The 144,179-nt window shown below is 39.6% G+C and overlaps 1 protein-coding gene across 2 annotated transcripts; it reads right to left on the reverse strand.

The window, feature by feature from the left end:
- Positions 1-11,486: 11,486 nt before the first annotated feature.
- On the reverse strand, positions 11,487-77,294 carry LOC149145265 (uncharacterized). 2 transcript variants are annotated; one of them, XM_089453263.1, is made up of 5 exons: positions 76,423-77,294; positions 75,642-76,251; positions 12,384-12,591; positions 12,051-12,180; positions 11,487-11,934 (listed from the first exon to the last, which is right to left on the reverse strand). In XM_089453263.1, exons 1-5 carry the CDS (start codon positions 76,787-76,789, stop codon positions 11,702-11,704), a joined length of 1,548 nt encoding a protein of 515 aa, XP_089309389.1. In that variant the 5' UTR covers positions 76,790-77,294; the 3' UTR covers positions 11,487-11,701. The 2 variants fall into 2 exon arrangements, with proteins under 2 accessions (XP_089309389.1, XP_089309390.1); XM_089453264.1 differs by having other exon boundaries at positions 76,441-77,292.
- Positions 77,295-144,179: the final 66,885 nt, after the last annotated feature.

The raw sequence follows: 144,179 nt of genomic DNA on the forward strand, positions 1-144,179 counted from the left end.
ATAATACTTTGTGGGAAACCAATGGCCATGATCGTCTCTAGAGAAAAATCAATTTCCCTAAATTAATCTAATTTAATTAACTAGTTTTTAAGTTGGACTTGAGAAATATTTACTTATTATTCAATTAATCTAATTGAGGTGTTTTTAATGTTTTTCTTGTGAAACATTTTCTAAGTTTTGGATATCTCATGTTCCTTAGTCTCTTAGACACTATAGAGACTAGAACATGTGTCCACCGTTACCAAAAACTATCAGTTATTGGTAATATTGATCATTAGTATTCAATATATTATAATAATTAACATCTTCATTATAAGTATTATTATATTAGACTTTACATATATTATTGATTACACATAGTAACAATTTTCAATCATATGCATGGAAGGGGGGAGAGAGGGGGAAAGAGAGAGATAGAGAGGGGGAGAAAGGGGGAGAAAGAGGGGGGAGGGAGATAATGACAGAGCTAGAGAGAGAGAGAGAGCCGGGGGGGAGGAATAAGAAAGAAAGAGAAAGAGAAAGGTGGAAAGAGAGAGAGGGAATGACAAGGGAGAGATGGAGAGAGAGGGATGGAGGGAGGATGGAGAGAGAGGGAGGGAAGAAAAAGAGAGAGGGAGAGGAAGAGGGAGGGGGAGAAAGAGAGTGTGTATGTTTGGGGGTTGAGATAGAGAGACAAAGGGAGATAAAGATATAAATGGAGGGGATAGAGAGGAAAGAAGAGAGAGACAGATAGAGAGAGGCGGAGAGTGATAGATAGATATGGAGAGAGAGAGAGAGAGAGAGAGAGAGAGAGAGAGTGTGTATGTGTGTGTTTTTGGGGGGTAATATAGAGAGACAAATAAGGAGAGATGGAGGGAAAGATAGATATAGATGGCGGGTAGAGAGAGGAGGAAGAAGAGAGAGAGAAATATGGGGCAGAGAGGGAGGGGGGATAGAGGAGAGCGAGAGGAGGAGAGAGAAAGACAGAGAGAGGGAGATAGACACAAAGAATGAGGTGGGGAGAGGGAAGAAGAAAGAGACATACAAAAACAAATACAAATATTATATAGTATTATATAATATTGAACATTATTAACCATATAGGAAGAGGAAGTGAAGATTTTACAAAAAGTAAAAGAATTTGGATTTAGAAAACCATGAATATTTTGGATTTTTACTGAAATAAATTTATTGATTTCAAGATGTTAATTCCTATTTTTATTTGACTGCTTACAGTAAATGAATCGATTTCAACGCATTGATTTCAACGTAGTTGTTGATTTCTAATCATTTGATTGTTTGCACTAGATGCATTGGTTTTAATGTACATGTTGATTTCTAACCCTATTTGATTACTTTCACTAAATGCATTAATTCCAATGTGGATGGTGATCGCTGATTTGATGTAACTAGATGTATGATGTATATTAATTTCAAGGTAACTAGATCAATAGTGCGCATTAAAAAATATTAACAATGTGCATTTATTTTTGTGTTATAATTATTCAACCATAAATAAAATACCACTTCTTCTTGAAACTGTAAACTATTTGTAATTTACTACATTCTTATTATTTTCATTTTCCATCATTCATTTTTTTTTTGCTAATGCAAGAGTCGGACCTTTCAATTCATTAATCATAAAATAAAGTACATATATTACATCAATACTTTCATGGTCGTTGACTATGGAGATGTCCCAAGAAAACTATTCCTAACCCCCTACCTCCAAACTTTACCTATCTCAAAAGAAAAAAAACATAAGATTGGACTTGGATCCAAAAAGAACAGGACACATGGTTGTCTGCAAATAAAGGTAGCACGACCGCCCGGATTCACAAACTTGGGAACAGTCCCTCGGAAAGAACTTTTCCCGCCAAACCTAGCCTTCCGCATTAAACTCATCCCTTGAGCCTTACCATTTGATCCACTGGCTGTAGATCAAGTCGGACTAAAGAGCAGCTCGCCAATTACCTCGAGTGTCCGCACGAGCAATCTGATCCGTTGAATCTCCATGTGCCATCCGACGGTGGAGATTGAAATCGCGCCAGCCCACATGCATGGGAGATAGCATGCGATGAGGGCGGAAATCCCTCCGGCCCCACTACCACGTGGAGCTCAAAGAGTGACCAAACCCTTGGGCCCCATCAAACTGCTCAAAGTATCCAGAGCATTGATTTACCTTGCGCCATCGAACAGCTGAGCAGAAAATCGCATGCCCAAAGTCATCGACCTTTAGGGCGTGGGGAAAGTGGTTTTTGGACCGGGCCCTCCACCACGTGTCATGCTTTCTATGGCATCGCTGCCGAAAATCTGAAACCACTTTTAACATGAAAGTTGTGCGATCGCTTCGAAACCGCCCAAAGGCGGTTTTGACTTCCGTCACTGAAAAATTAGGATGATGCAGAAGTTTTAGTTGCTACTTTCTTCGAGCAATCTGATCCGTTGAATCTCCATGTGCCATCCAACGGTGGAGATTGAAATCGCGCCTGCCCACATGCACGGGTGATAGCATGCGATGAGGGCGGGAATCCCTCCGGCCCCACCGCCATGTGGAGCTCAAAGAGTGACCAAACCCATGGGCCCCACCAAACTGCTCGATGAATCCAGAGCGTTGATTTACCTTGCGCCATCGGACGGCTGAGCAGAAAATCATGCACCTGAAGTCATCGACCTTTAGGGCGCAGGGAGAGTGGTTTTTGGACTGGGCCCTCCACCATGTGTCATGCTTTCTATGGCATCGCTACCAAAAATCTAAAACCACTTTTAACATGAAAGTTGTGTGATCGCCTCGAAATCGCTCAAAGGCGGTTTTGCCTTCCGTCACTGAAAAATTAGGATGATGCGGAAGTTTTAGTTGTTGCTTTCTTCGGTCTGGGAAACTCTGTCGCCTGACACTGAGAATAGTCCTGATCATGGTCCACTTTACCTCTAACCTTGGCTTACCTTCCATTGTGCACCTTTTTGTCCCACTTGGAGTAGCCCTCTGACCGCTGACCATTACTGGTTGGGTTCTATCATTCTGCTTCTGTACTCTTCTTTGTCCTCCTCCGCCTGGTTATGGCAGAGTTTTTTCAGGTTGCTCTGCGCCATTGTATTCCATCTCCTTAAGATTGCACTGTCCTTGCAGTTGACACCTTGGTTGGCTAGAATGTTTGCCAATTTGTTGGCCTTTCTCCTCACATGAATGAATATGAGAGTACGAAGTTCCTGTAGATGCACTTGAATTCTCTGAAGAACCCTAGATAACCTCCAGTGTTTCGTGACCTTTTCCGGCCCTGTTCCATTACTGATTCTTTTGGCTGCGTTTATGACTAACTCTGAATCCGCTTCTATTATGACATTTTGGCAATTGCTCTGTATCAAAAATTCTAAGCATTGTTCAAAAGCCATTAGTTCTACCATGTTGTTAGTGGTTTTTCCTTAGTGACCATGGAAGAGGGAGATTATGCTACCTGTATCATCCCTTAGAACTCCCCCAAAACCAGCCTCCCCTGGGTTGCCTTTGGAAGCTCCATCAATGTTGTACTTTAAAAAACCTTTAGGGGGGAGATGCCAGAATTCCTCCACCTTATCTCTCATGCTTGCTTTCCTATCTAGACCTTGAGGAGTAAGCCCCTGCATGTCTAACAGCTGGAGGATTTTTAACTCTTCTACTGAGGGAGGATTTTTGGGGAGATTCCTAACCATGGTGCCCACTGTCTCCTTAAGTTCTTTTACGATCAGCTCCACCAGGCTAAGCGAGGCAGACTTTACCTCTTTGAATATTCTTTTGTTCCTTTCTTTCCACACATTCCAAATAATGAAACCCAGAAGGAAATCCCAGGCAGAGTTGAGAATTTCATTATCTGAAAAATTATTCCTCCAGTTGTTTAGAGTGTTGGCAATACTTTCTTTGTCTCTATCAGACTATTTGAAGATGTTGGTAAAAAATTCCCATATCCTGTCGGTGAAAATACAGCTGTTGAGAAGATGCTCTATAGTCTCCTCTTGGGTCTCACAGAGATGACATCTCGAGGGTCCCAGCATGCCCCTTTTTTTAAGGTTGTCCCAGGTTAAAATTTTCCTGTGGTGAACTAACCACATGAATATTTTGATTTTCATTCAGCCTTTGTGCCTCCAAAGCTTCTACCAAGTCTTATTAGGAGCTTGGGGTTCTAGATCAAGAAGAAAACCTTTAGCTTCCTTGATATTAAAGTTGCCCTCTTTGTTGTTACCCCATCTCAGTTGGTCCTACCCTTTCGTTACTAAAATTATTCTTTGATCCAGTAGTCTCTTAAAGGACTCTGCTTTACTATTGAGGGTTCTATCCTCTTTGCCCTCAATTTTTCTCCAGATTCTCCACTTTCCTACATTATGTGGGTTCTCCCAAAAGTCTTTCACCTTTACTAGTCCTTGATTTTCAGTCTCTTGCTTGAGGCCTATAAATTCTTCCTTCAGTAGATTAGGTTCCTGTTGCCATTTGTCCTCCCAGAAAAGGGCTAGATCTCCATCTCTAATTTCCTAGAAACTATTTTTTTGAACCACTTCTCTGTTCTCCCAGGCCTTGTTCCATATGGGGGAGCCTTTCACTGTTCCTGTCATACGTATGATATCAGAATCCGGCCAGGCATTGGCATATTTTTCCTTCCAGATGCTTGCCCATTGAGCTATAGGATCCTTAACCCACCTCCACCAAAGTTTGGCTCCTAGAGCCTTGTTGAGAATCTCTAGGTTGTCCAAACCCAGGCCTCCTTGGTTCTTGGGTTTGCAGATCTTTTCCCATGAGACTAAAGCCCATTTTTTCCTTGTTTCCTCTTTGCCCCACAGAAAATCTCGTTGAATACTCCCAAATTGTTGCAAGACTCCTATTGGAGCTAGGAGGGCTAATAGCATGAAGATTGGGATAGCTTGGAGAATTGCTTTAGTAAGAACCAGTCTACCAGCTAAATTTAAAGATCTGTTTGTCCATTTCCTGACCTTGTCTTGCATTTTAGTTATTAATGGATCCCATATACTCTTGTGTCGGGGTTTAGCTGTAAGTGGAACTCCCAAATACTTAGAGGGAAGAGATTCTCTTTGAAAGCCTAAAATTCTGGAGACACTTCTCTGGATGGAAATATGAGTGTTAAAGAAAAATACTTTTGATTTGGTAAGGTTAACTTCCATCCCTGTGGCCTTCGCGAAGTCATCCAAAATCTGTTTGTAAGCAAGTGCTTCTTTGACTGTGAGAATTCCCTGTAACATGGTATCGTCTACAAACTGTTGATGAGTCAGAACTTGCCCATTCTCCATAAGTTGGAGTCCTTGAATTCTTCCTGTTACTCTTGCATGCTTGATGGACCGCCCCAACCCTTCCATCATGAGGATGAAGAGAAAAGGAGAGAGCGGATCTCCCTGTCTTAGACCCCTGGAAGGGAGAAAAAGCTCAAAAGGAGAGCCATTCACTAAAATTGAAAAGCTGGATGAAGTTACAAGGGCCATGACCCATTTGACCCAATTATGATCAAAACCAAACGCTGTGAGCACTTTTTTTATGTATGTCCAATTCACTTTGTCATATGCTTTGGCTATGTCCAATTGCATGATCATTCTCGCTCTCTTGTTGCAAGTTAACGAGTGAACCACCTCGTGAGCTTGAATTATGTTGTCCAGAATTTGTCTTCCTTCTACATACCCTATTTGTTCCTCGGAGATAAGCGTGGGCAGCAGGGGTTTGAGTCTGTTGGCCACCACCTTGGAGATTATTTTGTAGACAACATTGCATAAGGCGATGGGCCTATATCTCTCAGGTGTTTGAGCATTATCCTGTTTTGGAATAAGGGCAATAAAGGATGTATTGAGAGCTTTCAAAATGGTCTTGTTCCGCCTGGAGTCTTCTACTATCTCTACAATATCCCTTTTAACAATATTCCAGCAGGCTTTGAAGAAATCCACATTAAATCCATCCGGACCTGGTGCCTTTCCATTTTGCATTTCCTTGAGGACCTCACTAATCTCCTTTTCAGTTACAGGTCTGTTGAGATTACAATTGTCCTCTCTGGATACTAGTTTAGGTATGTGTTTAATTAAATTCTTAATGAAAGGTTCTCTTCCTGGAAAGTTTTCCTTGGCTATGTCCCGAAAATGCTTTACTAACACTGCTTCTATCTCCTCATGGGCTTGATGAGTTTGGCCATTCTCATCCTTGATCGAAGAGATTCTGTTGTGAGTTCTGTTCGCAATGGTAGATCTGTGGAAAAATTTAGTATTGCGTTCTCCTTCTTTTAGCCATAGAACTCTAGATTTTTGTTTCCAAAAAATTTCTTCTTGTTTACACAACCTTTCCCATTCTTGGTGATATTTCTCTGCTTGATCATTTTTGTCTTTGTCAAAGCCATTCTTGATCAAAGCTTGATTGAGCTCTAGGATTTTGATTTCCATGATTTTTTTATTTGTGAAAATATTGCCAAATTCCTTCTGGTTCCATTCCTTTAGCTTCTACTTGATGTGTTTTAATCTTTTATGTAGCAGGAACATAGATGATCCCTGAATCTGCAGGTCTTCAGCCCACCATTTTCCAATGTTGCTGATGAAATCCGGGTGTGAAAGCCACATATTTTCAAATCTAAACAATTTGTTTCTTGGGGTGCCAATGCCCTTGATCTCCATTTGAATCGGCCAGTGACCTGAGCCTCCAAAAGGAAGAATATCTGCTATTATTTCCTTGTCTAGAAGCATGAGCTCTTCAAAGATCATGAATCTGTCTAGCTTGGAAGCTACCTGGGAATCCCCTCCTCTTTTGTTGTTCCATGTGCAAAGACCATTGTTTGTCTCAATGTCCACCAGCTTCATGTTTTCTGAAAAACATTGGAAAGCTGAGGAATCTTTGTTTAGAGCTCTTGTACCCCATTTTTTCTCCGAGAGAGATCAGATCATGTTGAAATATCCTCTTATAACCCACGGTAACCCTGCAAATCTTCTCCGAAGGTCCACTAAGGAATCGATAAACTTGATTTTGTCATCTAACCTTTGAGGGCCATACACATTCATTACAAGATATGTGTCCCTGTCTCCTACAGGCTGTATAACCACTGATAAATAATTCCTTGATGCCTCTGCATCAATAATACCTATTTTTTGGGGATCCCAGAGGATGAGGATACCCCCTGCAGTATTTTCTGCTTTGACTTCTATAAACTCATATTGGCTGAGCCACCTAGTATGGATTTGTCTTATCTTTTGAACTGAGCATTTCGTTTCTTGGACAAAAATTATATCCAGAGCTACCTATTTCATTCTATTATTCAGCATTCTCTGTTTTCTTTTGCTTCCTAGACCTCTTACGTTCCAAGTTGTAAACTTCATAATTACAGATTGGTAAAGGAGTAACTGGTTAGATCTTTCATCTTACCTGAGTCTATCATGAGCTTTCCACATTCCATTAAAAGCTCGTTCTGCTTTTTTCTGCCCCTTTTTTTCCTTAGGTTTCTTGGAGCTAATTCTGGAGTTGATTTTACTGCTTTCATTCCATGATTGCCCAGTCTTTCAATGTTGTTATCTTCTACCAAGCTCTTTGCCTGTGTTTTCCATAAGAATAACTACTTTATTCGAATGCATTATTCTTGTGGTAGAGATTCTACCCCACTCGTTGTTCCCTTACTCAAGAACCCTTCTAGATCTAGGTTTTCTCTATCAAGAATCTCTTATAACTCATTGTCTTCCATTTCCATCTCACTCTGGGTCATTTCCTGATCCATATCCATCTCTGATTCACTCATCATGATCCTTTTTGCTTTTCCTTTACCTGCTCCTGATCCTGTTCTTCCTCCTTTTCCTGCTTATCATATCCATCCTTCATTACTTGATTTTCAATTGCTGAATCTTCCTCCTCTTCAAGAACATGGAACTGATTTGGCCTCCCTTTTTGGTCTTCTCTTGGGTGTTGATTTGGCCCTTTTTTGCCATTTTTTCCTTTGTGAGCTACTTTGTGAAATCCATCTGTTTCTTTCATTGTGTTAGGTTTGCTTTTGTTCTATGCCTTGCTGAGTGGGCAGTCTCTAAGCAGGTGCCCGTGTTCATGACATTTTCGGCATCTAAATGGAATGTGCTCGTAGTCAACAGTCTGCACCCATTCCTCATCATGAACCTCCAGTATGACCTTGTCCAGAAGTGCTCCAAATAGGTCCATCTCTACACAAATACTGCAAAGGAGGTATATTTACCCCTTCTTGTGGCTTTCGAAGTTTTGACATACCTCCCTAATTTATTGCCTATGGCTGTTAGTGATTCTATTTGCCAATAATCCAGAGGTAGCGAATAGAGTCTTACCCAGACCGGGACTGAGGTAAAGGTTTCATGCTCCGGCACGAAGTTCATCATCCACGGCCGCATATAGAGCCCTGCTGCTGCATAGAAGTAGGGCCCACCTTCAAACACTTTGTCTTTGTCCTCAATGTTTGCAAACACCACAGTGAAAAAACCCTTGGATCCTAAATGAAGATCGATGCTTCCTTTAGGCTTCCAGTGGTATATGATCCATGCCTGTAAAGCCTTTTCGGTGGGCCATAGTCCCATGAATTTGCATATGATTGCATAAGTCTGCATGTGCTCCCTGTGGGCCTGCAGCTCTGGATTATTTAAGATTACTCTAGGAGTGATTTCAACTTTGGGTTTGCACGGTCCCTTTTGTTTCCTGTCTTTTGTTCCTTGTTTTTTGTCATTTTCCTCCTTGTCTTTTGTGCCATCATTCTCCTCCTTGTTACTTTCTGTTTCCTCTTCCCTATTTTTCCCCCTTCCATCTTGTTACCTCTCCCTGGTTTTGGGGGAGTCTTGCCCTTGTTAACCACTGCCTCTCTGAAGGAGGGAGTGGAGCTCCCTCCTCTGCCACCGTCCATGGAGAAAATCGCGCGCAAAAACCCTCAACCACGGTCTTCCGTTCTTTCGCTCTCGTTCAGGCTTATGATAGATCATTTTCCATCATTCATTGACATTGTTAGTCACTTTGCAATTAAATGTGGAAATAGAAAACAACTACCATTGAAACTTATTTGGTGTTTAACACACCAAAAGTCACAATGATTGACTTTAGGGAAGCCACTATTAATATTGGAGGGCAAGAGACAAGGTATGACATTTACTACAATAGCTTGAGTTAAAAATTTAAATGATCTACAATTTCATCGATATGAAAAGATGGCAAAACTAACAGGTGTGACAATAAGAACAATTGAAGAAAATACTTTGAGATTCATCACAATGAAGACTATTTGTAATTAACAACATTATTATTATTCACATTTTCTATCATTCAACACTGTTACATTGTCATTTTGCATTCAAAATTTGTATTTAATGATTTTTCATCATTCAAGTTATTAACAGTGTTTATCATCTCAACAAACTGAGGTAACTGAACAAATTTAAAATTAAAATAACAAAATTAATCTTAGACATATTTAGCATATTTAAAATGATCATAATAATTAGATGTTCAACAAATTTTGTGTGACCACACACAACTGAAACCCGCCTAGATACATCTTAACCCCGAATCTATCAAGTGATGATAGAGATCAAATCTCTCGAGCTGAAAACATTTCCTCAAGTATCTACCACGCACCGAGAGACATTAAATCTCTCGAGATGCAAACATTTCATCAAGTATCTACCAAACACTGAGAGGGATCAAACGTCTCAAGATGCAAACTTATTTTTGAGTGCAAAACTTGAGGAAAGGTCTACATCTCGAGAGGTTTGATTCCTCGCATCGCTTGGTAGATCCATAGTTAAGATGGATCTACGCTAGTTTTTATAACATTATTTATATTATATCAATTTCACATCTCTACATAAAAGTGTTCTCATTTTTAATTTTATTAAAACTTTATTTAATATCTATGGAATATACACTGAATGTTTTTAGTAATAGTGAAGAGAGAGCCGGTTTAGATATATCTTAGAAGTAATTATAACATTTTTGCTTTTAGATTTAATTAAAAATAGGTTATAAAATTAAATTAAAATTAATATTGTGAAATAAGTTATGGTTTTTAGGCGTGGTATTGAAAAGCTATGGCCCATGATATTGTAATAAAATCTATTTACAGGTTAATAATATCCATCGTAAAGTAGGGGTGAATATCCATGGCTAAAAATCAAGTTAATTCTAAGTATTAGGTTTTTATGTGTTTATTTATAAAATTTAAATATGGTTGTTGAATCATTATTTTAATTTATATGGTAAAATGTTAACCAACATTTAAATGTTTACACTCATTTAAATGACACTACAACGTCTCCCCCATCTTGGGCTCTATATTATTTTTAAACTTTTATTATTTTTTAATTGAGTCGCCATGTAAATGTTCACAAACATTTACACCACTACAACATCGTATATCTGATACTTGGGGCTACCTGCCTAGTTCCTAAGAACATATTAGAAATATCCAGAAAATGAAGGTAATGAATATCAACCTGATCTTACATGTAGCTTTTATTTACAATACAACAATATCCTAAATTGTTGTCTGTTTTAGGGTTCTTTCTAGGAACATATTGGCTTCCTTTTCTGCAATGACATCTTTTTGCTAAGAGCTAATCTTCCTTGGGCATAAGGAAACAAGTTAATGGCCCGAGAATTAAAAAACCTTTGGAAAAAGTGGAACTTTGCCTCCAAATTTTGTCTCCACACAATTATGCAGCTGCACATCGAGGTGTTTCACTATTTCATGCATTTGTTGTTTCAAATCTTGGAAATATTAAATTGGGCAAGGGTTAAAGGAAGCCTTTCCTAAATTTCTGAGAATCAGGTTGCTCCTAAAGCATTATACCTTGAGAATTCCTAGAAACCATATACAGGTTTGTCTTCCCACCACTGCTTGTTCTTTGCCTTCCCTAGTGCCTCCTATCTCCCACTTCTGCCTCTTTTCTTCCCAAGGCAGTTCCCCATAAAATATTATTCCTATGCAAATTTCCCAACAAAATATTTTAACAGACTATTTATTTCAACTCTTAAAAATACTTGAAAATTGAAACACACCAGCTAATGTATGAGACAATATCTAATGGAAAGCAACTCTTTTCTTTTGGGCATAAATAGTTAGATTAAAGATAAGTTCTTCAATCACCTTAGAATCCTGAAATTTTGGAATGACAATACATTCTCGAAGAGCTGGAGGCAAGCTCTTTTAATTACTTGCTTTACCCACAAATTCACCCATATCTTGTAGAATGTTGTCAACCATATGAATGCAATGGATGCTTTTTATGTCCATGATAGCCAAAGTGTTCAATAGAACAGAGAGGAAATGACAACCTTTTGATCATCTATACAGATAAAGATAGAATATTTTGCAACTACATATGATAAAAATTGCATGCCCGATTCCATGCTTGCCATCTATGGCATGCACTGAATGCCCAATGTCAAATACAATAGAATTGAAGCCCAGACAGGAATAAGGCCCAAAATGGTAAATAAAACACAGGCAAGATAGATGGACTCGCCTCGAATGCCACAAAAACAGATGAAGAAAAGTTAGCCATAGCCAAATTACCATCAATCCACTGTTAAAGAAATGATGCCAGTTAATTACATAAATCACAAATATCATTTGTAAAGAATACCTATACAAATGAACATATAAATTGGAGATATAATCTACAGAGAAATCTATGCATCAGAACAAAAGATATGATGATCTCCAGTCATCCAAGCGAAACTGTGGTGAGGTCAAAAACTCTTTTTTAAAGAGATCGATCATTTTATCTGCCAGATGCCTTTGGAAGGAGGCTGACGTAGTCTTATGGTCTTTGGCTGGCGTGCAGGTTTCATAGGCTCCTGTAATTGAATGTCAACTTTTACAATATGGTGGTCCGAAGTTCCCCTAGATGAGACCACTTCATATGATCCTGGAACAAAATTGTATGGAGCATTCTGTGACGCTAAAATGTAATCAACACGCGTTCCATACTTGCAAGTTCCTTGCACTTCTGCAATATAAAACGTACTTGCAAAGTAAGAAAAATGGGATGGAAATGGCTTCATTTCCACACTTCAATATACAGCTTATTTCCAATGGCCAAAAACATTAAATATGGCATATTACCTTGACCCCTAGCTAGAATAACAACAGATTCACACTCCCCGGTAAAATGTTTGGCATCAGTATAGCCTCTTGCTTTGAGAAGCTTCATCACATCACCTTTTGGGGTCGGTTTACCTTTATCTTCATTAAACTGCAAGAGAAAACACTTCCATGTTCAATCACTCAGATAAATACTAGCTCAGTGACTGTGTATTACATAGGAAATTTCAAGGCATTTATGCAGTAGTTAAGTTTAGTTATGACTTCTATTGTAGGCTAACAGGAAAAGGCCAATTTCTTTTTAGTTTTCCAATTGCTAGAGCTTTGCTATGGTGTGGATTCCAGAAAGCAAACCTTTACAATATCTTCCCACCGCTCTTGCGAGTAATCAGTTGTGTCAAGAGAGTTCAAGCTTCCCGCCAAAACATGCACAGCATCATCCCTGCTCATCATTGCCATCACCTGCTTCATTCTCCAGTCCTCATTTAAATGGTCAAGGTGAGTGCAATAGAAATTCAGTTCCCCAGTTGTCGGAACATCAACCACTACTTTCAACACATTCCTGGATTGTGTCAAATGCTAATCATTCAGATAGAAACGATGTAACCCCAAAAGCTTATAATATGGATAGATTTGAAAATCTGTTATTATGATTATAAACTGCATACGTATAATGAATGTTCCCGAATTGACTATCTGCACATGTATAATGAGTACCTGCTCCAGATATGATTAACTGATGTTCTGATTATTTTGGAACACAAACTTGTTGGATATACAAGGGTGACCACTCAATACTCCTGTTTCCAGAATGAAAAGACAGTGTCCTTAGAGGAACAGTAAGAACCAGCTCCTAGTTCCATCTAAAAATACTTTTTGGCAAATATGAACAGCAAACAATCTTTTATGCAAGAGTTTCCAAGGTGACTATTTTATATTTTGTTGATTTTTGGTAGCATCGGATGTGTTCTAGCCATAAAAATTGGTGGAGAGGATAAGGCACATGAGATCTCCAAGACCTAGAAATCTTTTGGGGAAATTCCACCGAGATGGAGAGATATTAAAATAATTAATATTTTTAATGAGACACTGAGTCTAAATTTAAGAAAATTAAAATATTAATATGTATTAATATAATATGGATGAGAAAGTTCTAAGAGACGAGGATCAAGCCAGATCTAATCTTAGCTGTTGATTAGGGAATTAATCTCAGTGGTTGAATTGTCACTAGGAAAAGTATGAGAGGAGGCTTGAAAGTCAATTGGAGACACCCCAAGACACCAAGAGAGATCAGTAAGTTCGATTTTTTGTGGTGAGGTTTGCTGAGGAAATCGAACAAGTGATTAGTTGCAGTGAGGGGCAACTCGGAAGGAGGCCGAGGAATACATATCAGAGAGGCAGCAGAGTGCCGGAAGAGGCAGCACAGAGCTTAGGAAGGCTGACGCAGAGGCAGCAAGGGTTGACGCAGAGGCTAAGGAGGCCAGCGCAGAGCACGCAAAGGGCCAAAGGAGCTGACACAGAGTCCATAGAAGCTGTTACGGAGGGCTTCAGAGGCTGCATTGAGGTGATTCAGTGAGACAGATTGAGCATTGATTGGCTGACGCAGAGCCAAAGAGGGTGACACAATCCCTAAGAGGGTGACGCAGTTCTAGAGAGTGCATAGAGAAGCTTTCGCTGCTGAGCACAAGGAATAGTCGGAGTCACAGTGGGATCGTTCATCTGATTGCTAATCAACCAGAATATCTGTCTCCAGATAGAGGTATTGCTGCCAAGGAAATTCTTTGAAGGGTGAGCCATTTCTGGCACCCTAGTTGTATTCAGAATCTGCTTAATAATAAAACCCTCTATATGTTGCACCAGTTTTCCCGCATTGGGTTTTTCCGGGGACGATTGTCCAAAAATAACGATGTCCCTTATGTTGTCTCAGTTTATTTCAGTTGTTGATCTGTATGTTTGCGAAGACTGCAATTGTGTTTATTTCGATGTTTATATTATTGAATAACATGTTAATGTAAATAACAAGTGGGAGATAATAAACTAGATATTGCAGTAGGGGCTTCTGATGTGTTAGATTCAAGAATTTTCACATGGTATTAGAGGGATTGCAGATCAAGAAGGACTGAAGACACCAGCAAGAGAAATCTGAGGATTTGCAGCAGTGAAGCAGTTGTCCCGAGAGACAGCGTTGTTCCAGCGCTGAAGAGGAAACAGGAGGAGTGACGTAGTGCTAAGAGGGTGACACAGAGCCTGCGGCAGCATTCTGAGCCAAGAGGAGAGCCAGCGCAGAGGCAGAGGCGGGGCAGATCAGGACTACGCAGTGCCCATCATCTTTCTCAGCCAGGAAGGATTGACGCTGAGGCCAGGATGAGTTGCTACAACTCTCACTATGATTGCGCAGAGCCTGAAGGGCTCAGATTCTTCAGTTGTTGGGGCTAAGTGAGCTGTGCATATTGAGATTTGAGGAGCTGGTGGGACGATGTTTATGTCTGAGCAGAACAATGTCTAAGGAGACGAAACCAAAGTAGAAGGAAGCACTACCTCGACAGATTTCTTGCCAAGAAATCTAGATCTGAGTTGTAGTGGCAAAAGAGGATTGGAGAGAAGTGATTCGACAATTGGCCAGAGGATTTCCAGGAGGGAAGTCGAGACTCAGAGGGAGTCTAGAAGAGGAGCAAAGATGGCAGTAAACAGATTTAGGGATCAGGACAGATTGGACGGGGCTTCCAATTTTGTCATCTAGAAGGCCAGGATCCCGGCAATCCTGGATAAACATCGCATCAAGGACTATGCCTTAAAAACCGTAGTTGTCCCAGTTGACCCGAATGAAAATGAGAAGTATGAGGAGGCCATGGAAAAGGTGAAATGCATGATCTTAGATGGAGTCAAGGATCATGTCATACCACATATTGCTGAGAAGAACACAGCAAATGAGATGTGGCAGACGCTGACCACCTTATACTAGGGCTCTTCCGTGCAGCGGAAGATGTTATTGGAGAATTAGTTGAGGTCATATCAGATGCAGAAAGGAGAGGAGATATATCACTTCCTCCTCAGGTTGTAAGGAATTCGCAACCAACTTACTTCCATGGGGTCTACACCAGATCTAGAGTTTATGGTTAGGACTGCTCTGAATGCAGTCTCCGAGGACTGCGAGATGTTTCTCCAAAGCATTTTGGGCAGAGTAACTCTGCCCAGTTGGAAGGAGATGTGGGCAGCTCTTCGACAGGAAGAGATCAGGAAGTTGACCAAGGCGGGGAGTAGCGGTAAGGGAGTTCGAGTCAAGAAAGAGGAGGAGGGGGATGCGGTTCTAACATCTGCGGGATAGCAGGGGGCTCAGAATAGGAAGAAGAAGGGCATCTCCAAGGTCAAGTGCTTCAATTGTGGGGAGCTGGGACATTATGCATCTCAATGCCCCAGGAAGAAAGGCAAGGGAGAAGCTTCCGATTCAAAGGCAGCTCCGGCTAAGGCGGAGAAGGATGTCGAGACCGATGATGATTGTGCCATGAGTGCTCATGCACCTCTAGAGAAGAGGTGGGGTGACATTGAGTTGTAGTCTGGAGGACTACATGAGGGGACAGGATCCTTGAGGTGCCCAAACTCTTGGATCACATCCGGCTATGGGAGCCCTTAACGACAGTAGCATGATGACAGGTGTTGGGTGGAGCAAAGTGTGGTGGAGCGACAAGGTAGGGCTAGAAGGCAGAAGTCTGTAGCAGCGCAACAGAGGTTGCAGCAGTGCAAGAGGCACAGAGGTGTTTGCAGCAGTGCAACAGAGGTTGCAATAGTGCAAGAGGCATAGAGGTGTTTCCAACCGCGCAGTGGCTGCAGAGGTAGTTTCAGCATCAAGAGGGTTCTAGACTAACCGAGATGTCAGTAGATTGGGGAAGTTAGTTACCTACTTCTCAGTAACTGAGTTGCAGTGCAGCAGTTAGCCGTGGCAGTGCTATGGGCAGCATGATGCAACATGTTGAGAGGGAGCTGCAGTACAGATGTAGCAGTGGCAGTGGCAGTGTCATGGGCAGCAGTACAGGAAACAACAATGCATGGGATGTGTGGCAGCAGGCCAAGCATCAACACAGGTACTGCTGTGGAGGATCAGTGTGATGTTTCTATGATAAAGCATTACTAGAGCACATTCCTCACTAAGAGGGAGTGTTGATTTTTGGTAGCATCGGGTGTGCTCTAGCCATGAAAATTAGTGGAGAGGCTAAGGAACATGAGATCTTCAAGACCCAGAAATCGTTTGGGGAAATTCCACTAGGATGGAGAGATATTAAAATAATTAATATTTTTAATGAGACCCTAAGTCTAAACTTAGGAAAATTAAAATATTAATGTGTATTAATATAATATGGGTGAGAAAGTTCTAAGAGATGAGGATCAAGCCAGATCTAATCTTAGCCATTGATTAGGGACTTAATCTCGGTCGTTGAATCGTCAACAGGAAAAGTATAAGAGGAGGATTGACGTCAGTTGGAGACACACCAAGATACCAAGAGAGATCACTCAGTTTGATTTTCTAGGGCAAAGTTTGCTGAGGAAATTGAACAAGTGATCAGTGGCAGTGAGGGGCAGCTTGACAGGAGGCCGAGGAATACATATCAGAAAGGCAGCAAAGTGCCAGAAGAGGTAGCGCAGATCTTAGGAAGGCTGACGTAGAGGTAGCAAGGATTGACGCAGAGGCTAAGGAGGTCAGTGCAGAGCATGCAGAGGGCCAAAGGAGCTAACGCAGAGGCCATAGAGGCTGATACAGTTGACGCAGAGGGCTTTAGAGGTTGCGCTGAGGTGATTCAGTGAGACAGACTGAGCGTTGATTGGTTGACGTAGAGCCAGAGAGGGTGATGCAGTCCCTAAGAGGGTGGCGCAGTTCCAGAGAGTGCGTAGAGCAGCGTTCGCTGCCCAGCACAAGGAATAGCCAGAATCACTGTGGGATCGTTCATCTGGTTGCTGATCAGCCGGAATATCCGTCTCCGGATAAAGGTATTGTTGCCAAGGAAATTCTCTGAAGGGTGAGCCATTTCTAGCACCCTAGTTGTATACAGAATCTGCTTACTAATAAAACCCTCTATATGCTGCACCGGTTTTCCCGCATTGGGTTTTTCCAGGGACGGTTGTCCAAAAATATCGGTGTCCCTTGTGTTGTCTCAATTTATTTCAGTTGCTAATCTGTATGTTTGTGAAGGCTGCAATTGTGCTTATTTCGATGTTTATATTATTAAATAACTTGTTAATGTAAATACCAAGTAGGAGATAATAAACCAAATATTGCAGTAGGGGTTTCTGACGTGTTAGATTCAGGAATTTTCACATATTTGACAAGAGCCCAAACATATGATTGATTCCATTTTAATTGTGACCTTGCTAATTGGGAGGAAAAAGTGAGGTTGTGGATATGCTATTCATTAATATTTGAAAAATAAATAGAATATTGTGGCACAGACCCCAACAGTTTCTGTGATATAAAAGGGAACTGCATAACTATCCTTCTGCATGCATTCCCAGCCATTGTCAATTCTTCTTAATAAAGGTTTGGAAGGCTGAAATACGTATGCCTTACCCTCTAGGAAGAATCATGAGACATGATAATGGAGGATGACTTTGAACGAGTGTCAAATAATATCAATTCAAAAGATTGTTAATTCTACATTAGATTGAAGATAGTTGCAACATGGCCACATCTCTTTATTCTCTTTATGGATATCTGAAATTGTTTGATCTTCTCAGTTTACCAACATTTTTCCATCCCCCATGAACTGTGCAAATGGGTTGTATGCTGAGGCTTGCAAGTCTCTTGTATATGACTATAGGCCAATACATACATTCATATAAAGCTCTCAGGATGTTTTAGAAAGATTGTTCTATTTGGAGCTGGGATACAAAATTTATTCCAGTTCAGTGGAAATAGTTTTGTGACCCATTTTCACACATCTCTACCCCATTGGCCTCAATATATTTGACCAACATTCCTGTTTCTCTATCAAACCCATCTACCGTACTTTTGAAAAAATCCATTAGGATTCTAACCACATCAATACATTGCTAAAGAAGCAAGATGCTATCAACATCTTTTCACTTTGGAAAAGTGGAAGATGAGAAAGTGCAAGATGTGTTTTCCTTAGAAACAGGCTTCATTCTGAGCAGATCTATCTATCTATATATAGCCCCAATGGTTAGCTCAAACAATCATAAGACAAAAGCGGGATCTCTCACCCAACATTGGGGAGGTAACAAGTTCAACTCTCTTGATCTCCTCAAGGCAAGGTGCTTGGAAATTAGATATTGATAATTTACCCTGGCTACCACCCATTGACAGCGGTGAAGTCTCTGTAGGTTTCTTGTGCGCATATATATCTATATATATATATATATAACTTGTCTCTCCTTAAAGTGCAACGTTTGCATTTTCATTTCTCCTTTTGACACTTTACTCCAAACTGAGAACCATTTCCTTTTTTGTAAACTATGAGGAAGAGTACAGGAGCTTAAAACCACTAAACACATTTTCATAGAGAAAAAGGAGTTTTAATATAATTTTACAAGAATTGCATCAAATAGATGATCAACTCTTTTGACATTACCTATACTTATCTACAAACAAAAAAATTCTTGAAAGTGTTGAGAAATCTAGGGCATGAATAGTTAAAAGATTTCTCTGCTTGATAATTGCTTGTGATATACTTTTACTTCTTAGCTTAAATTCTTTTCTTCATTATGTTATTATTGTGTTCTTTTCATCAAGAAATTTACCAATATGCTCAATAAAAGACAAGTGACACAGTCTGTAGGATTGTTAGCCAGGGCCAAAACCTCTCACTTCCTGAGAGGAAAACCCGATCAAAATTCTTCTTCTAGATCTTCAATTGATGAGTACCAAGACCATGACAAAGACCTTTGACTCTAGTATCCTCCCAAGAACATTGTCACTAACCTTGATGCTCTGCCTCTTCCATTTCTCGACTTTCTTCTTGATCTTTGAACTGCTCTCCTCGGCTCCTTCTAGAGAAACTCGGTCTCTATCCTTCACATTGTTTATTGTTGAGTTCTCCTAGAGAATCTCAGCCTCTATGATCTCACTAGCTTCCTCTAGAGAATCTCAATCTCTAGTCTGTGAAAATTTATGAATAGAAATCCAACTGCGGTGACTGATATTATTTCTTCTACTTATTAATTCATAAATAAGTTATTCACATTGTTTCTACAACAAATATCAAAATAAATTCAAATGTAGCCTTCACAATTAAAATATTGCGGAAAGTAAATGCAAGGAAAAATACTAGCACAAGTATAATCACAATCACACAGTTATTTTTGGGCAATTGTCCCCGGAAAAACCCTATGTGGGAAAACTGGTGCAGCAGATGAGAGTTTCTTTATTGATCTTCAGCAAAAATCTCTTGTACAAGATACAACCAATAGAATAGAAGAGGAATTTCTGTGAGAAATTTTACAGACAATATTCCCACGCTTCGCAGCGAGATTCTAACTCTGGAGAGGACCTGCTACCCCCTCTGCGTCTCACTGCATTAGCTTCTGCGTAGGGACTACGCAATCCCAACGTCACAGCCTCTGTGTTGTCCCTCCTCTGCTCTGCGTCTTCTTTCTGCTCCTGCACTCCTAATTGATGTTGATGCTCTCTCTCCTTCTCACCTACAACTCTCCCTCTAATTCGATTTCCTCTTGCCGAACTTCGACCAATGAGAAAATCAATCTTACTTGGGTAATTGAGTATCTGCCCGATGTGTTTTCCAAATGCCCATTGAAGTCCTTATAATCCTCTAGTTGAGTAATCAACGGCCAAAATTAGATTCTAATCAATGGCTCTGATCTGACTTGATCCTCATCTTCTTCTAGAAGTTTCACCCTTAGTGTAATTAATACCCTTTAATTATTTTAATTTCCTAAGTTTAGACTTAGGCACCCATTAAAAATAATTAATTATTTTAATAAAACTGTGTCCGGATGGAATTTCCCACAACAATTTCTTGGTATTGTGGAATACATGTGTCCTAGCCTCCTTGCAAATTTTGAGACTTAGAGCACATCCGATGCTACCATAAATCAACACTCCCTCTTAGTGAGGAATGTGCTCTAGTAATGCAACCTGCTGAAGCATCACTCTGATTTTGTGACATCTCCCTCTGTGTTGTTGATGTCTAACACAACTGTCCATCAACTACTGCACAAATGTTGCATTTGTACTGTTGTTGGCCCTGCCACCGCCAACACTGCATCTGTACTGCAACTCCCTCTCATTTCCTACCACTGCAACTGACAAACCACCTATTTCTGCTACTGAAATGGATTCTTTACCATACCCATATGCCCCTTGAACTGGATGAACTTAGCTCTTCCTAGAGCTTTTGTGAGTACGTTTGCTACCTAATTTCTTGTGGAGACAATCCACAACTGTACTACTCCACGCTAAACACAGTCTCTAATAAAGTGACATTTGATATCAATGTGTTTTGATCGATCATGAAATACTGGATTCTCAAAGAGTTTAATACAACTCTGATTATCGCATAAAATACTAGTCGCTTCCATCCTCTTCCTGAACAAACTCACGAGAAGTTTTCTTAGCCATATAGCTTTGCACGTAGTTGTCCTGGCTGCCATATATTCTGCTTTTTTTGAGCTCAAAGCTACCGACTTCTACTTCCTGTTGCACCAAGAGATCATTCCTGATCCAATGTTGGAACAATACCCGGTGGTACTTTTCCGGTCTACTGAACTACCTACCCAATCTGCATCTGTGAATCCACTCAATCTGACGTCATCTCCTCCAGTGTATTTCAACCCATATCTGACTGTTCCATGCACATATCTAAGAATGTGCTTAGTTGCTGCCCAATGCACCCTTTTCGGTTCCACCATGATATGACTAAGGGTGTTAACAGCGAAGAAAATATCTGGCCTAGTGTTGACCAGATACATGAGCAACCCAATGAGCTGTCTGTATAAGGTGGGGTCCACCTCCTTGTCTCCTGATGCATCTATTTTCTTCCAGTTGGTGATCATGGGTGTAGCCATGGGTCGACAATCCTGCATTCTGAATCTCTTCAAAATCTTTGTTGCATATCTACCTTGCCTAAGGAAGATCTCCCCATTCTTCTGCCAAACTTCCAACCCTAGAAAATAATGCATGAACCCCATATCCTTCATGTTGAATTATGCTTCAAGATTCTTCTTGCAGTCCTTTAAGAGCCTAGATGACCTAATTAGAAGCAAGTTATCCACATATAATACCAAAAAAAGTGGCTCATTCTCCACCATTAGATAGTAGAGATTGGGATCAGCGTCACTCTTGACAAATCCCAACTACTGCAAGTAACTATCAATTCGAACATACCATGCTCTGGGTGTTTGCTTGAGCCCATGCAAGGATTTCTTTAACCTGCAAACATGAGTTCTCTTTTCATGAGTTTTGAAGCCTTCTGGTTGTTCTATATACACCTCTTCTTTTATCACCCCGTTCAAAAATGTAGTCTTGACATGCATCTGGTGAATCTCCCATACCATTTGAGCTGCTAGGGATATAACAGATCTGATAGAGGTATATCTAGCTACTGGGGCGAAGGTCTCCTCATAGTCTATTCCTTCCTTTGGTGCATACCACTTTGCCATGAACCTAGCCTTGTACTTCTCTATACTACCATCTGCAACGTACTTGATCTTGTAGATCCACCTTGATCCTACAACTGATCTATCCCCTGGTCTAAGTACCACTTCCCAGGCATCACTCGTCATGATAGAACTATTCTCTTCTACTATGGCATCCACCCAAACTTGGTGTTGTATGGCTTCCTGAAAGCTAGAGGGTTCTTCAACCTGTGCTACCAAGGGTTGGTACCTGTCAAGCTATCTATGCTGCCTCTTCTCAATTCTAGGAGCTCCGACAAACTCCTCTGCGTCCCTCATCGTCTGTCGTACTTCCCTATTGGTTCTACCTATGAAAAATTGATTACCCGAATCACCACTGCAGCAACTGATTAAGCTTCTTCTATTTGTTAATTATTGAACAAATTATTTACTGTTTCCTATAGTAAACATCGAAACTAATACACTGTCGTCTTCACCAATTAAATTATAATCGGAAACAATAAACTGAGCAAGAAAGAAATACACAACACATTACACTGTTATTTTTGGACAAACGTCCCCGGAAAAAACCCAATGTGGGAAAACCAGTGGAACAACTGATGGTTTTATTATTAAGCAGAAGTTTTTGAATACAATCTATGGATGCCTTGGTGGCTATCCAGTACAGATAATATCACTGATAAAAGAATAGTGAAATTACCTCACACTATTACAGGAAATCCCCATTGATCCAACCACAAAATGGCTTGCCCCTTACTGCCTCTGCGCTGCCACTACGTCAGCCCAACGTCATAGAGTCTAGGGACAATGTCACTCCCTTTGTTGATTGATTTGCCTCCTAGGAACTTCAATTTACACCTCCCGATCTCACACCCTAGCTTTCGGCTTCAGAAATTGGTTCCTCCAGCAAAAATACAGACCTCCTCAAGGCTCTGCGTTGCCTCTGCGTCAGTCTACGCTGGCCAGCTTAGCCTCTGCGCTGCCTCTCCCAGATCTCTCTCTGTGTCCTCTGCTAAGTATTCCCAGATCAGGAGAAATCTCCAACTGAATCTATCCCTGCCCCTCACTGCAAAATATCAATTTGAATTCTCTCCCTGACAACTGCTGTGCTTCAGAAATTCGATCTTTTGATCTTCACTCGATGTGTGTTCTCCAAGTGCCCATTGATTTCCTTCTTATAATCCTCCAATTGAGAACCAATGACCTAGATTAGATTCTAATCAATGGCTCAGATCATTTGGACTCGATCTTCGTGTCCTTCTAGAAGTTTCACCCACAGTGCGATTAATACCCTTTAATTATTTTAATTCCCTAAGTTTAGACTTAGGAACCCATTAAAAATAATTAATTATTTTAATAAAACTGATTTTGGGTGGAATTTCCCAAAACGATTTCTGGGTATTGGAGAATGCATGTGTCCTAGCCTCCTACAAATTTTGAGGCTAAGAGCACACCCAATGCTACCAGAAATCAACACTCCCTCTTAGCGAGGAATGTGCTCTAGTAATGCAACCTACTAAAGCATCACTTTGATTCTATGACATCTCGCTCTGTGTTGTTGATGTCTGACACCACTATTCATCAACTACTGCACAAATGTTGCATCTGTACTGTTGTTGGCCCTGCACCCGCCAACACTGCATCTGTACTGCAACTCCCTCTCAAATTCTGCATCTGTGTTGCTACTGCCACTGCCAATATCGCATCTGCACTACAACCTTCTCCAACTATTGCTACTACTGCATCAACAACGGAAAAACACCCAAAATTATTGAACTGGTGTTCAGCATGATGCATCTTGTTGATGGAGTTCTAACTGCTGCAAGTCTCTACGCTGACCCTCTGAAGCCTCTGTGTTGCTGCTGACCTCTGCTCTGTGCCAAATGCATTGCTGCCAACTCTAGCTTTGCGCTGCTCAATCTCTGCAACTTTCACTTTGACACTCCTCTGCACCAACTGACACTGATTCATCATGTTCAGAGTTGCGGGGGAGCGCTCCCCCCCCTCGCTCCCGCTCCCAATCCGCGCTCCGGGTGGGAGCGGCTCGGGAGCGGGTCGGGAGCGTGCCCCTGATAAAAAAATTTCCACTCCCTGCCAAAATTGGGAGTGATATCGGGAGCGTCACTCCCGGTGCGAAAATTACAACTCGGGAGCGATCGCTCCAGGAATGATTCGGCCGACGACGAGAGCGATCTGGCGGAGAAATAAAAAATAAATAAAATAAAATCGCGGACGCCAAAAAAAAATCAAATTTAAAAAAAAAAATTGTGTTTTAAAAACACAATGGGGCCAAAAATATTTCATTATCACTTGAATGAGAGCAAAGCAAAGGAGCGAGGAGAAGCAAGGAGCAAGCGTGCAAAGAGGTAAGTAACTTCGTAATTTAGTTAGTTTAGTTAGGTAGTAATTTAGTTAGTTTAATTTAGTTTATTTAGTTTATTACCTATATTTAGTAAAAAAATCATAAATCTAAATTAAATTAATTTGCAGATTCAAAAGCCTACAAATATCAAACATCATGGACCTGGCTATATTTCTTGGCATTTTCCTCTTCTTGGTCCCTTTTATGGTTATTATGGTGCTAGGGAGTAGGAAACGGAGGGGCCAAAATGAAGAGGGGGATGAAGAAGCTGGAGAAAGTGGATTTGATGAAAACCCTGGTGAGGTGGCGCTGGAGGAGGGTGAACATGACTCTCAAAAAGCTAAACAAGACCAAACCCCATTGTGGAAATATGTTAACAAGCCTGAAGCAGGGAGAGGGGGTGGAACCACTAAATTTCATTTCCCCCATTGCAAAAATGATTACATAGGTTCATACACTCGTGCCAGAAAACACCTCTGCAGGAAAAGGCCATGGGATGGAGACAAACAAATAGGAATCAAAACTTGTCTAGCGGTGTCAGCAGCGGATAGAGCCAAATACATAAGGGAAGAGGAGGAAACCCAATACAAATCAAAAAAATCAAGGTGTTTCTTTGAACCAAGCTCACAATCACAAGCACAAAGAACTCCTTTAGCATCCTCCCAAGGCAGTGGATATGGAGGCACAGGGTCATCAGCTTTAAGGTGTAGAACCATATCAGATTTCCTTGATGAGGGGTGTAGGAATGATGTGGATTCAAAGGTTTACAGGTTTCTCTATGCATGTGGGGTACCATTCAATGTTCTTTGCTCACCTTATTGGCACGAAATGGTTTCTGCCATAAATGATGCCCCTAAAGGATACAAGAGCCCTGGGTATGACAAGGCAAGAACCATTGGACTTGATCAAGCAAAAATATCACATTCTTTGAATAAAATGACAAGTTCTTGGACTGACCATGGGGTGTCCATTGTATCTGATGGATGGACAAATGTAAAAGGCAAGCCATTGATAAGTTTTCTTGTTGTATCTGTTAGTGGTGCCATCTTTCTAACTGCACATGATTACTCATTCAAGTTCAGGACTGCCATCAACATTGCAGAAGCATTACTTGAAACAATTGATCGTATTGGGCCATACTCATCACCCACACTGTGAAATCCCCCTCTCCCCCTCCATCCCCCTTGGTACCCTCTCATCCCTATAACCTTCGTTCACGAACTCCCCTTGGGGACTCTCAACCATACACTGGCCTTGGTTTGACTCTACCTGCATCCTCTGCTAAACTAGTTAGAGGGCGCAAATCATACCTCACTTATGCCATCCTCTGCGCAGGGGCAGAGGTGATCTCGGGCAGAAAATCTTCTTTAGATCGGGTTCTTAGAGCAAAGCAAACACTAGCCCTTCGCAGACTCTTCACAGCGGAACCGGTTGACTTAATCCTCATTCAAGAAACCCTAGGGGAAGCACATCATGTTTCTAAGATTCTACAGGCTATTTTCCCTGGGTGGATTTTCACTGCACTAGATGCCATGGGACGCTCTGGTGGTTTGTCCATGGGATACAATCCCCATACCATTAAACCCATTTCGACCTAGGGAGGAAAGGGTTACATGGGCATTGACTCTTTCTCAGCCGAATTTGGAATGGAATTCAAAGTCATGAATGTTTATGGGTTGTGCCAAGGAAGGGAGGCCTTCTGGAACCACCACCTTAATCTATCCTTGTCCTCTACTGACAACTTCATATTGGGACGGGATCTTAACTTTTCTATAGGATTTAGTGAGTCTTGAGGCTCATCAGCTCATATCGATCCACTCTCAAAAACTATGGAAAATCTTCTTGACCAGGCCCAACTCACTGATGTCCCAATGATAAAGCCCCTGCCTACTTGGAGGAATAGAAGGGTTGGGGAGGCCGCCCTCGCCAGGAGACTTGACCTGTTTGTCATCAAGAATCAGTTGTTGCAGCGTTTATCCCATTATAGGTAGTGGGTTGGGTCAGGAGGCATATCTGACCATTCACCTATCTACCTAGAAGTATCTGGTCCTCCAAACAAACCTCGAGCCCCCTTCAAGTTCAACTCTGTATGGCTACAGGATCCCTCATACATTGAGCTGGTCACTAATCATTGGGCACAAAACCCACCCTCTCAGTATCATACATGGGCTGAAGGCTTTTGTCAAAACCTTCTACAGCTCAAGAAGCTCACTATTAAGTGGGCCAAAGAAAAACATCAGAAGGATAACCATATACTCTCATCTGTGGAAGCTGCCCTAGTGGACCTTACCGATGACAACAATAGGGGATTTATGAGTGCTGAAGACAAATCCTATCTGATTGAACTGGAAAACAAAAGAGCAAAGATTTTGAAGGAACAGGAGGAAACATGGAGACTAAAGAGTCGTGCTATCTGGCTCAAAGTAGGGGATGAGAACACTAGGTACTTCCAAAACTTTGCCAAAGGAAGAAAAGCATCCAATACCATTTGGCATCTTCCCACTCCTGACGGAGGAACTGCTAAAACTTTTCACTAGCTCTCACAGCTGGGCATATCACACTTCTAACAGCTCTTCAAGGAACCTTCGACTATAATCTGGCTGATATCATCCGTGTAGTAGGGCATTTTCCTAGATTTGTCAACCAGGATACAACAGATGAGATCACTGCACCTATCACTAGAGAAGAACTGGAAGGGACTCTCAAATGGTTCCAGAAAGACAAAAGCCCTGGGCCGGATGGCTGGCCTATTGAATTTTACTTAGCTTTCTTTGAAATCATCGGGAATGATCTTCTCAATGTAGTCGAAGAGTGCAGGACATCTGGGAGAATGTATGAGGCCATCAATACCACTTTCATTGCTCTTATCCCGAAATCAGATTCCCCAATCTCTTTCAATGATTTTCGCCCAATCTCTCTCTGCAATACCATCTACAAAATCATTGCTAAGATCATAGCAAATCGGCTTCGACCCATTCTATCCCATCACATCTCCCCTGAGCAATTTGCTTTCCTCCATAATAGGCAGATTCATGAAGCCATTGGCACAGCCCAGGAAGCCATACACTCTATAAAATCTAAGTCTCTGAAAAGCATAATTCTCAAGATTGATCTCACCAAGGCCTTTGATCGTGTAAGCTGGCTCTTCATCAAGATGATTCTTATCCACTTAGGATTTCCTAATGATTTCATAAACTAGATTATCTGTTGCATAAATACAGCCTCCTACAGCATCCTGATCAATGGCTCGGCAACCCAGTTCTTTCATGCTGACTGAGGGCTGAGACAGGGCTGTCCCCTGTCTCCACTTCTATTCCTTTTAGTGATGGAAGGTCTCAGTAGGCTCATTGCCTCGGCAAAGAGGGAGGGCAGACTTAAAGGCCTGAGAATGAATGATCTCTACCACCTCACACACCTGCTCTTTGTAGATGATGTCTTGATATTCCTAGATGGCAGCATTAGGGACTCGGCCACCTTCCATGAGATTCTCATCCTCTTTGAAAAAGCCACTGGAATGATCATGAATCAAACCAAATCTACGATCACCCTGACTCATACTACCCCTCAAGAAGTCAGAGCAGCACATATGTACTTTCATTACACCCCCCACAACCTCTCGGATGGGCTTAAATACTTGGGTTTTCGGATAAAACCCAACAACTATAGGATTGCTGACTAGATCTGGTTAGTGATCAAGCTGGAGAAGAGGTTAAAAAGCTGGAATCATATAATGCTCTCTAGAACAGGGAGACTTGTCCTGATCAAATTTGTTCTAGAAACCACCCCGATATACTGGATGTCCCTTGCCTGGATCCCACGAGGAATCCTCAGTTGTATACAACAGAGATGCAACCAATATCTGTGGAATGGACATAAGGAAGGTAAAATATTTGCCTGGGTAAGCTGGAAGAACATCGCCCTCCCAAAGAAATGGGGGGGTGGGGGTTAAAAGATCTGCCTTATTTTGCCCAAGCACTTGCAGCAAAGATGAGCTGGTCTCTTCTCACTGCTAACAACCTTTGGACGACAGTGACATATCATAAATACATTTGGCCTCAACAGATCCTGGACTGGGTTCGTCAACATGACTAGCCAAGTGGGGGAATATCCATTGTTTGGAAATCTATATTACAGACAATGCCTTTCATCAGAGCAGAATTGGCATGGCGCATAAACAATGGCTCCTCTGTGAGAATTGGTATCGATCCTTGGATAGGTGGGGGTAACCGATACCTTCTTCCACCAGACCTCCTACAATATCTTAATCATAGGGAGGTCAAGACGATCACCCAAATTGTTGATCAAGACCACAGATCCATCCTTAGACTGCACTGGCGAACAGCTCATGAATTGAATATTCCTGCACAGTGGCAGCACTCTTGGGATTCATTTATTGGGGCTCTATCCGAAGCGCATATAATCCTCAATCATGATCCTGATGTCTTAGTTTGGACCCCTGTTGATCATGGGAATTACAATCCAAAACTCGGATATCTGCATCTACTACAGCCCCGAAAGCCCAACCACACTAATGATTGGTGGCAACAGCTATGGAGACTAAAAGCTCCCCCTCGAGCCCGCCTATTTATGTGGTGCGTTTTAAGCAACAAAACCCCCACGGGAGAGGCACTTATGCACAGATCCATCTTCGGGCCGAGCTGGTGCATTCTTTGCAAACAGGCAACCGAATCAAATGAGCATCTGTTCTTGTCTTGCTCATCCGTCACACAATTCTGGCAATCAATAACACAACATCTCTCAATGAGAAATGCTTGGCAGGGCCCTACTATTCTGCAAGCTTGGAATAACTGGAACACAACGCACCAGAGGAAAAAAGCACAATGCCTACCACTTATAATCTGCTGGTCCATTTGGCTAGCCCGAAACCGCCATATTTTTAAGAATCAGACCATCTGTTGGCCCCTGCTCATTGCAAAGGCAGTGACAGTCTATCATGACATCCCTGATGAAGAGCCATCACACACCCGTATAATATCGGGACCTGGTAATTTCGAGAAAACCCAGCCATGGGCCTTTCTCGATGGGGCTGCACAACCACAAGGTTGTGGGGGGGTTTCTGCTTATACATCTTGGACCAACATCATTTCAAAGTCAAATTAGGACTGGGGGAAGGAACAAATAACTTCGCTAAGCTTATCACTCTCAGACACTTACTGCATTTTACACTCGCACATAATTGCAATTCCCTTTAGATCTTTGGAGATTCACAAATTATCATAAATTGGTTCAATGCAAAAAACCATTGTCATGCTAAATCTCTTCAAAACATTCTGAATGACGCTCACAATCTCAAAACAAGTTTTAATATGGTCTGCTGTCAACATATACACAGGGAATACAATGAGGATGTTGACAAGCTTTCAAAGGAGGGCTCGCTACTTCCCCGAGGCATGTGGTTAATCAATGAACAACTGGGCACAGAAGTCTATCAATATCATCATAGACCAAGATTACTACAGGGTGGATCGACCATAAGTTATACTAGTATCTCTTCTTGATGTCGTTTTTTGAGTAACTGCATAGACATAACAATATGTATATATTTATATTTCTGATGATAAAAGAGACAAGTGTTTTTGATACTGGAAATGGCAAGGCCATAAATTTTTCTTCAGCAAACTATTGTACAAAGATCTATACTGATCTTACAGATACAACATATGCCACAAGCATCTACTACATGTAATTTTTCTCTCATAATGAAAGATTACGATTTTTTCCTTGGAAAAAAAGTTATGTCTAGGTGGAATTTCCAGAACTGATTTCTGGGTTATGGAGATCTCATGCATTCTAGCCTCTCCACCAAATTTCATGGCTAGAACACATTGGATGCTACCAAAACTAACATATTCAACGCATAGAACATAAGATATACCTAGGAAACCCCAACTCAGGGGAAAACTTGCAAACTATGTGTGTTTTCTATTAGCTCCGCAAATGATAAACACTAGAAATTTATATAGCAAGGGAATACTTCCCTTCTACAACAAACTTCACTCAATAACTAATTTGAACCAAAAGTAAGAAAACCCCTGCGCACTTGTGTTAATCTATGGCTATATAGATTTGCTCTTTTGCGCACAAATATGCACTATACGGCCGCGCAAGTCAACCTTCCTTTGCACACTGTAACTTGCTATACGATCGCGCTGGTTTTGAGCAAGGCTAAGGCTATTCAACCCCTCCCTCCCTACCTCTTGATTGTTGTTCTACTTGTTGACTATTGAAAACCTTAACTTATTTTGTTAAGCCAATCACACACTCTTTGTGCTCTTCGAATTGGCCACTTACTCGCTCTATCTCCTCTTATAATTTCGACCTAAACCCCTCCTTCACTCTCAATGGTTGAGATTAGATCTTGATGAACAGTTGAGATTAAATCATAAGTTAACTTAGGATTTTAAAAATTTTCCTAAAGTCCAACTTTAGGATTAAATAAATTAATATTCTTCTAAAGTTGTAGTCTTATGGGTTCCTTTGGCCTTAGCGCTAGGAAAACAAAACCCTTACTGCTCTACTGCAATCAACATACATGACTATATAGTCTTGTGGGGAGCTTAACCTTGAGGAACTTTAATTCTCCTAACCATAAAGATTGCAAAGAAGAAATTCTGGATGGAATCCTGCCTACTTAGGTGGAGTTGTGTGGGAGCATGTAGAGTGGGGGCATCTGATCTTGGGGTCCCAAAGATTTCGTTTATCTGTTGCATTGTTGATGAGCAACTTGTGGACTAGAGAATCCCTACACATGTCTCAAGAAGAGAGGTCAACCCCCTTGGGGGATGGGGTTGGTGTTGAATTTTCTACAATATACACAGTAGAAACTAATCTGATAATTACTACCTAATAAACTTCATACAATTTATCTTATGCCACTGATATTATTGAGCAATTATACACAAAAGATTTCAACAGCAATGCAATGAAAACAATAAGATCATAAAGAGACAACCACGCACAATAAAGACAACAAATTTTCCTTGGGAAACCCAAACTTGGGAGAAAACCCAACAATTCTTCTTCCAGGAGAAATTAATCTTCAACAAGGTTTACAATTCAAAATTGTCTAGAAATCTATGCCAAAAAACCAAGTCCAAACTTCAATCTCTTCATCCTTTTTCAACTCCCACGTGTGGCTAATATAGAAGAGATATGATTGATTGAGATGAGTGATCAAATGAAGTGTCACATCATCTATATATATACAAGTCGAATGGGTGCATTTACCCCAAGGGACACACCCTTTCATGGTGGGGCCAACTTGTCCCTTTTGAGCCTACATGAAACCCAAAAATAAAATTTATTTTATTTTAATTTCCATAATTTTTCTAAGCCGACTTAGGAGGCCTCTTGGCATGTGGGAATACCTCCTAATGCTACACAAAAATCAACACTCCTTAGCGAGAGAGGTATTCTCCTTGGTTGCAACAAATTTTCCTTTAGCTGGAATTTCTCCTTCCTTAAGAAAAGTTTATGAGCTTGTCATGTTGATGCATGTCTAGAGATAACTACATCTTGGGGTGGGCAATGCAACTCCTCATATGCACGTGATATCCAGGGACATTTACCTCTAGCCGAAGTTCATTATGGATACTTAGGTAAATATATCAGTCTCCTCTGGTCAAAGTCCTTTATGACCTAACCAAGTCCTTCTGGCTTCTCAGGAGAGAATTTGCTTTTGATCATTCACCCTTCTGGTCAAAGTCCTTTATGACCTAGACGAGTCTTTCTTTCTTTTTCGGTGAATTGCATCTATCTCCTCTGGTTGAAGTCCTTTATGACCTAGCCATGTCCTTCTGGCTTCTCAGGAAAAGATCTGTCCAATCCTATAATTTCCTTGGGTCATTCACCTCTGGTCAAAGTCCTTTATGAGTCATGACCTAGCCAAGTCCTTTTGACTTCTAAGGTGTGGGTATCCTATAATTGCCCCTATAATTTCCTTGGGCAATTCACCCTTTTGGTCAAAGTCCTTTATGACCTAGCCAAGTCCTTCTGGCTTCAAAGGTGAATGTATCCATCTCCCCTAGTCAAATTCATCTATGACCTAGCCAAAGTTCTTTATGGATTCAAGAGATGGTCTATCCAATCTTGCAAAGACCTCATCATTCTTTCTTAATGAGGGATACATTCAGCATCATACCAAGCTCATCTTTGAAGTATGTCCATAATCTGCTCTTCTATGGATATGTACTAGAGCTCTATTGCTCCTCTCTACACCATGTCTCAGATGAAGTGGCTCGGCCATGTCCTTTTGATTGTTTCCTCTGTTATGCAAGCAAGTCCTTCTACTATTACTGCTCCCTCTGAAAATTAATCACTTCTTGTTGATTCTATGCTCGAGTCTAAGAATTTGACCATCTGGTGACTAGAGAAAACTATCCTTGTAGTCCACTCCCTCTTAATGGGAGAACCCTCTTGTCACAAACCTTGCTTTGTTCTTCATGATGCTTCTATCTGCTGCCAAAATCATTGCCTTAGCAGCCTTTAAGATGTACGTGCAAACCTCATTTAGGACGCCATGGAAGAAACAATTATAACCAAGAAAAAAATACAAAGACAAGAGGTTCACCAAGGAAAATTAACAATAATCAAGGGAGAAAAGATATGAAGTAATTATCTCTTGATTAAGGAAGAAATTCCTGAGGTTTGTAGGGGATTGTCAACTTCCTCTAGATCCTTGCCTCCTTGCAGGAATCAATGAAGTCCATTTGGAATCTCATCAAGCTTATATTCCTTCATCTTCTTTTGAGGTGGATGCTCATCCTCATCCACATCATTGAAACAAGTCTTCTCAAGTGTTTACAAACCCTAAGTCTTCCAACTCATGCAACACACAAGCATAAATACTCCAAAAATAATACATTAATAAGGACTCCTCAACTTCCTCTAGCTCTGGAGTAACTTCTTTCTGAAGATTTGTAACACTATCTTCCATTTTGCCATTTTGACTCTCCTTAGCAATCAACCCTTCCACAAAATATCAACTCCTCTAGATCTTTGTCTACTTGCTGCTCACAGAGAGACTCCTCCTTTATCCCTCTATAATATACCAGCATGTTTAAGCAACCTTTTGTGTGTTATATAGAACCTAGCTCTCCATAGCTAAAGTTGTTACAGGAGCCAACGTCTCTACCAAAGGGGATAAGAAATGATTCTCTAGTTTCTCAAAGACCCAATCATATATCCAATGAGCAGGCTTTGCATTTAGAAGGCTGAATGAAAGAGTAGCAATCCCATCTGCTACAAGGGACATAGCTCAAACTCAATCAACTTTGGATTCTGTAGTTCTTGCAATACTGATGCTCCAATACCCAACTCTTCAAACCTATATAGGCATAACTCTGCATGACAGTACCACAACGGAGAGAGTGGTGGAAGGTCTGTCTTACAAGTGACACACCATTTTCTTAGGTGCTTCAGCCGTGTTCCTAAGTATGTTAGAAGGCCAACCAGGATGTTTTCTGAATTTGCAACCTTCCCCATATGATCAACCTTTTTTTTTTTTACTTGTAGAAAAAATATAGAAAATTCCTTCACCAATTATGGCTCAAAGACCTAAGGCCCATACTGATAAATTCTAGAAGAGCAGCATTTTCCAATAGCATTCCTTAATCTTTCATCATCTAGTCCATTCATCACCTTTTACATTGAAGCTTCAGCGTGTTGAACCTGATTCAAGCTCCGCTTCACTGAAACTTTGATAGACCGAAAGAAATACACTGAAAACGCTTTTCTTGATAGATGGCCAGATTTTAGCTCAATCATCATAGGACCATCAAGATAGAATCCTGGAGCTTTTGTGACATGGTTAGAAACCATTATCTTCTTTATTTTTATTTTCACTTGAACAATTCCCGAACATGGGTCCACTGAAAAAGAACACCATGGTAATATGCTCTCTATAGTTTGAACAATCCTCTTTACATTTCATCTTGGCAGCTTCAACTAAATTATTCAGGTAGGATACCAACTTTAGATGTTGAGCTTGATCACTTCTAATCCTTTGCTTTTCAGGTTTGCTACTTTGTAATTTTGTAGTACCCAAATATTTGCAGTATTTTGTCAAGTACTCTTTTTAAACTTTTGACAATCAGGCCCAATTCGTTTCCGTTCGAGCTTCTTATTTAGGGCCATAAGAGTTTCATTCAAGCACAATTCCACTGGTTCTTCTGAAGTCATGGCCATGAAAGAAAAATCAAAATACAAGCTATCAGAGCATGCAAAAGGAGGATTGTGAAAACCAGAGGGTATGATCATATTCAAGCTATCTGAGCATGCAAAAGGAGGATTGTGAAAAGCAAAGGGTATGATAATGTGGATGGTGTATCCTCCGATCTCAACTCTGACAAATTCATTAGTGATGTCAATTATTTTCATTCTAATCTTCTCCATGCTGTTCTTGTTTTGAGTCATCCATGCTTTGATTGTTTCCTCCATTTTTAGTTTATTTTAAAATTGGGTAAGAATTTTGAGAAGTGGGTCACTAATAAAGAGATTCAGAATGTCATGAATCCTATAGTGACTGAAAATTTTCAATTATATTGCAGCAACTAGAAATTATTCTTCTAATTAAATATTTGTTAAAATTGGCAACTAGGGCCAAACTCCACATGGGTCATCTTATTTATTACAGTGGATATTTTTCTTGGATTCCTCTCTCCGAGAGGTGTAGGATTGATCTAAAGATCATCCCATTCTGACATGTACAAATGAAGTTATGAGTTTATTTTGATTATGGACAAATTGTCAAGGTCGGCTAGCAAACTCATGTAGGCTTAGAAGCCCAACAGTCACGTCTATTCATCCTCAACGCTTGCCTATAAATACATGATGCGTCATCCTCATTTGGACATCAATCATCTTCACACATCTCTCTCTCCTCATCTGATTGGGTATGGATTACTGGGCAGCTTCTCTCTCCACACGTGCGAAGGAAAAGACCACAATTTTCTATTTTGGACATTGACCAACATTGCCCGAATTTCAAGAAGGGTTTGACCAGTGTTGACCAGCCAAAGTTGACCTGTTTGACTGCGTTTTTGTGAGGGTTATTTCTGTTTGGGCAGGCTGCATTTATGGGCACAGAAATCGAGGCTATCCGTACTATTTGACCAGTGTTGATTGTGGTTAGGGCTGACTACAGGTTGACTATTTGACAAGACTTTGACTGGGTTGAATTCCACTATTTTGAGGGCTGTTTGATCTGGCTCTTTGGAGGCCGAAGTACCAAATCTTTGTGGGTCAAATCTGCCCTGTTGACCAGCGTTGACTTTTCTGGTTAGGGCTCTTTTGCTGCTGTTATAAATTATCAGAATTTGTAAATTGTACTATCTCTCTTTGCTGAACTATTGAAGAATAAAAGAAGATTTGATCAAGGGTTTCCCCACATTGGGGTTTGTCCCTGGCTGGTGCCACATCTTGTGTTCTCTTGTCTTGGCTTGTCTTCTACTATTTATGTTTATGTTCTATCTACATTTTACTATCATGTTGATGTGATTGCTAAACTGAAATTGATATTGGGCTCATTAAGAAATTGAAGTAAAATTACTCTAAAGCATAGAACATATCGTTGTTGTCTAAAATTGACATGGTATCAGAGCTGAGGTGAAGACAAAGCCCAAGCAAGAGTGAAAGAGCAATCACCAAAGACAGTTGGATAAGGACAAAAGACTCAATGGGTTCCTCATCCTAGTTCCCGGCTGAAGACAAGCTCCATGATAAATCTGACTATCATGGATCAATGTTGCACGAAGCGGGAGCGAAGCGGAAGCGCGGAAGCGGAAGCGGGAGCGCGGAAGCGTCATTTTCCAAAAATCTAGGAAGCGAAGCGTCCGCGGAAGCGTCTGCTATATATATATATTTTTTTATATTTTTTTGCATTTATACTCAAAACAAACATCCCAAATACCAAATTAATTGTAGAAGACATGAAAACATGCATATTTTTGCATAAATCAAGATAGATATGGCATCCATGATTCCATTGTAGTTACTAGTATGTACAACAATCATCTATATTCTAGCTATTACAAACATACATCAAATTTTTAAGCATATTATAAAACATAAAACATTTAAGCATATTATAAAACATAAAACATAGAGCATATTATGATTTATCTAGCAAGTGAGCAACTGTCAACATTTGTCATGTCCAAAATTCAAATAATAATGTTTACAAAATATGTCACTTGGTCACCGCCAAGCCAAAAAGGTTCAAAATTCAAATTCACAAGTCTACAAGTCTAATGAGTAATCTATGACAAAAAGTAGTAGATTGTGAATATATCTACTAATCTCTCCTCCTTCCACCACGAATAGAACGTGGTGGCGGGCCTCCACGTGGTGGCAATGAAGAAGATGGTGCCTGTGTAAGTCGTGGCACTGAAACTGATGAAGAAGAACCCCCTGCTGTTGGTGTTGAACCATGGAACCTAGGAACCAAGGGACCAGATGGGGGTGGGGGTGGTGGCATATCAACACGGTCATCATCATCCTAGAATCGCTCAAAAAATTCATGCAAAAAAAAAACACTAGTTAACAAAAAAATTAAAAACATGAATTAGAAAAATGCTTTATTAGGGAAAATTGGAAAATTCATACCACAATGGACATACCTGGATAAGAGCATCCTCTAATTGCTCTAGTCGCAACACTCCATCCTCCAAATTGGGCTCCTCTGGATTCTTGTCCCAAATCAACAAGTCTTTATTAGACTTTGCATCTTCACAGTAATGGGACAACAATCGCAAGTTGTAATGAACATAAACCAAGCTCTCTGCCCGGTCTAAACTCAACCTGTTCCTTTTAACACTGTGGATGAAAGAATAAGAGCTCCAACACCTCTCTGCAGAAGAAGTGTTTACCACCTGTGATAGCACCCGCAATGCCAAACTCTGTAGAAGTGGAGTACCCCCTCCATGCATGTTCCACCACTCAAGAGCAGAAAAAGTCTCTCGATCTTTAATTGCATGCATGCTCCCAAATGGACCAGTGTTGAGCGTATAGTTGCTCACCTGTCTCCGTACCAATGCAGCGTCCTCCTCATCAGGGATTAATTTACTCAATGCAGCCATATATTTTTCGTGAACCTCTTTATCTTGGTGTGGTTTTCTCCTGCTTCCCCCCCCAGGTGCTGGTGTTGAAAGCCATGATGGATGATAGTATTTAGGTGTCAAAACATATGCTAATGCATGCAATGGAATATTTAGCATTTCCCATCGGTTTTGCACCTCTACACGAATATAATTGTACAAGGTGGTATCTCTAGGCTCAACAATGTCTTTAATCTGCCCCAACATGCTATCCATTTGCTCATACACCTCCCCAATTACTGGTCGATCTGAATCTGCAAACTTGATCATGTAATAAATTGGTTTGGTGAATTGCAAAACATATTTAACCTGTGACCAAAAGTAACTGTCAAGAACAGTGTCCTTGACTGCATTAGCACCATCTGTGTCAGTGTTAATTTCATCCCATGTTTCAGCACACACCAGATTAGTTAAAGCTTGTCTCACCCTCACTAGCCGCCTAAAGGTGAGGTAATAACTAGCAAATCTTGTCTTTGCAATTTTAAGCAATTGCAACTTGGAGTAAGTGCCATAGAAGTAGTTTACCCTTGTATGCCCTGTGATGAATTTAATGAGCTGCTTCCCTTTCCTGTAAACCTCAGCAATCCACCCACAATCTTTGTGTTTCACAATATCATGCATCAAAAGGTTCAATGTGTGAACCAGGCACCCAGACCAAAAGATGTGTGGATGAGTACGCTCAATAATTTTTCCTGCTGCCTTACAATTTGCTGCATTATCTGTGATCACTTGAACCACATTATTCGGACCAACATCTTTGATTGATTTCAATAGGAGATCTGCAATGTTTTGTGCAGATGCAGTGATGGAGGAGGAGTCATGACATGCAATAAATACTGCACCACTAGAAGAAACACCAAGAACATTTATCAAATGTTGGTTTCTAATATTTGTCCACCCATCTGATACAATGGATACCCCAGAATCTACCCACTCATTTGTAAAACGTGTCAAAGCTCTTTGAACCTTAGCTTTTTCTCTTTCTAATAACACTGTTCTAGCTTTCTCATAGTTGGGGGCCTTGTATCCTTTTGGGGCTTCATTGATGGCCTTTACCATTTCATGCCAATAGGGAGAGCGAAGCACATTGAATGGTACACCGCAAGCACAAAGAAAACGGACTATCTTTCCATCCACATCATCCCTCCCAGCAACATTAAGGAAATCCCCTATTGTTCTTCTACCTCCAGAGCTTGCAGAAGTACCATGAGGAGATGAGCAACTACCAAATTTAGAGGTTGCACTTGATTCAGAATGAGTTTTTTGTTTCTTGTTTTTTTGTTGTGCAGCCATCTCTATTTGGATGTATTTTCTTCTTTCTTCAGTTGAAATGTTTGGGCAAATTTGTACCCCCACAGAACCCTTTTTTTCATCACTGTCCAGCACCCCACAAAGATGCCTCCTCAGACGGGTATATGAACCACAATATGGTTTTCCTCCATGACAACCATGAGGGCACACAAATTTGTAAGATCCACCACCCTTTCCCCCATCAAGTTTGGTCACATAGTTCCACAAGGGTGTTGATGTAGCTTTCCCATCTTGTGTTTCAGTGTCCCCTTCAAGTTCATCCCCTTCCTCTTCAAACCCTTCCTCCTCATCATACATTGGGTCACTACTATTAGGACCATCACCAATGTCCTCTTCTGTTTCTTCCCTTCTATTCCTCACCCTTGCCATCATTAAAACCAAGAGTGGAATGATACATAGAAGCCAAAAGAACACCATCTTGGAATATGGATATAGGTGGTGGACAACGGCAACCTGTAAATAAAGGAGCAAGTAGAAACAATGGGAAAGAGTAGGAGAGGGAGGAGAAAAATACAAATTTTTTTTCAAAAAAACAAGGGAGTTTGGGGTTTGAACTTACCTCTTTAGCTCTTGTAGATGAAGTCCTCCAAGCTCCTCCTCCTTCTCCTAGCTCCTCCTTCTTCACTCCTCCAAGCTCTCCTCTCTTCTCCTCTCCTTTCCTCTCTTCTCTTCTCCTCTCCTCTCTTCTCTTCTCCAACTCTCATAAACTCAAAGTGAGAAAATGAGGAATGAATGGGGGCTTTATTCTTTTCATTCCTCACCTTAAACTCACCCTAACCTCACCCTAACCCACTCCCTTAAGCTTTAGTTAACTTAACTTTAAAAAAAAATTAAAAAAAAAAATTGTTTTTCTCTTGGGCGCGCCCCTTTCCGCCGAAGCGTACGGAAGCGTGCGTGAAGCGCACGCTTCCTGCTCCGAAGCGTGGCGCTTCGGGGGCCCGAAGCGCCGTACGAAGCGTGCTTCGGAGCTGGCGCTTCGGAAAAACTAGGAAGCGCAATTTTTTTTAGGAATCGCGCTTCCTAATTTCCGAAGCGCGCTTCGTACGGCGCTTCCGTACGGGGCGCGCTTCCGAGCTTCGGAGCGGGGGGGGGGGGGGGGGGCGCTTCCTGCAACACTGTCATGGATGGAAGATGTCTCTTGATTTAACCTTGGAAGAGAAGGAAGTGATGGATTAAGTGTAGGTTAAAATCCTTGAGCCTCCTTCAAATGCAACAGCTGTTGTGAATACCAAGTACAATAAGGCTAAAGTCAAAGCGAAGAAGATTATCAGGGATTCCATTGACAAGAATCTGGTGGCCTATATCTCCGAACTGAAGAGCTCCAAGGAGATATACGATATGTTGGTCGGCATGTTCAAGGTTAGTAATGCTAATCAAATTCTCTTTCTCAAGAATAAGTTGAAGGATATTAAGAAGGGCAAGGATGAGGACATTCAATCCCATTTCTTGAGGATTACTGAGATCAAAAATGATCTACTCTCGATTGGAGAAGTCATTCCTGATCAAGAACTTACTCTCACCACCCTTGGAGGACTCCCACCTGAGTGGTATGTATTTAGGACCACTATACTCAACAATGATCGAATTCCAGGGTTTGAAGAATTGATGTCGAGATGCATTCAAGAAGAAACAAGAATGGTGGAGTAAAAAATTCCTTCTAATAGAAGCAACCCCACTGCATTCTCCGCTCATGCCAAGAGGAAGAACAATGCAGGTTCAAAGAAGCAAAGTCAAGGAAGACCGGGATTAAAAAATGGAAAGAAGGGAATATGTTTTGTTTGCAATAAGTTTGGCCACTATGCAAGGGAGTGTCCTGACTCCTAATAGAAGGGATACACCTCGAGATGATGACTATCGTAACAACTCCAGGGGCAATTTCAACAACAACAATCAAAGGAATGGCAGGTCCAATGGCAAAGGAAAAAGGAATGCGCGATATCAAGGAAATGGTCGACCCTCCAAGAAATCAAGGAACTCCAGGTAGGATGAATCCAATGTTGTTAACAATAAGCATAAAGAGTACTATCTTATGTCGGCCCTCTCCACTGTCTCTCCTTCAGACACCTTGGGAAATTGGTTGATTGATAGTGGTGCCTCAAGGCACTTCATCAGTTACAAGGAAGCCCTCTCTAATCTCATGGAAAAGGAAACAAACTTGGAGACGATGCCACCTATCCCGTGAAGGGAGTAGGGAATGTTACCCTTCAATTGAATCAAGGTAACACTATTCATTTGCAAGAAGTACTATATGTACCCGATCTCAAGAAGAACCTGGTGTCCATTTCAGCAATGGAAGATAAAGGATTCAAGGTGGCTTTTATCGATGGAAAGGTACGTGTTTGGAAAATAAATTTCAAGGATGATTTTACTCTTGGGTTCAGGGTTGACACTTTGTATCAAGTTGGAGGAAGTCCATTAGGAGCCATGTCTTGCGACACATCTCTACAATCTGAACTATGGCACCGGAGGTTCGCCCATCTTCATTATAAGGCCCTACCCGATGTGAGACAGATGGTGACAGGTATGCCCAAATTCAAAGTAGAGCATAAAGGTGTATGTCCGAGATGTGCTGAAGGAAAACTTATAAGGGGACCATTCCCCTCAAGTAATCACAAGACCACAGATATATTGCAATTTATCCACTCCAACATATCTGGTATGATGCCCATAAACTCCTTGGGAGGATACTTATATTATCTCACCTTTGTGGATGATTATTCTCGCAAGACCTGGATCTACTTCTTGAAGAAGGATGAAGTGTTCACCTGGTTCCGACATTTCAAAGCCTTGATCGAGAACCAATTCGAGAAGAAAATCAAGATATTGAGGACTGATAATGGGACCGAGTATGAATCTAATGAATTCTAAGATTATTGCAGAGAAGCTGACATTAAGAAGGAGACTACAACGCCATACACTCCTACGTAGAATGGTGTGGCTGAAAGGAAGAATCGCTCTATTGTAGAAGTTGTCTGTGCCATGCTTCGTGATCAAGGCCTTCCGAAGTTTCTATGGGGTTGTCATGTCCCTTCTCAAATACATTTGTAACAGGGTGTTGCTACACAATTTTGCACAATTTTGGCTAAGAAAAAGAACCCAGCATTTTCGACTTAGGGACTTAGGAGGAAATTCGACTTTATTTGGTTGCTAGTGGAATGTGGGGGCCACCCACATGTGGATTCGAACTAGGCCATTCGAATGACTTGGAGGGAATTCGAATGAGCTGGATTGTGGGGCCCACATGAGGCAAGGAAGGCCCACGAAGATAAAAAGAGGAAGATCTCATTTGGATTCATTCTTAAATCATCGAAATTACTTGACTATTCGCTCTGCTGTTTAGCTGAGTCAACCAACTATTTAGCCACGAATCTTTCGAGTGGGAGATTCAACCTTTCCTTCAGGGGACCTTCCGTGCCCGCCCTAGGGAGGTAGCCCCATAAGCATTTAAGGAGATCTGGGAGTGTGTCACAACACTACCATTCAGCCACATACAGGGAGTGCGTATTTCTGGGCTATCTGGAGAATACGTAGGAGGAGTTGGAGCCACCATTGATCAATCATTTGCCGAGAGAGTCAGAGGATTGGGAGAGCAATAGTAGGCCAACATTTCTTGAGAGTTTTGGAGCCAGCAGAGCCAGCATCCCAGCGGTTCGAATTACTGGGCTTGGGGACAGCGTAGAGGGCTAATCCAATATTTTCATGGGGCTTAGGAGCAGGTGCTACAGGCCGGAAGCTCATCCAGGAAGTCAGGGGATTTGTAGTAGGGGTCAGCCCAACACTTTGGGACATTTTCTGGGAGGCTTTATGGGCATAATCTAGCACGCCGAGTTTTGCAATTGCAGCTAAAGTTGGGCTCCTTGGGGGTCGAATTTCAGAAGTCTAAACTAGCTAAATTCCTTCGTGGGTTTTTCTGGGTTTAGGCCAAGGAGTCTGGGGCTCAAATCTTATAATTTTCTGAGCACATGAAGTGGTGTTTCCAACCATTCAAACTTAGCAGGAAGACATTTTTTGGGCAGCGCAGTGCAGATTGGTGCAATAGTTGGAGCAGTCATCAGTTCAACCATTTCTCACTTGGGTTTGGTCATGCTTTCCATTGAGACAAGCCTGGGTGCACCATTCTATCACCTATTGTATTTTGCCCTCAAAGAAGTAATAAAATGGCTCAGCAGTTCACTATTTCCAACATTTTTATGGGTGCTTAATGTTAGTCTTTACAATTTCCTAGGTTGGAAAGGAAATCGAGAAGGGTAACCTCAAACCACTTCAGTTCAGTAGCTAGCCCTACTGAGCATGAGAGGGATCTCTCTAAGTCTCTTATCAGTGATATGACTTTAAAGCAAATGAGTTTTAGGCTATATATATATATATATATATATATATATATATATATATATATGTTTGCTTGTTTGTGAAAATTTGGGTTTTAAGGTTTGCTAAACTTAGGGTTTGGAGCCACAAATAGGTCTAGGCTGTAGGAGTGCAGGAGAAAATATGAGGAGCTAGATATCAGAAGCCACGGTGTATTTAGGATATTATCAATGTAGTATAGAAGAGAAAATGTAGAAGAAACTAATGAGCATAAGTAAACATGATTTCATTATCTTAGGAAGACATAAACATAACTATGAAAACCAGATAACAGAGCTTGAGAAACAAGAATTCTGTATATTTCACTATAAGGCATCCATAAAAAGAAGAGATATCATGTAGGTAATTATGTTTTAACCTTTAGAAAACAAACAGAATGAAGAACAAACACCATGAACTCACTGGGCTAGATTTCCTTGAAAATAACTGCTACTGTCTCTGTATTAGCTGAAAAGATGATTATATGCAAGCCTCCTTCACAAAAAGTTCAACCCTCTTCTCCTCAAGAGAAATCATACATATAGGCTCTCCTAGACCACTTGCTCACCTTCAGGAGTTGAATTCCTTGGTGGAGGAACTGACTCCAAGATTCTCTCAACCAATAGGTGAGAGTGAGAAGGTGAAACTCAAACACTTCATGGAGAGTTTGTTTAGGAGTTTGCTTTTTTTATGAGGCCTAATAAACATAAAAAACAACCTATGATGTACATTTATTCATGCCTACATCACCTAGCCTCGAAACTAGTGCCATTACATAGAGAATCTTGACTTTGATTGAGTCAAACTAGAAACTAGAAATTTTACACAGTGAAATTTACAAATTAAAACACAAAAAAGTGTAGAAGTGCAGCGCCGACTTTGAGCTGATTTTGAGGTGCCTTCCAGGGGTCAAAATGCAAAACTGAGAGAACGATCAACTAGCCCTTCAAGTCTAGTTTCCATAACAGTTTGAATTTTTGAATTTGGACCATGGGAAGGCCTTCAAAAATCTATTCTCCCAAGGTCACTCCCTGTGCGCAGCACCTGTCAAAAAGGGTCTAGAATGCTAGTTTTTTGCCACTTTTTTGCACTTTTCTCCAAAACTAAGCCACCTCTGCAAAATCTGAGCAAATGGGTTTTTAGAGGATGGCAAGAGCTTTCCAAAAATGTAGACCTTTCCTTGAATAGTTCCTGAGGAAAAAGTGTAGCGCCAAGGCGTTGCGTTTCTGGAGCTGCTGATTTTCTGAATTTAGCTCAAAAATTCTCAAAAAACAAAAAGTGCTCAGAATTTGCTCAAATTTGGCTGGAAGCTGTAAAAATATGTTTGTTAAACCTTCATAGATGCTTTAGTAAGCATCTCTAAGTTTCCCTCATCCTTTTGGTCTTTTTTCGCTTCCTTGAGCTTGTTTTCAAGCTGCTTTACCTTGACATTGGCGATCATGTTTTGAGCCTGGTAGTGGTGCGCCATATGTCTGAGCAACTGATTATCTCTGTTTTCCTTCTCAAGGAGATTCTCCAAGTGTTCATTCACCCTGTTGAGCCAATACTCCTTGTCTTGATTGACCTCAAGAGCAATTCTATCTTCTAGGTCCATGTCTTCATTCAATAGGATGTGTTTTTCCTCTTCTTGCAAAGCTTTCTTCAGGCCCTTTGTTCTTGGCCTTTTCCTCTTTCCTTTCCCTTTTGATCCTTCAGGCTCGCTTGATTCTATGATTTCTTTGCCTTTGCCAACTTGCTGCAATAACTTGGCTTGTTCTTTTTCCATGATCAATTCCTTTGCTTTGAGCTGACTATTCTCCTGTTCAAGGAATGAAATGACATATTTTGCTCTTTCCATATTGATTGTAAGCTCCTTGATTTGATAGTCTTTATCTCTGATTGTCTGTTGCATGCTTGAAGTCTGATCCTCGACCTCTAAATCAACTAGCTCAAACTCATGCTCAACTGTGTCTTTATCTTTCACTGTCGGTCCCTTGCTTTGTCGATGAAGAAGGCTTGGCCCTTTTCTCTCCATGAGAAAAAAACAAAAGCCTCTGTCCTCTCTTGTAAACTTTAGTCACCTCAGGCTTAGGTACTTGGGTTTTCTCAACTGATTTGCTAGAGGACCCCACTTCCTTTTGTTGTTTTGGTGGGATAGAGATTTGAGCTGCTACATTGGCCTCATGCCATTTCAGGGCGGTTTCCAAAAAGGTTTCCCAAGTCATGCCTTTCTCTGCAAGCTAGTGAAGGACTATAGTCTTAATTAGACTATGATGAAATAGGCTTGGGTAGTGCTCCTTGTTCTTAATTTGTATTTTCTCTGACATTTTTGAAATGCTCCTGACTAGGTAGTTACACATGTTGAGTGGCTTCTGAGAGGTGAAGTGCATTAGGAGGTAGAAATGATAAGCATACAACCTGGAGAATCTCCCTTCACATGTAAAGAACTTCATGATAATCTTCATCAAAGGGGCATATTTCTCCAATAAGTATCTGAAAGGCATAGTGTGATCATGTTTCTCCCTGTATGGTGTTTTTAAGAAAGGCTTGTAGTATTCAAGATCTAGGCTCATTCCCTTGAACCAATATTCACCATTGTTCGGTAGCCCTGTTGCAAGTGAGATGGAGGCCACTGAAAAAATGAACTCAACACCAGCAATGACAACACTTTCACCCTTCAACTGAGTTGCCACCCAATCTGTTAATTGTTCCTGAAAACCCACCTCACTCACCCTTTTGCAAAACTCCAAGAAATGTACATCTTCGAAGCACTATTTGATGAAAGGATAGGAGTTGATTTCATTACAATTTGATGGCTCATATATGAGGATCTTCCCTCCCTTATGATGTCTTTTCCTCTCTGGTGAAGATTCTGCCTCCATGATGACAAAAAACCCTAGTAGCAGGCAATGAAAAAAAATGTGAGGTATGAATGGAAATGAAGTGATGTGAAGGTGGATTTTGACAAAATGATAGAGGAGGTTTGAAAGAGGTGATATAAACTTTGGAAGCCGATGAAAATGAGTGAAGAAACAGTGGAAGAGTGATCTGCTTGCAGGGAGGAAAAACAGGGTTTGTAATGAAAAATGCCCAAAAACCTCTAGGAATGAGCTAGGGTTTTACTTTTTGAGGGGTAAAACTTTGTTTTGAGGTGGATTGAATGGTTAAAATGGTTTATTAAACATGTATGCAGGTGTAGGGCAACATTTTACATGTTTATGAACCAAAAATAAAAATGGCCATTATCACCCTATCATTTCCCATGAAAATTTTCACTACAAACCCTAATTTGAAGAATCATTGGCATGAGATGATTTTGAAAAGAAAATGATGGAGAATGATGGTGTACTTGTTGCCTGGCTTAGAAATCAATGAAATTAAGTTTCCAAGCCAAAAAATGAAGTTTGGGAGAGATTCGGAGGTTTTCTGAACACTCCGTCTCGTGTGCAGCGCTTTGTTCCTGTGCGCAGCATCGACGCTCTGTGCGTAGCGCCTTGTTCTTGTGCACAATGCCTCTAGGTTTTTTTCAAATTTTCCTTAGAAATCGAATTTTTCTCTCTTTTGGATGGGAGAGCTCGATTCTCAAGAGTGAATAGGAGGCAAATGAACCAAGTTTAGGGACTTTTGAGTTTATATAGGAAAAATTATTTCTCTTTTTGAAAAATAAATGGGACCCACAAACCTTTAAAAACTGATTTTTCACTTTTGAAAACAGAGTTACCTTTACCACTGAAACCTGAGCTGCCTTTTCACTTTCCTGAGTGCTGGAACTTCTTCTTCTGGAACTTTTTGACCATGAGAACATGATGAATGTGTGATAAATCACAAATCAATACACAAGAGCCTCTTGTCATGCTCTATTCACTGTTGGATTTATTCATGAAAATGATGGACCTTGGAAACCCTAGCGACCTAATGGATGACCTGAAACTAAATGGGATGATGTTGATGACTGACATGTTTTTATTATGACACCTCCATAAAAATGTGATAGTTGACCAGCATGAGTGAATTTCCAAAAGACTGACCTCATTTCTAGACTGACCAAACAGTGACCAAATTTTGCTGTGTAAACCTAGTGACATAAAAAATTTGATTTTGATAGTCTTGACAAGCATAGTAAAAGCACATTTGATCCAGGTGACAAGCTAACAAGACTGACACTAACACTTAATACATATTTCGTTTTTATATTTTGCTAAACAGATTATTTGCTTTATATCACTAGTATTCCTATTTAGGAACATTACATGGGTGAAGCTGCAAATACCGTCGTGTATGTTCAAAACTGATCCCCTCTTCAAGCATTGGACTCCAAGACTCCTGAAGAAATGTTCACTGGTAAGAAACCCGATGTCTCTCATTTTAGAATTTTTGGAAGCCCTGTATATCTTCATGTGCCGAAAGAGAAAAGAAGCAAATTGGGCGCATCTGGGAAGAAAGGAATCTTTGTGGGCTATAGTGAAAATTCCACGGGATATAGAATTTATGTGGCTGGTGAAATGGAAGTTGAGATAAGTCATGATGTCACCTTCGACGAAGATATGGCCCTCAGGAAGATCAATAACCTTCCTATCATAAGGAAGGAGAAAGAAGCTGACACAAGAAATCAAGGTGAAAAAGAGGACGAAACGATGCCTGATATTGATGAACGTATGGATCCTATTGATCCACTCCCTCATGAGCCTTCCTCCTCCAAGAGGAGACCCTCATGGCTTAGGGAGACTCTCAAAGATGCTGAGAGGCACATTGAACAAAGGGGGAATTTCTGTGAAAGCAAGAAGCGGAACAGGTATCAAGGATATTTGACTGCCATGAGCACTATCATTCAAAATGAGCCTTCATCATTCGAAGAAGTCGTGAAGCAACAAGTACGAAAGGATGCTATGAATGAAGAATACGAGTCAATTATGAAGAATGATGTTTGGGATGTGGTCCCTAGACCCTAGGACAAATCGGTTGTCACTTCTAAGTGGCTTTACAAAATCGAGCATGACGCTGATGGAAGTGCAGAAAATTTCAAGGCTCGCTTTGTTTCTCGAGGCTTCTCTCAAAAGGAAGGTGTAGATTACGATGAGATATTTGCACCTGTTGCCCGCTTCACCACCATCTGCTCGATCATAGCCCTTGCTGCCTCACAAGGATGGAACCTACATCAGATGGATGTCAAGACCGGCTTCTTGCATGGTTCAATCAAAGAGGAAGTCTATGTGGAACAACCCAATGGGTTTGAAGTTCATGATCGAGAATCTCATGTATGCAGGTTGAAGAAAGCTCTCTATGGATTGAAGGAAGCACCCCGGGCTTGGTATGAGAGGATTGACAACTATCTGTTGAAGCTGGAATTCACTAGAAGTGAAGTCAATCCGAACCTTTACTTTAAGGTTGAAAATGATAAACCTCTCATTCTGGTACTTTATGTGGACAACCTCTTTCTGACAGGTGCAGACCCTCTCATTCTCAAATGTAAGAGGGAGTTGGCTTTTGAATTTGAGATGAAGGACCTAGGACTGATGCACTATTTTCTAGGGTTGGAGGTTTGGCAAAAGCCAGGTGAAATTTTCCTCTCAAAGAAAATATGTTGTGAAGATATTGGAAAGATTTGGGATGGTCGATTGCAAGCCTATGACTAATCTGATGGAACTTAACTTTAAGAAGTTATGTGGTAGTGCTGCTAGACTTGAATTGGGAAATGCTTCTGAGTATCATCAACTCATAGGAGCATTGATGTTCTTGGTGAACTCCCATCCGGACATATGTTTTGCAGTTAACACATTGAGCCAGTACATGGTTGAGCCTCATCATATACATTGGATTTCCACCAAGAATCTTCTGAGATATCTTCGGAGCACAACCACTCATGGATTGAGATACACTGTCGAAAATGTGAGGCTACATGGTTCTTCTAATGTTGATTGGGTTGGCAGTGTGGTGGATCGCAAGAGCACTTCTGGATGTTGTTTTTCTTTTGGTTCTGCTCCGATATCCTGAATGAGCAAGAAGCAGAAATCGGTTGCCTTGAACACTGTCGAGGCCGAATACATAGCCGCTAGTATGGCCTCTTGGGAAGCTGTCTTGTTGAGGAAGCTCTTCAGTGAGCTGTTTGGACATGTGTTGGATACCACCGTGATCCTCCACGACAACCAAAATGGGATCTGATTATCAAAGAATCCTACGTTTCATGATTTCTCCAAGCATATAGATATCAGGTACCACTTTATCCGGGATATGGTACAACGAGGAGCAATAAGGCTCCATCACATTGGGACTAATGAGCAGGTCGCCAATATTCTGACAAAGCCCCTAGGGAAGGTCAAATTCTTGGCCTTCCGAGAACGACTTGGAGTCGTGGAGGGACCCTCTTATGAGGGTCCTGTATGAGATGGACATTGAGCTCTAGGAGCTTCGGGGGGCTTGGGGTACTTCTTGGAGCGGTGAGCAACCATAGGGTGAGTGGTTCAGCCTTCCGCTAGTGGTTTGTTGTGTACAGGGTGATTGGTTCATCCTTCCCCTGTGACACCCCTTGGCGACATGTTAGCAGGATGAGTGGTTCATCCTTCTCCTTCCGAGACATCCTACCCATGTTGTTTGCGACTCATGGGAAGTACCTCTCATCTGGCCAATGAGTAGGGAAATGAGGATAGGGACCATAGTACTACCAATGGACGCATCGTGTACTATCGTACTCCCTATGCTAGGATGTTCGATATTGATCTGGGATCAATGGGAATTGACTTCGGGTCAGTAAGAGTGGTATGCGACACTCTCTTTTGATTGGAACTGACTTCAGGTCAGTAAGAGTGGTATGAGACACTCTCCTTTGATTGGGATTGACTTCGGGTCAGTAGAGAATGGTATGATACATTCTCGATCACTTCTTCGTCTTCATAGTTCAACAAAGCAGATAGAGCAACACAGAGCAGTGCATGGATGGCATAGATAGTACAGATTGGTAGATGGATTAGCAAGTGGAGTTCTCCCTAGTTGAGAGGGAGTGTTAAAATTGGCAACTAGGGCCAAACTCCACACGAGTCATCTTCATCTTATTTATGACAGCTGATATTTTTCTTCGATTCCTCTCTCCGAGAGGTGTAGGATTGATCTAAAGATCATCCCATTCTGACATGTACAAATGAAGTTATGAATTTATTTTGATTATGGACAAATTGTCAAGGTCGGCCAACAAACTCATGTAGGCTCAGAAGTCCAACAGTCACATCTATTCATCCTCAACGCTTTCCTATAAATACATGATGCCTCATCCTCAGTTGGACATCAATCATCTTCACACCTCTCTCTCCTCATCTGATTGGGTACGGATTTCTGTGCAGCTTCTCTCTTGTTAAGTTTAGGTACTATGCTAGAGCAATTTATTTCAATTTTCATAGTTAGCTCAATATTTTTTTCCAGATTAGCAATCACATCAGCATTAAAGTAAATTGCAGATAGAACATAAACGTAAATCGTAAAAGAGAAGCCAAGACAAGAGGACACAAGATGTGGCACTAGCCAGGGACAAACCCCAATGTGGGGAAACCCTTGATCAATTCTTCTTATATGTTCTTCAATAGTTCAGCACAGAGAGAGAGAGAGAGATAGTACATTTACAATTGAAGTCAACACTTTGACTTATCTAGATGAGAGCATATATCATCTCTAAGGAGATGATACATGAGATCAGTTGAAAACATGTTGCTTCAACTGATTCTCCAAGGTGACTCCTTCACCTATCATCGTGCTGCATCTCATCATCATGCTACGCCTCACTGTGCTGCACCATGCTGCACCCATCATCACAATGTTGCATCTCATCATGCTTCATCAATCATGACGGTACCCATCACTGTACTGCATCATGTGCCATTGCTGCACCATGTTGCCATACTGACCTATGTGTTTGTTGCACCTAGCTAGCTTGTTGTCCCTTGCTTGCTTGTTGTCCCGAGCATGCTTGTTATCCCTAGCATGCTTGGTGTCCCTGGCATGCTCGTTGTACTTGCTGCACAAAGTATCATGATGTTGTCCTAATGTGTTATACTAGCAGCACTATGAAGTTGCTATATCGTACTGTTGTACCTCACCATTGTGCTGCCCCTCATTATGCTATGATACACTTCATCGCTATACCCATCATGTTGCAGCATTCATCAACATGCTGCTTTAATATATCTGCTGCTTGCAACATCATGCTGCTTCAATGTATTATCACTATTTTCTCCATCCAAGTGACTATACTATTATCAACACAGTCCTAACATATGTTGCCTTGTTGGACAGCCTTCAACGTATACCCTTCAATACTCTTCTCCATGTCATACAAGCCGCTTTCAGACCTTCCTTCCTCCATGGCTGTGACTAGGGCATGCTTGAATAGTCTTCCTTTATATCACCTGGAGGACTGCAGTTAGGGCAGCATAGAGCTTCTCCATAGGGCTGCATATAGGGCAGCGTAGGGCTCTCCATAGAGCTGCGTATAGGGCAGCGTAGGGCTCTCCAATAGAGCTAAGTATAGGGCAGCATAGGGATCTCCATAGAGCTGTGTATAAGGCAGCGTAGGGCTCTCCATAGAGCTGTGTATAGGGCAGCATAGGGATCTCCAATAGAGCTGTGTATAGGGCAGCATAGGGCTCTCCATAGAGCTGTGTATAGGGCAACATAGGGCTCTCCAATAGAGTTGTGTATAGGGAAGCATAGGGCTTCTCTTTTAGACCAGCAATTAGATCTCTCCTTGCTGCGTTATGTAGGCTTCCTTCACTGTGTTAAAATCTCTTCCATGATAGCGTTAGGATCTAGGGCATCCTCTAGGGCAGCATATCCTCTTTAGATCTCTCCTCCCACCAAAACCCAAAGACAAGTGGAGAGGAAGAGTTCACCAAGAGGATGTGTGTCCAAATGACTTTCAAGGCATTTCTATTTATACTAAAACGTTGAGCACAAGTGGGGTTTATTTGGTTGCTGGCCGACCTTGACGAATTGTCCCATAACACAAATAAATTCATATCTCCATGAATACTTATTGGAATCGGATTATCTTTAGATCAATCCTACACCTCTCGATGAGAGGGATCTAAGAAAAATATCAGCTGCCATTAATAAGATGACCCACATGGAATTTGGCCCTAGTTTCCAATTTTAACACTCCCTCTCAACTAGGGAGAACTCCATCCGCTGATCCATATGTATGACTGTACTATCTCTGCCATCAGTGCCCTGCACTGCTCTGCTCAGCTAAACCTTGAAGAAGAAGAATTGATCGGGAATGTCTCATACCATTCTCTACTGACTCAAAGTCAATTTTATTGATCCCAGATCAATATCACAAGAGAGTGTCTCAAACCACTCATACTGATCCCAGATCAGTTTCATTGATCCTAGATCAATGGAGGTCATCCTAGCATAGGGAGTATGATAGATACAATGATGCGTCCATCAATAGTACTACTATGGTCCCTAACCCCATTTCCCTGCTCACTGATTGGAGGAGAGGTACTCCCATGAGTCCCAGACTGCATGGGTAGGATGCCTCGACAAGAGAACTAATCATCCTGTCCCACAGGATAATGAATCATCCTGTCCAACAGTCGCCACAGGAGAACTAATCATCTTGGCCCACAGGAGAACTAATCATCCTGTCCCAAAGTCGTCATGGGGTATCACAGGGGAAGGTTGAACCTTTCACGCTGTACATAGCGCACCATCAAGGGAGGGTGAGTCGCCCTGAGGTCGTATGTCGCTCCAGTAAGTACCCCAAGCCCCCAGAGCTCAATGCATGCAACATGCAGGACCCTTATAAGAAGGTCTCTCAACGACTCCAAGTCATTCGGGAAAGTCACAGATTTGACCTTTCCCTGGGGCTACAGATTTGACCTTTCCCTGGGGCTTAGACAAAATGTCTGTGACCTGTACATCAGTGTCAAGGTGATGGAGCCTCCTCACTCATCGACTTACCATATTCCAGATAAGGTAGTATTTGATGTTTATCTGTTGGAGCAATCATCGAATACATGATTCATCAACAATCGAATCCCCCACTGGTTGTGACAGAGGATCACAGTGGTATTCATCATATGTACAAACAGCTCACTGAAGAGATTCCACAACCAGACAGCTTCATACGAGATCATACTCGTAGCTATGTATTCAGTCTCGGCGATGCTTATAGCAATAGACTTTTGCTTTTACAAAAGATCTTTCAAGAACATCTTCCGGTTCTCAGAAGGATTCTAGAAAAGCATAGCGATTGCATCCCACATTTCTTTTGCCTTATCCTTGGCAGCTAAATGTGAGACTATATGATCTCGAACTCCATCGAGGATCATCCTCTTCGTCTTGGCCATCTCCTTATTGTAGTTCTCTAGCTGCCACAAATCTGTAGGTGTGGCTATCTCTTTTTGCATACATCTTCAGACCATGCTCATTTAGCAGGAAAGTCATCCTGGCTTTCCAGTACAATAATTAGAGGCTCCATCTAGCCTATTCTGATCTTGAAGTCCTACTGAGGCCATTTCTACAAAACTCAAATCTAGGAAAATAAGTAGGAATCTCCTCCCTTTCCTGCTTGGTTTCCTGCTCTGCTACTCACACTCCCCCTAGAATGCGCAGATTTGGTCTGCAACTGCCTCTACAACTAGAAATTATGGATCTCCTCCTCGAAACTGGATTTTGAAACCCTCTGAGAAATTCCTCTCTCTGTCTGTGCTATTTCTCTTCTGCTTAGCGTTGATCTGCTACTGCAAAACCGTTGCAAAATCACTGCACCCAGATCTGCTCAACGAATTCTTTGATTTGCTCACCAGAATTGTTTCTCTGCAAATCCGCTGCATACTGGAATTTCTACTGGGAAAATTGAACTCTTCCTCCTGTTTGGATTTGGAAAATGGATTTCCTTCCCAAAAATCCGAATTGCCTAGTTGGCCTACGTAGATCTTGAAAACTGTGCTCAAAACTCCCTCTGAACCTGTAAAAATTTTCCTTCTTGCTACTAAGTCCGCAATCTGTCTTCAAACTAGTCTAATACGATGTGAAAATTTTCAACTTTGTTGCAATAAATGGAAATTATTCTTCTAACTGAATATTGTTATGTGCAGTTTATTTGCTATTATGACAAACAATAAATAAAATCAAAACTACAATTTTCACCAAAAAATATAATGCACTACGGAAAATAAATCTGGAATTGAGAAAATAAAGCACACACACAATAAAAATGACATTGCTATTTTTGGACAAAAGTACCCAGAAAAACCTAATGTGGGAAAACCAATGCAACAGATGTGAGTTTTATTATTATTCTTCAGCAGCAAAATATGAGTACAATAAATTGGACGACAAACTAGCAATCCTCTTTTGAGAAATCACTAGAAAAATTATTGAGGGAATTTTTCCCTTCTCCACAAGCAGACTTGCAACAAACTGGCCACAAAAATTGGTCCCTGGAATACCCTTGCGCAATCCCTCACACGCACTCCTCAGATTTGACTCTGAATCAAACGTCTTGCTTGTTGCTGCCTCTGGAAGTTATTCTCCGACCCTCTGGAAAATTATCCCAGCCTTCGGCCCTTGAATCAACCTCATCTTTAGTTGAATCAAACTGACTCTTTGAGGTTTTGCGTAAGCCCCTGCGCAACCTCTTGTGGAATAGCTCGACCTCTCTCAGTTGACTCTTTTGGCACTGGAAACTCCACCAAAATCTCTGTTGTTGCTACTCTGCCTCTTGCTCGAATTCTCTTCTTAGTTGAATCTCTGCTCTTTGGGAAATTCGATCTGCCTAGATCACCCACTCACTCGATGTGTCTCTCTCCATCTCATCGTCCTACTCTTATAATCTCCTGTTGGTTCAAATCTCTCATTGGTGAACCAAAGATCATCTCAAACTCAATCCGTGTGAGTTCATAGAGCATTCTCACTTTTCTCAATTAATTCCCTTTAATTAATAGATTTCCTTAAGTTAGACCTAGGCATTTTTTACTTATCGGTCAATTAATTTAATTGAATTGTTTCTAGGTGTTTTCTCCCGAAACTTTTTCTGGGTTCTGGAGATCTTGTGTTTCTTAGCTTCGCTGACCGAAGTCAAGACTAGAATGCCTGTTTGATGCTAAAAAACTAATAGTGACCACCATCGAGGTCAATTTTTTTTATCAGAAATCGCTAAAATCTGCCCCATCAACTTCAATTCAAATACTACCAGCCTTCCCCTGCACACAGAACCAACACAGAGCTAACTCGACCTTCCTTGAACTAATATCCTTCAATAGATCTCCTTGCTTGGCTTGTACTTAGACAATTCCGGCACTCATTAGGGCTTGTTCTAGAGTTTTACGGCTACGCTTGTGGCGTACTCAGTCCTCCTCCTCCTCCTAGCAGATCAAACTCAACTCCGTTAGGCTCTGGTTGTTTCTTTTCTTAGTTGGGGTTTTCCCTTCTCGCTGAAGCCCAGACTAGGACACACTCTAGCCCTCTTCTAGGGCTAGTCTTTTGTTAAAATTGGCAACTAGGGCCAAACTCCATGTGGATCTACTTATTCATGGCAGCTGATATTTTTCTTGGATTCCTCTCGTCGAGAGGTGTAGGATTGATCTAAGGATCATCCAATTCTGACAAGTATTCATGGGGATATGAATTTATTTATGTTATGTGACAATTCGTCAAGGTCGACCAACAACCAAATTACCCCCATCTATCCTCAATGTTTTACTATAAATAGAGGTGGCCTTCAAGTCATTTAGTCACTCATCTCTTGTGATTTCTTCCTCTCCACTCGTTTGGGTTTTGGTGGAAGGAGAAGTCACCAAGAGTATACATTGCCCTAGAGGGAGTGCCCTAGGCTCTACGCTGCCCTAATGTAAAAGTCCTAACGCAGTCAATGAAGTAACCTTAACGTTGTCATGGAGGACAGCCCTTAACATGGTCATGGAGGAGTCTAAGAAAGGTTCCTACGCTGTCCTAAAGGAGACCTTTCTACGCAGCAAGGAGAAGCCTATATACGCTGCCAATGGATGCTCCAAAAGGAGCCCTAGCTGTAGTCTTCTTCTCACATAGTTAGACACAGTCCTAATGAGAGGATATACCCTAGCCGTAGATAATAATGAGGGCTCTTCGCTATCAAGGAAGGAGCTCTATAAACACTGTCCTAATAGAGGATGATCATCACATTGATAAGAAGGCTTATCGCAGTCATAGGAGAGGCTTTAACACAAGTAAGGAGATGCCCTAGGAGCAGTCACAAACTCGGATGTGTGGAACAGGTCTGGATACATTATTGAATGGATTTGACTTTTTGTTGACAACCTCAGCATCAATGATAAGCTAACCTCGCATGACAAGGAGAAATATCCTATCTCAACATATGTATATGCAGCATACCTGTAGGTGCTAACTTGTCTCACAATCAAATGGATGGAGTAGAAGGCCTTAAGACTTGTAACAAGTAGTAGTACAATCTTGGCATAGCTACAGTCTTGGGTGTAGGATCTCGGTGACTAATGCAGTCATGGATGGAGCAGAGATCCGTATTATAGAGGACAATTTAGGATGTCCTTCTCGGAGGTTTGATATCTCAGATGAGGTACAATAAGGTACCTCTGCTATATCATATTTACAAGTTACAGCTAGTTGCTTTGCTAGGCTGCAAGCCATAGCAAGCAGCTAAGGTTGTTCCATGACAGTACTGCAGTATGCAGCATGTAGGTGACAACATGATAGATGCAGCATGATAAGTGTAGAATGGTGCAACAAAGTGCAGCATGAATGGTGTAGCATAGTGATGATGAAGTGCAACATGGTGCAACATAGTGATGATGAAGTGCAGCATGAAAGTGCAACATTAATGGTGCAACATAGTGATGATGAAGTGTAGCATGATAAGTGTAGAATGGTGTAGCAAAGTGCAGCATGAATGGTGCAACATAGTGATGATGAAGTGCAGCATGAAAATGCAACATGATGGGTGCAATATAGTGATGATGGATGCAGTATGATGAGTGCAACATAGTGTAATGAAGTGCAACACAGTGATGGGTATAGCATGGTGATGGAATCACCTGTGTTCAAACTTCAGATCTACTACCTCATGTGACATCTTCCTAGAGAAGATCTCTGCTCTTATTTTGACAAGTCAAAATGTTGACTTTTGATGTATATGTACTATCTCTCTCTGCTGAACTATTGAAGAACATAAGAAGAATTGATCAAGGGTTTCCCACATCGTATGTCCTCTTGTCCCTGGCTGGCGCCACATCGTATGTCCTCTTGTCTTGGCTTGTCTTCTGCGATTTATGTTTATGTTTTATTTGCATTTTACTATCATGCTAAATGTGATTGCTAATCTGGAATTGATATTGAGGTAATATGGAAAATTGAAGTAAATTTGCTCTCAGCATAGAACGTACCTAAAATTAACATCTTTATACACAGTAAAGTTCATCATACTTGTCTCTACAATGGATGCTCATATCAACAAGGCTTCAAACCCATGTTGAATTTTCTACAATATACATAGTAGAAACTAATCTTCTGATCTCATAATTACTACCTAATAATATTCATAGAATTTATCTTATGCCGCTGATATTATTGAGCATTTATAAACAAAAGATTTCAATTGTAATGCAATGAAAATAGTAAGATCATAAAGAGACAACCATGCACAATAGATGCAACAAATTTTCCTTGGGAAACCCAAACTTGGGAGAAAACCCAACAAATCTTCTTCTAGGAGAAATTATTCTTTAGCAAGGCTTACAATTCAAAATTGTCTAGAAATCTGTGCCAAAAAACCAAGTCCAAACTTCAGTCACTTCATCTTTTTTCTGCTCCCACGTGTGGCTAATATAGAAGAAATATGATTGATTAAGATGAGTGATCAAATGAAGTGCCATATCATCTATATATATACAAATCGGATGGGTGCATTTACCCCAAGGGACACACTTTCATGGTGGGATTGACTTGTCCCTTTTGAGCCTAAAAGAAACCCAAAAATAAAATTTATTTTATTTTAATTTCCATAATTATTCTAGGCCGACTTAGGAGGCCTCTTGGAATGCGGGAATACCTCCCAATGCTACACAAAAATCAACAGGTGGGGGGTGCTACAAGAGGGAACCTGCTGTTTCACTATGGAGGAAACTAGATGTCTCTCTATAGGGGAAACATGATGTCTCATTGCTTTATTACCTAAAGTAGCATGGACCTTTTCCTATTGCTTGTGACCCATTAGATGGGACAATTGGGAAGCAGTAGGTGATCTTCATGAGATTCTCCTATTTGGTGGAATACCCAGACATTGAGATTTGAAACTAAGCCTTTCTCTCATGTAAAGAGCAAGGCTCCTTTGGTTGGGTATCGAAAGAAAGCAGAGAGAGAGTTTCTCAAGTCTTGGCATGAGCAATAATATTGCCCCTTGATCACATAGGAGATGACAAAGTGAGAAATGAAATGCAACTTTGAAAATATATATCTCACCAAGCTTCAAGGATAGAAGGGTGGGTTTTGAGGATAGCTATAAAGATTACCAATTTTCAGGGAATGACATACGAAATAAAAGAGGACATAAGGAAACCTCCCCATTTTAGAATAGGAATTGAAAATTTCAAATAGTTAATTTTACTGATTGCAAAGAAACAAAAGGAAATGTTAAATTAGGAAATCATAAAATCACATGTACAATAGTGTGACTTTGCAATATTTTCATAGAAAATTCTCAATATTATGATTTTATAAGAACAAGGTGAAATAAATCATAATTTTTTAAAATATTATGATATTATAAAATCATAAGATTGCAAAATTTGTGTACTACATAAAATCATATATACAATTTTGTAAATAAAATCATCACCTAGGATGATGGTTTGATTGAGTTTGACAATTATACTAATCACAAATAAACAAAGAACTATATTACTAGAAATTTGGAAACAAATATATATGTTTTTTGTAAGTTCAGCAACAATGAGGCTACATCATGGTCATGTCCAAGAATAACACTCGAATAGGGTGGGGAATTGAACTGGTGACTTAACATCTAGGAGTGCCTTAACAACACATCTGATCACTGTTTATCAAAGATCCCGTGGACGTGTAAACAAATATTATTACATGCCACATTTGAAATTTTAGAAAATGGGGATATATGTGTGTGTGTGTGTGTATCCCAAAGGTTGGCTCAATCAATTGGATCATTTGTTAAAGGTATGTTGCCAATGGGGAGGTCATAAATTCCAATTTGGTTGAGTCCTGCAAGGTTACTAGCTTCATTATATATATATATATATATATATATATATATCAATTAATTGGATCATCTATTAAAGGAATGTTGCCAATGGGGAGGTCATAAATTCCAATTTGGTTGAGTTCCTCAAGGTTACCAGCTGCACTTGCTATTGGTGGTTGACACTTTCCTCCATCTAGATATTTTGGGGAAGAGGGAAGGATATTGTGACCTTTTCCTTCAAAAAATAAAATAATATTTATATACATATCATTTAAGGTCTAGTATATCAAAGTTGGTCCTAGTGTGTTAGTTTTTGTAGCATCGGATGTGTTCTAGCCTTGAAATTTTGTCGAGAGGCTAGAATATAGGAGATCTCCAAAACCCAGAAATCGTTTCTGGAAATTCCGCCGACTTAATTAGATTATTAACTAGATTTTAAATATTTCCTAAGTCTAAACTTAGGGAATATGGTTAATTAATTAGTATTAATTTAGTCAAGGTATGAATGATCTAGAAACTCACATGAATCAACTCCAAGATGAACCTAGCCATCGATTATGTTTTAATCTTGGCCGTTGGTGCTCCAACAAAGGATGATAAGAGGAGGTTGATGTGGTGATCGAGAAGACACATGAGAGGTTTGATTTCTTAGCAGATCGATTTCCATATTAGCAGCAAGCAGTTGCAAAAGAGAGAGCTAGAGATCAAAACAGTTAGAGAGGGGCAGAGATCGTGAAGCTAGAGGAAGGTTTCCAGATTCAGTGAGTGCATTTGCAAAGAGGCAAGAGAGCCATAGAGAGGCTGATGCTGGGGCAACGTAGTAACCTCTAGAGGCAAAGTCGATTTGCTGGGAGAGATTGACCTTTTCAGTTCCAGAGGTCGGGAAGGAGTCCCAAAGTATAGGAGAAGCGTCTTTCTGGTTAGAAAAAGGCAGAACAACTTCATCAAAGTCCAGTCCGAGGCTAGACATCCAGCCAACTACGCAGAGTAGTGTAGCGACTGGCACAGATGCTGACGCAAAGGCTCAGAGGGGCGAAAGTTTGAAGGCAAGTTGTGCCAGGAGATTGCGTGTGGGGTGAGGAAAATTCCTCTCTAGATTTTTGCGAGTATTTCTCTGTAGGATTGCTAGTTTCGACATGGGGGGGTGGTAGAATCAACCAAGTGTTGAGAGAGAGATGAACAGAGGATGGATGCAGGGGAGATAATACCATGTGAGATCGATGCATTATGCATATGTTGTGCATTAGATGCATTAACATAATATAGAGTAGGAAATGAGGGAAAAGGAGTACCCGCTGATCGATCTGCTTCTGTCGCTGCCCGAACTCGAGTCAAAGGAGGGGATGGAGGACCCGTAGATGTTCCAACTTCGTGTTGCACCGACTTGGATGGGGTCACCTTCCGAGGAGGTTCTGGGCCAGCCTCTGTATGCTTTCTACTAATGACAAGAGTACCTTTGTTGATGCCAGCTTCTTGCCCTACTGCTGTCTCCTGGGCTTTCACTACCAGAGGGCAGTCTTTGAATAGATGCCCGACCTTGTGACATCCGCGACATCTAAATGCACTCCCTCATAGTCCAAGATCTGTACCCAAGTGAAATTCCTCCACTGCGGAGTAATCCTTTCTTCCAAGCCCTCCCAAGTGTCCAGATGCACTAAAATACGGGCTAATGTTCGGTTTTTGGATTGGACAATGGATTTGTCATAATCCAGAAACGTACCTAGGGTATTCCCTATTTTGATGAACACCTCTTCTGACCAATACTGCAGAGGTAATCCTGGCAACCTCACCCAGAGAGGCCCTGCTCCGATCTGCTCTCTTTCAGGATCAAAAAGAGGGCTCCATCTTTTGAGTAAAACCGGCGCCATCTCTATATGCCAAAATCGAGCCAGGGCCATATTTGTGTATTCTTCGTGTGCAAAGTGAAGCGCAAACCATCCACGAGGCAGAGTTTGTACCTCCGGCAGCTAAAGGAAGATCTACCCCCAAATCTCTTTCACCCATTGCCCTAATCGATCCGCTGTATAGGTTCTGCCGCGAACCCTACCCACCAGAACTTTGCTTGCGCTGTCGGCAATATCCCCCATGGTGAGGCCTTCGCCAAATTTAATAGTGAAATCTTTCCCAGATGCTCTGATGCACTTGGATTTCTTCTTCCCTGTCTAAGGCACAGTAGGGTGGTCTTGTAAAGGATCTGCTGGATTATTTGTTGCCGAGGAGGGCTCCGCCGACCTAACCCTAACAACAGGGGTATCGAAACATCCCGATGGGATTGCAGATTCCTGTGTTTTATCGCCTGTTCCAGGGAGATTTGCTACTTGCTGCGATTGAGTGGCCGCTTCCGAAGCAGGTCCAGGGCAAGGGTTAGGGTTCTGAGTGTAACAAAGGTCAGCGGGGGGTGTGGGATCGAAGAGCGGAGACGAGCATGAGGCAAGGATGTTGAGGGTTGAAGGAGACAAGGGCAGACAGTCGAGGGCGGGAGAGTCGATGGAGAGGGAACCGATGCGGAGGGAGTTGTCCTTATGCCCAGGCAGGGAGACAACCAGCGTCGTTAGCGAGCAGGACGGGGCAGATGTAACGGTGGTCGATTTCGGAATAGGGTTTGGGAAGATGACCTGATCGGAATATGGATCCGGCGAATAGTCCACCGCATCGAGTTCCATTCCCTCCATTCTTATCCGCTGAAAACGACAGTTGTGCAGGCTAGGACCGGCGTGCTGTAGGCTAGTTGGGGAAACCGCTACGGGTGCCTACTGTAGTTAACCAAGGTCAACGCAGGATGTTGAAAGTGCGCTGCAGAGCTCCATCACAATCCGTCTCGCCTCTCCACCTAGACATAGCTTAATTAGATTATTAACCTATTTTTTAATGTTTCCTAAGTCTAAACTTAGGAAAACTAGTTAATTAATCAAAATTAATTAAGACAAGGTGAGAATAAGCTAGAAACTCACACGGATCGACTTCAAAATGATCCTAGCCCTTGATGAAGTTTTAATCTTGGCCCTTGGTGTTCCAACAAAGGATTATAAGAAGAAGTCAACGAGGACTTGGAGAACACACTAGAGACACTTGGAGAATTCAATTTTCCAAAGTAGCAGCAGTCAGTTGCCAGAGTGTGAGCTTCAATGAGGAAGCAGAGTCAGTGAGAGGCAGAGATAGTGGTCTGAAGGAAGCTTTCCAGATCCGGGGAGGCAATAGCAAGAGGCTGAGTTATTCCCAGTGAGGCATCACAGAGGACTACGTAGTTTCTTCGGAAAATCAATTTGGTTTGGCTAGAGGAAAATTTGATTCAGATTCCAGAGGCCGGGAAAGTCTTCCATAGGGTCAGAGAATCAGTTTCCTCAGCAGAGACAGACAGAAGGACTTTATCAAAGGCAGTTACGGGCTAAACATCTAAGGGTTTGCGCAAGCACTACGTAGAAGCTGACGCAGAGGGTCCAAGAGGACAATATTTATGAGGTAGAGTTGTGCTACGATTGCTTGTGGAGGAAGGGAAATGCACTTAGATAATTTTGGCCATATTTTCTTCTTGTTTGGATTGTCAATTGGGCATCCATAGATTGTACTCAGATTTCACTACTGCATAATAATAAAACCCTCAGCTGCTGCATTAGATTTCCCAAGTTGGGTTTTTCCGAGGACATTTGTGCAAAAATAATAGTGTCATATTTTTATGTGCGCTAGATTTTCTCAGATTCAAAATGTTATTTTTCTTCCACAGTATTTGTTTGTGAAAATGACTGTGTGAATTATTTGGTATTTGTTGTAGCAAACTATAAAAAAATTGTTAAATAAATTAACAATTACAAAAATAATTTCCAGTTGTTGTGATAGATAGAAATTTTCACGTGGCATCAGAGCGTGATTGATCAACTGAGAAGCTCAAAAGCAGAGAAGGGAATTTCGTTGTTCAATGGGAACAACAGGCTGAAATTCCTAGAGGATGCGTAGTTCATTGACAGGCAGGCTGAACTGTTGGGGTAGAAATTTGATTTTCAGTTGCATGTTGGCAGAAAAGTCGAGTTCCCGGGATAGTTATTCCAGTAGTCAGAGGGAGCAACAGCAGCTTAGATTTTTGCTGAGTAGATTCCTTGGTTGGACGTAGAGGGTTTTGCAGCAGCAGAATCAACATCGGGTGGAAGAGAAATTGCACATACAGATGGAGATTTCTCTCAGAGGGTTTCTAGCCAAGAAATCTGATTTTCCCGATCGCAGATTGGCAGTAGCAACTAGCAGATTTGCGCATTCCATGAGGAAGTGAGAGTAGCAGAGCAACAGTCGAGCAGAGGAAGAGGGAGTTCCCAAATCAGATCCAGATATGGCCACAGCAGGGCTTAGAGATCAGGATAGATTGGATGGAGTTTCCAACTACGTCATCTGGAAGGGTAGGATGTCCTTCCTTCTAGATGAATATGGCCTAAGAGCCTACATAAATAATGTGGTGGCAGTTGCCCAGGATGTGGATCCACTCAAAGAATACAAGAAGAAGATGGCGAGAGCGAAGCGGTTGATCTTGGATGGAGTCCAAGATCAATTAGTCTCACATGTGGCAAACAAAGGTACAGCCAGAGAGATGTGGGAAGCTCTCTCCACTCTATATCAGAGTAATTCTGCGCAGCGGAAGATGTTCCTGGAAGAAAATCTCAGATGCATCAAGATGCAGAAGGTAGAAGGCATAATCCCTTCCTCATCGAGATTCAGGAGGTCTAAGATCAGCGTGCAGTTGTTGGGGCAACACCTCAACCATCAAAGCTAGAACAGTTGGCACTAAACAGTGTCTCGGAGGATCGGCAAGCCTTCGTCCAAAGTATAATGGGCAAAGACATGCTACCTAGATGGGACAGGTTATGGGCCAATTTGCAGCAGGAGGAAATGAGGCGAGCTTTGCTTAAGAGCTCCATTAGTGGCGACAGTAGCAGCGGATCGAAGGGTGTGAAGGAGGAAGAGCATGTGGCCCTAGCATTGAAGGGTGCCAATCAGGGGCAGGAGGAGCAGAAGAAGAAGAAGAAGGACCTATCAAAGGTCAAGTGCTTTAGATGTGGTAAGTTCAGTCACTATAGCACGTAGTGTCCTCTCAAGAAGAAGGACAAGCAGGAGAAGTAGGACCAACAGGTAGCATCCACGAAAATAGAAAACCTTTCCTCTAGGCTAAAGGAAGAGTTGTCTATGTTTGTAGATATACCTCCAGCGGTGAGGTGGGGTGATTTGGTGTTGTAGCCCCAGAGAGCTACAGAGATTGGGCAAGGTCTTTGAGGAGTCCACCTCATGGATCATTACTTAGCTACGGGGGCCCACAGTAATCAGTGTCAGGATGGATAAGTGGCAGTTGATGCAGTCAGCAATAGAGTGACAGTTGCAAACTAGTAGCAGTCAGATGCTGCGGAGCGCAGAGCAGTGTTGACAACAGAGCAGGTGATTCAGTGCAGAGTTGGCAGCAACACAGGTTCTTTAGTGACAGTGCAGATGCTAGTGGCAGTCATGACTTGGGAGATAGATGCATCACATTGAACATTGTTGATTCAGTATTTCAAATGCTTCTCGATTGCAGTAGTTGCAATTGCAGCAACAACATATGAGAGGGAATTGCATTGCAGATGCAGTGTCGACAACAGTATGGCAGTTTCAGCAGCAGCATTAGAGTCGCGCAGTGGTTGGTGGGCAGCAGTAGCCAGACATCAGCAGCATGACAGGAGATGACACAAAGACAAAGTGTTGTGACAAGGTGTGCAGCACTAGAACACAGTCCTTGCTAAGAGGGAGTGTTAGTTTTTGTAGCATCGAATGTGTTCTAGCCACGAAATATGGTGGAAAAGCTAGAATGAATGAGATCTCCATAACGCATAAATCGTTTCTAGAAATTTCACCTAGAGATAACTTAATTATATTATTAACATATTTTTTAATGTTTCCTAAGTCTAAACTTATGAAAATTGGTTAATTAATCATAATTAATTAAGTCAATGTGAGAATAGTCTAGAAACTCACACAGATCGACTTCAAGATGATCGTAGCCCTTGATTAAGTTTTAATCTTGGTCATTGGTGCTCCAACAGAGGATTATAAGAAGCAGTCGATGGAGACTTGGAGAACACACCAGAGACACTTGGATAATTCAATTTTCCAAAGTAGCAGCAATCAATTGTCGAAGAGTTCAAGCTTCAATGAGGAAGCAAAGTCAGTGAAGGGCAAAGACAGCGGTCCGATGAAGTTTTCCAAATCCAAAGAAGCAATAGCAAGAGGTCGAGTTATTCCCAGTGAGACAACGTAAAGGATTGCATAGTTGTTTTAGAAGAGCAATTCGATTTGGTTAGAGGAAATTTGGATTCAGCTTTTGGAAGCCGGGAAAGTCTTCCAGAGGGTCGAAGAATCAATTTCTTCAGTAGAGACAAGAAGAACGACTTTATCAAAGGTAGTTCCAAGCTAGACGTCCAAGAGTCTGAACAAGCACTGCGCAGAAGCTGACGCGAAGAGTCTAGGAGGACGAGATTTCTGAGGTAGAGTTGTGCCAGGATTGCTTGTGGAGGAAGGAAAATTCCCTTAGATAATTTTGGCTAGATTTTCTTGTTGTTTGGATTGCCAATGGAGCATCCATAGATTGTACTTAGATTTCACCGTTGCGTAATAATAAAACCCTTAACTCTTGCACCGGTTTTCCCTTAGATAATTTTGGCTAGATTTTCTTGTTGTTTGGATTGCCAATGGAGCATCCATAGATTGTACTTAGATTTCACCATTGCGTAATAATAAAACCCTTAACTCTTGGTAGGGTCCTTGAGGAATAATTTTCTACGTTCACAGATATACCTCCAGTTGTGATGTGGGGTGATTTGGGTAGGGTCAATTCTACCCAGAGAGCTACAAAGATTGGGTAGGGTCCTTGAGGAGTCCATCTCATGGATCATTATCTAGCTACCGAGGCCCATAGTATTCAGTAGCAGGATAGATTAGTGGCAGTTGATGCAGTCAGTGAGGAGCGAAGAGCAGTGTTGACAGCAGAGCAGGTGGTTCAGTGCAGAGTGGGAAACAATGCAGATTCTTCAGTGACAATGTAGATGCTAGTGGCAATCAGGACTCAAGAGACAGATGTGTCACACTAAACATATTTGATTCAGTATTTCAAATGCTTCTCAGATGCAGTGGTTGCAGTTGCAGCAACAATAGATGAGATGGAGTTGCAGTGCAAATGCAGTGCTAGCAGCAGTATGCCAGTGTTAGCAACAACACAAATGCAGCATCAGAGTCATGTAGTAGTTGGTGGGTAGCAGTAGCCAGACATCAGCAACGCGACAAGAGATGGCATAGAGATAGAGTGTTATGACAAGATGTGTAGCTCTAGAACATAGTCCTCGCGCTAAGAGGGAATGTTAGTTTTTGTAGCATCGAATGTGATCTAGCCACGAAATTTGGTGGAGAGGCTAGAATGCATGAGATCTCCATAACCCAAAATCGATTCTGGAAATTCCACCTAGAGGTGAATTAATTAGATTATTAACCTATTTTTTAATGTTTCCTAAGTCTAAACCTAGCAAAACTGGTTAATTAATCAAAATTAATTAAGTCAAGGTGAGAATCATCTAGAAACTCACACGGATCGACTTCAAGATCATCCTAGCATTTGATTAATTTTTGATCTTGGTCGTTAGTGCTCTAGTAGAGGATTATAAGAAGAAATCAATAGGGACTTGGAGAACACACCAGAGACACTTGGAGAATTCGATTTTCCAAAGTAGCAGCAGTCAGTTGCCAGAGAGTTCGAGCTTCAGTGAGGAAGCAGAGTCAGTGAGGGGTAGAGAGTGTGGTTCGAAGGAAGTTTTCCAAATCCGGAGAGGCAACAACAAGAGGCTGAGTTATTCCTAGTGAGGCAGCACAAAGGACTGCACAGTTGCTTTAGAAGAGTAATTCGATTTTGCTGGAGGGTAATTTGATTTGGCTGGAGGAATATTCGATCAACTTCCAGAGGTCGGGAAAGTCTTCCAGAGGAACAGAGAATCTGTTTCCTTAGCAGAGACAGGCAAAACAACTTTATCAGAGGTAGTTCCGGGCTAGATGTCCAAGGGTCTACACAAGCACTATGCAGAAGCTGACGCGGAGGATCCAGGAGGATGAGATTTCTGAGGTAGAGTTGTGCTAGGATTTCTTGTGCAGGAAGGGAAATTCCCTTAGATAATTTTGGCCAGATTTTCTTGTTGTTTGGATTTCCAGTTGGACATCCATAAATTCTACTCAAATTTCACTGTTGCATAATAATAAAACCCTCAACTGTTGCACCAGCTTTCCCAAGTTGGGTTTTTCTGGGGACATTTGTCCAAAAATAACGGTGTCATATTTTTATGTGTGTGTGCTAGATTTCTCAGATTCTAGCGCTATTTTTCTTTCGAAGTATTTGTTTGTTTGTGAAAATCACAGTGTGAATTATCTGTTATTTGTCATAGCAAACTGCAAATAAATTGTTAAACAAATTAACAATTAGGAAAATAATTTCTAGTTGTTGTGATAGAGTGAAATTTTCACAGAATATGTTTGTCTTCTAATTTATTTCCATTGTGCATGCTATGTTAGAAAACTCAGTGTATTTGTAATTTAAGTTTCCAGGACAATTGTTGTTTTTATCTCTGGTTTTACACTTAGAAAATTGTGAACTAGTTACTAGGTTTTACAGAAATCTAACAATGTCCCATCAGCCCCAATCACTCCCTAGGGGATATCATCCAACAATACATTGGTCATTTCACAATAGCTACTGACAATGACAAGGAGGATACCCCTCCTCACTCCTTGGTTCATACTTGGCAGCCATTTCCACAGGGCTTGAAATCCTCTAATGGCTCAGCACCAATGGCTTGATCTTAGCTTCTATCACTTTAGCATGTACTTTGGAATCTAGATTTCTTCTATATTTACACTGATATAGTTCTTTCTGCTTTTGTTTTAGGAGATGCCTTTTGCAAAGGCCTTCTAGAATACTTTTAATATAGAGGATGTTAGAATTTTCTCATTCCCAACCTTATTCCCATGTTGGATATGATATCCTCTTGGAGGTGATAAGCATTTTTTCTTCTACTCTAAATTTTTCCCCGAGGTCCCATGGAGATGAATTAAGCTTGATACATGACACAAGTATCCCTTCTCAAAAACATTACTGACACCCATCTTAAAGGTAGAATCTGACTCTTTTCTTAACAAAAGAAACAATTAATCAACCTAGATAAATACTCTTATATGTGACTTTCTTGGCAAACAGAGGTGGTCCAAAAAGTGAGGAGAAAAGTCAACGCCTAATTAACTGTCTCCAAGAGGGATGATAATTTATTGGTAGATGTATCTTGAGGTGTATATCAAACTTTCATTAAACGTTTTATTTTCTAAAACAAAATAAACAATCCAAAATAGGGAATAAATGTGTGGAACAATGAGAAAAAAGTTATAAGATTATGCCCTAACTTCACTTGGTAAGAAAATAGATTGCCTCTCTAGATTGAAAGTTGGGCACGCCTTAAACGTGTCAATTTCAGATAATTTCCAGAGACAAATTATTATATAAATATGTGCTTGCTAATATTACAATATTTGAGGGCACTGATACAGCCCTTCGAGTCCTTTTGATGAGTTGGTGCAACCGTTGATTATTATAATTATTATTGAATCATTCTATTGAACATATATCACACTAACGTTCCTATATAATCCTAAAGACAGGCATAATGAAGTACTTATAAGTAGAGTTGTGAGTTCACAGTGAATAGACCATTAAGTACTTCATTATTAAGATCATTGTAAATTCAATATTTCTGAAGAAATTTTCTACCTTTGAGACAATGCATCCAGAAGCGGGAAAGATACTTGGAGAGGACCCTTACCTAAATTTCCATTGAGGTACTATTATGAATGACCACTTTTGCATAGCTATATCATTATTGTGAATGCAGTTGTCTATTTGATGTCATTTTTTGGAATTTTTTGCATATCTTGACAGACTGCATATTTAGGTAGAAGGTAGTCAAGCTCAATACAGAAATGCCAATTCCTTGTTATGATACATAACATTGTATATTTTATTCTGCTAGTACTTGATGATTATATTGGTAAGTCTATGTGAATAGTTGTATATTATTATGTTCAAATTATTTAGTTTGAGGTGAATAAAGGGTTTCCTGTTCAAGAATTTGTTTCTAAGTTTTGGCACTTAGTTACCTAGCCTCTCTGTGTCTTTCTATATAGACCTCTTGATGCAGTAGAGAACATCAATTTTGCATTAGTGCTTTTAGCTGAGTTTTGTTTTAAACTTTCAGAGGCTCTTATTGTGAAAATTCCTTAATCTAACACATCAGAAACCCCTACTGCAATTTCTGGTTTACAATCTCCTACTCGTTCTTTACATTAACAAGTTATTTAATCGCATAAATATCAAATTAAACACTACTGCAGCCTTCACAAATATACAGATCATGCATTGAAATAAATTGAGACAATAACACAAGGGACACCGTTATGTTTGGACAATTGTCCCCGGAAAAACCCAATGCAGAAAAACCAGTGCAACAGATATGAGAGTTTTATAATTAAGCAGATTCGTGAATACAACTATGGTGCCATATATGGCTCACACAACAGAGAATATCCTCGGCAGTAGTACCTCTATCCGGAGATAGATATTCCAGCAAATCAGCAACCGGATGATCAAACCCCATAGCGACTCCGACTGTTCCCTGTGTTGGACAACGAAAGTTGCTCTAAGCACTAATCAAAAACTATGTCACTCCTCCAAGAGCTGCGTCACCCTATCCAGCTTAGAATCTGTTGATCTGCTCCCAGTCTGCCCCACAAAATCTCCCCAGCACTGTCTTTGAGGCCCAACGTCAGCTTCTACGATATCTACAGTGCTAGCGTCAGCCTCTGCGTCATCTCTACAGCCTTTGTGTCCTCTGCATCAACTCTACGGCCTCCGTGTCAGCCCTTCTAGGACCTGCGTTGTCTCTCTCGGCACTGCATCTGCCTCTCTGCTATGTATTCTTCAGCCTCGGATGAAAATCCCTTATTGAACTGCCTCTCGCTACAACTTTGATCACTAACTCGATTTCCTCAACAAACCTTGCCCCAAAAAACCGAATTCTTGATCTCTCTTTGTGCGTCTCCAACTGACCTTGAAGCCTCCTCTTATACTTTTCCTATTGAGTCTTCAATAGCCAAGATTAAGTCCCTAATCAACGGCTAAGATTAGAACTGGCTTGATCCTCGTCACTTAGAACTTTCTCACCCATATTTTTTTTTAAACAAGATCGAATAATGGATATATTACCAAAAGTTGAGATGGAGCAAGCTCCTATTACAATCAACTGTAGCATAAGTGGAAACTAAGCAATGAGAATGTGTTGGGAACGCAGTCTCATCTCCTGTGCTTATATTCAAAAATTCATATATTTTTGTAGCTATTCTTGAATACTATCTAACACATTGTCCTGCTAGTAAAGCAAATTTACATAACATTGATTCTCTGGTATTTTTTCATGGTTTGTAGACTGACTGCTCCTGAGAGGGCTGATTCTTCTTGTCATAGTAAATAGAGTTTTCACCTTCTTGGCTTGTGGTGTTGGTTTTAAAGTATGTAACTACCTCCTCTAAATGTTTGCAATTGTTTTTAAGTGCCATGATCTCTTCTTTCTGAATTTCCAAGTTCCTCTTATGGTAGTTATACTCCATTCTCATTTCAAACTTGATGTCTTTCAGCATTTCTTGGAGTCTGCTAATCATAAATTTGTTCGCTTTGCATGTTGGGCATGCATCATTCCTTGCTGCCTTTTCTATTGGGTTAAATTCCATTTGGTTTGCTTCCTTCTTTTTCCCCTTGAGCTGCTTGCTTTTCCTTCTGTTGTTGTGTTGTTCCTTTTGCTTGTTGTTCCTTCTGTTGGTTGTTCCTTCTGTTGGTTGTTCCTTCTGTTGTTGTGTTGTTCCTTCTGCTTGTTGTTCCTTCTATTGGTTGCAGTTGTTCCTTCTGCTTGTTGTTCCTTCTGTTGGTTGTGGTTGTTCCTCCTGCTTGTTGTGTTGTTCCTTCTGTTGTTGTGTTGTTCCTTCTGCTTACTGCTTGGCGTTCCTGAGTGTGACAGACAGGGAGGAGAGGCGCTGAGGGGGAGGAGGTAAAGAGGCGGAAATGGTCACTAGTGGAGGAGTGAGGTTGGTGGCTGGAGGTTTGCACAGCGCAGATGGCTGGAAGCTTGAAGGAGGAGTCGAAATGTTGAGCTCGTGGGCAGTGAAAAGAAAACGAGACGGAATTTAGAGAAGGCAGGGATGCTTGTAGCCAGGCAAGGGATATGAGGGGCGATTGAAGCAAACAAATTTGCCTGGGGATGAAGCTACGGGAGATGTTACAATTCCACATGTATTTGTAGAAGCTGGGAGTTATTTGAGGCCTTTCGTTGATAGGATGGGTTGCTGCGTGTTTCCTGTGAACATGATCGCAATCGTCCTTGCTGCCAAAACAATTGCGATTTTTTGATCTTCTTTGATTTTTCCTCCGTATTCTCGTGACCTTTTGCTTATATTTGCAATGATATTCTTTTTGTTGAGATCTTACTGCCTTTTTTATTTCTTTTAGGAATGCTCGTTGTTCCTTTTTTTTGGGAGGATTCATGCTTATTATCTTTTGGAGGAACTTATGGGACAGAGGTGTGATATTCCTCTTTGTTTTCCCGAACGCTCCCTTCAGTTCTTTTCACTGCTTGATTAGCGAAATAGTCTACCTGTTGGTTATGAGTTCGCAAAACATGTCTGAAGATCACATCTCCTGAGCCTTCTAAATTCTTCCTGATTCTCCTGTATACTCTGTTCATGAATTCATTGTTGGGATTTTTGTGACAAGCCATTGCCTCAATTTGTATCACTCTTTTTTTTATTATTATTGTTCCCATTAACATGACGTAGGCTTCAGCCTTATTATTTGAGACTTCGCCAAGTCCCCATTCATATGTAACCTTTTCTTTCCCATCCAGAACAAGAATTATTCCCCCTGCCCCTGCCTTCCCAAGATTATGTTTTGAAGCCCCATCAAAGTAGAGACAATGTCTTCTCTGATTTTTTTTCCAAGTTGTGAAATTCTTCTTCACTCAGTCTCATTTTCCAGTTATAATCTAAAGTTTTCCTCCTTTGTCCTTTTTGACCATTTTTATTTATTATGGCTTTGTTGAACCAGTTTTTTTCTTCTTGTTGAAGAGTGTTGTAGTCTGTTGGTGTTGTTCCTTTAACATTTAGGATTTCGGAAGTTAAACCCCATGTTTTTGAGAGGGTTTTCCCTATTCTTGGGGTCTAGATCTTGAAAATGCATTTGTTTCTTGTCAACCAAATTTTCCAACAAAGAACTGCTGGGATGCACTTCCAGATCCTCTGTATCGTCACTTTCCTCTTTGTTGTGTATGGATAGGCCTTCTCCAAGGTTTGAAGAAAGTCCGACAGAGGCTTTTCAAAATTTATATTGATTTCAAGAGGACTTATGAGCTGTTGCCAGCACTCTTTGGCAAAGATGCAGTCCTGAAATAAATGTTGTATGGTTTCTTCTACTTGCAAACACATTGGACATCTTGAGGGGCCTTGGAAGCCTTTTTTTTTAAGTTTTCACTAGTTAAGATCTTCCCTTTTAAGAGTGTCTAGGTGAACATTTTAATCTTAGGCAGACTTTCAGATTTCCAAACTGTCTTCTAGTAACCCCAGTCTTGTTGATTTGGTTGTTCTTGTAAGATTTTGTATCCAGTCTTGACTGTGTATTTTCCACCACTTGGGTCCCAAAGGAAGTCATCTTCTTCCTCATAGTTTATGGGTGTTGCCCCTCTAAGAAGCTGCCTTAATTTGCTCCATTGCACTTTCAAATTTGCTAGGATTGTTAAGGCTTGCCATTCTTGCCAATCTCTCTGATTCCAAAGAGAGATTGAGTGTAGTGTATTTAGACCTTTTCCTCTCATCCATTTTTGAATACCTTCAATTTCTGAGTGGGTTTTTAGAGGTTCTTTTCCCATAATTCTATCCTCCCAAATAGATATTGTTTTTCCATTGCCTGGGATTTTAGAAATATGATTGCTCATTAAAGGGATTGTCTTTTTTACTAACTTCCAAACTTGAGTACATTGTCTTGATGGGATGTTTCCATTCAGCAGACTTTTCCTAGAGTTGTCCATGTATTTTGAGGCAAGTGTTTTTTTCCACCAGCTCTCTTTCCCTGTGATCAGTCTCCATATTATTTTCATTCCCAAGGCAGCATTCATGAGACCAGGTAGCCAGATTGATAGGCCTCCTTGTTCATATGGTAGTACTACTTGCTCCCACTTGACAAAACTGAAATTTTTGTTTTCTTGCTTCCCTCCCTGCGATAAGAAGCTTCTTAGGATTAACTCCATTTGTTTATGGGCACTTGCTGGAGCCAAGATTATTGCATATTGGTATATTGGGAGTGCTACTAGGAGTGCTTTGATTAATATCACCCTTCCTGCCATGTTTAGCCACATCATTCCCCAACTTTGGATTTTATTTTTCATTTTTTCAATTTGTTTGGTCCATATCTCTGCCTTCATGTTTTCTTTTGAGATGGGGAGTCCCAGGTAAAAGAAATGAGTCCATTTTTCCTGTATGGGGATATCTAGGATTTGTGAAATCCTTTGCATGATTCTGGGGGGGGGGGGGGGGGGTATTCCAACCATAGATTCTACATTTTGTGTTGTTTAAGAGCCCACCTGAAACCTGTAGGAAATCATCCAATATTCTTTTGAATCTTTTTGCAATTATTGTAGATGCCCCTCCCAATAACAAAGTGTCATCGGCAAACAAAGAGTGGTTTATGGTTTTTACTCCTCTTGCTATTCGAAGTCCAGTGATATTTCTTTCTTTTCTTTGTTTTTCCAAGGCTCTGCTTAAAGTTTCCGCCATTATAATATATAAGAAGAGGGAGAGAGGGCATCCTTGTCTGAGCCCTCTTGTACTTCGAAAGAATTCGCTAGGCCTTCCATTTATAAGAGGGGCGATCCAAGGGTTAGTGATGCAAGCTAGGATGACTTCTATTATTTCTCTTGAAAATCAAAGTTTTTTGAGGACTGCCATTAGATATGGAAGGCTGACCCTGTCAAATGCATTTGCCATATCCAGTTTAATTATGATTCCTTTTTCTTTTCTTTGTATGCAAGAATGTACGGGTTCCTGTACAATAATTACATTATCTCTCTCTCACCCATATTTTATTAATACACATTAATATTTTTATTTTCTTAAGTTTAGACTTAGGAACCCATTAAAAATATTAATTATTTTAATATCTCTTCATCCGGGCGGAATTTCTCCAAACAATTTCTAGGTCTTGGAGATTTCATGTGCCTTAGCCTCTCCACCAAATTTCATGGCTAGAACACATGCGATGCTATCCAAAATCAACACTTATCTGCTTCATCAGATGACAAAGGCATGTATTCGAAAAGCACAGAATTACAAACTAATAATGGTGGTCTGTTTTATGGTTAAATTTTATACGAAGGCCCAACTGATAACTTGCCAATATGTGAAACAAGAGAAGATCCTAACAATCAGGTCTTTCTTATTGTGCACACAACAGAAATTTAGAACAGCTACATGTTCTTTGGACAAATTCCCTGTTTGATACCAACTAGCTATACTGAAGATTGAAACCATCCAAGACTTCTATACAGATTTACATAAGAAAGTTATAACAAAAGAAAAATTAGTGTTACAAATAGCAAGCTTCTCTTGATGTTTAAGAAATTGATTAGGTAATAGTCCCTTGATAGACTTAAGACTTTCAAACACTATGAATGATTGGTGTTAATCAGGTGCAATCAAGGATAATATGAAGCTTCTCCAAAAGAAATTCTTAACTTTCTATTTTGACCTCACCTTTCAATTACCACTGAGATCTTCTATAGTTAGAGAAACAGTTGGAAGGTATTCATAATTGATGAAGAAAGTTGAGTTTTGCAAGCAATCAAGATAAAACCAGTGAAGAAAGCTTTGAGCTGAGGACATTGACAATCTAATTGCATGTATTGTTGCTCAAGTTTTGGAACAAAGATCTGGATGTTTTCTCTTCTAATAAACAAACTTCAAAATCGTTAAGTTTCTAAACTAAAACAGAGTTAGTCCTTTCTGTCAGCCCATGCTCCAACTGATGTATGATAGCATATTGTCTGCCAAACTTAAAAATTTGACATCTTACCTTGCACTTCAAGAAAAATGCATTTAACAGCTAAAACTTACAAAATTACTATGCAATTCATTTTACAGTCAATAAAATCATAAAATCCATTTTTCACTCCACAAACTTTTATTGTGTACACAATTTTTTTGAGATATACAATATCACAAAATATTTTTATAGTATAATACATGTTTTCGATATCTAATTTGTTCAACTGCATATCAAAGAAAACTCTTCCAAGAAAATCACAATTTTTCTCACAGCAAGAAGTACAAAAACATGCATATGACTGTCAATTGTTATGCTTGCTGACTGCCATCGTTGTATAGCCATGAAGCAATTTCTTTTCTATTATTAATGAAAATACCAACTCTAACAAAAAATAAAAAGTAATATAAACATATAAACGGGTACGATTTTCTGTAAAAATAAAAAAGTTATACAAACATATGAAGGGGTGTGATTTTCTGTAAAAATTGAGATAATAGAAAAAGATATGTACCTAAAATCAGAATCGTCGACAATTTTTTGAACATTCCATCTTTTTATAGGCCACTTGGAAAGAATGGCATTTCCATATTCAGGAGCCCAACTTTCTGCAAACACATACACCATTCCCAAGGCCTCTGCTAATTCCGAAAGGGGCTTCATTCCCTTCTCCTCCTCAGCCTTGACCTCTTGAAGGGCCAACAAATCAGCATCCACCTCTCTCAAAACCTCAAGAATACTTCTAGTCCTGTTCGAAGTTTCGCAAGGTCTAGGACTCAGTCCACAGTCATTTATTGAAGACATGGGAAGCTTGTTAGGACCAGGAATATCAACAGGGCTAAGAGTTTTTGAATGGTAACTAGGACCCACATCTGAAATTGTCAACCCACGTCTTCCGTGGTGGCTGCTACTTGAATCCTGAATGAGAATAGGCTTTGAATGCCTCATCTGGCTCAATGATATTTCATTTTCAGGAAGATTTATGGTTACCCTTAATCTCAATTTGGAATCAGAACCTTCACCATATTTCAAGTTTTCCTTTGGGTTCTTCACATAAGTATTTGTACTATCATTAAAGGTTGGGAATGGCTTTAAAATACTTCTGGGCACCTGCATGCTGGGGCCTGAAAGAAAGAAAGGCATTACATTAATGTCCACAAATAGCCAATTTAGGTCAATGGACTCAAAAGCACATCAAGTAACAATATCAATGCAGGAATGCCTAAGCATGTGCTGAATTGGAAAAAAAGGTAAACTCAAATAGCTAAACCCTGGACAATGAAACAGAGAACGACCCTTGAATCGAATTCCACCTGAAGATAACCCAATTGCAGATTTGTGCTTTAACTCTGTTTTAACAGGGACTTGAGCATCCTTGCCCTTAGCATCCTTCCTAACAGGCTCTTCTGTAATGATTTTTGGAACAGCTGGAGCCATGGAGAATAGAGCTGTATTAAAAGTAGCAATCCTAATTGTTTTCGTTTGTGGTTTTTTCTCGTCCTCGCCAGTCTCTGAAACCTTTTTAAGTTGGGTACCATTCTTTCGGCTCTTGTTCGCCACTGTGGCTATAATTTTCGGTCTCTTGCTTCTCCTCCTCCTTGATTCTCGAATCCGGCATTTCATGCACAGCTTGTTCAGATTATTATTTATAATTCTGAGCATCACAATTCTTCAAAATTTCTAAATCCACAATTTACAAAGCTCTGAATTTCTTTAAGCCTGACTGCCAATAATGTTAATATGGTCTGGAACCCACTAAGTTTTAGGGACAATATCAAAGATTAGGTAAACCACTGAGATGGGATCCCAAGATTCACACACTGGAAGTCTCTTGGAAGTTTGTGAGTAAGTCAACAACAATTGGAGGCTTCTGAGATCTGCAAAATCGATTTTACGTTTCTTTGAGCGTACCCACAAGTTAAAGGGGGCACGCATGCAGGTTTCATTACTAGATATGCAAGAAAAAACATTCCATTACCTGCTCTCAGGAAATTTTGTGATTGTTGGGTTCTGCTGAGATTCTCATAAAATAATGAACTGTTAGAAAGGTCCCAACTGCCCCTGCTAAATGGTCCATCGTTCCTTTCACAAAGTTTGTCCATGGGCTCTCTTCACAAGACACCTAAATCCGTTACTTTCAGTTGCTCTCCCGTGGATTTTGATTTTTTTTAATCGTGTAGGGCTATAATCATGAAGGCCAAAGGCATGACGTCTACGCTGATTCCGCTGATTATGTGACAAGTCCTTCACGTACCTTTTAAGAAATAAGAGGTGATTAATCAAAATGCCAGGGATGTGTCATTATCGCGTGTCTTCTTGAACAAACTGAAGCGGATGGTTGCTGGGATTTGTATCCAAAACCCGTGTGAGAAAGCGTTTAATACCAAAATTAACTTGCACCATTATTTTTGTTTTAAGAGTTTCTGTTGACTTAAAATTATCTATTTATATTTAATTATAAAATTAATTAGATAATTATAAAATTAATTTGAAATTTGTATTAATTCAATATTGATATAAAATGAAATTATATATATATATATATATTTATTTATTTATTTATTTATTGGACTTTAGAGATAGGTCAATGTTACAATCACAAAATAATTGTATGAGGCAAATTCACTTAAATTCAATTTACAACCACAAAATATTTGTACAAGCCAGATCCACTTGAACTCAATCTACAACAACAAAATATTTGTACCACGCAGATCCACCTAAACTCAACCTACAATCACAAAATATTTGTACGAGGCAGATCCACCTAAACTCAACCTACAATCATAAAATACACATGAACTCAACCTACAATCACAAAATATTTGTACAAGGCAAATCCCCCTGAACTCAACTAACTCAACCTACAATCACTTGAACTCAAGACTCAACCTACATCCACTTGAACTCAACCTACAATCACAAAATACACATGAACTCAACTTACAATCACAAAATATTTGTACCAGACAGATCCACCTGAACTCAACTAACTCAACCTACAATCACTTGAACTCAAGGCTCAACCTACAATCACCTGAACTCAAGATCCGTCACTGCTACAATCACAAAATATTTGTACTAGGCAGATCCACCTTAACTCAACCTACAATCACATAACAAAAGTGTTTTAACAACATAGATTCAACCAATTAAACTAATCCTTAGAACTTTATCTTTTCTATTAACATAATTATATTTTTTTTTATATTTTATAATTATTATTTATAAAATATTATAATAAACTTAAACTAATCCTTAGAACTTGATCTTTTCTATTAACATAATTATATATATTTTTATATTTTATAATTATTATTTATAAAATATTATAATTTATTACACTGTGGTACGGGGTGACAGTTACATCTTTATCTTTTCTATTAACATAAATATATATTTTTTTATATTTTATAATTATTATTTATAAAATATTACAATTTATGATAACTATTACATCTTTATCTTTTCTATTAACATAATTATATATTTTTTTTATATTTTATAATTATTATATATAAAATATTACAATTTATGATAATTTATTACACTGTGGTGGTTCACGGATACTACCGTTACGGGGCAGATTTTATATTTTCTATTAACATAATTATATATATTTTTATATTTTATAATTATTATTTATAAAATATTACAATTTATGATAATTTATTACACTGTGGTGGTTCGGGTGACCATTACATCCATGATAACTGTTACATCTTTATCTTTTCTATTAACATAATTATATATATTTTTATATTTTATAATTATTATTTATAAAATATTACAATTTATGATAATTTATTACACTGTGGTGGTTCACGGATAGGGTGACCATTACATCCATGGAGGCAGATTTTAAAGCCAGTCGGCTAGACTAGCAAGGCCTAACTCCAAGGGTGTCGAGGAGACTTGACCCTGTGACCTCCCAATCGGCAAGGCACTTAACAACGGGGACTCGACTAGTTGAGCTAACCCTTCGAGCTTTTATATATATGTGTGTGTGTGTGTGTAAAATTTTATTGATAAAATATCATTTAAAATGTATTTTTAAATAAATATTTTACAAACTTAATAATGATTGTCGTTTTTTATATACATTTATATTATTAATATAACTTAACAAATTAGTTAATTATATTATTTTCCCAAAAAAAATAGTGATTTATTTCATTTGCAAAATGATACAAAATTACTTTCTACCTATGCACATAGTTGTGTGTATATGTTTGAATTCAATTGTCTTCTACATGGTCGAAAAGGAAAAAATTGTTTCACCGTGAGGCCATTATATATGATAACATTTACATTTTTCTTGTAATGAAATGAAGAAAGTTTCACTTGTGACTATTGTCAAAATAAATTGTGCCACTACCATATAGCATACCAAAAAAAGAGAAAATAAAAAAGAAGAAAAAGTAGACTATTGTCGAGGAGGATCGCCTAGTCTATATCCCTCAATGAAAGCCCTATGATAGAATTCTTGAAAGGTGTTATCCCACTGCTCGGAAACTACCATAAGGCTCACTCAAGATTTATGTCATCTTTGAAAGACGGTCAACTTGTGTGTTTCTCTCCTTGTAAATTTGTGAGCATGAAATACTATCAAAAGAGAGTTTTAACCACATAATCTCATCCAAAATTGGAACAAGCAAAATATTCTTGCAATATTGAACTCCATTGATCAACTTATCAATAGTAGGGAGTCACAAAAAACTTGAAGTTGTTCACATCCTTTTTCTTTAGCAAACACCAACATAAATGTGCAGGCCAAAGAGAGTTTAGTTGTTTATCAAAAATGAGTTTTAACTGCATAATCTCATCCAAAATTGGAACAAGCAAAATATTTCTGCACTGTTGAACTCCATTGATCCAATTTATCACTTGCAGGGAGTCACCAAAAACTTGAAGTTGCTCACATTCTTTTTCTTTAGCAAACACCAACAAAAATTTACATGCCAAAAGCTCGGCCCAATTGTTTGATCCACTGCTAAAACCCATTTTAATATGAAAAGAATGAAACTTAGAAAGATGAAGAATGAAACCACCCTCATTGTTATGATTATCTTTTTGTGAAGCCTCATCAAAATATGCCCACGCTTTTAATACATCAAGGTGTTCTACAATTATACAAAGTGGAGAAGAAGTATCTTTGGAATGAGGAAGTGAGCCAAAATAGCTAGCCATTTGGTAGCAACACGATTAGGGAAAGAGGAAAAGTCTTCAAATATTCCCTTGTTCTGAGCCAGCTAGACTCCCCAACATATTATTAAAAGTAAGGCTCTAAAACATCTTGTTAAGTGAGAAGGAATCCAATTCCTCCAATAATCCTCTACAGAAGTGTCATTCCAAAGACAAGATTCTCCTAAAGCTGAGTGACAACAATTCCACACCTGCAGACTAAAAGGGCAACTTATGAAGAGATGAGTAGTTGATTCCCCACTCTTCTTGCAAAGTGCACACCATCTTGGACCTATCTTGAATCTTCATTGCATTACATCCCAAGTAGGGGCTTTATTTCCTAAAATGAACCACATAAAAATGTAGGCTTTTGTTAGACATTTGGACCACTAGACCATCTTCCACCACCCTTTTAGTTCTTCATTTGATCCAAACATAATCAAACAAATATACCCAAGTTTAAGAGAGTAAGTACCAAAAGGATAGAAGGTCCATATCAGTTATCTTCTCTATTCAATAATCTAATATGGCATTGTCTGAGCACATCCAAATATCCATTCCAAACTTCCAGAAATTTAGCCTCTAACCCCAAATCAACCATTGACTTCCATCCCTAGCTCCAAATCATGGAGTTTCTTGGATTCCCCAAATGAGAGAGCTTAGAGATTCCTCTATCTCGAAGGAAGTCAATGAGAGGTTAAAGAAGGATATAACACTCCCCACTTCCCAGCCAAGGATCAACTCCTATCCTCACCTTGTTTCCATTGCTTATGCACGAAGTAAGACTCGAGCAAAAAACTTCAAATGATTTCAAAACCACTCTCCAAATAACTGAAATATTTGATCTAGGCTTGCCTTTTCTTCATATCTAGTCCTCAAGCAAACTTGGAACAATATACTTTTGATCCAGAGGCTTTGAGTAGACATGAGCCTCCATTCGCATTTTGCAACCAACGATTTGGAGAAAAGAAAAATATTTTTAAATCCCCAACCTCCAATAAGTTTTGGTGCAACAATACAATCCCATTTTACCCAAGGAAGGACAGATTTGTCTTGATGTCTTGCCCAAAGAAACTTAAAGAAAATTCTTTTAAACTTTTCCAAAATACATTTTGGAATAATCCATCCAATATGCTAGAATTTCCTTAAGTACATATTTTACCATTATTAGTTTGACTTCCCTGGATAGAAATCTATCACTCCAATTTTTTAACCTTTTCTCCAATTTTTCCAAAAGCCAAATGAAATCCTCCTTACTATAGCTGATAGGTTTAAGATGTAATCCTAGATATTTCAACCCCTCATCTAGACGTTTTAACTCAAAAGGAAATATGCTTCTCATATGTTGAATCTCTCTATCTTCCAAGCTATGAAAAGAAATAGAGGATTTCCTATCATTTATAAGCATTCTGATAGCTTTCCCAAAGAAGGCTAGAATTTCAAGAAGTTTATCTAGATCCCTTCTCGAGCCATTACAAAAAATAAGTACATCGTCTACAAAAAACAAATGAATAATAGATAAGGTCTGATGAATAATATTTCCTATAAACTCACCTCTTCTCTTTGCCTCAACCAATATTATGCTTAATCCTTTCGCCACCAACCGGAAAAGGAGAGGAGATAATAGACATCCTTGCATCAAACCTCTCTAAGCATGAAAGAAATGAGAAGTTGAACCATTAATTAGGACTGTGAAAGACACAATCTGACGACAACTCATAATCCAGACTACAGAGCTCAGGATAAAGACTATATGAGTTAACAATAACCTGATATAAAGCCAACTAACTTGATCATAGGCTTTAGAGAGATTAATCTTAAGGACAACCCCTTTTAGCTTGTGCAATTTAATGTTGTGTAAACCTTCCTGAGCCACTCTAATAAATTTATGAATCTATCTACCTTTAAGAAACCCAAATTGTTATTTTGAAATGAACTTTGATAAAATGGGCTTTATTCTCCTGGCGATCACTTTGGAAATAACCTTGTAGATGCAATTTTTTCCCCAAGGAAAAATATCATAATTTCATTTATAAATTAAACAAAACTACATTTTGCATATACACATCCAAGTGTGTACTCAATTGGATCTTCCTAGATCCTTTTAGTGGCTAAAACAACAAGTTGTCCAACAAAAGAAAGCATAAGTACAACATTCGACCACAAGGGTTAATAACACTCCAGAAAATATGGAGAGAGAACAATTTTTACAGTCTATAAAAAAATACCAGAGAATACAAGCTATGAGTCTTCCAAGAATGTTATATATGAACTGACAATAGTATATGATATAATAAAGAAACATCAAGACCATGGTCCTGAGGCTTTGAGTAGACAGGAGTCTCCATCCATATTTTGTGGCCAACGATTTGGAGAAAAGAAAAATATTTTTAATCCTCAACCTCCAGGAAGTTTTGGTGCAACTATACAATCTCATTTTACCCAAAGAAGAACAAATTGGTCTTGATGTCCTGCCCAAAGAAACAAAGAAATTTCTTCTAACCTTTTCCAAAATAAATTTTGGAATAAAATCCAATGACATCCAATACACTGGAATTGCCTCAAGTACAAATTTTACCAATACCAGTATGCCTTCCCTAGATAGACATCTATGACTCCAAATTTTTAACCTTTCCTTCATTTTTTCCAAAAGCCAAATATGATCCTCCTTATTGTAGTTGTTAGGTTTGAGATGGAATCCTAGATATTTTATCCCCTCATCTAGAGTTTTTAACTCAAAAGGAAATATGCTTCTCATATATTGAATCTATCTATCTTCTAAGTTATGAAAAGAAATAGAGGATTCCTTTCGTTTATAAGCATTTCAATAACTTTCCCAAAGAGGGTTAGAATTTCAAGAAGTTTATATATATCTCTCTGGGATCCATTACCAAAAATAAGGACATCATCTAGAAAAAGTAGATGAGTAATAGTTAATGTATGAGCAATAATAGTTCCTAGAAACTCACCTCTTCTCTTTGCCTTTGCCAACATTTTGCTTAATCCTTCTTCGAACAATGGGAAAAGAAGAGGAGATAATAAACACCCTTACCTCAAACACCTCTAAGCATGAAAGAAAGGAGAAGTTGAACCAATTATTATGACTACAAAAGACACAATCTAAAGGAAAATCACAATCTAGACTATAGAGGTCAGGCTAAAGCCTATATGAGTTATTAATAACCTAATATAGACCCAACTAACCCGATCATAGGCTTTAGAGAGATTAATCTTAAGGGAATTCCCTTTCAACGTGTGCACTTTAATGTTGTGTAAACCTTCGTGAGCCACCCCAATAGCTTCATGAATATATATATCTTCAAGAAACCTAAATTTTTCTTTTGAAATGGACTTGATAAAATGGGTTGAATTTTCTTGATGATCACTTTGGCAATAACCTTATAGATGCATTTATTTTTCAAGGAGAAAATTTGTAATTTCATTTATGAATTAAACAAAATTATATTTTGCATATATACATCCAATTGTGTATTCAAAAGGATCTAACCAAATCCTTTCAGTGACTAAAATAACAAGCTCTTCAGCAAAATAGAGCATAAGTACAACATTTGACCACAAAGGTCAATAACAATCTAGAAAATATGGAGAGATAACAATTTTTACAGTTTATCAAAAAATAACAGGGAATACAACATATGATGCTTCCAAGAGTGTTATATATGAACTGAGAACAATATATGATATAATAAATAAACATCAAAAAGCTAGAAACTATATCATAGGGAAATGATCATGCATGAAAGGTCTATGGTAGAAGCTAAAATTCTCTTTGTTCAAAACTTCCTCAATGGATCATTGCCCCTAATCAGGCTGAAGGCCTTCCCTAGAAAGCTTATATGTTTCCTTTTTGTGCTCCCTGTAAATGTGAATTCGAGAAAAAGATACATAATTAAGCTTGATCCTCTACAATTCCTCCAGAATGCATGAAAGATGAACATTGTGAAATTGTTGAATCTCATTAACCCAATTAATGACCAATAAATAATCACCAAACACTTGATGCTAATCATATCCCTTTTCTCTAGCAAAATCCAATAAAGAACGACAAGATAAAAGTTCAGTCAAATTGTTTGTGCCCTTCCCAAAACCCATGCTAACTTTGAAAAAAAGTTGATAAGATAAATGTAAGATGAAATCACCACCACTCTTGAGATCCTCCCCTTGCTTAGCCCCATCAAAGTAACCCCATGAGTGAGATTTGTTAAGCTCATTTAGGATCACAATTCTATTCCAAGGAGTAGAAAAGGGTTGGGGAAATGAGACAAAATAGCTTAAACATTAGTAGTCACTCGATCGGGAAAGGAAGATTTATTTTGAATTTTTTCTTTATTTTGGGCTAGCTAGACACACAAACATATGATCAATGGCAGGGCTCTAAATGATTTGGAATTCCTATTGTGAATCCATAACCTCCACTTCTCCTCAAAGCTAGGTCCTTTCCAAACACAATCTTGGCCTAAAACAGAATTGCACATATTCTAGACATGACAAAGGAAAGGGCATTCAGCAAATAGATGTTCAATAGATTCAGTGGACAACTTACATAAGGAGCACCAACTGAGGCCAACCTTATGATGCTTCTACGAATATTCCCAAGTAGGTACTTTCTTAGTTAGTAGGCACCACATGAATAGGCGATATTTTGTCCAGCACTTTATCTTCCAAACTCCTTTCCACCGCCACTCCCCCTCTGCTTTAGTAGCAACCACATTCAAATGAAGGTACCCCAACTTAGGAGTATAAATTCCCATCGTAGAGTGAGCCCATACTAGCTCATCATCATTATGGGTAACTCTGATATGTGCTACAACAAGTGCATCTAAATAATCATTCCAAATCTCACAGAATTCCTGATAAATCTGCAAAGCTTCAGTTGATAACCAACCTTGTCACCATATAGAAGTATATGTTAGGTTATTGATATGGACAAGCCATGAGATACCTCTATCTCTAAGATGATCTATGAGCACCTAAGGCAGTAGGTGGCTTAACGTGCTACCTGGCAAAGGTTCATGTCCTAGTCTCACGTCAAACCTTCCAAGCAAGACCTAAGGTAATAAGGTCGAAGGAGTTAAGAACAACTTGCCAAAAGGCTGGAATATTAATGTGTGGATTATCCCTTAGCCTTATCCAATATTCCAGGGAGAAAGGATGAATGTACTTCTGATAAATCACGAAATTCCATAGGTTGTGGGTGGACAATAGTCTCTAATCACATTTTACTACTAAGGCTTTTGAGAACATAAAAATAATTTTGATACCCCAACCACCAAGCATTTTATGTACAATAATATGTTCCCATTTAACCCAAGGGAGAACAAAATTTTCTTGAGTTCTAGCCCACAAAAATTTGAAACAGATTCTTCTATCTTTTTCTAAGACTACCTGTGGGATCCATGTTGCTGACATCCAAAACACAGGAATGGCTTCCAGCACAGATTTGACAAAAACTAACCTCCCTACTCTTGACAACCACCTTAAGCTTCATCCTTTTAATATTTTCTCTAGATTTTCATTAATCAAGACCAATCTTTCTTCTTGTATAAATTAGGTTTCAAATTAAAACTCAAGTATTTTAAACCTACTTCCATATCTAACAATTGAAAAGGGAATACATTCCTGAGATTTTGCATTTCATGACCTTCCATGTTTTGACCAGGGATAGATGATTTGATATAACTTACAACCATACCTATGGTTTTCTATAACATACCCCCTACTATCCCTAGCCCCTACTAAGGATAGAAGGAAACAGTTACTCTGATGACCCGACCTTTAAAGTCCAGTTATAGAAATGGGGCCTAAAGTTTTCGATCTCTTTCAACTTCCTCAAAACTTAAAATAGATAACATTGCTATGTTTGTCTCATGGAGACCTTTCTAATGATATAAAATTGTCAGCAATCTGACTCTCGGATCAAAATAATTATGGTAATTCAAAGTCTAGCCTATCAGGCCTTGCCACATCATATGACTTGCCATGTGGTTCCCACATGGCTATCCATGTCATTTTCTACATGGAAGCTACTGACCCAATTATACTAGGTCACGTCATATCAGTTGAAAACCATTCATGTCTAATTTCATGACCTTCCATAACCATAGCACATATATTATAAAACGTATGACGTGCGGGCCCCCTTTGCCACCTCACGCCAAGGATAAAATATCGATGGCTTCCTTCGCAGTTCCCCACTGAAATTGTCAGAGAGGAATGGTTAGGGTTACATGGAATGACACATCATATCGCCACGTCAAGCCGCCAGACAAATGCTTCAACCAATGGCTCATCTCCCTCGTCGGCCCTCCTCCTATGCGACTTCACATTTACTCAACATCACACACATGTGAGCCCCACTACTACCACATCGCATTAGGGATAAAATCCTAGTGGGGTTGCACATAATACCACAAGAAATTGTCGAATATGAGGCCCTAGGGTCACACCAGTGGCTTTTATCACCAGGGTGATGTCACCCTCCACGTGGCTCCACTCTGAGCATGCCACATGCCACCCGTTTACAGGCCACATGGATCCACAAAAAAACCAAATCCGACTGAAACATGTCATGCTTGCAGGTTTCCACATCGCACTATGGCCATGTCATCTGCCACATTTGTCATGGGCCCCACTGGATCCTCAGTTGAGTGATGAAACACAATTTCATGTTATAAAATAGTTCGAGGTCCTTTGCCTTGTCACGATGAACTCCAATCAAAACAGCCCCATAACCACGTCGTCCCAGTGGTAAAATCTCAGCAGCGTTCTTTGGCAGGCCTACCACCTCCCCTCTCATTTTGTTGAGAAATAATATGGTCCCCTCTTTATTCTTTCCTTTTTAGTTTTTTATTTGATTTGGTGTGACTATAATGTACAATTTTAGTTCCTTTTGGGAAAAGTCATGACATGAACTTGATTGCTTCACAGGAGAGTACATTTGTTATGTTTGCTCTTGGTGTTGATTGATTCATCTTTCACTTGGTACTTATGAAAAACAAAGAACCTTGGTTTAGTTTTATGAGTTACTTAAAGGCCTATCATTTTACATTTACATTTGAATGTTATAAAGAACAAGGATATTTAAATTGAAAATTTTAATGTCTTTCTAATATTTTATTTCTTATATCAAATGCATAACACATATATATGTTCGGGCCTTGGTATCTATGTTTTTATGAACGCATGTATAGTGATAACCTATTTTATGGAATGTGAAACCTTATGTTTAAACTTGCACTTGATTCATATATTGGTTTGTTTCCATATGTTTATATTACTATGTTGCGACCTTAGCTGTTATACAGGGTTTAATTTATCAGAGCCAATGAATGATCTAAGGTTTTGATTATGGTTCATACATGCAGAGATATTTTAGCCGAAGTTTCTTGATCTATAATTATGGGATATGATGCTCTCGAGGTTCAAAGTTATGGTTTTAGGTTTCGTGCTATCGACCTTTAGTGATCTGTCCTCCCTGTGGGGGATTGATATCCCAATCCGTGCCAGATGTAACCAATCTATTGTTCATGAGCATTTGTACCTATGACCAACATACCTCTTGTACCTTTCCTTCGATTATCCACCTTTAAATTAATCGTTAGGGTTTTCGACCAAACCGATTTTCGACTGTCTCATTCTCTTCTCCCATTTTTTCTTTGTTTCCACTACGAGCTAGGGTTTTGAGATTATTCTCCTATTACATGACTACTCTCTGTTTTTTTCCTTTTAGTCTTAATACAAAACCTTCAGAGTTCAACCATGGCTCATATTATTCGAGACAAGGCTATTGGGGTTGAAATGATAGAATGAGTGTGCAGAGCTCTTTCATCATGTTGACTGATGGGATTTTCTCCAACTCTTCCAAGGGTATAGCCAAGGTGTGGCCAAAGCATTTGATTCTTCATTCAATAGTAGGAAAGCCCAGGTGGACGATACAAAATCACTGTGGATGTTGATTTTATCTTTGAAGCAACTAATCTCCCTGTTGACGGGGAGAAGTGGTCGAAAAACCATAGAGTTAGTGATATCCTCTGGAAAAGTTTGCTCGCAAACAAGGATTGCGTGTATGATATTAAAGGTATGCCTATCACGTAACTGAAACCAAAATGGAAAAACCTGGCATCATTGTTGCATCATTATATCACTTGCCAAGGACGTTACAATTTGCCTTCATTTATCATATAAGGCTATTGATGGTGTTTTTAGGCCATATGCTCAATCTTCCTTTCTATTTGCATAATATTCTAACTAAAATGTCTCATACGTACCAATTGCAACACAATAATTTTTGTGTGCTAACTCTTCCACTACATTTTTATCTTCATATTGGTTAAGCATTGGTTAGTTAAGATTGGGGATGATCGGGATTCGTTCTTAACTCAAAATCACTTTGATAAACCCATGATTCCCGAAGAATGTGGACCACTAGTGTCCTTTGAGCCTAATTATATTCTAAATGACTCTACTCAATCATCTATTCATTATTCCATGCATATTGATTACCAAGAATCTTATTAAGAAATTGGTCCCTGTGTCTTGGAAGATGATGGGGCTAAAAATCTTGAACCTATGTCTACTCGTCTAACTAGAGGCATGACCAAAGGTGTTCCTATTGGTTAGGGTGAAATAAAGCAAGAATTAAGAATTAAGGGAAAAACAAAATCTCCCAAGATTAACCCTCGACTTGAGTCTTCATCTCCTGAACCTGCATGTCAAGAAAGAAAGAGTCAGTCTAAACATAATTTTGACTCTCATATCAAAGATAAACTAAGAGGAAGGAAAATTTCTAGGTTAAGGTGGAACATGTGAATTAATTCTTGTTGAAGAGGTTTGTGTTGATATTGAGACAAATACAAAGCCTGAGCCTAAGAAGAATAAGCATGAATCTCCAGGAAATCTCAATGTTTATGATAACCAAAATAACACACCATAATTGGATAGTGATCTTGGAAAAATTGTTTTGGAAGCCTTGTTAGATCTTTATTGAAATCAACAATTTTTTTCACTATACCACAACTGAATCATTGAATTGATCAGTAGATGTGAGAAAATGAGCTACCCAAAGCCTCCTATCAACTTAAAGAAACACATAAAGAAAAAAATCCTACTAGTTCAGTTAACTAGTCACAGGTTTTTGATACTCACATTGTAGTCAAGTCTTCAAAAGTCAAAGTCATAATTTCCCTGAATCTTGATGATCTTCATGATTCTAAATAAAGGATTTTACTGTTGACATGTCTCAGCTTTGGGAATGATAAGGTATGTTGATATTTCTATTTTATTTGTTGAAATCATAAGGGCGTTACAAAATCCAAGATTATGTAACTACCATTTTCCTTAGTTATATCGTAAAATGATTTTCTTTTCTTAATATGTCACATGCATCCATTTTGGTTGAGTTATTACTTGCATCTTTTATGGAGAAGATACCTGTGGGTGGCCTTCAACTGTTTTGGTTATTATCAAATGATCCCATGTTAGTTGCTTTGTTGATTTTATATCTATTGGATATGGAAGACAAGCCAAAATAAAACACTTATGATTATTGTGTAAAAATATGGTTTTTATTCTCAATTTGTTATGGAAACAATAGGATGAATTATTGTTATATAAACCTCTTATTTTGTAATGAAAAATGGGTGATACTTATGGTATTATAAGGGAGTTTCTAGATGAAGAAATGTTGTTCATATTTTGAATGTGGAATTACTTTAATACAAGTGCGTAGATTTGGTTTTATTCAATCTGGTTCTTGAGCTATTATGTTCCATGGTCATGTGAATGTCCTCTTTATTTTACCCGCTATTAACTCTTGAAGATTGATAGGATAAGTCTTGTTTGTTTGATGCTTTTATTCCTTAAGCAAACAATTCTCTTTATTACATTTCTTTGTCAATTACAATATTAATTTGATTTGTAATTATTCTAGTTGATTGATATTCTTCTTCAATGACTTATGTCCTAAGAAGAAATATTGGTCTAGACATTAGTTTAATTTGAATTTATGTGAATAAATTCCAGATTTTCAAGTTAACAGAAAATATCGACCCTTATTTGTAAGTTAATAATAATGCTACTGTTGTAGATGCCATATTTCTATCCTTACTTTAACTAGTGGTTGATTGATTGTGTTCATTAGCCACTGATTAAAGTACATGAATTTTAAAACAATATCATTTGCAATTGTCCCTTTTATCAGCCTTGGCCAAGCAATAGTTAGAGCTATAGATCAATTAGCTTTTGCATATGTTTCTTAATGTAAAATATGAAAAGAAACATAGTTGATATGTGTTCATCTTACAGGATAAGCAACTTGTGAATTTACAGTTACTCATTCTGACTCTTGTTTGCATTGAGGAATAGTTTGGATTTAATTTGTAGTCGCATTTAGGAACAAATTTTATTTTATTTCGGTTTGTGAAATAGTTCATCTTCTTTGAGCCAGTTATGTTGTGTTCTAGCCTATTTTATTCATTATAATGTAGTATTATACATTTTTGTATTATAATATGATTCTATATAACAAGATTAATGTATCATACTCTAATTCTAATTTATAAATGAAATGTATAAATTAGAATTACTTAGTATATCTTAGCCCATTAATAGCGAAACATTCAACTCTTTTTTCTCACACTCATATCAGACTTAGGCTACTTGATTTTCATTATTTTATTTACAAAGCTAACCTAACAATTTAATCATAGTTTATTTTAACCATAAATTAGCGTAAAATTAGTTTAGATTAGTGTAGAATAATTGTAGTTTAGATTAGGATTAGTTTTCTTGGGTTCAATCCTTCATAAGAAGAAAGGATCCAAGGCTAATGGAGCCTATAAACCCGTCAAGGGTAGCTAAACCAAATGTCTTTGAATATTAAAGAGCCCTTGTTTGAGCTATTCCTCCCTTGTTGAGTCATGTGTACAACTCCCACGTCAATAGATTTGTCCTGGTCTCCCTTCGAAAACTCCATTGTAGAACCTCTGGGGTCTGTCCTACAGTGGAAGCACTTATAGATTTCAATGATTTAGATTTAATGGTGGTTGTGCTACCAACGGGCCCCACATTGCTACATCACCTTGCCAGGTAAATCTCGGTGGGGTTGAACATGCCTCCACTTGAAACTTCCGAGGTTATTCCTCCGGGGTCCAAGGACAACAATTATTTTTCATTAGTTGATGGCTATGTATTTCATTCATTGCTGAGACATCCCCATCACTTAGTTGTGGCGCTTTATCGCATGAGCACTTAAGGGTCTAACGTCCTTTCTCCTCCAGACCTTGAACCTCCAGCCCACGGTAAATGAGAATATGTGAATGTTTGGGGTTTTTCCCCACCCTGAGTGATTGGTCATGGTGGTTCTAACACATATGGCCTATTGTGATGCAAGGGTCAGTCCCTTAATGCCTAAAGGCTCAAAACCACACGTCCATACATATATACATATTGTGAAGCTCCATGGAGCTATCCCTCCTGAGATTTTAATAGGGCTTGACCCAACCCATTCAACATATATCTATATGTATCACACTATCCTTCCTCAGATTTGATAGGGCTTGGGCCAACCCACATATCTATATCTATACACACACACACACAATGGTGTCCTTCCTAAGCTTTGCGCATCTATACTTATGTATAGAATAATACATGGGCTTTGCCATAGCTCTTGGCACAAAATCTTAGTGTCTACCCCTCCTGAGCTTTAACAAGGGCGCAACCTGGCCCTCTTGACATTTATAAGCATAGTACTTATGTATGTACAATGATATATATACATTATCTATTGATATCTCTCTTAATATTCCCTTACGCATAAAGGCCAGATCCTTAGAAGCTTTGAATAAAGAAAATAAGGCTTGGGATGTAGCTCAAACCACTACTGAGGCATAGTTGATATAGGCATTTGCACTCTTCCTTCAAAATTGGCTTAGATGGTGAATCCTAATCTAATTCTTATAACTCAAATCAAATTCCTAGAACAAGGACTTTATCCTCCTCCATTTATCTAAAGCATTTAAATCACTTAATTACATTTACACATCATTAGCATATTCTTATCTACAAGTATTTATCTCAACATCAAACATACATCACTACACAGTTAATATTTTAGGGTTAAACACAAAGATGCAAGTATTGTTTACATCCTTCCAGATCACACAGAAATACAGTGCAACATTCATGGCCATAAGTTATCTATCATGCCACCATTACCATTATGAAACCCATTAGAATATCACAATCCATTTGCACAGTAAGTTATGTTTTACACATTCAAAGGCATGTATATTTAAATAACAAAATAAACACAAAAAGCACTTGCACATATTAAGAAAAAAAACTTATCTCGTATTATGAATTGGGAAACTGAGGCTGGGACTTTAACTCTCCACCCAACCATAGACAAGTTGCATCCAAGTCTTTCTTGCAGGCGTCACCCTCGAGCCAGATTCCATAGCTTAAGGATGAGTGATTTTAAGAGGAAATGTAACCAATATTAACAGTTGAAACAAGATGTCACAAGGCCACACTACCTTTTCTTGCCATCTACACTAGATTCCACTTAGCCTTTCCAGAATTTACAGACATGATTAACACCCATGCCAGGATACCACAGTACAAAGAGTCTTAGCTCACTTTCAAGAGAAGAGAATCCACTTCAAGGGAAGTTTCATCAGTTGGATAAGTTACTGATGGGTAAAGAAATCACCTCTCCAAGTACTTCATTAGTGCGTCAAGCACTAGAGCTTTAACCCCAAGGAAAATCTTGGTGTTTCATCAACCCTCACAAATACCTAAGTGTCTCTTCCCTATCTAGTAGTTTCATTATTCCATAAGATTCCTATTAAATTCACATGGACAACACAAGAGTAGGAAAGATAAATCATTGAGTACATTTTTTATTAAGATGAGATATACATTTATAGTACAACATATGACTCTTGGGTTTCAGATCCCAAGGTCTCTTGGACTGCTTTGTCCATTCGAATTCCACACTAACCCTTTAGGATTAGGTGTCCAACATTCCCCCCCTTAATCCGAAGGGTTATGTATGAGTCCAAGAAGAGAGCTGTAATACAAAATGTGCAAAAAATGCATGGCAGCACTAGGCTGAATGTGCTCTATGAAATGTTGGTATAAAGGGCGGTGGTTTAAGGTTGACCACCAACACTGGAATGCTTAGTGCAGTTCCCGGAACTCTTCCAAAACTGGCAAGAAACTGAAGTTTTCTGCTAGAGGAAGTGATCCTATTGTTTCAAAGAGGGAAACCTTCAACCATAAAAGGGAGGTCTCACCCCGCATAAAAGGTAAAACTTCAACCTGAAAAGGGAAGTCTCAACCTGTGATGGTTTAAGGATAACCAACAACTCTGGAATGCTTAATGCAATTCCTGGAACTCTTCCAAAACTGGCAAGAAGCTGGTGTCTTCTGCTAGAGGAAGTGTTCTCAATCTGTGATGGTTTAAGGATGACCAACAACTCTGTAATTCTTGGAACTCTTCCAAAACTGGCAAGAAGATGGAGTCTTCTGCTAGTGGAAGTGTCCCAGATTGCCAACTGAAGGCATGTTCAGGCATCTTTGTCTCTGGCTACAACTCTGAAACTGGTGTGGCAGGTTGTGGCTCAGGCTCGCTTGATGTGACTTTGAAGCTTGTAGATGACCATCATTTCCCCCCCTGTCAGGTACAAGGTGAGAAGATGGAGAAAACTCAACTGCAAGACTGTTCAATACTTTGGAACAAGTTCTGATATGTGTTTGGAATATCTTCTTGGCTGTTGATGCCCATTGCCAAGAAGCGATCCATCCAAGATGAATCTTTGTTCTTGCAGGACGTTTGTTTTTGAAGCATCTGTGTGAAGAATGACTGGTTTTATGACAGTGCTTACATGGATGAAGATCAAAACAATGATCTTTCAAATGGCCAACTCGGTCACAGTGTTGGCATTTCACGATCTGTTGTTTTTGTTGTTGTTGTTGCTGTGGAAGAGGGGCAGAATCTGGAACAACTGAAGTTGAACTGTCATGAAGAGCAGGTGAACTGTCATGAATGAATCCAGCACTTTGAAACTGAATGGGCTTGGCATAGTTTGGAATATGAAAGGACAAGTCCTTGTCATATCCAAGCCCAGTTCTGTGCTTGTTGTGGACAAGCTGTTCCCAAGGTCTGATGATGGGCTTGGGAAGTGCAGACTGAACCTCTGCATCTGCATGTAACTTTGCTGCTTTATCTGAATGAACTGTAACATTATTGACTTGCTGTTTATGGGAGTCTGCTTCATTGTTCTGAACAGAAACAGGTTCAGAATGATGACTCCACTGCTGTAATTCTTCCTGCTGTAGCTTTGTTTCAAGCTGCAAAAACTCAATATTCTCATGTGCAGTTTGCAGAGAGGTTTGGATGTCAAAGAGAGTTTCTTTGTTAACTTTGACCATCTCATCAACAGTGGAATGAATTAGGATATTCAATAACTTTAATGCATCTTCAAGTCTGGCCATTTTTCTTCAATGTCACTTAAAAAACACAACTGAGGCAACCGCAACAGAAAAATAATATTGTACTCTTACTACAAGATATTGTAAGGGCTTATCAAGTGGCAACAATGTAGCAAAAATGGTTGATGGAGCAAGACCTGAGTAAGCTGGATGTTACCAAGTTAAACTACAATAAACATTTCTCGTCAAGCTACAATAAACATTGGTACAATTGGGCACATGGTAAATCAACAGTCCACAGTTCGTTTCAAGAATGAACTGGAGCATAACATCACCAATGCAAAAAAATATATATATAAATGTGAAGATGAGCGCTGTCCTCAACTTCAAACTTCAGAGCATCTAGCTGCTATGGAAATCATGCAAAATCTCTACAAGGAACTGCTCCAAAATCTCTACAAGAAACAGCAAAAAATGACTTCCAAAAATGTCTTCAAAAATGCTTCAAATTCACTTCACAATGCTGATCACTTCTCCACGAATCACTTCACTCAGAGGTTGTTTCAAATTGTTCCATAGACAACACCAAATCTGCTTCGAGGTGGCTTCAATACTGCTCTTAAAATCTGCTTACAAATCATCTATCAGCGTTAACTCCAGTTATACTGCATTCACCATTCAACAATACAACTCTTGAATAGACCCATCGACTGTTTGAAGCCAGACAAAGGACTTCACACCCTGTAGAGAACTTTCGGGCATCATACTTTTAGTAACACTCATGGAAAGGTGACTCTCTTCCTCGCGTTGGCTGAGACTTTCTGACATCGGCTGCTTAGTTTAAAATGCATATATTGAGAGTTAAGACCAGGATCAATAATTATACAAAGCTGACTCTGTCTTCAAGCCGCATAATTCATCAAGGAATATAAAATAACCTGTGTAAACCTTAAAACCCTAGAAATAGGGCAATCTGGTAACGGTTCTTTCACACTGTCCCTTCGAAATGTTAGTCCAAACTGTGATATACGCACCCTGGAAAGACCAAATAATCAATATAACAACTACGTCGTCAAATTTTGACTCTATTTAAAATTACGGACACTGTGTTTCCACATTCAACCGACTGCAATATGAAAATTGTGCGCCTTGGTACAATCCTCGATTTTAAACACTGCGGTGAGGCCGGATTACATTGATGTGTAGGAGCGGAACCTCTTCGATGTGATGAGCAGTGAAGCACGGCCTTACGATCCTTGATGTGATGAGCAGTGAAGCACCGGCAGTGAAGCACCAGCCTTACGATCCTTGATGTGATGAGCAGTGAAGCACCGGCCTTACGATCCTTGACGACGTTGGAGCGTTTTTCCAACAAAAAGCAGAGTCAAATATCACAAGATATTGCAGTCGATTCAAGAGAGTCACACTGCAGCGCTCACCTGAATGTTAAATCCCTCCCGACAGAACAAAAAATATAGACACACTGAGCGGAGAGGGGCAGCATATATGCAGAGACAGAGGTCAATGGAGGCGCAATATATATGTGTATGGGAGATCAAATGGAGGACTGTGCGATTTGATTTACCATATGCGACGGGAATATTGGTACACCCACCATCCTTTGCAAGGACCGAAGCGTTCCCGTGGACCAAAGTTCCTCCACAGCGGCACCGGATTCAATCACCATTCCTCCACAGCGGCATCGGATTCAATCACCATTCCTTCTTCACAAACGATGAATCTAGATCTCTTTCTGTCAAGAAAGTAAACTCTGCAATTCAGGAGACCCTATTTTCGAATTTCGTAACGACGCAGGAGAGATTCGAATGACACAGGTAATAAATTCAGATTCAGATGACAATACGTTTATGCCTGAAAATATGTGCAGGTCTGAAGGGCATCAGAGGGATGGCTGAACAAGTGTGAACCACAAAAACACTTCACCAATTCTTCGCACCAGAATCTCTTAGAGAAAGCCGTGACAGAGCTTCAGGGATTCTGCAGAGGATTACGCAGAGGTATGTCCAGGAACGCACAAGGGAGTTCTCATAACGGATGCATTCATTAGATTCAAGCGCAGAGATACAAACGTTTATTCAAATACAGAGGGCGCAGTCTCATGAGAGGGCAGTGTCAGAGAGCGCAGGGCAGTCAGAGGCAGCGTATTCAGGCCAGAGGGCGCAGACTTCAGAGGCGCAGTCTTCAGAGGGCGCAGTCTTTAGAGGCGCTCAGGACAGAGGCGTTATAAGGCAGCAGCAGCATGTCAGGAGCGCTGGAAAAGAACAGAGGGCCAGAACTGTCATGCACATAACAGGCCACAGACAAACAAGTGGCTCTGATACCATGTTAAATTCACATGGACAACACAAGAGTAGGAAAGATAAATCATTGAGTACATTTTTTATTAAGATGAGATATACATTTATAGTACAACATATGACTCTTGGGTTTCAGATCCCAAGGTCTCTTGGACTGCTTTGTCCATTTGAATTCCACACTAACCCTTTAGGATTAGGTGTCCAACAATTCCAATGGGTTCTTCAGCCTTTGAGAAAGTCACTTCTCCCTATAATGTCCCCCCTAGCAAGCTTCTTGACATTTTCTTAGTTGGTTCACTCTCTCCAAAATTCGATCAATAGGATCTTCATTTTTTTTCTCTTACAACTCCACCTCTCGAAGGAAATATCTCCCAGTGATCTTCACTATTCTCTCTCTCGAGTGCCTGCGTGAGTGTGTTCTCTGACCGACCTATGTTTGCACTCCCCTAACAGACTAACTGTTTGTCCTTTTTGAGGCTCCATGCAAGTTAAGATGCCTTAGATAACACAACCCAACCTACCTTTACTTTTATCCTTTGTTTCTTATGGTTGTGTCTAAAAAGCACATGGGCTTGTCCTTTATTAATTTGTTGTGCAATCATCCCATTTAAACCTCTTATCCAACCCATGGCTAATGCATTTAAAATCACCAATTCCTTGAGCAATCTCCCTCCTCAAGCAATGGAATATGTGACCCTTTCTCTTAGCCATTTTAATTTATGTTTACATAATTATCAGGAAATGTTTACAAGGGGAACTAACCCATAGGGATGTTACAATCCCCACCCCCTTAAAGGAACATCGTCCTTGGTGTTCTCATCCCAAAAGAAAAAGAAAAACATGCTTAACCCAAGCATAATTACAATGAGCTTTATATTTGCAGCGCATTTACATTCAATTTTTTACATACACAGTTACTTTCCCAACAACTCAATAGACATAGAATCCAATAAATCGGTCATCTTCCAGTGGTTCTCTTGTAGTTCCCTTGTGATTTTATTGTGCAATTTAATATCTTCAAGCTGTTGTTTTTCCTCTTGTAGCTAATTCCATTCACCCAAACCGGGAAATACAATGTCTTGCATCATAGCATAGGACCTCTCATGAGATCCATTGTAAGAAAAGTTGCAACAAAAGTAAACATACCCTCACGAGTCAATCCTCCTTAAATATAGTCTCTTCAATATGACCTGAACCATGATCACTCATTATTTCGTGAGAATGATCCTTGATAATAACCTATCAATCACATTAGTGTTCCATACAATCATTTATTTGTTAGCATGTTCATGGACTCAACACATATCTACATATGTCAATAAGGTCAATGTTGGAAGAGCCTCCTTTGCACCATTCTCATGGCTACCATAACATTGCCCATTATACAATGGAAAAAACCAACCCACTTGGTTTTTCCAGGTTGCCTGAAACCCACTTGGTAGCCTTATTACGTTATCTAATCATGGAAATTACAATTCCTACCACCCACGTAGTCATATTTTTAAGGATAACTTGTGTGTCCTGCTACTATGATGATTCTCTACCAGAATCCTGTCATATCAGACAACATCCTTGTTCCCTCACTACATCATAATACAAAGATGATTTTTTGTGCACACATATATATTGTTCATGCAGTTTTGAAGTTTAGGAAACCTCCTTTTTTTATGTTATTCCCATGGCTTCTCTGTCACTGTCCATTTATCATATTTGTCCTTCTTGTCTTCAACTTCCCCTTCATTCATACACTAGGCTTCATTTGGATCTAATCTACTCATTAGATTCCACTTAACCCTTCCCCAGAGCTCTATTATATTACATCCATACCAAACAAATTTCCCAAGACCTAATACATAGAAGGAAAAAATAATGGAGGGTAAAAAAGTCATAACAGTTCATAATAACGATACAAAACATAAAAAATGTAGCATGGACATGCAAAAGTCAATAATAAAAATAGCATACCCAATATGAGTGCAAGTCAACAATAATAATAATAAATCAAGTATTAAATCAGTCTAGAAACACCAAATGCATAAAAACATTCAACAGTTACAACAACCAAATCCCCAAGATTTCTAGCATTTCTCAACGCCTCATGAGTAAAGCTCAACCCAAGCTCTCTCCATTATTTTATTCAGTCTCTTTACTACAACAACTATAGTAATTTTAATTCAGCATATTGCTTCAAATGACAACAAGATAGTTATGCTGCCACATCTAACCAACCCTCTCACTAGTTGAGTTCAGGTGACCATCTTGCATATACTCCACAACTGCATAGGTTCTGAGCACATTCAGAGTCACATCCTTAACTGTCTCAGCTTCTTGAACATGGTACAACCTTGAGCCATCACTCTCGTGTTGTGGACAATCCTTCCTTAGGTGATTATCCCCACAAGCCCAACACTTAAAGGGTCCTCTTCCATAAACTTTGGCCTATTCTCCTGAAACCTAAGCAACATTGAAACTCTATTGAGTTTCACCTCTATTGGCAGTGAAACTTCTTTCCTTATCCCCCGGATGTTGCACCAAATTTCCATGCTTTCTTCCTTTAAGTTTGAAGCTTCCCCTTATCTTAAAACCATCCTTGAGCTCTAACCTGTGCCTAGACTGCTCATAATAGTGTTTAAGTTTCTTGATCGCATATTCAAGGGTGCATGGATAGTCAAATTCAATTTGGTACTTAAATGTTGGTGGTAGTCCACTGATGTATCATTGAATCTTCACCTTCTCATCTTTGAGGTAGGGCGCATATTTCAGCAACTCTAGAAACTTGGCGGTGTACTCCTCATCTGGCACTTGTCCCATTTTGAGCTCATAAAATTCCTTAGCCTTGTTGTCAAAATACCTCTTTGATAGGTATTTATCCTTGAAGTATCCTTCAAATTCACTCCAAGACAACTCCCCTTATTTTATGCCTTTTACGTTTTTCATATCTTCCTACCAAATATCAATATTTCTCTTTAGGTTGAAAATAGTTATCTTAGCTTTCATGTTCTCTAAGTAGTCATGGATTTTGAAGAACTTCCTCATTCCTAGTAGCTATAATTCTGCATCCTCTAATTTATTCATCTCACCATCAAATGTGGGAGGCTTGGCCTTCTTAAACTCTTATGGTATATATTCTCTTTCCCTTCTTTTCCCATGATAATGATGATGATAATGATGTCTTCTATAAGAAACGCCATATTATTGTCCATGAGTGCTATCCTTTCTCTTTGGGGTACTCAATGGGGTATTTCATTTTATTGTGTTCTCAATTGAGTGTTTGTTCTTTTTCCTAGATCCACTTCCTTCTGGCCCATTACTTCTTTATTCTTGTCCCAAAGGGATTTTCCTATCCTTATGACTAATCCCCAACTCATGTTGCCTCTACCTTTGCAAGTCTAACATGATTTGCAATATGACAGCATTGACCTTTGCTTGTTGCTCTTATGCTTTGACAAGCCTTTCATTATCAGCCTTACAACTCCTTATTCCAACTCTTAAGCTCCTTAGTGTGTCCATCCAATCAAGAGAGTCTTTCTGTTATGAATCTAACTCACAAAATAGAAGAAAAGATAGATCAACAACTTGAGACATAAGCTCTTTGAGGAGGAAACCTCCTTTACATCACATAAATGAACAATTCTTGGATGATACAAATGTCAAGTGCTCCTTTGTGTATATAGGAGTCTAAGGGGTCATAATATAATCATAGCATACATAACAATAATAATGTAAGGGCACAACAATAACAATAGTGGGCTTCTATGGGGCTCAACAATAACAATATGGGGGCTACATGGGCACAACAATAACAATATGGGGGCTAAATGGGCACCAAAAATAACAATAAGGGGGCTACACTAACAATAACAATAAGGGACTACACTAGTATTATAGGGACCTGACATACCCCTCTCCTTCAAAAAAGTGTTGCGCTCCACGCTTGAGTAGTTTTGGATGCTTTTGTATAAGATTCACATCCTCCCATGTGGAATCTTCAAAGGGTAAGTTCTTCCCCTTAATGAGATACTTTGAAATTTATCGATTATGTAGTTATCGAGTTCTTGTTTCCATGATTGATTCAGGCTCCAATATGATTTTTCCTTCCTCGTTAAGTTCTAGAAACTCTGTTTGAATTGGGAGCTTGTCACTGATAACCTTATTTAAGCATGAAACATGGAAAACTAGGTGTACTCAAGAAGATGCATGAAGCTCCAACTTGTATGCCATAGTACCAATCTTTTGTAACACCTTGTAAGGACCATAGTACTTGGGTGATAATTTATTATCCTTCTTAACTTGATTGAGGGACATTTGTTTGTATGATTGTAGTCGTAAAAATACCCAGTCGCCTACATAAAAAATTCTTTTTTTTTTTTGATCAAGTAAGAATGGAACCTTCTATTAACTGAACTAGTACATTGCATATGTTACAGGGTAAACCAAAATCCCTTTTGTTTACCGAAACTCGATCCAGAGGCCTGTGGGTTATGGCCCACAAAACCTATTGGAAGCGTTATTGGCTTTAAACCCTTAAAAATCGGAACCATTCTCTCTATCAGAATATATGGATTACACATGAAATACACAGAAACCCGACCTACAACACTTAAGGTCGGACTTCAAACATTTTACACCCACAACCATAAATATCAGCGGGTCCGCACTTCTAGTCCATCGCCTTCCCATTGCACACTCCGAACATCGATCTCTGATCGGCCTGATCTCTGCTGTCCATCTCTTTCATTGATCCAACGTCTATCGACCTATTGCTTAATCGCAAATCGGCGTATCGCAATCCAACTCCTTCTCCTACCTCCGATTGTCGATCAACCAACTTGCACGATGTAACCTCCACCGTTGATCTACACTTCATGGATCCAATGGTCCACGATGATTTTAGGTGGACAAGTAGCACGAGGATTAACCACCCAAAACGCAATTTCCTCTCTCCTCCTCGCTGCTACGTGTTGCTTGATGAGTGGAGTTGGAGGCCTTCCTTGAAAAACCGGTTACCAATTAGACCACGCCTGAAATACCACTTATGGTTTGAGAAGCCACTTCCCTCGCGAATTAACTTTCGCGCTCTTCCACCATGTGAAGACTGTTGATCTATCCCATCAGATGGTTCTCATTCCTTTCTGCCTATGCCGCTGATCTTCTTCTTATCAATGGATTTACGCTTAAACCCCAGTTTCATTGCCATACTCCGTTTAACACACAAATACTCATATATAACAATATTTCATTAATCAAAGGATTGCCATCGATCCTTACAATGATCAATGGCTGATCAAACCTGCAACATTTCCAGAATCGGTCCTCACGCCACTGCATCCTTGGTCTTCCTTCGCTGATCACAACCAACTGCTCAAATCCAATGGAATACTAATGCCAAAACAATCTATGGACTGCTGCCACACAACAGGCAAACAGTTTAGGCTTCCCTATCCTCCTGCATGTCTCCTGAGCCTCCTCGATCCATCCTGTCAATCCATCGATCCATATCTTTGGTGGCCTAATAGAGACAATCCTCTAACAATTTTCCTGGTGGTAACAACTCCCAAACTTGTCAAGTGTCCCTTTCCTTATTAATCACTCCATTCGCTAAACGATCAGCTAACATGTTATCTTTTCTTTTCATATGGACAAAGCTTACAGTTCTTAAGGTTTGCAGGTGAGTGTAGATATGGTGAAAGACCTGTGATAGCCTCCAGTGTTTCGACACTTTATCTAGTGATGTACCATTGCATATTTTCTTGGCCGCTCTAATAATCAATTATGAATTTGCTTCAACGATGACATTATGTGAATTTGAATCCACCAAGATTTCCAAGCATTGCTCTAAGGCCATGAGTTCCACCATATTATTAGTGGCCTTCCCCAAGTGGCTATGAAAGATCTCCTTTATTTGACCCTGTCCATCTCTTATAGCACCCCCAAAACCAGCTAACCCTGGGTTGCCCTTAGATGCTCCGTCTATATTGACCTTTAAGAAGCCATGTGGAGGAGGCTTCCAAATATTTATATCTGCATTTGTTTGGCGCACACCTTTGATTATGCCCTGTGGGCCTATAGACTGGAGACCCAAATGCAGTAGAATACACGCATCTTGGGGCAGGGGAGGGTCCTTAGAAAGTTTCCTTAACAAGCTATTGACTGTGTCTTTGAGCTGCTTTAAAATTTGGTCAATTATATGTTGGGGCTTACTTGCTTTGTTCTTGAAGATCTGATTATTGTGTTCTTTCCAAACATCCTAGATGACAAAGCTTGGAACCAGAGTCCATGCTTTATTAATGATTTCATTCCCTGAGAAGTTTTGTTATGAAACTAGCTCACAAAAAGATAGAAAAGATAGATCAACGACTTAGAATTCAGCCTCTTCGAGGGGGAAACCTCCTTTACATTACACATATGAACAATTCTTAGATGATACAAATGATAAGACATCCTTTATATATATAGGAGTCTAAGGGGTCATAATATAATCAGAGCCGACATAACAATAATAATGTAAGGGCACAATAATAACAATAGTGGGCTTCTATGGGGCACAATAGCATCAATATGGGGACTACATGGGTACAACAATATAATAATGGGGTTGTACTAATAACAATAAGGGGTTACACTAGTAGTATAGGGACCTAACATGCCCCTTTCCTTCAAAAAGTGTTGTCCTCAACACTTGAGTAGTTCTTGATGCTTCTGTATAAAATTCTTGTCCTCCCAATTGGAATCTTCAGCGGGTAAGTTCTTCCACTTGATGAGATACTCTAAAATTGATCGATTTCGTAGCTATCGGTTCTTGTTTCTGTGATTGCTCCAGGTTCCAATATGATTTTTCCTTCCTCTTCAAGTTCTGGCAATATTGTTTGAATTGGGATCTTCTGCAACTTTTGAATGAGTGGCCATACTTCTTCGTCCTTCTTCCATTCATCCCTTGATGTTATGAAACCAACTCACAAAGAGATAGAAAAGATAGATCAACGGCTTAGAATTCAGCCTCTTCGAGGGGGAAACCTCCTTTACATTACACAAATGAACAATTCTTAGATGATACAAATGATAAGACATCCTTTCTATATATAGGAGTCTAAGGGGTCATAATATAATGAGAGTTGACATAAAAATAATAATTTAAGGGCACAATAATAACAATAGTGGGCTTCTATGGGGCACAATAGTGACAATATGGGGACTACATGGGTACAAAAATATAATAAGGGGGTTGTACTAATAACAATAAGGGGTTACACTAGTAGTATAGGGACCTAACAAGTTTTTCCTCCAATTCTTCAAAGTGTTGGAGATGCTGAGTCTATCCCTATCAGTGTGCCTAAAGATTGAGGCCATCCTTTCCCACACAGTAGAGGTGAAAGGGCAGAGGTTGAGAAGGTGATCCATCGTCTCCTCTTGTAAGGCACAAAGGTAACATTTGGAAGGTCTAGCGAAGCCTTTTTTCAGGAGGTTCTCCCAAGTTAAAATCTTCCTTTGATGAACAAGCCAAATAAATAACTTTATTTTCATCCAGTGGGGGCTTTGTCAAAGATTCTTCCAAACTTGATCAAGGTTTAGGTAGTTAAATCCTGTTACTACATGTTTAGCTTCTTTGAGGTTAAAGATTCCTTCGGTGTTCTTTCCCCATCTTAGTTGATGAGGCAAGGAGGATACCAGAATCCTCCTATGCTCTAGATCCTGAGCAAGAGAGTCTGCCTAGGCCTTCAGAGGGCTCTCTTCACTGTGGCCTAGATCCTTCCAAATCCTCCATTTTCCATTGTTCCTTACCTGGTCCCAAAATTCATTTACCATAAGTAGACCTTTGTTGTCTGTGTCATTTTTGAGAGCTACTAATTCCTCCTTGTACAAGTTGGGTTCCTGTTGCCAGTTATCCTCCCAAAATCGTGCTAGGTTCCCAGCTCAAATCTCCCAGAAACTATGTTGTTGAACAATGCCTTTATTTTCCTAGGCAAGTTTCCAAATGTGGGAGCCCTTAATATGCCCTGACATTCTAATGTGATCCTTCTCCTGCCAATTCTTGTCATATTTTCTTTTTCCAAAGCTTAGCCCAAGGAGTTGCTGATTCCTTGATCCACCTCCACCAGAGTTTAGCTCCCGAAACTTTGCTGAGGGTTTCAGGATCATGAAGCCCCAATCCACCATGGCTCTTGGGTTTGCAGATCTTGTCCCAGGCTATTAAAGCCCATTTATTTTTCTCTTCTCCTCTGCCCCATATAAAATCCCTTTGTATGCTCCTGATCTGTTGCTTAATTCCTTTAGGAGCAGGAAGAGCTGAGAGCATGAACATGGGAATTTCCTGCAGGACAACCTATGTGAGCACAAGGCGCCCCGCCAAATTTAAAGACCTGCATGTCCATTTTCTGATCTTGTCCTAAAGTTTATTTATTATTGGCTCCCACACTTCCTTGCTTAGAGGTTTATCTATGAGAGGTATGCCCAGATACTTGGAAGGTAGTTGGTCCCTTTGAAACCCAAGAATTCTGGTGATGTTTCTCTAAATAGCAATGTTAGTGTTAAAGAAAAAAACTTTTGATTTGTTGAGGCTTACCTCTATGCCAGCTACCATAGCAAAGTCATTCAAAATATGTTTGATCATTCTGGCTTCCCTGACTGTGGGTATGCCCTGCAGCATTGTGTCATCCACAAATTGTTGATGAGTGTTTTCCGCTCCATCCAAGGTGAGTTTGATACCCTGGATTCTTCCTTCAGCATTTTCCATTTTAATCACTCTGCCTAGCCCTTCCATCATGAGAACAAAGAGGAAGGGTGAGAGCGGATCCCCTTGTTTGAGACCTCTGGAGGGTGTGAAGAGTCTTGAAGGAGCGCCATTAAGTAGGATGGAAAAATTGGTCGTGGTAACTAGTGCCATAACCCATCTTATCCAGTTTTGGTTGAAGCCATAGGTTCTTAGAACTGCCCTTATATAAGACCAACTTAGCTTGTCGTAAGCTTTTGCTAGGTCCAACTGAATGATCATACCAGCTTGCTTGTTGCTTTTGAGAGAGTGTACCACCTCATGCACTTGGATGATGTTATTGAGGATTTGTCTTCCTTCCACATAGCCCATTTTCTCCTTTCAGATGAGATCTGGTAAGAGGGGCTTGAGCCTATTGGATATCACCTTGGAAATAATTTTATACACCACATTGCATAAAGCTATGGATCTAAAATCATCCGGAGTCATGGCTTTTTCCTGTTTTGGGATCAAAGCTATGAAGGAATCATTAAAAGCCTTTGGAACCTTTTTGGATCTTCTTGAGTCTTCCACCACCTCAAGGATATCTTGTTTGACTGTTTCCCAACAGGCTTTGAAGAAGTCTACATTGAATCCATACGGGCCTGGAGCTTTTCCATTTTGCATTTCATTTATCACTTTACTGACCTCCTCTTCCGACACTGGTTTGTTAAGATTGTGGTTGTCCTCTCTGGTAACCAGCTTAGGGATATACTGAGTGAAATGGTTGATGAATGATGCAAGAGCATCCAGCTAAGGGCACCATGACCAGGTGTTAGTCTCAGCTAAGGAGGACAGGTTCAATGTCTTTTAGTTTCATTTACATTTACTGAATAAAAAAGTGTCTAGAAACTAGTTTTTTATTTTTATTATTAGTTAAGGAATATTAGGAACAATACAGTTAGGATAGTGTCATTACAGTTACGTTATTCTGTCATTTTCTTAATCCATTTTACAGCTGTCTGTTCATAAAAAAAATATAATATTGTAAATCCTACAATACAAGAAAACCCAGCATAGTTATCAAATGTGTAACTACAAAAGTAACTGAAGGGTAACCGAGAAAAATTCAAGTAATTGTCTCCATAACATTCATTTACTTTCCTCTAGTCATTGAGTAAGCAAACTAAGTAAGCACTGTGCGTTCCTATCTATTGTATTTTTGTTTCCTTTCTATAGAACAGAGAGAGTAAATGGAGAAACCAAACAAACGTTCCCAGCACGGAGTCTGGCAACAACCACAACGGAGTCCCAATGAACGAAAGCAAACAACAGTATGAGCAGTTCGAAATCGAACGAGAATGTAATCACTGAATAACGACCCCAAGGCATAGGTAAACGGACTACACAAATAAATTTTCCTGTTAATTCTTCTCATAACAAAAAAATATTTTTATACATTCAATAGTACTGAATACTCAGTTAAGAACAGAAGAAAAGATAATACGATATAATAGAACCTTGAAAGTGAGGGTTTAGTCGGCCACCATAGAAAGGCGGACCATAATTACAAGTGTTTAGGGCACAATCGAAAATTTATATACAAATTGAATCCCAGGTCGCACAACAGCAAAGAAAATCAAATGGAGGAGTACTGGGACTTTGCCCAGTAAACTGACAGAGACCACCTAACTAAAAATTGATAACAGTAGCAGAGAACGAGCCTACCAGAGCCAAATCTTGTAGCAGTTTTGCTAACCACACCTGGGAACAAACTCTCACTTGCACAAGTGAGCCAACGGAGCACTGTTAGTCACATGCACCCGAGTATAGCCAAGAAGTAACCAAAGAAAAAGAGAAATGAACGCACAATTAAGAAAATCGTTTACTTGAAGAGCATTCGCATTGGAGGAGTGAAAACCCACTGAGCCACAGTCAACGGTGAAACCCTGCAGACCAAGGAGCGGACATTGTTAGTGCTGGAGAAAACTGAAGAGGGTAAGTATTAGCATGAAAGAATGGCTTACCTTGCTGGGACTGCGAAGTTGAGGAAGCCACCGTGACTGCAACTTGCTAAGATACAGGATAGACAACTGTCAACCATAAGCTAATAATCAGGAAGATTGTAACCAACGAAACAATGGAACAGGGGAAGGTATAATCACCAAGTAAACGAAGACAACAATAATCCTCTCACCCGACAAAGAAACCTTCCATACAGTGCCCAGGTAACCAGGCAACGAAGTCACAAGAACACGTGAAAATATCTCACCAACAGACAACAAAATCCATAGCTGGGCGCACATGGAACCCTGTTGCCAAACTCTACATAGTCGCAGCACAAACCCTCACTGCAAGTCTAGACCCTCGGCGCAACGAAAACGCAAATGGAAAATGAACGAATGATAAAGAACCAAGGGTTTTGGTAAAAACCAAGAGTGGGAAAACAATAACCGAGGTAGGTACAGCCAGCAAGCCATCATTGAATTCCGACATAAATGCCACCCAACAAATATCCAGAACAATCCTTTGTTTAACGCCTAATCAAATGTATTAATCCCTGAATTATTTGCTAATCATACAACTGTTGATTAAAGCATTGGTTTATCATTGTTAAACATAATAAAATATAAGTTACGGGCTGGTCCCATCATAGTGGTATCAGAGCAGGATTTAGAGTTTTCCTGAGAGATGGAAGTTGGAAGACGAGGACGTGGAAGAGGTGCTCGAAGAGCAGCAGAGGAAGGATTGTGGGAGGAAATCAAGATCCTTACTACCCGTTTGGAGGCAGTTGAAGTAGGAAGGAGAAGGGATCCAGAGGTCGGAGATGATATTGAAGAAGAAGTTGTAGTGACAACAGATGGATCAGATGAAGAAGGGTGGAAATGAGATTGTTGAGGTCAGTCCTATTGGCAAGTAGCAAGCCTAAACCAGAAATTCCAAATTATGACGACAGCTTGTCCACAGAAGTTCTGTTGGACTGGATTAGCGAATTGGACAAATATTTTGAGTGTGAAGAGGTCAATGAAGATCATAGATTTAAGTTCGTTGCGACAAAGCTGAAGGGACACGCAACCCTGTGGTGGGACAATGTCCAAGCAGAGAGAAGAAGGATGAAAAAGTTGCCAATAAAGAAATGGCCAAGGATGGTGGCCAAGTTGAAAGGCAGATTTTTGCCCAAGGATTACCAGATTACTGCATCGGTAAGTGCAGAACTTGAAACAGAAAGGGATGACAGTAAGAGAGTACACGAAAGAATTCTACCGGGTAAATTTAAGAGCTGGTTATACAGAGGACACCCCGGAGAAAACATCGAGGTATGTAAATGGTTTGAGATTGGAAATATTAGATGAAATTAGCATTTTTTCCCCGAAAAATATAGAAGAGGCATACCAGAGTGCCATGAAGGCAGAGGAGAAGATCACCAGAAAACAAAATGCTAGGAGAGGACAGGGAACCAACAGAGGAAGAGGACAGTCTTATGGCAGAGGGAAAACTGCCAGCAATAGTGAAGAAGGCAGCAGTTCCAAAACTTCTGGGATAACAGAAAATGGTGACATCACTAGAGGTGGTAGGCCATATCAGCGAGGAAGAGGAAATGGCCGAGGCTGAGGAGCTAACTATCAGTGCCATAGGTGCCATAAGTGGGGGCACAGATCTTTTGAGTGTCCTGAAGTGGAACAAGATGGTCAAAGAGGGGTGTATGTTGCATAGCTAGAGGAAGCAGAAGCACCTCCCCAGGAAGCAGAAAATGTGCTGGAAACAGGGGAAGCCTTAGTTTTGAACAAAGTGTTGTTGAAACCGGCCAAAGAAACAACTGAACAAACTCAAAGGAAAACATTGTTTCAGACAGTTTGTAAGTCACACGGAAAATGCTGCAAGCTGATTATCGACAGTGGGAGCACGAATAATCTGGTTGCCACGGAGATGGTAGAGAAGTTGGGTTTGAATTGGCTGAAGCACCCCACTCCTTACAAGGTATCGTGGTTGCAGAAAGGCTATCAGCTTTTGGTGGACGAGCAGTGCGAAGTTGAGTTCCATATTGGCAGATATAAGGATAAGGTTATTTGTGATATAATTCCGATGGATGTATGTCATATATTGCTAGGAAGGCCATGATAGTATGACAGGAAGGTAGTGCATAACGGGAAGACAAATTGTTATAAGTTTGTCAAAGATGGGATCAAGCACACACTTGTGCCCATCAAGGAAGAGGAGACAGCAGAAACAAGCGGGACGAGAGTGTTACTAATGGGTGGAAAACAATTTTTGAAGCAGATTGAAGATAGTGAAGTGAACTATGCTGTTGTGAGAAGAGAAAAAATGGTGCTGTTACACACAGAGGTGTCAGATTTGCCTGTGGAAATTCAACAAATGCTGTAGGAATTCAGCGATATAGTAGTGGACGACTTACCAGATAAATTGCCTCCCAAGAGAAGTATAAGTCATCATATTGACTTTATACCTGAATCAAGTCTACCGAATAAGGTAGCATATCGGATGAGCCCCAAAGATAATGAGGAGATCTGAAAACAGGTGCAGGAATTGCTAGATAAAGGGTTTATAAGGGAGAGTTTGAGCCCCTGTGCAGTTCCAACAGTTCTCGCTCCTAAGAAAGGAGGAGAATGATGAATGTGCATGGATTCGAGGGCCATCAATAAAATCACCATCAGGTACAGATTTCCACTGCCACGGTTGGACGACATGATGGACTGCCTGAGCGGGGCAGCATACTTCTCGAAGATTGATTTAAAGAGTGGGTATCATTAGATTCGAATTAGGGAAGGGGATGAGTGGAAGACAACCTTCAAGACCAATGGAGGACTATATGAGTGGTTGGTAATGCCATTCGGACTGAGTAATGCACCCAGTACCTTTATGTGATTGGAGAATGAAATGCTGAAAGAATTCATTGGAAAGTTTGTAATAGTGTATCTTGACGACATATTAATTTTCAGCAATATGAGGGAGGAACACTTTCGACATCTTCGAAGTGTGCTGGAAAAATTGCAGCAGAATAAGCTGCTAATAAATAAAAAAAAATGCACTTTTCTGCAAAAAGAATTGGTTTATCTGGGTTTTGTGATTGCAGAAAACGAGTTGAAGATGGACCCAGAGAAGATTGTAGCAATTGTCAACTGGCCATCCCCAAAAAGTCTGTTTGAGGTACGTAGTTTTCATGGGCTGGAAAGTTTTTATCGTAAATTCATAAGGAATTTCAGTGAAATCTGCACACCTATGTTGGACACTATAAAGAAGGCAAGTCAACCTTTTCGTTGGACCAAGGCAACAGAAAGGAGTTTTCAGCTACTGAAGAAGAAGATCACAGAAAGATCGATCTTGAGATTGCCAGATTTTAAAAATATTTTTCAGGTTCGCTGTGATGCAAGCGGTACGGCCATTGGAGCTGTACTTAGCCAAGAAGACAAACCTGTTGCATTTTTCAACGAGAAGTTGAATGAAAGCAGGCAAAAGTATTCATCCTACGATAAGGAATTCTATGCCGTCGTCCAAGCACTGAAGCATTGGAGACACTATCTGCTGGGGAATGATTTTGTTTTATTTTCGGATAATTTTGCACTACAATACGTGATGCAATAGCACAAGCTGAATCACAAGCATGCTAAGTGGGTTTAATATTTTCAAAGTTTCACCTTTGTGTTGAAACACATTAGCGGGCAGGCCAACAAGGTGGCAGATGTGTTGAGCAGAAGAGCCTTGCTCTTGCAGGAGAGTACGATACAAGTGCTGGGCTTTGAGCATTTGAAAGACTTATATCAGACCGACACAGATTTCAAAGAGGCTTGTGAAGCCTGTCAGAATCCTTTGCCGAGAAACAATAGTCCGTGGTTGGACTATAATTTGCAAGAGAAGCTATTGTTTAGAGGGGGATAGTTATGCATTCCCGATTGTTCAATGAGAGAGAATATCATTTGGGAGAAGCATATTGGAGGTCTAGCTAGACATTTTGGCATAGACAAAACATTATAACAACTCAGCCATTTTTATTATTGGCCAAGAATGCGAAGGGATGTGCAGAGATTTGTGACCAAATGTAAAGTGTGTCAGTTGGCGAAAGGACACAGTCAAAATACGGGACTCTACATGCCATTGCCCATTCCGAGTAGACCGTTGGACTCAGTCAGCTTGGACTTCATCTTGGGTCTACCAAGGATGCAGCAGGGTTACGATTCGGTGATGTTAGTAGTAGACCGGTTTTCAAAGATGGCACATTTCATCCCTTGTAGAAAAACTAGCGATGCCACTCACGTGGTCCACTTGTTCTTTACAGAGAACGTCAGGCTACACAGTCTACCTAGGTCCATTCTCTCTGACAGGGATGTGAAGTTTACGGGGCACTTCTGGCGCACCTTGTGGAAGAAGATGGACACACAGTTAAGTTTTAGCTTTTCTTATCACCCGCAGACTGACGAGCAAACAGAGGTGGTAAATAGGAGCTTGGGGAACTTGCTACGAAGTTTGATCGGTGAAATTCACGAATGTGGGATCGAGTACTTGCCCAGGCGGAGTTTGCTTACAACGACTCGCCCAATCGCAGGATGGGTTACAGTCCTTTTTAGATCTTATATGGCGTGCATCCTCGCGGAGTGCATGAGTTACGAGATCTAGGACAGCAAGAAAGATGGAGTGCTAATGGGGAAGATTTCACTAAAGCAATGAATGATCTACACGAGCAGGTGAAAATGAAGTTGCAGGACATCAGTCAAAAGTATAAGCAGGGGGCAGATTTGAAACAATGAGAGGTACAGTTTAATTTGGGGGATGAAGTCCTCACGCATTTGTGCAAGGAACGTTTTCCTAGAGGTGCATACAACAAAATGAAGTACAAAAAGATAGACCCCTACAAAATTCTCTGGAAATTTTCAGCCAATGCTTATGAATTACAGCTGCCACCAGGAATAGGCATCTCGCCCACATTTAACGTGGCAGACCTGTTTCCATACACTGTTGGTTCAGTGGAAGACAGTACAACATGGCCTACATGGGACACACAGGAAGGAAGTGAGTCTTGGATGAGAAAAATGCCTTACGCTCAACCCCTCGAGATCGAGAGGATCCTCGACACTCAGGTGGCCAAGCGAACTCGGCGGAAGGAATATCTGCAATATTTGGTCAAGTGGAAGAACCATCCCATTGAGGACAGTTCGTGGCTTAATGCAAGACAGATAGAGCATGCGGGTTATTCAGTAGAGAAGCTCATGGACTGGAGTCATGAATTTTTCTTACCCAGGAGCCTAATGCAGGAGCATCCAGCTAAGGGCACCATGACTGGGTGTTGGTCTCAGCCAAGGAGGACAGGTTCAATGTCTTTTAGTTTCAGTTACATTTACTGAATAAAACAGTGTCTAGAAACAAGTTTTTTATTTTTATTATTAGTTAAGGAATATTAGGAACAATATAGGTAGGATAGTGTCATTACAATTACGTTATTTTGTCATTTTCTTAATCCATTTTACAATTGTCTGTTCATAAAAAAAAAATATAATATTGTAAATCCTACAGTACAAGAAAACCCAGCATAGTCATCAATTGTGTAACTATAAAAGTAACTGAAGGGTAACCGAGAACAGTTCAAGTAATTGTCTCAATACAATACAAAAACCAATGTAAATCATTCTAGAGGGGTTCAATGCATAAGAAGAGAAATATAATAAAAAGAGTAATTTTTTCATTCGAATATCTGAATCCGTCTGTAACAGTTTATCCATAACATTCATTTACTTTCCTCTAGTCATTGAGTAAGCAAACTAAGTATGCACTGTGTGTTTCTATCTATTGTATTTTTGTTTCCTTTCTATAGAACAGAGAGAGTAAACGGAGAAACCAAACGAATGTTCCCAGCACAGAGTCTAGCAACAACCACAATGGAGTCCCAATGAATGAAAGCAAACAACAGTACGAGCAGTTTGAAATCAAATGAGAATGTAATCACTGAATAATGACCCCAAGACAGAGGTAAACAGATTACACAAAGAAATTTTCCTGTTAATTCTTTTCATACCCAAAAAAGATTTGTATACATTCAACAATCCTGATTACTCAGTTAAGAACAGAGGAAAAGATAATACGATATAAGAGAACCCTGAAAGTGAGGGTTTAGTCGACCGCAATAGAAAGGCGGACCATAATTACAAGTGTTCAGGGCACAGTCGAAAATTTATATACAAATTGAATCCCGGGTTGCACAAAAGCAAAGAAAATCAAATGGAGGAGTACTGGGACTTTGCCCAGTAAACTGACAGAGACCACCCAACTAAAAATTGACAACAGTAGCAAAGAACAAGCCTACCAGAGCCAAAGCTCATAGCAGTTTCGTTGACCATGCCTGGGAACAAACCCTCACCTGCACAAGAGAGCCAACGGAGCACTGTCAGTCACATGCATGTCGAGTATAGCCAATAAGTAACCAAAGAAAAAGAGAAATGAATGCACAGTTAAGAAAATCGTTTACGTAAAGAGCATTCGCGTTGGAGGAGTGAAACCCCACTGAGCCGCTGTCAATGGTGAAACCCTGCAGACCAAGGAGCGGACAATGTTAGTGCCGGAGAAAACTGAAGAGGGAAAGTATTAGCATGAAATAACAACTTACCTTGCCGGGACCAGGAAGTTGAGGAAGCCACCGTGACTACGACCTGTTAATATACAGGACAGACAACCGTCAACCATAAGCTAATAATCAGGAAGACTGTAACTGACGAAACAATCTAACAGGGGAAGGTATAATGACCAAGTAAACAAAGACAACAATAATCCTCTCAACCGAAAAAGAAACCTTCCATACAGTGCCTAGGTAACTATGTGACGAAGTCACAAGAACAAGCGAAAATATCTTGTCAACAGACAATAGAATCCATATCTGGGCGCACATGGAACCCTGCTGCCAAAATCTACACAGTCACAACACAAACCCTCACTGCAAGTCTAAACCCTCAGCACAACGAAAATGCAAATGGAAAATGAACGAATGACAAAGAACCAAGGGTTTTGGTAACAACCAAGAGTGGGAAAACAATAACCAAGGCGGGTACATCCAACAAGCCATCATTGAATTCCGACATAAATGCCACCCAACAAATATCCAGAACAGTCCTTTGTTTAGCACCTAATCAAATGTATTAATCCCTGAATTATTTTCTAATCATACAACTGTTGATTAAAGCATTGGTTTATCATTGTTAAACATAATAAAATATAAGTTACGGGCTGGTCCCATCAATGAACCTAGATCTATCCTCTAGAGGTTCCTCTGCTATACTGAGGAAATGTTGTACAAGGATAGATTCCATGTATTTGTGAGAGATGAGTTCTCTCCCTTGAGAATCTTTGAACTTTGTGATTTTGTTGTGTGCCCTGTGATCCATGGTGGATTTATGAAAGAACTTCGTGTTTCTTTCTCCCTCTCTAATCCACTATATCCTTGATTTCTGTCTCTAGAAAATCTCATCTTGCAAGCACATATCTTCCCATTCTTCCTGCAAAGAATTAGCTAGCTTTTTCCGCTCCTTGGTAAAGCCCTCTGTGATGCTGATTTGATTGATCTCTTGGAGTTTCTACTCAGCTTCTCTTTTGGCTTTGAAGATATTGCCAAATTCCTTTTTGTTCCAATCTTTAAGCCTAGATTTGATATGTTTAAGTTTCTGTTGGAGCAGGAACATTCTAGTGCCTTGAATGTTCATATCCTCTCTCCACCATTTGTCAATATTACTGGTGAATCCAGGGTGAGAGAGCCAGGAATTTTCAAACCTGAAAGGCCTGTTTCTTGGTGTACCCATAAAAGTGGCTTCTAGCTGTATAGGCCAATGGTCTGAACCTCCAAAGGGAAGAATAGAAGCTATCATGGCAGGGATTGAGAGAAAGAGGTCCTCTAAAATAATAAATATATCTAGTTTAGAGGCAACTTGTGAAGCCCCCCCCCTCTTGTTGTTCCAGGTGAAGGTCTCATTTATTGTTTCAGTATCCACTAACCCCATGTTCATTATGAAGTTCTAGAAGGCCATGGAGTCTCTGCCTAGCTGTCTAATACCACCTTTTTTCTCTATAAGAGATCTTATCATATTGAAATCTCCTGCAACGATCCAGGGCATATTAAGGTGTCTTGCTCTTAGTTCCTTAAGGGAGGTGAGAAGGTTGAGTTTGTCTTCTTTATTTTGAGGTCCATAGACATTTGTGATCATGTATATCTCCTTATCACCTAAAGGTTGACATACCAAAGAAAGATAGTTCCTAGATGCCTTAGCATCCAGGATTCCAAATTTCTGAGGATCCCACAGCGTGAGAATCCCCCCTGCTGAGTTTTTTGCTTTAACCTCTAGATACTCATACTTGATTAGCCATTTATTATGAATTTCTCTAATCTTATCCATTGAACATTTTGTCTCCAGGATAAAAATCATATTTGGTTTTTCTTCTTTTATTCTACTACTGAGATTTCTTTGTTTCCTTCTATTTCCTATGCCTCTAAAATTCTAGGTTGTGAGCTTCATTAAGAAAGTTTTGTAAAGGAATAAATGGTGAGATCTTTCATCTTACCTGAGTTAATCAATAGTTTCCCACATTCGTTTAGCAACTCATTCTGTGTTTTTCTTTCTCTTTTCTTGCCTGGGTTCTTTGGAGATTGTGCCTGTGTTTCCTCCATCATCTTGACCCCTCTATGCTCCTAGATTTCATGATTTCTTTTGAATCCAGATCCCTTCAATTTTGATCTCTATAGGAAGAGCTGTTGAACCCTATCATATTCCTCTTTTAGCAGGAAGTTCACTCCTTTGGTCATCCCTTGTTCCAGAAATTTCTCTAGATCTAGTTTTTCCCTATCTAGAACGTGCTGCAGTTCATGTTCCTCCGTTCCCACCTCACTTGGAGTCATCTCATGCTCCCTATTTATCTCCATACTACTTGGAAGATCCTCCTTTTGCTGGCTGTTATCTATGACATCTTCCATGCTATCATCCCTTTCCTTCTCAGTGATAATGTTCTCCAGTTCCTGGTTTGTTTCTTTGTTTCCTTCTTCTTCTTCTAGGATCTTAAAGCTATTGTGGCTCGGTTGTCTTTCCTCATTGGTCTTCTTTTGTGGCCACCTTCCGCCTTTCCCTTTGCCCCCAACCTTGGTAAAACCCTCGGGATTTTTATCCACAGTGGTTTTCACATTTCTCTCCATGTTGTTTGTTGGGCAGTCTCTATATAGATGCCCATGCTCATGGAATTTGCAGCACCTAAATGGGATGTGCTCATAGTCCACTGCCTGCACCCATTCTTCATCATATACTTCTAAAATTATCGCGTCCGGAAGTGCTCCAGATAAGTCCATTTCCACACATATCCGGGCGAAGGAGGTATATTTTCCTTTCAGAGTCACATCTGAGATCTTTAGAAAATGCCCCTATTTGTTGCCTATTGTTTTCAAAGATTCTAGTAGCCAATAATCCAGAGGAAGGGAGTATATTTTGATCCATACCGGTATCAATGTGAATGTATCGTGTTCCAGGACAAAGTTCATCATCCATGGCCGCATGTAGAGGCTTGCCACAACATAGAAATATGGTCCTCCTTCGAACACTCTGTCTTTATCCTCTAGGATTGTGAATAAGCACAGAGATCCCAGATGAAGGTGTATTCCCCCTTTTGCTTCCAGTGGCTCCTTATCCATACATGCAGCGCCCTCTCAGTTAGCCATATCCCCATGAATTTGCATATGGTTACATATTTTGTCATATGATCCCTATGCACTTGTAGCGCTGGGTCGCTTAAGATGACCCGAGGAATGATGTTCGACTTGGGTTTGGAGACCCAGTTGTCCTTATGGAAGTAGGTTTTTGACTGCTACCCCCTTTTTCCTTCTCCTTACTGGCTTCCTGCTGCTCCCCTTCCTGTTCATGAGGTTTGTTTCTTCCTAATGTTTTCGTGTTTCTTGCCTCTTTTGCCTTCTCCAGAGGTTTCTTGAAACTCTGCTTTCCCACGTCCTTGCTTCTATCCTTAACTACTTGACTATAGGAGGGAGCATCACTCCCCCCTGCGCATCCCGCCATGGTTCCCAACGCCAAAACCCTAGTGCCAACCCTAGATCAAGTTGCAGAGCTCGATTCTTCGTCATCTAGAGTTTCATTATTCTACATCAAAACTTCTTTCACTGCGATGCTGATATGCTTGTTGTTTCATTCGATTTTGCACTAGAGTGAGGTTATCCTTTCAGAGTTAAAGAACTTGTTGTTGATGCTTGATATGATCTTCCATTGCTTGAACCTTAGAATATTCTCTTAAAGATGATGTGATGGATGGTGGATGATATCCATAAAGTGCCATAAATGGGGTCATGTTTTTTGTAGTGTGGAAGGAAGTGTTATACCACCATTCATCTAGAGGTAACCACTTGACCCATTGTGTTTGTTTATAAGATATAAAGCAATGAAGATATCCTTCCAAACATTTTTTAAATATCTCAGTTTTCCCATCAGATTGAGGATGATAATATGAGCTATGAGCTAATTGAGTACCAAGACAAGAAAATAATTACGTCCAAAAAATTCTAGTGAAAATGGGATCGTTGTCACTTACAATCTTTGGGTTTCCATGTAGTATTTTAATTTTTTCCATAAATGTAGTAGCAACTATACTGCCTTTAAAAAGGATGGGATAATGCACAAAAGTGTGCATACTTGGTAAGTCTATCAACTACCACTATGATGACACTCTTTCCTTCAGACTTGGGTAAACATGTGATAAAATCTATTAAGACCTCCTCCCAATGTTGACTTGGAATGGCTAAAGGTTGTAATAGACCAAGGGTCTTAATTGTTTCAACTTTATTTTGTTGGAAAACCAAACATTCCACCACAAACTTTTTAATATCATATTTAAGGCTATCCCAAAAAAATTATTCTTGACTCTGTGGTATGTTTTCAAAAACCCTAAGTGTCATCCTAAAGGAGAGGTGTGCAATTCCAAAATAATATTTTGTTTGAGTTGGGAAATCTTACAAAGATATAAGCGATCTTTGTACCATAATGAGTCATTTTTCAGATAAATTTATTTGATGTATTGGGATCTTGTTGCAACTTTTGAATGAGTGTCCACACCTCTTCATCATTATTCCATTCCTTCATTTCTTTATTTATCCATCCAGGTTGATAATCAAGATGGAATATAGAAATTCTTCCACATCCTCATCTGTTCTTGATAGTGCATCTGCAAAAACATTTTGCTTCCCTTTTTTGTAAATGATTTCAAAGTCATAACCCAACATCTTAGTGACCCATTTTTGCTCCTCTTCTGAAGATAATCTTTGTTCCAAAAAGTATTTAAGACTATCATGATCTGTTTTTACCTTGAAGTGTCTTCGCATTAGGTAAGGGCGTCATCGCTACAAGGCATGTAGTATTTCCAAGATTTTCTTCTCATAAATAGGTTTGTGTAAATACTTTCCCTTGATTGGATGACTTTCAAAAGCAATGGGTCTTCCTTCTTGCATTAAAACAACACAAATTCTATTTCTTGAGGCATCACATTCCACCATAAAGGTTTTTGTGAAGTCTGGAGTAGATAAAACCATAGCTTGGCACATTTCCTCTTTAAGATGTTCAAAGGACTTAGTTGCTTCTGGAGTCCAAAAAAATGCATCTTTCTTCAATAATGTTGTTAGAGGTGCTGCCATTTTCCCATAATTCTTAACAAACTTGCGATAATACCCTGTCAACCCAAGAAATTCTTGAAGATGCTTTAGGGTTGTGGGAATTTTCCATTCCTTGATGGCTTTAATTTTGTTAGGATATACCTTAACACCCTCATGAGATACAATATGACCCAAATATTCCACCTCATGTACCCCAAAGAAACAATTGGAGTTTTTTGCATACAATCATTTCTCCTCCAATAGTTTGAGTACCCTGTCAACATATTGAACATGATCCTTCCAAGATTTGTTGTAGATTAGAATGTCATCAAAAAATAATAACACAAGTTTTCTAAGGAAGGGTTTGAAAATGGAATTCATCAAACCTTGAAATGTGGAAGGTGCATTAGTAAGACCAAAAGGCATAACCAAAAATTTGTAATGACCTTCGTGAATTATGAATGTTGTTTTCAGAATATCTTCAACCTTCATTCTAGTTTGATGATATCCTAAACGAAGATCCAACTTGGTGAAGTAAATTTATCCATTTAATTCATAAATGTTAGGAATGGGAATTTTATCTTTAATAGTGAGCTTGTTGAGCTCCCTATAATCAAGAAACATATGCCATGATGCATCCTTCTTGTGTACCAATAGTACTGGAGTAGAGAAAGAACTTTGGCTAGGTTGAATTATACCTTCATCTATCATTTCTGCAACCATACATTCAACTTCACTCTTTTGGGCATAGGGATATCTGTAAGGTTTGGTGGAGGAATGCTTCATGGAATCAAGTGAATAACATGATCATGATGACGAATAGGTGGGAGGCCTTTGGGAGTCTCAAATAATTTGGAATGATTGTCCAAGATTCTTTGGAGATCTATATCTAGTGAACATAATTGTGAAATTATTCCCTGTTGTTTTTTCTTCAAAATATTTTTCATGCCATTAGAGTTGATTATCTTCCCCAGTTTCCCTACGATTCCCCTTAATTCAATTTCCTCTCCTTCCCATGAAAATTTCAAGAAAGTTTCTTGAAAATTAAAAAGTATCGTCCCCAAATATTTTAACCATTGAACTCCTAATACAACATCAACACCACCCATTGGAATCGAAAGCATGGAACATTCAATACATATTCCTGCATGGTTAAATTGATATTATGACACTTCCCTGAGCAATTTATAGTTCCTCCATTTGCAACCATAACTTGACACTCTGGTGCTGGATATAGAAAGAAATTCAATTCCTTGGCTCTCTTGCAATGAATAAAATCGTGGGTACTACCAGAATCGACCTTTTTCTTCTTGATAAATCCTTTTATATTAAGAGTTTGAGGAGTGGTAATTCCTTCCAATGCATCACAAGGTTGGTTCCTGGTGTATATCCTCTTCTTTTGATGTTTCTAGTTCCTTTTCTTCCTCCTCTTCACAATCTATGTAAAATAATATCTTCTTTGCGTACTTATGACCCTTAGGGTATTTTATATCACAAATGTAACAAATCCCTTTTGCTCTTTTTCCGTCCATTTTTTGTGGTGTCAAGCTTGTAGGTTGTGGGAAGCTAGGAGCAACAACACTTCCATCTTTATATTTGTGATTGACAGACTTCCTTGTTGCCATAATTTTGATTTGAACTTTTTTTCCACCTTGAATGCCTTCTCCAATGAATCAGGTTCCCAAAGGCAAACTTCATGTTGGATTTTATCCTTTAAAGTCCCTATGAAGACATCAATCCTATGCTCCTTTGGAATATTATTTACCTTGATATTAAATCTTTGGAAGTCCTAAATGTGCTCTGCCATTGAACCCTTTTGTTTGAGATTTATCAATTGGCTAAAGAAGGTACTACTTTTGTTATCCTCATAATTTGATACCAATTATCCCGCAAAAATTGTCCATGTGACAATTGATTTACGAGAGCAAATCCATCTATACCACACAAATTGGTTTTGTTCTAAATATAAAGATGCAATGCATACTTTTGTGTGTGTGGTACATCATGTAGATCAAAGAATTGCTCCATCTGTAATATCCAAGTTACTGGATCCTTGCCATAAAACTTCCTCATATCTATCTTTGGGATGTGGTGGGTCTTAAACCCAATGTTGGAATCTCTAAAATTTTGTTTCATATTCCTTTTGTCCTCGTCATGATTTTCATGGAGTAACTTGTCACCACTAGGAAGAATTTCTTGTAACAACTTTGTCAAACCTTCCTTCAAACCTTCAATGTCTGATTTTAAACCATTCTTCAAATCTTCCATGTTTCCTTTAATTTTTACTTCTATGTCATCCATATTAGCTTCCAATTCATTTTTGGTTACTCTTCGTGAGAGAGAAATTTGTTGCACTTGGTCTCGTAATTTTGATATATCATGTTGCATTTCTTCCTCTTCTTCATGCATCTTAGTAGATATTTTTGGTTGCTTACTAGGTGTGTCCATTTTTTTTCCAAGGCATTTCAGACTCAAACAATGATATCTATGCTTCACTATTCCCTTTGAATCACTTCAAACTGATTTTTCAAACAAAAGTTATGCAATTTTTTAAAAAATACACACATTTTTCTTGCTTTTTAGGAACTCGATATTGAAATTATTATATCGATATAATTTTGGATCTCCAAGGTATGAAATTTATTCCTATGGACCTATCACTTTGAGTATTCTTTCCAATGCCATGAGTTTGACCAAGATTGGATTCTTCAAGGAAAAGTTATTCCCAATATCTCATGATGACATGATTGTAGACTAGTTCAGTAGAGCGAACTTGTACGACGTTCCATGTGTCACTCTTTTGACCTTCAACCCTTAAAACAATACTTGAAAACCAAAATCCGTGTATTGTAAGTAAATTTTTATAAAATTCAAATCCGATGCTCATAATGAAAGTTATGATGATTTTCCTTAGGTCACTTGTTTGATATTGAATTCTAGGACCTACAAAAACCCTAACCTCTTCGGACCATATCTCAAAAAATATAAAGAAACAAGATCTGATTTTTTTACAAAAAGTTCACCAAGATTTCTGCTCTATGTGGTCGTAATTTCAACTTTTGAAGACTTGTATAAAAATAGTTATACTGAAAATACCAAGATGACCTGTTTGAAGCAGTGAAACCCTAGAATCCAAAGCTTTGATTCCAAATGTTATGCAACCAACTCACAAAAGGAAAGAAAAGATAGATCAACGACTTGAGAAATAGCCTATTTGAGGGTGAAACCTCCTTTACATCACATAAATGAACAATTCTTGGATGATACAAATGACAAGTCCTCCTTTGTATTTATAGGAGTCTAAGGGGTCACAATATAATTAGAGCCTAAATAATAATAATAATGTAAGGGTCCAACAATAACAATAGTGGGATTCTATGGGGCACAAAAATAACAATATGGGGGTTACATGGGCACAAAAATAACAATAAGGGAGCTACATTAACAATAACAATAAGTGACTACACTAGTATTATAGGGACCTAACATTGCCCCTCCTCATTGCTCAACTGATATTTCCTATTCAACTATCCTTTCTTCTCCATATCCGTGTTGTGACTGGTCAGAGTTAGATTTACACAAATTTCACCAAGATTTCTTCTCCACTTGGTCATAATTTTAGCTTTTGAAGACTTGTAGAAGAAAAAATTATAGCAAAAATACCAAGATGACCTATTTGAAGCAGTGAAACTCTAGAATCTAAAGCTTTGATTCCAAATGTTATGCAACCAACTCACAAAATATAAGGAAAGATAGATTAATGACTTGAGAAATAGCCTCTTCGAGGGGGAAACCTCCTTTACATCACATAAATGAAAAATTCTTGGATGATACAAATGACAAGTCCTACTTTGTATATATAGGATTCTAAGGGGTCACAATATAATCAGAGCCTAAATAGCAATAATAATGTAAGGGCACAACAATAAAAATATGGGATTACATGGGAATACCAATAATAATAAGGGAGCTACACTAACAATAACAATAAGGGTCTACACTAGTAATATAGGGACCTAACATTGCCCCTCCTCATTGCTCAACTGATATTTCCTCTTCAACTATCCTTTCTTCTCCATATTAATGTTGTGACTAGTCGAAGCTATATTACACCATTCATGTCCTCATCCCTTTGAACCTTAGAGTCTTCTTATGTTTTTTCACACGCACACACATAACTATTAGATTTAAACAAAATTCAAATACATAATAAATTTTATCACCTTGGCTTGTTGTTGGAAATTTGTTAATGTAAAGCTAGTTGTAACATTACATCTCAATTAGTACATTAGCATCAATAAAATCATATTAATCATTAGTACATGATACATGCATATGTACATCACAATTCAGACACACCAAACATGACATATGATTAGTTCACACAACAATCATGTTTCTAAGGCTTATCACAAGGCTTTAAGGCCTCACTTGATCTCCAAAGGTCTGGTGTTGAACCTTTGCTTTGTTAATTCTATGATAGGGCCCATCCAGTCCAAGTGTTAAACCTGGAAGGTCTCATACCACTCTGTAACACAACCCCTACTATACCTAGCCCCTACTAAGGGCAGAAGGAAGCAGTTAATTTTATGACTTGACTTCCAAAGTCTAGTTATGAAAATGGGATCTAAATTTTTTGATTTCTTTCAACTTCCTCAAAACTTAAAATGGATAACATCATTGTGTTCCTCTCATTGAGACATTTCTAACAATATAAATTTTTCCTTGATCTGATTCTCAGATCAAAAGATATGGCCATTCAAAGTGTGGCCTATCAAGTCTTACCACATCATCTGACATACAATGCGGAGAGCACGTGGTCCCCATGTGGCACCCACATGGCTATCCATGTCATTTCCTACATGGCAATCACCGACCCAATAATGCTAGGTCACGCCATATCATCTGTTGGCCCGTTCATGTCCAGTGTCACAACCTTCCACAATCATATAACATATATATTATAAAAAATATGATGTGTGGGCCCCCTTTGCCACCTCACCCCGGGGATAAAATATCAGTGGGTTCCTTCGCAGTTCCCCTTTGAAACTACCGGGGAGGAATGATAGGGGTTACGTGGGTTGAAAGGCCATGCCACCATGTCAATCTACCAAAAAAGCGCTTCAACCAATAGCTTGTCACCCTTGTGGACCCTCCTACATAACTCCACCTTTACTCATCATCACGTGCATGTGGGCCCCATCACTGCCACATCACCTAGGGATAAAATCCTAGTGGGGATACACCCAGTACCATGAGAAATCACCGGGGATGAGGCTCTAGGTGACATCAATGAACTTTATTTTCGAGGTAAAATCACCCTCCACGTGGCTCCACTTTGGGTGTGCCATGTGTCACCTATCTATAGGCCACATGGCCCCACAAAAAATCCAAATCTGGTTGACACGTGCCTTGATCCAAGGTTTCCACATTGCACTGTGGCCACATCACCTACCGCATTGGTCATGGGTCCCACTATATCCTTGGCTGAGTGTTGAAACACAATTTCATGTTATAAAATATTTTGAGGTCCTCCACCCCATCATGACGAACACCAAGAAAAACGACCCCACATTGCCACATCATCCCAACAACAAGATCTCAGTTGGCTACTTCCTAGTCTCCCTTTGAAAACTTTGGGGTAGAACCTCCAGATTCCATCCTACAATGGGAAGTGGTTATAGATTTCAATGATTCATATTTAATGAGGGTTTCCCTACCAACATGCCCCACATTGCCACATCACCACAATAGTTAAATCCCAACAGGGTTGAACATGCAATCACTTGAAACTTATGGAGTAATTCCTCTAGGGTCTAGGAACGACAATTATTTTATGTTGGTTGATGAATTTGTCTTCCGTCCATTGCCAAGGCCTCTCCAACACTTGGTCAAAGCACTTGATTACATGGGCGCTTAAGACTCTTACCTCCTTGCGGACCTAAACCTATAGCCCACAAAAAGTGAGAATATGTTAATGTTTGGGGCTTTTCCCTACCCTCAATGCTTGGTCATTGTGGTTCTAACACATATGGCCTATTATGATTCGAGGGTTGGGCCCTTAATTCCTTAAGGCTTAGCCCTGCGTGGCCATGCATATATATGTATTATGAAGCTCCAAGGAGCTATCCTTTCTGATATTTTAATAGGGATCGACCCAACCCACTCAACATATATCTAGATATATCAAACTACCCTTCATAAGCTTTGAAAGGGCTTAAACCAACCCTCATATATATATATATATATATATATATATATGTTATCCTTCCTATGCTTTACACATCTATACTTGCGTATAGAATAATACATGGGCTTTGCTATAGCTCTTAGCATAAAATCTTAATGTCTACCCCTCCTAAACTTTAACAAGGGCACGACCCGACCCACTCAACATTTATAAACATAGTGCTTATGTATGTACAATGATATATATACATTATCTATCAATACCTCTCCTGAGCTTTCATTATTCAAAAGACCAGTTCCTTAGAAACTCTAAATATATAAAATAAGGCCTAGTATGCAAACCAATCCAATGCAATTACTTAGTTGATATAGGGATTTGCACTCTCCCTTCACAATCAACTTAGACAAGGAATCCGAATCTAATTCCTAGAACTCCAATCAAATTTGAAAAACAGGGACTTTAGCCTCCTTCATCTTCCTAAAGCATTTAAACCGCTAAACTGCATTTACACTGCATAGCATATGCTTATTTGCAAGTATATATCTCAGCATAAAACATGCATCACTACATAATTAATCTCTTTATGGTTAAAAGCATAGATGCAAGTATGTTTACATCCTTTTATATCACACGAAAATACAACGCAACAATCATGACCATAAGTTATCTATCATGCCATCATTCCATTCTGAAACTCATTAGAATATCACAATCCATTTACATAAGTTATGTTTTACACATCCAAAGGCATGTATATTTATCCAGAAAAATAAACAGAAGAAACATTTGCACATATTAACCAAGAAAACACTTATCCAGTATTATGAACTAGGAAAATAAGGTTAGGACTTCGACTCTCCACCCAACCATAGACAAGCTGTAGCTAAGTATTTCTTGTAGTTGTCAACCCCAAGCTATATTATAGAGCTTGAGGATGAGTGATTTTAAGAGGAAATTTAACCAATATTAATAGCAGAAAGAGGATGTCACAAGGCCACACTGCCTTCACCCACGAACTACACAAGCTTTCACTCAACCTTTCCATACTTTATAAACATGATTAATACCCATGCCAGGATACCACAGTACAAAGAGTCTTAGCTCACTTTCAAGAGAAGAGATTCCACTTCAAGCAAAGTTTCATCAGCTAGATAAGCTACTAATGGTTAAAGATATCACCTCTCCAGGTACTTCATTAGTGAGACAAGCACCAGAGATTCAACCCCAAGGCAACTCTGGTGGTTCATCAATCGTCACAAATACCTGAATGTATCTTCCCTATCAAGTAGTTTCATCAATCCACAAGATTCAAGTGGGGTTTTCAGCCTTCGGTTAAGCCATTTCTCTCTATAATATCTACCTCAGCAAGTCTCTTGAGGTTTCCTCAGCTGGTTCAATCTCTCCATATCTTGATCATAGGGCTAGATTGTTGTTCTCTTACACCTCCGCCAATTGGAGGAAATTTCTCTCAGTGCTCTTCATTGTTCACTCTCCCAAGCACTCGCATGAGTGTGTTCTCTCATTGAATTGTTTTTGCGCTAACCCAAAAGACTAACCTTTTTTCTTTTTCGAGACTCCGTGTAGGTCAAGCTTCCTTGGACAACGCAACCCAGTCTTCCTTTAATTTTTTCCTTTGATGGTTATGCCTAAAAAGAACATGGGATTGTCCTCTGTTAATTTATTACACAATTTTCCCATTTAAACCTCTCATCCAACCCATCATTGATGCATTTAAAATCACCAATTCCTCAAGCAATCTCCCTCCTCAAGCAATGGAATCCATGTCCCTTTCTCTTAGCAATTTAAATTATGTTTACATAATTACAAGGAAATGTTTACAAGGGGAATTAACCCATATGAGATGTCACACCCAAAATACATTAATAAGCTCAGATAATTCTGCAAAATCTCTAAAATAACCATTACAAAAAATAGAATATCATCAACAAACAAAACATGGAAGATTGCAAGAGCGTTATCAATAATTGAATGCTAGGAATCACCTCTACATTTAGCATCTTCGAACAAATGGCTGAGACCTTTAGCTACCAATAGGAACAATAAAGGAGAAAGGGGAAATCCTTGTCTGATACCTATCTAATCATGGAAAAAAGGGGAGGATAAATCGTTTATAAAAAATGCAAAAGAGACCAAACGAATGCAACCCATGATCCAATTAATATTATCAATACTAAAACCCAATTGAGTCAGGAGTCTAATATACATCCATCTCACATTATCATAGGCTTTTGAGAGATCAATTTTAATTACAACTCCTTTTAATCTAAGGGTTTTGATACTATGAAGACCTTCTTGGGCCATCCCAATGGCTTCATGAATCTGTCTCCCTTCAAGAAAACCAAATTGTTCTTTTGATATAGATTTTGAAAAAATAGGATTTAATATTCTAGAAATGAACTTGGAGATGACCTTCTAGATATAGTTATATAGGGAAATGGGACGAAAGTCACCAAAAGAGGTAGTCTTTTCCAGTTTGGGAATAAGGGATATGCAAATAGAGTTGAAGACCATCAATACCCTACCTTCCTTTCTTGATTCATTTTAAAACCCCAATAGATCCTTACCAATAAGCTCAAAAATCCACTAAAAAAATTCCATCCCCCATCCGCTAAGACCTCAGATTTTGTATTTCTAAAAGCTGGCTAAAATAACCTTCAATTCTTCTTCAGAGACATCCTGCACCAAAGCTTTATTGTCATTTTCATCCACAATCCAGGGGAATAATTGGGCTACCCTAATGACTTAGTGATATTAGCCCTTATAGGATCCTTAAACAAATTTTGTAAATGATTTCAACCTAGGGAAGTGAGACCTTTAAAATTTGGGACCTCTCTACCTTCCATGTCTTAAAGATTCCAAATTGTATTGCACAACTTCCTTCCCTTACCATAATCTTGTAATAATTTTGTATTCTCATCTCCTCCTCCAAGCCAGATGGCCCTACTTTTCAATCTCCAAGAAGCTTCTTGTGCCTCGAGAATTGCCTTGCTACGAGATTCTAGACAATCATGGTTTCTCTAAAATCCACATTTAGAAAGCCCCCTTCCCTAGAATCAAAGATAACAAGAATCTCCCTTTCTATGTCAACAAGTTCCTCCTCCTCCCTCTTTTGTTTCTTCTTAGCCTAGTCCACAACCATACACTTGACCTGCTTGAGGTTTTGTTGAAATTTATAAGGAGTCAAAGATCCATTAATTGGATCGTAAGGTATCCAACCTTCATTAAACAATTTTACAAACTATTCATCTTTTATCCAATTAAGATTTAATTTAAATAGACTATAGATGATTCATATTTATGTGACAACAAAGTGAAATACAAATTTAAATAAAAACGTAGATCTACAATGAAAAATGAACTTCAATTAATTAATATCAAATATTGAGAATTGTTTACATGTAGAATGGAAATAAACTAGATCGGGAGATGGCAGCTTATCTTTGAGAAGATATGTGACGCATGCCTCCTAAACTGAGTTACAATGAGGCACTGAGGAATTTTTATCATGAAAAAATAATGATAAATTATAAGCATCCAAATACATAACCCTAGGAGATGAAGAGCCGAAAGTTTGTGGGCCCTGTTGGGGTTAGTTGGTACATCAACTTCCTAGGGTCGTAACTTTGGCATACGATCATTGTTTGGCATGTACAATACCTCATTAGAAATATATATCCAAGGAAAACAAATTTTGACTACAAATCCCTACTATTCTCCATGGGTTTGCCCATTTTCCAAAATAACGTTGTTTTGGGCCTTAAAATGGCTCCAAAAGTTCAGGACTTGAAAAGCTACCAAAAATAGTAAACTATGCTAGAAATTAGGAAACTAAAAGGAAATAGTGTTGGGGGTCCAATTGGAATAGGAGGGTGGCCACTAATATCCAACTGAATTAAGCCTCACCCTTAGGAAGTGATGGTCTCCATTGCGTTGAGTGCCTCCATGAGATGAGGAAACTTTTGCTGAACTTGGTCCCTAGTGAGCCACTTGCCTTGGTGCAGGAACTGGCCAACATTGAGAACTCTATGTAGTTTGATCCTCTATTGGCAAGTGTTCTTAAATTGTTTGTCCATGATCTGATCAATTGTGGCCTATTCAACGCAATTTGGGTTGAGCTTTGTTGGTGTCAGCTACTCAACAATGTCTGATGTGTCAAGTAGTGGTGGAAAGTATGGCCGAAGGTGGTCCACATTGAATACTTGGTGCAGGCCAAGGAATGGGGGACTGTTGAACAAGAAATAATTGTGAACCACAACTTTGGTGATGGTGTAAGGCACATATCAGAGTGGTCGAAGCTTCCAATGGGCTCTGGTAATGCGTTCCTTCTACAAATGCAACCAAACTTTGTCACCCACTTGAAACTTATGTGGCACCAGTTGTTGGTTGTGACGTTGTTTGTACTTGGAATTCACTTTATCTTGGATATCATGAACCTACTAATAGATGTGATGGATTTGTTTAATAAACCTAGTGGCTTTATTAGCTTCATATTGTACATGTGCAAATGTTGCCTATGTAGTCGCAAGAGGAATTGCAACATCAATGGGACACAATTGTTGAAATCCCATGCCCACTTGAAAGGGGATTTTTCTAGTCGATCTATGGAGAGATCTGTTATAGTTGTGTTGCACATAGGGAATACTCTCATCCCATGTTCTTGGATGCTTGGAGTTTTACATGTGTAGTATGTGCACTATCGTCATGTTGACAACCTTTTTCTGGCCATCAGTCTGAGGATGGAATGCAATTGACTTGGTGAGCTTAGTGTCTAAGAAGGAGTAAAGGATCGACCACAATGTGCTCAAGATCCCACTATCCTGATATGATATAATGGTTTGTCGAATCCCATAATTCACCCACACTCATTCAAAGAAGATTTTGGAAGTGTCTTGTGTTGTAATGCTCTTCTTGCAAGCCATCAATATAACCATCTTAGAAAATCTATCAACAACCACAAATATAAAATCATTACCATGTTTGGTAGAAGGAAGGCCTTAAATATAGTCCATGGAGATGGATTCCCAAGGCTAGATATGAGTAGGCAGAGGAGTGTATAGGCCTTGCTTCTTAATGGTTGGATTCTTAATGGTTGGATTGGTGATGGTACAGGCAGTGCAAGATCTGATATATTTTCCAACATCTTGTCGGAGATTTGGCCAATAATAATACTTTTACAATATTGCCACTATCTTCTCTACATTGAAGTGTCATGTGACCACATTGTAGTGCACCTCCCAAATCATCTTGGCATGCTCACTTGAAGGAACAAAAAGGTGTCCCAAGTGGCATAATAATGCATCATGGAGGTGGAAGTCTGGATCTCGCTTGCCATTTATCAACATTTAGTATGTGGTGGAGAATTCTAGATCATTTTTGTAAAGTTTTGGTAATCTAGGAGTCTCGTGCCTACAAGAGTCAAGAACAATGGTCAACACCACAACCAGTAGCCGATTGAGGTAATTTGTGACATTATTGGTGCTTCCCTTCTTGTACTTAATGTTCAATTGCATATATGTGGACCATTTCCTGATGGCAATCATTCTGTAACTTCCCTCGTGTCTATCTAAACTAAAGAAGTCGGTGATATAAGTGGATGATAATATCCTTCCCCAGAATGTAATGTTTCCACTGCTAGCAAGCCTATGTGATGAAATACATATATTTATCATAAGTGGGGTATTTTTCATCAGAATGTGTCTCACTGTGATAGGCCATCAGATGCCCTTGCTGGGTGAGGATTGCATTAATAGCATAGTCAAAGGCATCTGTCTCAATTTCAAATAGTTTATGCAAGTATGGAAATGTGAGTACTAGTGTAGAGAAAAGGTAGTGCTTCAGTGCAATGAATGCCTTCTGTTTGGAATTAAACCTGAAAAACTTTACTTCCGCTCTACCCTTAGTAACTTCACTCAACAACTAGGTGATATGAGAGAATCCCAACACAAACCTTTGATAGAAATTGGCAAGGCCCAGAAAAATGCGAAGGTCTATTAGAGTGGTTGGGGCTGGCCAATCATGAATGACTTGGATCTTAGCCATATCCACATGCATGCCTTTATCATTAATGATGTAACTTAGATATTGGATTTGGTTCATGCAAAAGGTGCATTTCTCCAAGTTGGCACATAGTTTTTGTTGTCGTAGGGTTTGAAAGACCTATCAAATGTGTTGCAAGTGTTCTTCCAAGCTCTTGTTGATGATGAGGATGTCATTGAGATACACAACCATGAATGAGTTGGTGAAGGGCTGCAAGATTTCATCCATCAACCTCATAAAAGTTGAAGGGGCATTTTTCAACCTGAAAGGCATGACCAACCAATCAAAAAGGCCCTCCTTGGATTTGAAGGTGGTCTTCCATACATCTGTGGGTTCTATTGGAACCTGGTGATAGCCATAATTCAAATTGATCTTACTGAAGTACTTGGTCCCCTTGAGTTAGTCATGAAGGTCATTGATCTGTGGGATTGGATTCCTATTCCTAATAGCTATTTTATTTAGTGCCCAATAATCAATGCAAAGTCTCTAGGTCCCATCCTTCTTCTATACGAGTACGATTTGGCTCCCACAAGGTGAGGAACCTAGTCGGATGTGCCCTTTTTGAAGAGAGTGGCAATATATCGGCTCATTGGGTAGAGGTGCTCCAGGTGTCTGATCGATCGAATGCTTGACCTGACAATGCAAAGGTACCCTTGTGGGTGAGGAGAAGACGTCCCTGTATTCTTCCACGACCTTATCCATCTGCTTTTGTTGTGTGGAGGAACCCTTCATAGGGGAAATGGAGGCAGCCATGATATTCACCTTATTTTGAGAGTGAATAAGAAAGAAAACAAATTTCCTAGTCTGGGAGATGATCTTACTGTATGGCTTAGAAAATATTAAAGAAATGGCATTAGGAGGGACTACCTCTAGTATCCTGTATAACTTACTACCCAAAGTAATAATAAAAATATGAGGCTTGGACTCATACATAGCATGATGCTTCCACAAGTATGGTTGGCCTAATAATACATCACAAACTTCAAGAGGAGCAAAATCACATAATACCTCATCTATGAAGGGCTTGATGTTGTAGGGAAGGTGATACTACTGGTTGACGTTAAGATCTCGCCCTTGGTGGAGCCATCCAATGGTGTATGGCTACGAGTGTGGTGTCATCAGAAGGCCCAACCACTTCATGACCTCAACTGAGATGAGGTTCTTTTGGTTCCCGCTGTCAACAATGAATTGCAGTGGAGAACCCATCACCCACATTTGTGAGTAGAGGAGACACTCCCTCTCCTCTGTACCTTCAGGCTCAATATTCTAGACCTTGGTGGTGGCAATTATGGCACTGGGTTCTATCGATAATCTGCTTCCCTTTGTTGGTCCCCTTATTGGGTTTCGACTCAGAGTTGGAACATGCATTTGAATATGAAGCTTTCAGCTCAACCACTAGTGACTGCTTAGCACAACACTCATTTGTGTTGTGAGTGGGGATTTTTTGGAACTTACACCATTTTCCCATGTTCTTCTTCATCTTCGTGGTGTTAATCTATGTTTGTGGCTTTGATGGGTTGTCTTGGGTCAAACCACCTTGGGTCTATCCTTTCTTCTAGGTTTTGGAGGTTCCTTTTCCCTGCTTCTGATTTGCAGATCCAAAGTATCGCTTCTTCTATTTAAAATTTTTCTATATCTTGATAGCGTATCGATATGCAACACCAAGTGAGGATATGTTGAGGAACTCCATATATTCCTGGATGTATGATCTGAATGGAAAATGGCATCCACCCATGATATTCATCCACCCATGGAATTTACCCATGGTATTGTAAGTGACATCCACCCATTATATTCATTCATCCATGGTATTTACCCACCCATGGAATTTACCTGTGGTATTGTAACTAAAAAAGGTTATAAGTAACAAGTCGAATTTTGTAAAAGTATAGATTGGTCCTCCACAATGTAGTAGCCAAAATATTCTTTAATTTAATAAATGGTTAATGGTTATCTTCTTTATGTACTCGGTTTTGTGTATCTTGAATATTGTATTGTTACTTTCCTCTCCGAGTGTAGTGTTCAGTGTTCCAAAATCATTACCATGCTTGGTAGAAGGAAGGCCAGACATATAGTACAGACAATGCAAGATCTAATATATTTTCCAACATCTTGTCAGAGATTTGGCCAATAAGAATAGTTTTTCAATATTGCCACTATCTTCTCTACATTGAAGTGTCATATGACCTGATTGTAGTGCACCTCCCAAATCATCTTAGCACGCTCGCTTGAAGGAACAAAAAGGTGTCCCAGGTGGCATAATAAGGCATCATGGAGGTGGAAGTCTAGATTTGGCTTGCCATTTATCAACATTTGGTATGTGGTGGTGAATTCTGGATCTTTTTGTGAAGTTGTGGCCATCTAGAAGTCTTATGTCTACAAGAGTTAAGAACAATGGTCAACACCACAACTAGTAGCTGACTGGGGTAATTCATAATATTATTGGTTCTTCCCTTCTTGTACTTAAGGTTAAATGAAATTTTTGCATATATGTGGAACATTTCCTGATGGTAGTCGTTCTGTAACTTCCCTCGTGTCTATAGAAAATAAAGAGGTTGGTTTATCTTAGTGGATGATGTTAGAAGATTATATATTACAGCGCAATGGAACACATAAAATATATTGTAGAAATATAAACACATAAAACACATAAAACAAGAGAGACACAGATATACGTGGTTCACCCAATTTGGGCTACATCCACAGAGACACAACCAGTCATTCCTTTTATATTATCCAGCAAACTAAAGAGACACAACCTACAACAGATCCATTGTAATTCCCTCTTCGCTCTCACACAATATTCTCTCTCTTTCTCACTCAGAATATAGATATACATAGACGCAATACAATTCCCTCATATATAGTGAGGGGTTGCCTTCTAGGGCAAAAAACCATAAGTTAAACATAACTTCTACTGTCATAGTTTCACCTAATGAACGGCCCAGATTGACTATGAAATTACAACAGTTTACAAGGAAAATTTACATCTATTTTTAGCTTTGGGGGTGCTGCCCCCGATCCCCCACTAGGGGGGGCTCCAAATAATCACCGTCTCGCCCCCATGGACCCCCCTGGTGGCGTACATTTTACGGGTGGCGTTGTCGCCACATTATGAAATGGGGTCCAATGCGACAATACCTCTGAATAAGGAAGATAATCAGGCTCCACACCCAACATATGATAATATCCTTCCCCTTAATGTATTTTTCCACTACTAGTAAGCCTACGTGATGAAATAAATATCTTTATCATAGGTGGGGTATTTTGCATCGGAATGTATCTCACTATGATAGGCCATCGGATGCCCCTGCTGGTTGAGAACTACACTAATAACATATTCAAAGGCATTTATCTCAATTTCGAGTAATTTATGCAAGTCTGGAAATGTGAGTACTAGTGAAGAGTAAAGGCAGTGTTTCAGTTCAACGAATGTCTTCTACTGGGACTTAGACCAAAAAAACTTTTCTTCCGCTTTGCCCTTGGTAACTTGACTCAATGACCAAGTGATATGAGATAATCCGAACACGAACCTTTGATAGAAATTTGCAAGGCCCAGAAAGTTGTGAAGGTATATTAGAATGGTCAGGGTTGGCCAATCCCGAATAACTTGGATCTTAGCCAGATCCACACTCACACCTTTCTCATCAATGACGTAACCTAGATATTGGATTTGGTTCATGCATAAGGTTCATTTCTCCAAGTTGGCACATAGTTTTTTTTTGTCGCAGGGTTTGAAGGACCTGTCAAATGTGTCGCAAGTGTTCTTATATTCCCCTTACTTTGATAGTGAATAAGAAAGAAAACAAATTTCCTAGTCTGGGAGATGATCTTACTGTATTGCTTAGAAAAGATCAAAGAAATGGTAGTAGGTGGGGCTACCTCTAGTATCCTATATAAATTACTACCCAAAGTAATAATAATAGTGTGAGGCCTGGACTCATACATATCATGACGCTTCCACAAGTATGGTTGGCCTAATAATAAATCACAAACTTTAAGAGGAGAAACATCACACAATACCTCATCTCTAAAGGGCTTGATGTTGTAGGGTAGGCGGCACTACTGGTTGAAGAGAAGATCTTGCCCTTGGTGGAGCCATCGGATGGTGTATGGCTATGAGTGTGGTGTCATTAGAAGGCCCAACCACTTCATGACCTCAACTGAGATGAGGTTTTTTGGCTCCCACTGTCAATAATGAATTGCAATAAAGAACCCATCACCCACATTTGTTAGTAGAAGAGACACTCCCTCTCCTCTATATCTTCGGGCTCAATCTTCTAGACCTTGGTGGTGGTGATGGTGGCACTGGGTTCTACATTGATAATATGCTTCCCCTTGTTGGGTTTCGATGCAGAGTTGGAACATGCATTTGACTTTGAAGCTTTTAGCTCAACCAGTAGAGACTGCTTGGCACGACACTCATTTTTGTTGTGAGCGGAGCTTTTTTGGAACTTACACCATTTGCCCATGTTCTTCTTCATCTTAGTGGTGTTATTCTATTTTTGTGGCTTTGATGTGTTGTCCTGGGTCAACCCACCTTGGCTCTATCCTTTTTTCTAGATTTTGGAGGTGTCTTTTCCCTGCTTCTGATTTGCAGATCCAAAGTCTCGCTTCTTCTATTTAAATTTTTTCTCGATCTTGATAGCATATCGATATGAAACACCAAGTGAGGATATGTTGAGGAACACCATATCTTCCTGGATGTATGATCCGAATGGAAAATGGCATCCACCTATGATATTCATCCACCCATGGAATTTACCCATGTAATATTAAGTGACATCCACCCATTATATTCATTCATCCATGGTATTACCCACCCATGGAATTTACCTGTGGTATTGTAACTAAAAAAGGTTATAAGTAACAAGTCGAATTTTGTAAAAGTACAGATTGGTCCTCCACAATGTAGTAGCCAAAATCTTCTTTAATTTAATAAATGTTTTTTTTAAATGGTTAATGATTATATTCTTTATGTATTCAGTTGTGTGTATCTTAAATATTGTACTATTACTTTCCTCTCCCAGTGTAGTGTTCAATGTTCAAGCCTCCTAGATATTAACCCCTCCCAAGATCTGGATCAATAGTATCAGAGTGGGTTACAAATCCATGGAAACTAGGGATCACATAACATTTGTGATTTTGAAGATCACCTCTCTAAATTTGCAAGGGTTATCGAGATAGGTTCTAGAAATATTTCTCCCTACTGAGCCTTTCTCCTGCCTTTGACCTGCTCCTCTATGACCTTTCCTCTACCTTTTTTGTTCACCCATTTGCAAGAGAAGGGTTTTTAATAGGGATCAAATAAGAGGAAATGTAGAGAGAGAGGGGTGGGAAATCTTGATTAGATCACAACCACGATGAATATTTTTCATTCATCTTAATATGTTTGATAGCTCATTGTTATTTTTGAGCAGGCAATCATGTGAAGGAAAATGAGGAAGTAGAGATGGATTGATCAGGCCCAATTTGTGCCCCTCTACACGATGCAGGTTTCTTAGGACATTCTTCTAAGCAAAGAAACCGAATGCACATCCTTTTATATGCAAACTCCCCAAGTTTACATATTGAAAACTTGCATTCAAGGTTCCTCTGCTTCAAATAGGGAAATTTTGAGCATTTTAAATATTGATTTAATGGTGTCTAAGTCTAGTCTAAAGTACATGAAGACCTCACCGTTGGTTCTCAAGTCTCCCACATCACTAGCTTCTTCAAATTTGTCATCGCATTCCTCCAACTTTAGCTTTAGCTAATTGTCCAGGTCCACCAAACAAAGCTTTGCTACCACCCCAGCATCTTTTAGAGAAGTTGGGGACTGTTTAGATACCGGATCAGGTAACAAATAAGACTCTAGAAGAAAAAATCTTGATTGAAAAATTTGTGAGGGAATCTATGTGTATTTCCTTTGTCGCAATCCCATCGACGAATGCAACATTTGCAGGCACGTTGTCTGATTGAGATCTCAATCTAGTCCCTTGCCAACATCATGATAGACCACTTGGGCTTGTATCTCTAGTATGTGCTTGAGAAAAAGTTTGAAGAAAACATTGTACAATTGCACATCGACATTGGGTATCTCTAATAGATCTAATCCTCCTTATGCAGAATGCTTATAGAGAGAAAAATTCAGCAGCAAAGCTTTGATATTTTTTGTGGGATAATCTAATTTAATTTGATTACATGCTTATCATTCACAATGGGTCCCCATGGATTCAAGATAAATCCATGCAATGTCAGGAAAATAAAAGGGCTTGTCCGAGCCAATTTAAATGTAGTTAATGTAAGAATTGAATATGGATAGTAGTGAAATGCAGAGATCGAAACTTATAAAATGATTTCTCAATGCAAGAGCTCAAAAAGTATTGCAGAAACATATAAATTTATAGATTAGGCCCTGTAGAAATATGTGTTTTGATGGGAACACTGGATATTGATGGGAGCACCCTTTATAGATAAGGTCTCCCATATGCAACCCCATTCGAAACTACAACATGTTGCTTCACCATAAACTCCATATCGTAAAGGACATTCGACTCTTTGTCAACTATTGCTTATTAGTAGCACCCGGTGTTCGAAAGGAGCAAGTGCACCACATGATGATCCGTCCCATGGAATTTGTCTACTGCAAACATGGTGTCAAAAACTTGGGTCTTGATGTGGTCACCCCTGACGCCATCAATGACATTGTTAGTGTTGCAAAATTCATGCACTCTTGTGGCCTTTGGGACATTGTTTCCATCACTATTATTGGCTTCATCTCTCAACTTGAACATGGCCGCATTGGCCTAACACCGCTCCCACAATCTAATCCATGTCGACATCAACACCAACATCCAAAAAAGGCATTGAGCTTCTCCAATCACTAGTTTCTATTACATAGATTCTTGCAGTTTCCTATTTATTTTTCCCAGCAGTGGAGGTTCAACAGTTGCAGTTTGATTTTTGGAAAAAAAGAATTCCTCAAAGTTTGTTTTCTCCTTGGCACTAAACTTCTCCATTTGTCTCATAATTGGTGGAAGTAGAACAATCACAGTTAGGATGATTCAAATTTCAACAATAGTATTCTGAGAGTCAACAATCACAAGTCTCAACATCATTGGATATACTATATCTCTTTATGGTTTGGTAATGTATCACTACTTGAAGATGAAGGATGGGTGATCCATGTTACACAATATTCTGTCACTGTCCCTGTACTCCCCGTTCCTTGATCCTGGAGGACCTCTATATTGAACTCCTCATGCTTTTGCTTCATGAAGAAACTCCCATTGTGTCCCTCTTCATGAGCAGATAAATCCCGTTTTGCACCATTTCCCCTGGAATTTCTGTTTTGCCTAGTTTACAAGGCCAACGGTAATGACCTTTGTCTCCCCCGCCCTGATGTGTAGAGATTAGCACTATTCACCGTGCCGATCAGTGCGACTGATCTGTGTTCCAGTCGTGTCGGTCCTGTTATGGAAAGTTTTTTAAATTAGAGCCGAAGCTTCCAGCTCTAGAAGCTTTGTAACGAAAGTCTAATAAATGGTTTGGCTGGATGGGGTCGAGGATGAAAGTTTGGGCTCCTTTCCCCTATAATGATGGAACTACCTCAAAGGATAAGTCCTTCTCCCATGAGAAATAAACCTCCCTTCCTCCCAAGCACAAGCTAGTTATAGTGTTGGCTGAGTGTGAGTATACTACTCTGATTAGACAAGCAAGCTATTATTAGTTGTAGCCATCTAGTTGTGTGAGGGAGAAGTGTGTTTTGGTTTGGAGTGAAGTCTAAAGGGAAGAGCCTTTAAACTATTGTTGTTTGAAGCCATCATGGAATGCTAGAAGAAGTGTGTGGAAACTCGGTCTTGTCAGAGAAGTCTGCAACATCAAGACGAATGGTTGCAATCTCTCTGTGATATTAATATATGCAACTATCGATTGATCTCCTACATGTTTTGTAATATTACATATTCGTGTCTTAATGCTTCTTGACTCATTAAGTAGGTTGAATTGAAATTTGTCTATTATTATGTTTGTGTGTTGTTATTGTTTACTTGTTTCAGGAGCTTGAATAAAGAAGTGAGAGATTGCTGGAGCAAGCAAGCGAGGACATCGTCAAGCAGGATAAGCAACTAAGAGGTAGGCCCTCTTGATTGATTCTAACCTAAGGAAATCTTCCATAGAATGTATCTATTGTGGCTAGACCCATTGTTGGGCTAGAGGAATTCGTTCGTGTTTGCACTTATAGTTTTACTTCACCACAAATTGGCGACTCCGTTGAGGAGATCCCATCTTTTGTTTGTTTTGGATTTCATGATTTCATGAGAACTTTGCTAGTTTCATGTTTTTCGTTTGGTTCTATTTCTTTTCTCCTGCTTACTGGCCTAAGTCTAAAATTCATAGTAGTAGATCTGGTCCTTGTTTTGATTTTGATTTTGATTTTTCCTTAGTTCCCTTGGACAACGCATTTAATCGACTGACAGTCGTGCCGACCAGCACAAATTGTGGAGGAACAGTTGCACCAACCAGCCTCTGGCGCTTGTTTCCAGTTAGGCAGTCATGCCAATCCCTGTAAGTGAAGATTAGGGCTGGACCCCAATCTTGGCCAGTGTGTTTTGCTCTTGTGTTTTTGACCTCGTGAGCCTTTTTGACTGTTTTCTCCTTGATTAGGAAGCTACTTTTCATTTGGTTTTGCTTGCTTGTTGGCTTGTCATCTTGCTGTTTGATTGATTGAGTCATTGAGTGGCCAACGACACTAGGGCATCTAGCTAGTTGCCCATTCAACAACTTGTGGACTCATCAAGTCCAGTTGTGGGTGTGTTTGCTCCTTGCATTTTTTTTTTGGTCCCTCTTATGAATTTGACCTCTTTTTGCACAAGTTTGAAAAAAGTTTTGTTTACTAGTTTGAACATCTTTTTCCGGCATAGATTACATTTTCGATCTTGTGTTTGGTAAAGTCGGTGTTTCATTGATCTGAATGAACTTCTCTTTTCATGTTTGCATCTGCTTGAAGAGCTCATAGCCTCAAAAACTTTTTCATTGAAAGATTGTATGCGAAAAGTTTGTTTCATTGTTTCATGAGAAAATATGAAATTCTATCTTATTGCATCGTTATTATTTGCATCTCTTAAAAACTAGAATTGCATCAGCATTTGAAAAAGGAAGGGAAATTTTTTCATTTTGAAAGGATTGATAGATAAGTGCTTGTCAAGAAATTAGGAATTGGAATGCATTTTTCATTAGTTTATTTTTTGAAAAAGTGAAGTAGTGAAAGATCATTTCGTTTTCAGTTGCTTGATTGTTTGCATTTGATTGAGTAGTTTCTACCCTCTCTAGTGCAGGCATTTCATCGAATTGAAAGGGTCTTGTCCCATTTATTTCATTTTAGGTTTTTCGAGTAGCATCGCTAAGACCTGAAAACTGAAACTTAACTCAAGATCAACTCTAAAATGAATTCAATTAACCTAAGGCGCATTTGACATTAATGATCATATCTAGAAGGTATAGGCTAGAGATGTGTTCCGACATCTATAAACCTAGCAGCTATTGTTAGCTTCGGCATTAGACAATGCTAGCACGGATTTTTTCTCCTCGTACCGTCGAGCATATAAAGGGAGACCCCACTAGGCTGCAATCCTTTTATCATTAGGAAGCTGAGTCGGTCGCCTTGCGAACGTGATACATCGAACACAACATTCGGGGAGATTGCCTACTTGTACTTCCTGGTTCGCCAAGAGGTATTCTACAGTTCACGGTTGCCTAGTGTTCATCTTTACCTAGATCATCCAGAGTATTCATTTGATATTTTTGACTCATTAAACTTAAAATATCATTTGAGCACTTGTCCTTTCGAGCTCGTTTCCAATCGAAAGTGATAGTCATATTTGTTTCTTTCTTGACTCTTTAAAAATGAAAGAACATTAGTCTTTTATGCATCTTAATAATTGATTACCAACGAAAACATCCTGTTAGTCTCCTTGACCAAATCATGAGTTCCCTTAAAAGGACATTTTAAGGCCTTGAAGTTACTTGTTCTGTCAACTAAGACAAGGTCATCGTGGCTGAACCATTTGGTTCACCCAATTCCTCTTCCTCTCCTCCGTCTGAAAGATTGTCTAAGGAGTCATTTCCTGAGTTATTAGAGTCACTTGAGGACCAAAATGTTGAACTCACAATTGTTTTGAGTGTTCAACCATTGTCATCTCGTCCTCCACCTACTTTCGATTCAGGGTTATTGTTATAGAAATATTTGGGCACATCAACCCCAAACTCTTATGTCGATGATATTAGGGCTCATCAACCCCTAAAAGAGTTGTTTTATACCCTAAAGAAACTTAGTCATCTGAATGCCTCATTACCCAAAAGTTCCATCTCATAAATCATCCAGAAAGTGCCTAAACTGAACCATATATGAAAGCCCTGTGTTAGGGTGAGATGCATCTCACCTGCTACACTGTCTAAGTGAGATGCATCGTAGTTTGGCCCTTTAGTAAGTGTGATGGGCGAGGTTGGACATAATTCTGGGACAGTTTGTTAGTTGGTTTCTCATGGAATCTTCTAGAAACTTCTCCTGTGCCACTTGCCTCTTTGAATTTGCCCAAGGATGACCAAGGAAACTAGGAAACCATCTCCAATTCCCCTCTCTTGTGTAACTAATTTCAACAAATGGCATGGCATTCATCACCCCCATTTGATGACTCACCCTCTTGCAATCATCTATAAAGGGATCTCCCATCCAAGAGATCAGAAGGCTGAATTATTTTGAGTTGTAAGGAAGTGCTACTAGTTTCAGTATTGAGGTGAGAGCATTCTGATATTGTTGGTGTGTTCTTGCTGATTCATGAGGTGAAGAAGGCTTGAAGCTGGGAGGATGGCGCTGGATCAGACTTCTTATGGGTTGTAATTCTCCTTGATATCAATAAAGTTCTTCAATATTTTTCCCAATTGATTGTGTTAACTGTAAATGCATTCATTTGTTTATCATATTTCTGATTCTATGATGTTTATGCTATGATGGATCATTATGCTTTGACAGGTCTTTGTTTATGTAGCTGTGCAGGTACTCTCCAAGCGTGTTAAGTATGGGGAGGAGTTACGGGATCAACCAAAGGAGAGGGAGATCAAGCGAGGATTCAAGAAAAAGTTACAGGTTGGTCTTTCATAATCTCTTTCTTATCTGTCACTCATTGGAAAGATATTGAAATGCTTTAAATTGTTGTTTCTAGGTTAGCTACAAAACCTAGAGGGTTAGTCGTTCGACAAAACACTAATTTTCCCATAAACAAATAGGCGACTCCACTGGGGAAACCATATGATTCTTTTTTTCTATTTTTTGTTCTATGTTGAATTATATAAACTATAGATAGAGTCTGAAGCTAGCTAGGAAGCTTTCGAACTGCTCCTGTTATGCAATTGTGTAGTAGATAAATGCTGCTTCAGTCAATCTCTGGTTTAGTTTATGAATTAAAAATTTCACTTGCAAACACATCTAGATGCCCTTTTGGTAGCTCAGTAACCTCTTAGGACATTCCATCATACTTTGCTTATCATTTTTCATCAAAACCAAGCTTGATCCATTGAAAACTACTGCAAATTTGAGCCAAAACCATTTTCAGAAGTGCTCCCTGACCATCGCACTGTCTTCCACTATGACTTAATATGCATCTCACCTCGTGAATGAGAAAAGTGCGATGCATCTAACTGTCTGCAAAGGCCAGGTGCGATGATTGACTGAACTCAATTTCCCATCTAGGAGTTGAGGGTTTTTGACTAGTTTTCAGACTTGTTTGGTTGTTTGCTGAATTTGAACAATACCTCATCACTGAAGCCAACTTACATCACTTAGATCAGCCTCTATTTACATTAGGATTGGTGAATGTTTTTGTGTGTTTGTTCTTCATTTACAATCCATTGTCAAAAGTAGTGATAGTCGATTTGTCGTTTTCGATAGAAAAAGTGTCGTAAAGTCTTCCATTTTTGTCGAAAAGTGAAGTGTCGCAAAATCCTCCTTCATAGCTTATCGATTAAACCTTTTTGATGCATTTGATTTGATTTGAGTTTGTTCAAAGTGTCGAAAATATATTTCTTCAAGTTTGAAAGTGTCGTTTTGAGTCTTCCTTTCCCTCTTTGAAGAAAAACTGTCGAAATTGTCATTTTGAGTGAAACATTTTGAGTCATTGCTGCATTTAGTTTTCCTTCTTGAATCATTCACTTTAAGGAGAGTTGAAAATAAATACATGCATTTGCATTTTGGCATTTTTAGTTTGTGTGCAAAAAGATGATTTAGGGAAATTGCATTAGTGTGTGCTCTTTGCTGTTTGCTTTAAAAGCGCTTCTATGCTCTATCCCTTGTGTTAACACTCAGGTTGTCCTTAAAGCTCTTTAAAGGATACGGCCGAGGTAACCACAGACCAACTTTGGACTGCAGATTCTAGCCAACCCGCAATCAGAGAGGGCTCTCTCTATATAATTTAGCTTTGTTTTGGGTTGATTTTAGGCTAGTTATGATTTTCTTGGGTTTTGTTTTGATTTTGATGGGATGGAGGATTCTTTCAAATAGA

Source organism: Pinus tabuliformis, chromosome X, assembly GCF_031772625.1.
Source record: "Pinus tabuliformis cultivar Carrire ecotype Pingquan chromosome X, CPIR1, whole genome shotgun sequence".
NCBI classification, from domain to species: Eukaryota; Viridiplantae; Streptophyta; class Pinopsida; order Pinales; family Pinaceae; genus Pinus; species Pinus tabuliformis.

Excerpts from the sequence above, each read along its gene's own strand:
- LOC149145265 (XM_089453263.1), bottom strand. The coding sequence starts at position 76,789 with ATGCTCAGAATTATAAATAATAATCTGAACAAGCTGTGCATGAAATGC. Across the intron at positions 76,252-76,422 it reads AGGTGGAATTCGATTCAAGG|GCCCCAGCATGCAGGTGCCC; the intron begins GTCGTTCTCTGT and ends TCTTTCTTTCAG. Across the intron at positions 11,935-12,050 it reads TATTCTAGCTAGGGGTCAAG|AAGTGCAAGGAACTTGCAAG; the intron begins GTAATATGCCAT and ends TTTATATTGCAG.